Source organism: Ostrea edulis, chromosome 7 (genome assembly GCF_947568905.1).
Source record: "Ostrea edulis chromosome 7, xbOstEdul1.1, whole genome shotgun sequence".
Taxonomy (NCBI): domain Eukaryota; kingdom Metazoa; phylum Mollusca; class Bivalvia; order Ostreida; family Ostreidae; genus Ostrea; species Ostrea edulis.
In genome coordinates, this window is record NC_079170.1 from 70,102,512 (window position 1) to 70,246,690 (window position 144,179).

At 34.9% G+C, this 144,179-nt stretch overlaps 6 protein-coding genes, 3 long non-coding RNA genes and 1 pseudogene across 17 annotated transcripts in view; 3 read left to right on the plus strand and 7 right to left on the minus strand.

Annotated features, from left to right (window-relative positions):
• Positions 1 to 2,878, minus strand: part of LOC125655456 (uncharacterized) — a 9,759-nt gene extending 6,881 nt beyond the window's left edge. For both annotated transcript variants that reach the window (XM_056145233.1, XM_048885762.2), the window contains exons 1-2: positions 2,733 to 2,878; positions 116 to 532 (exon numbers count right to left, since the gene is read on the minus strand). In XM_056145233.1, the coding sequence (XP_056001208.1) occupies positions 116 to 532; positions 2,733 to 2,775 (460 nt within the window). In that variant the 5' untranslated portion in view covers positions 2,776 to 2,878. The remainder of the gene's footprint in view (positions 1 to 115; positions 533 to 2,732) is intronic.
• Positions 2,879 to 15,182: 12,304 nt separating this feature from the next.
• On the minus strand, positions 15,183 to 16,874 carry LOC130048464 (uncharacterized; annotated as a pseudogene).
• Positions 16,875 to 24,495: 7,621 nt separating this feature from the next.
• LOC125655453 (uncharacterized) lies at positions 24,496 to 34,577 on the minus strand. The gene is made up of 6 exons (XM_048885756.2): positions 34,260 to 34,577; positions 33,493 to 33,558; positions 31,407 to 31,823; positions 29,970 to 30,083; positions 26,558 to 26,706; positions 24,496 to 26,256 (listed from the first exon to the last, which is right to left on the minus strand). The coding sequence occupies exons 1-6, from the start codon at positions 34,300 to 34,302 to the stop codon at positions 26,020 to 26,022; spliced, it is 1,026 nt and encodes a 341-aa protein (XP_048741713.2). The 5' UTR covers positions 34,303 to 34,577; the 3' UTR covers positions 24,496 to 26,019.
• A 4,374-nt stretch (positions 34,578 to 38,951) lies between these two features.
• Positions 38,952 to 43,488, plus strand: LOC125655461 (uncharacterized). Its single transcript, XR_007362760.2, has 3 exons — positions 38,952 to 39,292; positions 40,609 to 40,759; positions 42,965 to 43,488. It is a non-coding gene; the product is annotated as an uncharacterized LOC125655461 (long non-coding RNA).
• A 2,258-nt stretch (positions 43,489 to 45,746) lies between these two features.
• On the minus strand, positions 45,747 to 49,923 carry LOC130048466 (uncharacterized). The gene is made up of 3 exons (XR_008797253.1): positions 49,487 to 49,923; positions 48,462 to 48,610; positions 45,747 to 46,270 (listed from the first exon to the last, which is right to left on the minus strand). It is a non-coding gene; the product is annotated as an uncharacterized LOC130048466 (long non-coding RNA).
• Positions 49,924 to 56,588: 6,665 nt separating this feature from the next.
• On the minus strand, positions 56,589 to 67,132 carry LOC125655454 (L-threonine dehydratase catabolic TdcB-like). Of its 4 annotated transcripts, none has more exons than XM_048885757.2 (7): positions 66,995 to 67,132; positions 64,102 to 64,316; positions 62,886 to 63,082; positions 61,845 to 61,975; positions 58,974 to 59,122; positions 57,750 to 57,839; positions 56,589 to 56,882 (listed from the first exon to the last, which is right to left on the minus strand). In XM_048885757.2, exons 2-7 carry the CDS (start codon positions 64,277 to 64,279, stop codon positions 56,644 to 56,646), a joined length of 984 nt encoding a protein of 327 aa, XP_048741714.1. In that variant the 5' UTR covers positions 64,280 to 64,316; positions 66,995 to 67,132; the 3' UTR covers positions 56,589 to 56,643. The 4 variants fall into 4 exon arrangements, with proteins under 4 accessions (XP_048741714.1, XP_048741716.1, XP_048741715.1 ...); XM_048885759.2 differs by lacking the exon at positions 61,845 to 61,975 and adding an exon at positions 60,828 to 60,955 and having other exon boundaries at positions 66,995 to 67,131; XM_048885758.2 differs by having other exon boundaries at positions 64,102 to 64,293; positions 66,995 to 67,124.
• Positions 67,133 to 67,138: 6 nt separating this feature from the next.
• Positions 67,139 to 96,266, plus strand: LOC125655455 (monoglyceride lipase-like). Of its 2 annotated transcripts, none has more exons than XM_056145236.1 (8): positions 67,139 to 67,532; positions 69,108 to 69,214; positions 71,024 to 71,160; positions 71,814 to 71,921; positions 77,645 to 77,734; positions 82,449 to 82,498; positions 85,304 to 85,529; positions 92,382 to 96,266. In XM_056145236.1, exons 1-8 carry the CDS (start codon positions 67,441 to 67,443, stop codon positions 92,478 to 92,480), a joined length of 909 nt encoding a protein of 302 aa, XP_056001211.1. In that variant the 5' UTR covers positions 67,139 to 67,440; the 3' UTR covers positions 92,481 to 96,266. The 2 variants fall into 2 exon arrangements, with proteins under 2 accessions (XP_056001211.1, XP_048741718.2); XM_048885761.2 differs by having other exon boundaries at positions 85,304 to 85,466.
• A 5,710-nt stretch (positions 96,267 to 101,976) lies between these two features.
• Positions 101,977 to 107,851, minus strand: LOC125656837 (monoglyceride lipase-like). The gene is made up of 8 exons (XM_048887423.2): positions 107,286 to 107,851; positions 106,320 to 106,429; positions 104,333 to 104,469; positions 104,019 to 104,129; positions 103,352 to 103,444; positions 103,165 to 103,214; positions 102,838 to 103,000; positions 101,977 to 102,114 (listed from the first exon to the last, which is right to left on the minus strand). The coding sequence occupies exons 1-8, from the start codon at positions 107,423 to 107,425 to the stop codon at positions 102,010 to 102,012; spliced, it is 909 nt and encodes a 302-aa protein (XP_048743380.1). The 5' UTR covers positions 107,426 to 107,851; the 3' UTR covers positions 101,977 to 102,009.
• Positions 102,002 to 111,035, plus strand: LOC130048467 (uncharacterized). The gene is made up of 3 exons (XR_008797254.1): positions 102,002 to 102,121; positions 104,797 to 104,887; positions 110,811 to 111,035. It is a non-coding gene; the product is annotated as an uncharacterized LOC130048467 (long non-coding RNA).
• LOC125656843 (monoglyceride lipase-like) lies at positions 110,397 to 119,307 on the minus strand. 4 transcript variants are annotated; one of them, XM_048887428.2, is made up of 8 exons: positions 119,012 to 119,307; positions 118,451 to 118,557; positions 117,436 to 117,572; positions 116,285 to 116,395; positions 115,445 to 115,537; positions 115,062 to 115,207; positions 110,793 to 110,955; positions 110,397 to 110,612 (listed from the first exon to the last, which is right to left on the minus strand). In XM_048887428.2, exons 1-8 carry the CDS (start codon positions 119,167 to 119,169, stop codon positions 110,496 to 110,498), a joined length of 1,032 nt encoding a protein of 343 aa, XP_048743385.1. In that variant the 5' UTR covers positions 119,170 to 119,307; the 3' UTR covers positions 110,397 to 110,495. The 4 variants fall into 4 exon arrangements, with proteins under 4 accessions (XP_048743385.1, XP_056001212.1, XP_048743386.1 ...); XM_056145237.1 differs by having other exon boundaries at positions 115,062 to 115,111; positions 117,436 to 117,569; positions 119,012 to 119,301; XM_048887429.2 differs by having other exon boundaries at positions 117,436 to 117,569; positions 119,012 to 119,301.
• Positions 119,308 to 144,179: the final 24,872 nt, after the last annotated feature.

The window sequence follows — 144,179 nt, forward strand, 5'->3', positions numbered from 1 at the left end:
GACATGCCATATACTCCCCTACCCCTGAGTGTCTGGTCGTTATTTCTATTGCTCGACAATCAGTGAAAAATGCCACGTTTGAAAATGATTTTGGAACTATTACAAATGTACATACGATTACATGCAGTTGACTCCAGTTCCAATCCAATTCCCGGCAACTCCGATTCCGTTTGGATATTTTTGTAGTGACGGTAACAAGAATCCGTTTCATTTGTGCTCTGTCCAACATTTATGAAAAAGATGTAAGGTTCTTGTGCCGAATCCAAACTATCAAATGTTTTAGACGTGTTTTCCCTGTCTGATAATATCAGCGCCATGCCTGCTTCATCGGTCCCATCAAATTCTGTTTGTAAGTCGTTCATTTTGTTTAAAAGTCTGGTCGTGTTCTTGCCATCATGATTTTCAAGCGTTACATTGGTGCCGTTAAGACGGGAGACGATTATATCGCGGAAACATTCAAAATGGCCCCGTAAGGTCTTGTTGATCGTGTCCAATACTATCAGTAGCTTTCCAGCAATTGTGATGTTACAGCCTGTGTATAAAATAATTATCATTATCATTTTTTATCATTTGATGAATAAATATCCGAGTATTTGTTTTTCCTTTTTCAAAACCGTAACAATACCAGAATCAATATTCATTAATATACATTGACGGTCTTTTATAAGTATGTTGAAACTCGGAACTCCATGACTATAGCATATGACGTGTATGTATGATTCTTCTCTTTTTTTAGGGGCAGGGCCGGATCAGGGATATCGCCAGTGTGGTGGTTTACGTAACGGAATAACAACAAAATCAGTAGTGCGGTATCAAGCAGGCCCGAAACTTAGTATTTCATTATGTTGAGAGGGGCATGGGAAAACCTGAGAATATTTTAATAAGGAAATAATAATGATAATAAGTACAAAAACTGAACATTATCTGATTAGCCAAATACAAAAAAAAAAGTTTTAAAGAAATGGGGTAACTTCCTTCCTTTCATGGACCATTATACTCTCAACTGCCTTACAAAATCTACACCACGGTAAGGAGGGCAGACATCGGGCTCGGCTGATGACATTGTACTAGGAGGGCAGACACTCCTCACTGTCAGTAACAGTCCTCACTGTCAGTAACAGTCCTCGCTGTCATTAACAGCCTCACTGTCAGTAACCGTCCTCACTGTCAGTAACCGTCCTCACTGTCAGTAACAGTCATCACTGTCAGTAACCGTCCTCACTGTCAGTAACACTCCTCACTGTCAGTAACAGTCCTCACTTTCAATAACAATCTTCACTGTCAGTAACAGTCCTCACTGTCAGTAACAGTCCTCGCTGTCAGTAACAGTCCTCACTGTCATTAACCGTCCTCACTGTCAGTAACCGTCCTCACTGTCAGTAACAGTCCTCGCTGTCAGTAACAACCCTCGCTGTCAGTAACAGCCCTCAATGTTAGTAACCGTCCTCGCTGTCAGTAACAGCCCTCACTGTCAGTAACCGTCTCACTGTCAGTAACAGTCCTCACTGTCAGTAACCGTCCTCACTGTCAGTAACAATCCACACAGTCAGTAACAGCCCTCACTGTCAGTAACAGTCCTCACTGTCAGTAACCGTCCTCACTGTCAGTAACAGTCCTCGCTGTCAGTAACAGTCCTCACTGTCAGTAGCAGCCCTCAATGTTAGTAACCGTCCTCACTGTCAGTAACAGTCCTCGTTGTCAGTAACAGTCCTCGCTGTCAGTAACAGCACTCAATGTTAGTAACCGTCCTCACTGTCAGTAACCGTCCTCACTGCCAGTAACCGTCCTCACTGTCAGTAACCGTCCTCACTGTCAGTAACAGTCCTCGATGTCAGTAACAGCCCTCACTGTCAGTAACAGTCCTCACTGTCAGTAACAGTCCTCGCTGTCAGTAACAGCCCTCAATGTTAGTAACCGTCCTCACTATCAGTAACCGTCCTCACTGTCAGTAACAGTCCTCGATGTCAGTAACAGTCCTCGATGTCAGTAACAGTCCTCACTGTCAGTAACAGTCCTCACTGTCAGTAACAGCTCTCAATGTTAGTAACCGTCCTCACTGTCAGTAACAGTCAGTAACAGTCCTCACTGTCAGTAGCCGTCCTCACTCTCAGTAATAGTCAGTAACAGTCGACACTGTCAGTAACAGCCCTCACAGATTTTACACACTAGATATAACTACAGAGGTTAAGTGAAAATAAGATATGTTTGAAATGATTTTCATTAAAATATACAGCATTAGTTTCACCTTTACACTTTGTTCTTCCACAATTACAAACGGTTTTAGCCCATTATAAATTCGCCCGGACGCAGTTGTTTTAAAATATAGAGAACTTAGAAAACGGTTTCTCCCAGTCTTAAATTCGCCCACTGACAACAAGGGAGAGGGAAATTAAACGGGGGCCCAATATTTCCCTTGGATTGACTACCTTGGATGTAATTCCTGCCTGTCAGCACTTTCAAGTATTATTCTCTTTATGTTTATATTCATAAAAAAGACTGAATTATCAATGCAATAGTGAAATTCTCTTGGCTGAGGGAAATCGCACCTTAAAAAGAACACTTTGATTACATTCAAAGGACTCCTAATCCCTCCTAATCATTCCACAATCCCAAACAAACAAAATATTTCCAACGGTGGATTTAATAGTTGTGAATATCCTATAAGTTCGTAAGATTAAATTCAAGTGTTTATTCTGTAAAAACAAATTCGGTTAAAAAAACTGATTCTTTACCTTCATTGTGTGTCCGTTTAGGTTCATCATTCCTTCCACACATCGTGCTACACGTGGCTTTGATTTTGCCTAACTTCCCCGAAATGGTATTCTTAGTGCTATGATTATAGGACGTTTAAAAAACGCATAGCGGAAAAGGAAACGGAAAGGAAAAGAGGAAATATTGTACACAATAATGTTATGAGATTAGCATCTTGTAAAATCAAAAGGTGGATTATGCGAGATTGGTCACTGTTCGTTGTTTTCACCTTTCATGAACAAGGGGACTCGGAATTACAAAGAAGAACACAGAGGCATCCTCAGAATCCACCACTGCATATACATATACTTATACATATACATATACTTATACTTATACATATACATATACTTATACATATACTTATACATATACTTATACATATACTTATACATATACATATACATATACTTATACATATACATATACATATACTTATACATATACATATACTTATACATACACATATACTTATACTTATACATATACTTATACTCATACTTATACATATACTTATATATATACTTTAACATATACATATACATATACTTATCCATATACTTATACATATATTTATACATATACATATACTTATACATATACATATACTTATACATATACTTATACATATACTTATACTTATACATATACTTATACATATACTTATACATATACTTATACTTATACATATACTTATACATATACTTATACATATACATATACATATACTTATACATATACTTATACATATACTTATACATATACATATACATATACATATACTTATACATATACATAAACATATACTTATACATATACTTATACATATACTTATACATATACATATACTTATACATATACATATACATATACATATACTTATACATATACTTATACATATACATATACATATACTTATACATATACTTATACTTATACATATACATATACATATACATATACTTATACATATACATATACATATACTTATACATATACTTATACATATACTTATACATATACATATACTTATACATATACATATACTTATACTTATACATATATTTATACTTATACATATACTTATACATATACTTATACATATACTTATACATATACTTATACATATACTTATACTTATACATATACTTATACATATACATATACATATACATATACTTATACATATACTTATACTTATACATATACATATACATATACTTATACATATACTTATACTTATACATATACTTATACATATACTTATACTTATACATATACTTATACATATACATATACATATACATATACTTATACATATACATATACATATACTTATACATATACATATACTTATACATATACTTATACTTATACATATACATATACATATACTTATACATATACTTATACATATACTTATACATATACATATACATATACTTATACATATACATATACATATACTTATACATATACATATACTTATACATATACATATACTTATACATATACTTATACATATACTTATACATATACATATACTTATACATATACATATACTTATACATATACTTATACATATACTTATACTTATACATATACTTATACATATACTTATTACGTATACTTATACATATACATATACATATACTTATACATATACATATATTTATACTTATACATATACATATACATATACTTATACTTATACATATACTTATACATATACTTATACATATACTTATACATATACTTATACATATACTTATACATATATTTATACTTATACATATACTTATACATATATTTATACTTATACATATACTTATATTTATACATATATTTATACTTATACATATACTTATACATATACATATACTTATACATATACTTATACATATACTTATACTTATACATATATATATACTTATACATATACATATACTTATACATATACTTATACTTATACATATACTTATACATATATTTATACTTATACATATACTTATATTTATACATATATTTATACTTATACATATATTTATACTTATACATATACTTATACATATATTTATACTTATACATATACTTATACATATACTTACACTTATACATATACATATACTTATACATATACATATACATATACTTATACATATACTTATACATATACTTATACATATACTTACACTTATACATATACTTATATTTATACATATACATATACTTATACATATACTTACACTTATACATATACTTATACATATACTTACACTTATACATATACTTATACATATACTTATACATATACTTACACTTATACATATACATATACTTATACATATACTTATACATATACATATACTTATACATATACATATACATATACATATACATATACTTATACATATACATAAACATATACTTATACATATACTTATACATATACTTATACATATACATATACTTATACATATACATATACATATACATATACTTATACATATACTTATACATATACATATACATATACTTATACATATACTTATACTTATACATATACTTATACATATATTTATACTTATACATATACTTATATTTATACATATATTTATACTTATACATATACTTATACTTATACATATAGATATACTTATTACGTATACTTATACATATACATAAACATATACTTATACATATACTTATACATATACTTATACATATACTTATACATATACATATACTTATACATATACATATACATATACATATACTTATACATATACATATACATATACTTATACATATACTTATACTTATACATATACATATACTTATTACGTATACTTATACATATACATAAACATATACTTATACATATACTTATACATATACATATATTTATACTTATACATATACATATACATATACTTATACTTATACATATACTTATACATATACTTATACATATACTTATACATATACTTATACATATATTTATACTTATACATATACTTATACATATATTTATACTTATACATATACTTATATTTATACATATATTTATACTTATACATATACTTATACATATACATATACTTATACATATACTTATACATATACTTATACTTATACATATACATATACTTATACATATATTTATACTTATACATATATTTATACTTATACATATACTTATACATATATTTATACTTATACATATACTTATACTTATACATATACATATACATATACATATACTTATACATATACATATACTTATACATATACTTATACATATACTTATACTTATACATATACATATACTTATACATATACATATACTTATACATATACTTATACATATACTTATACATATACTTATACATATACATATACATTATACATATACTTATACATATACTTACACTTATACATATACATATACTTATACATATACATATACATATACATATACTTATACATATACTTATACATATACTTATACATATACTTACACTTATACATATACTTATACATATACTTACACTTATACATATACTTATACATATACTTATACATATACTTACACTTATACATATACATATACTTATACATATACTTATACATATACATATACATATACATATACATATACTTATACATATACATAAACATATACTTATACATATACTTATACATATACTTATACATATACATATACTTATACATATACATATACATATACATATACTTATACATATACTTATACATATACATATACATATACTTATACATATACTTATACATATACATATACATATACTTATTACGTATACTTATACATATACATATACATATACTTATACATATACATATATTTATACTTATACATATACTTATACATATACTTATACATATACTTATACATATACTTATACATATATTTATACTTATACATATACTTATACATATATTTATACTTATACATATACTTATATTTATACATATATTTATACTTATACATATACTTATACATATACATATACTTACACTTATACATATACTTATACATATACATATACTTATACATATACTTATACATATACTTATACTTATACATATACTTATACATATATTTATACTTATACATATACTTATACTTATACATATACATATACTTATACATATACATATACTTATACATATACTTATACATATACTTATACTTATACATATACATATACTTATTACGTATACTTATACATATACATATACATATACTTATACATATACATATATTTATACTTATACATATACATATACATATACTTATACTTATACATATACTTATACATATACATATACATATACTTATACATATACATATACTTATATATATACTTATACATATATTTATACTTATACATATACTTATACATATATTTATACTTATACATATATTTATACTTATACATATACTTATACTTATACATATACTTATACATATACTTATACTTATACATATACATATACTTATACATATACATATACTTATACATATACTTATACTTATACATATACTTATACATATATTTATACTTATACATATACTTATATTTATACATATATTTATACTTATACATATATTTATACTTATACATATACTTATACATATATTTATACTTATACATATACTTATACTTATACTTATACATATACATATACATATACTTATACATATACATATACTTATACATATACTTATACATATACTTATACTTATACATATACATATACTTATACATATACATATACTTATACATATACTTATACATATACTTATACATATACTTATACATATACATATACATTATACATATACTTATACATATACTTACACTTATACATATACATATACTTATACATATACATATACTTATACATATACTTATACATATACTTACACTTATACATATACTTATATTTATACATATACATATACTTATACATATACTTATACTTATACATATACTTATACATATACATATACATATACTTATACATATACTTATACTTATACATATACATATACTTATTACGTATACTTATACATATACATATATTTATACTTATACATATACATATACTTATACATATACTTATACATATACATATACATATACATATACATATACTTATACATATACATATACTTATACATATACTTATACATATATTTATACTTATACATATACTTATACATATATTTATACTTATACATATATTTATACTTATACATATACTTATACTTATACATATACATATACTTATACATATACATATACTTATACATATACTTATACTTATACATATACTTATACATATATTTATACTTATACATATACTTATATTTATACATATATTTATACTTATACATATATTTATACTTATACATATACTTATACATATATTTATACTTATACATATACTTATACTTATACATATACATATACATATACATATACATATACTTATACATATACATATACTTATACATATACTTATACATATACTTATACTTATACATATACATATACTTATACATATACATATACTTATACATATACTTATACATATACTTATACATATACTTATACATATACATATACATTATACATATACTTATACATATACTTACACTTATACATATACATATACTTATACATATACATATACTTATACATATACTTATACATATACTTACACTTATACATATACTTATATTTATACATATACATATACTTATACATATACTTATACTTATACATATACTTATACATATACATATACATATACTTATACATATACTTATACTTATACATATACATATACTTATTACGTATACTTATACATATACATATATTTATACTTATACATATACATATACTTATACTTATACATATACTTATACATATACATATACATATACATATACTTATACATATACATATACTTATACATATACTTATACATATATTTATACTTATACATATACTTATACATATATTTATACTTATACATATATTTATACTTATACATATACTTATACTTATACATATACTTATACTTATACATATACATATACTTATACATATACATATACTTATACATATACTTATACTTATACATATACTTATACATATATTTATACTTATACATATACTTATATTTATACATATATTTATACTTATACATATATTTATACTTATACATATACTTATACATATATTTATACTTATACATATACTTATACTTATACATATACATATACATATACATATACATATACTTATACATATACATATACTTATACATATACTTATACATATACTTATACTTATACATATACATATACTTATACATATACATATACTTATACATATACTTATACATATACTTATACATATACATATACATTATACATATACTTATACATATACTTACACTTATACATATACATATACTTATACATATACATATACATATACTTATACATATACTTATACATATACTTATACATATACTTACACTTATACATATACTTATATTTATACATATACATATACTTATACATATACTTACACTTATACATATACTTATACATATACTTACACTTATACATATACTTATACATATACTTATACATATACTTACACTTATACATATACATATACTTATACATATACTTATACATATACTTATACATATACTTATACATATACTTATACATATACTTATACTTATACATATATTTATACTTATACATATACTTATACATATACATATACTTATACATATACATATACTTATACATATACTTATACATATACTTATACTTATACTTATACATATACTTATACATATACATATACATATACTTATACATATACTTATACTTATACATATACTTATACATATATTTATACTTATACATATACTTATATTTATACATATATTTATACTTATACATATACTTATACATATACTTATACATATACTTATACATATACATATACATTATACATATACTTATACATATACTTACACTGATACATATACATATACTTATACATATACATATACATATACATATACTTATACATATACTTATACATATACTTATATTTATACATATACATATACATATACTTATACATATACTTATACTTATACATATACATATACATATACATATACTTATACATATACATATACATATACATATACTTATACATATACTTACACTTATACATATACTTATACATATACTTACACTTATACATATACTTATACATATACTTATACATATACTTACACTTATACATATACTTATACATATACTTATACATATACTTATACATATACTTATACATATACTTATACTTATACATATATTTATACTTATACATATACTTATACATATACATATACTTATACATATACATATACTTATACATATACATATACTTATACATATACTTATACATATACTTATACATATACTTATACATATACATATACATTATACATATACTTATACATATACTTACACTTATACATATACATATACTTATACATATACATATACATATACTTATACATATACTTATACATATACTTATACTTATACATATACTTATACATATACATATACTTATATTTATACATATACTTATACATATACTTATACATATACTTATACTTATACATATACATATACTTATACTTATACATATACATTATCATGGCTGTGGGAAAAGCATTTTCATGAGCATATCCAATGAATAAGAGGTAATTGAAAAAGATTTAAAAAATCAATAATTTTCCCCAAAGAAAGTCTTTTTGAATTGAAATTGTTTATGATCAAACTAATTGTTTTTAAGATAATTGAACTTAAATATTGTTAGTTCTACACCCGGTAAAATAAACATTAAACACGTTCTAAACCCGGTAAAATAAACATTAAACACGTTCTACACCTGGTAAAATAAACATTAAACACGTTCTAGACCTGGTAAAATAAACATTAAACACGTTCTAGACCTGGTAAAATAAACATTAAACACGTTCTACACCCGGTAAAATAAACATTAAACACGTTCTAGACCTGGTAAAATAAACATTAAACACGTTCTACACCCGGTAAAATAAACATTAAACACGTTCTAGACCTGGTAAAATAAACATTAAACACGTTCTACACCCGGTAAAATAAACATTAAACACGTTCTACACCCGGTAAAATAAACATTAAACACGTTCTACACTTGGTAAAATAAACATTAAACACGTTCTACACTTGGTAAAATAAACATTAAACACGTTCTACACCTGGTAAAATAAACATTAAACACGTTCTACACCCGGTAAAATAAACATTAAACACGTTCTACACCCGGTAAAATAAACATTAAACACGTTCTACATCTGGTAAAATAAACATTAATTAAACACATCAAATCTTCGAACTCGATGTGCGTAAAGGGATCGTATATATAAAGTGAAAGTTCGTACTTGAAGAGAGAACCAGATATAATGTACCTGGGAAGAGATCACCGACCTTTCGAAAGTAAACTGGGAAACTTTCTCACTTACCGGCGCGAGCGGGATTCGAACCTGCGCCGACAGAGGTGAAAGGCGTGTAATGTTGAGTGCGATGCTCTAACCACTCAGCCACGGAGGCCCTCAGTTTGAAAAGAAAAATAAGGAAAGAGATTCAGTGAATGCAAATATTTCATATTTACATTTGACAATGTTTCCTTATATAAACAATACTAACGAAATTGACGTTCAATGTTTGATGACATGAGGTTGATCACGTGATCAGATTTTCTAGCGTATGAATACAATCACCGCTTCAAAAATATTTGAGTACTAATATCAAGTACTTTCACTTCTTGAAACAAAATAACGGAAACATACATGTATCAGAATTTTTATTGGGTTTATTGTGTAAACAGACAAGAGTTTCATCAGTTCACCTAATAAAATTTCAGAAACATTAATATATAGGGCTCACAGCGGGTGTAGATACTTACTCCTCCTAGGCACCTGATCCCACCTCTGGTAGAACCAGGGGTCCGTATTTGCCCAACTCTGTATTTTGTATTGCTTATATGAGTTATGAGATTGATTACTGTTCGTTATCGTCACCTTTCATTTAACATAACGTTCAGGGCCCGTTTTTTCGAAAGCTGGTTAACTTTAATACAATGGTTAGATTTAACACAGTGTTAACTCCTAACTAACTAACTAACTAACTAACCAAGTGATCAGTTAATGCAATGGTTAAATTCTGTTTTTCAAAAGCAATTTAACACAGTGGTTAGTTAACACTGTGTCAACCAAGTTACAGTAAAACTCTGATATAGCAAATTTCTGCGGACACTCTAAAAATTCGCTATAAGCGTAATTCGCTATACACTTACAGCGAATTCATAATTTAAATATAACGAATTCGTTATTGAACTGATTTGTTCTACATGTATATCATTTGTATAAGAAAGCCAGGGCCGTAACTGCCGATGAGGCAGACGAGGCAACTGCCTCGTCTGATTTTTTGGCAAAAAAGAAAATAAAATTATATAAATGTTATATTATAGGATATATGTTTAAAATGAAGACAAGCACCTTTGTCTTTGACACCATATTACGATTCTTTACATAGTACAAATGAAACACAAACATGATAAATTGGGATTTAAAAAGTGTCATTTTCAGTCGTAAAGTCAATCGGCGGCCCCCAATCCCCTGCCTCCCCTGATTTAGAACCCTACTTACGGCCCTGAAAGCACCAATCGATACAATGGCAAATAAAATTACATATTACTCGCCCTTGATGACAGGTGGCGCAAGCCTCGTTGACGTTCAACGCTCTTCTTTCCCCCTTAGTGAAAGAGCGTCGTTACCGATTATATTACTTTGCCAAGATAGAATTTCACCAGCATAATGACAGATTACTGTTCCTGGAACCTTACCGCCTTGAGAAGCGAACTCAAGAAACGAAATGCGCGAGTATCGGGGCGGAAAAGAGAACTCGTTGAAAGATCTGAACGGTTTTTTATTCTAGTTCGAATTTTCTCATCATAAATATTGAAATCGCGAATCTCGAGAGAATAAAGACTATATTGTAAAACCATTCGATGTATTTCATTAAAAACGTAAGCTTGTTGCATCAGAATGAAATTTCCTAACGTTAATATGGTTTCACCATTTACTTTAGATATTTAAAACATCATCGATGTGATGCAATACTATCAATCAACAATGTCAGTATACACAATCGTTCACGAGTGCCATTTCTGGTACAATGTCCTGGTCTCTTTTTATTAGGATATTATCAACATTTCAAATTACAATATTTTCAATCATATAACATACAATCATCACTATTTTCTGAAGTTCAAGGACTGATAAACGTTTTGTATTTTCTTTTTATGTTGACCTGGCCGGGGGGGGGGCTTTATTTTTTTAAACTATAACGATTTTTTCTGGGTTGATTTTTCTGAAATGCAAAAATATGATTTTGGCTGAATCCTCCTCAGGACTGAAAATGATAGCTCTATGTGCCTGCATGCAGTTACATGTACATTGCCCGCCCTGTCAAATGACAGGTCTAAAACTATTACCTTGTCTGTTAAATAAAATTTGATGATATAGGACTTTTTTGGCCCTGACTGTAATATTAAATACAGACTTTACGACCCCATTTTTAGGCCATTAATGCTACATATATGACATTACGTACAATATGGACCTTGAAATATTATCTTTCAGACTTGATGCATACGACAGAAACTATAACTTTGGTGGTGGTGAAAGAGTTGAAAGGGAGTACTGCATGGAAGTCCCGAGTTATGAGAAATATAAAGACATTAATAAAGATACTGTGATTACAAGAATTAAAGAAGAAGCTGTATGTGCATACTTGGGGAAAATGAACAGAGAAATTGATGCAAATGTTAGATACCTTTATGAAAGCAAATTTTTAAAGTATGCAAGATTGGCATGTGAAGATGGGCTATTCTTTGTGAAAGCTGAATGCAAGGCACAGATGAAGAAAACAATGTCGTATGCTGTCGATGCAAGTTTTGATGTTGATGAATGTGTTGTTGAATGTCAATGTGAGTGTGCAGTAGGAATGGGTCCAGTTGCAGCTTGTAAGCATGTATGTGTTATTTTGTATGCTCTATAGAAATTCTGTGAGAATGGTGACTTGACTACTGAGGAAACTTGCACCCAAAATTTGCAAACATTTCACCAAACAAAACCCTACAAGGGGAGTCCGATTAAAGCTAAAGACCTCCCTCTTGCAAATAATGCTGATGTCATATAATGCTGATGTCATATAATGCTGATGTCAAATAATGCTGACGTCATATAATGCTGACGTCACTTATGACCCACGCTCACTTCAATTTGGGAACATGTCTGGATATCACGACACCTTTAGGAACATTTGGTTGAATCACCCATCAGTAAATACATTACCAATTTCACATTTATTTTCAATCGCAAACACAACTGCAATGGATTCTGACCATGATTATTTTCAGGAGAAACTTTCTGAAATGTGGCTGAAAAATTCCAATATTACAAACATTACTAGTATGGAAATTGAAAAATTTGAAAATCAAACTCGTGGCCAAAGCATCAATCCTCTATGGCAGTCAGAAAGGTGCAAGAGAATTCACTCCTCAAATTTTGGAAAAATCTGCAAATGTACAGAAAAAACTAATATGCATAATCTTGCCAATCGTTTAACTAAATATACCCCACAAATCAATGTTGCACCCATAATCCATGGTAGATGTTACGAGTCAGTAGCCATAAAAAGCTTTGAAGAAAAATGCAAAGTAAAAACTCAAAAATGTGGCACATTTGTATCCAAATCCCACCCATTTCTTGCAGCATCTCCACATGCTGTAATTGATGAAACCTCCATTTTAGAGGTAAAATGCCCATTCACTGCAAAACATGAACATATTTCTAATGAAACTGTTCCCTTTTTGAAGAATGTAAATGCTTCCTTATGACTTGATATGTCACATGATTACTTCTATCAAATACAAGGGCAGTTATTCTGTACAAACAGAACTGAATGCACTTTAGTAGTGTACACATTCAAAGACCTCAAAGTTATACCAGTGCCAAGAGATGAGGAATTTATTGAAAACATGATTCACAAATTAGAATCATTTTTTGAAAAATATTTCAGAAGTGCAGTGTTAAACAAATTTTATCATCACTTCTAAGTGTCATATTTGGACACTGAGTCATGGTATTAATTGTAGCAAGACATTGTTTATAATATATCACCAAACCCATTTAGTGATTGTCAATTTCTTATGTTGTGGTTTCATATATTTCTTTTTATAAAAAAAAATTTCATATCATTTGATGTTTTAATATTTTAGTATTTGTTAGAGACTTGGAATACAAAAAATAAAGTTATTGGAGCCTGGAGAGTACAAATCATGAAAATACATAAGTATGTTTATACTTCACAGACCATAACAATCTTAACTCTTAAGCATGTTTGAGTACAATACATTTTCTGAAGTTGCACATAGTGAAGCATACAAATATAATTTCACTTGCTAACTTTGTCTCAGTGCTGTTCAAGGGGCCCTTCAAAATTTTAAATGTTTTTGCTAATCCAATTATACGTTCAATATGCACCCTTTTACTAGATATTTTGCGATCATGCAACACAGTGTTTCCCGACATACGGTTTTTCTTCTTTAAAAATGTTGGAATATTAATTCTAACATCCCTGCAAGCAAACGTGTCTTGCACGTTAAAGCCCTTGTCAGACATAACTGAATCGCCTGGCTCGCACTGATTCAACAAGGAACTGCGTTCCACAAGTTGATGATCACTTGCAGAACCTCCAAAAGCTGATGAGATGAAAGATACAAGACCACCAGGTGTTGAGCCAACAAGTACCTTCACAGTATTCCGATTCTTGTATGTAGAGAAAGTAGACTGCTGGGCTATTGGTGGTTTTGGTTTCTTGACAGCAATCTCGGTACCATCAATGATTAACCGTGTTGTTGGGAACTTCGAATAAAAATCCCTTGGAGCAAAGAAATTCACCAACTCTCTGTCAGGCCAAAAGTTAACCTCTTGTCACTGCCTGTACATGAAGTTGAACCATGTCAGCCATATATTTTCAACAGTTGTTGTGGACACTGAAAAAAGCCTACTAAGTTCAAAATTAGTTTTATATTGTCTTAGTTTGATCAAGGTAAGAAACAACTGGTTCTCAATTGTCAGATTCTGTACCTGGTTGTATATGTAGTTCAAATGAAATGCAGCCTCACCTAAACTATGCAGCACGTGTAAAAAAAATCGGTGTATGTTGCTAGTCCAGTATAGAACATAAAACCTTCACTATCGTTAATGAAATTTTCCACTGACATTATTGGCAATGACATGGTTTGGCATGAACTTTCTGTATAAACTGGTGCAGCATCAAAGGATTCATAACTACATGAAGGCATTGGTTCATTACTTTCGCAACTACTTATTTCTACAAAATTACCAATGTTGGAAAAAATGGCTACTTGAGACTCGTCATCGGAAATCGGACTAGTACAGGCTTGCTCCACTTTTTTCTTGTGTGCAATGCGTCGTTGGTTTCTGTCATCTTCGCATATCCTTGAGCTGCTCCAAGGGAATATTGAAGGAACGGCATGAGGCTTCCTTTGCCTTCTGAGAGGATCAGCACCTAAACAATATCAATATGACAAATAATGATAATGCACAAACATGCTTAACTTATACATAAACTATAAATATGATTAATGATGTACCATATTCAAACATGCTTGCTATAAATCGCCTAATGAAATCTATTTTTCAAGAAGGTTTTCTAAATATTGATCAAAATAATTCTTGTTAAGAATTTTATAGATACAAATTTAAAACATCTTATCCCGTCATTCCTGTGAGACACGCCATCCTCACACTAGTACAGCCCTCGTGGACAGTCCTTGTATCCACGATATGGTACATGTATGTGTCTTCGGTGTTTTTGTCTGCAGTCTCCTGAGTTTCAGTTGCTGATTATGACATATCAAAATAGACATGACAATGCCAATTTCATTGTGTAAAGAAACAAAAACTGGCAGTTTCATTTCATACTTTGATTGATGTCAAATACACATTCAATATGGGTGGCTTTTTCTGAAGTTGAAAATGCAACAGAATGTAACATAAAATATTTCAAACAACAAAACAAAACAATAAACAATTTGAAACACTGTCATCATTATGACCCATGTACTATACCTTTGTAACATATATGTTTACATGATAGAAAGGTATAATTTGAAGAAAACCCCCCCAAAAAATCCATTATTTCTGGCTCTGACATAGACATCAGATCGTATTTACATAAGTAATATCGGGCTACATGACGACAATATTACCAGACACATATCAACGGTGGGATTTCTTAACAATGTACTAAGGCTGGCTGCCCCCCCCCCTTTTTTTTTAGTGAATAGTAGTGGAAATGTAGACTTGGAACTGATAAAATTGAATCCATGTGCTGAAGGACCAACCCTGTACCTTTCCCTTCACTCTAAAAACAATGTTTAGGTTTGGAACACTTTTTAAACGTGTTTAGGTCTAAACGTGTTTAGGATTGTGCTTATATCCTAAACGCGAAGTGTAATAACATGTTCTACCCTAAACATGTTCAGACTGAGAACATGTTTAGCTATGCAAAAATACAGTATCTAAACACAAAATAACATGCTAAACACTTGCTAAACACATTCCTAAACGTCTAAACACAATCCTAAACGTCTATGCGTTTAGGTTTTGAACATGATAAGTTTAGTAACATTGTTGACATTAGTTTTACAGTCTTCATGTAGAATATTCCTGTCTTCTGTAAATGAAATTCGAATTGCAGAAAAAACTGCATGTCAGAATTGCCATACTTCAAACTGCTATAGTGTACCAGGTCCCGATAGTGACCATAGTGTACATCATACGCCGTATTGCAATTATACACTGTCGAGGTCGATATCCAAAATTGATGGAACCATTAGAAGAGCCGTTTATGGGCTTCAACCCTTTCCTGTTGGAAATGAGCAGAGTTTAGGAGTATCCAGAAAATTTTGATCTGGAATTCCATTTCAACTTGAACAGGTCTGGACACATACATATTGAATTTAAAAAAATAGTGTAATTCATTGTCTCTGGTATTAGACGTGCCTTTAGTGTTAATTTAAACCAATGCATCACTCTTACTTTGCATTGGAACAAAATTCATTTAAATCTTGTGAAAGAGAACATCAGTTGCAATTGATGCCCCCCCCCTTTTTTTTTAATTCAACATGTGACAGTGCCTGTTATGCGAAAACTAGCATATCAAAGACAAAAAAATTGTTGAAGTTGTACTTGCCGGATGATATTTAACCATGTATAGTTTACTTCTTATATGTGCATAAGTGATTTTTAATGGTTTTGTCTTTAACATGTATCGCGGAAATGTCAACTGTGTTGTTTCGGCAATTAGAATATAGAAGTAGAGTAATCGGACTTGCAATGTAATTTGAGAAAAACCGCCCAAACCCGTGTAGTGATTTTGGGGGGTGGATTTTGAGTATTTCTGGTCGGGCTCGGAGTCCTCTGAGCCTGCACGTGATTTTCTCTCTCTCTTACCCGCGAACTCTAGGCAATCGGACGTGTCTTAGAAAGTGCAGCAGTGTAGTTATTGTATTTGTTAACCCCTTGTAAGTTGTTCTGTGTATTTGTGAATATATCTGTTTATAAGTGTTTTCCGGTGTTCTTTGTGTGTAGGAAATCACTTTACCCGCATTGTTCAATTTGAAACATCATGGATCCCATAGACACAGTTTGTAATGCAAGGGATATTCTTGCTAGATTTTGCAATGTTATTCTCCAATAATTGAAGAGAAAGCTACTATTTTAGACTCTTTAATGCTGTGGATTGAGTTTTAAATAGAAGGTTAGCAAATCATTTTGTAATTGAGACAAAGTCAAAACCTAAATACAAGGAGAACTAATTAAAACATGTTCAAAACCTAAACACAAAAGAGGTAGACGTGTTCAAAACCTAAACACAATAAGGGTAAACTTGTTCAAAACCTAAACATAATAAGGGTTAAACATGTTCTACACCTAAACATAAAAAGAATTAAACATGTTCAAAACCTAAACACAATTAGTTAGACATTTTCCAAACCTAAACACAAAGAGATTTAAACATGTTCAAAACCTAAACACATTGGGTTGAACATCTTCAAAACCTAAACAAAAAAAAGTGTTCAACATGTTTAGATTTAGAACGCGTTCAAAACTGTACACAAGAAATGTGTTTAACTTTGTGTTTAGGATCTAAACACCATTTTTAGAGTGTTGATAAGGAAAACCCCTTTTTACTTTTATACTTTTAATATTACACGTAGGAAAAACGATGCTAGTGTCTAAATCTGTAAATCACTCATTAACTGCAAGTATTACAACAAATTATAATACCATCAACTAAAATCAACATTAATTAATTTATGAATCATATCAGATTAAAACCCTGTCAAGTGAATCAACCCACCGTATCTAGTTTCCGTTTCAAAGTCATCATCCTTGAAATGTTGATCACATACTACACTCCGTGGATGTGGTGACCAAAACTTGTACTTATCTGTAGTGCTATTTCGCTTAATAGCGACAATCCACTGTCGTTTGATGGTCTCATCCGTTGGAAATCTGAGGCCCCCGCGATTTGAGCACCCCGGCACGCAGCAACAAGACGGCATTTTGCATCAAAAACTCGATGTGACACTTCGATTACTCGTACACTGCACTGTACACTATTGACACCGGAAGTAAGATTGAACGTTAACGAGTAGTGCGCCACCTGTGTTATATATAGGAGGAATAACCGACAATTATTGACCATTGTGTTTGTATTGTCTCTAAGAGAAATTAAGCCAATGTATTTTCGAAAAGAAATATTTTTATACAACAACTATACACACTGATTTATATATGATAATTTTTCTTGATGAATTATTAAGTCACGCAAGAACATGTCGAAAGAACAATGTCAACAAAATTATGTGCAATACATACAAACAGTCTATCGCAGTTGTCATTTACTTGTTGCTTTACACAAATAAAGGAGTGTACGATAAAATAAATGCAATCTAACTTCAATTTTAATTAACGAGAATGGTTAACAATACCAACAATATATTTGCTAAAAGTATGTGTAACCATTATTTTGCGTTAACAACCTCTTTTGAAAAAATACAAACAAAAATTTCGTAGTAAATGTAGGTCCTTTAAGGCAATGGAAAGCGATTGTTAAAAATCACAACGAGTTTAAAATGAAAACTAAATTCGTTATAAAAGGTGATTTTTACGTTCATTTTTAATTCAAGGGGAAAAGTTTACTTCGTTATGTCCGTAAATTCGCTATGTCCGTGTTCGTTATAGACGCAGATTTTAATATAGAATATATAAAGAATTTGCCGAGGAAATCAACTTTACTTCGCTATAGCCGTAATTTCGCTATAACCGTGTTCGCTATATTCGAGTTTTACTGTAACCACTTGCTAATCATTTGATTACCGATAATGCAAATTTAACTCCTATGTAAACAAAAGCAATTTTGGTGTGAATAAAAGTCTTGTTTGGGGGAGATAGCTGTTGAAATGTTCATGTATTGGTTAATTTCGAAATACATGACAGTGATTGTGGGCCATACATTTATGCTCATATAAATGCATTCATTAGTGCATTTAAAATTTGAATAATCATAGAGGCATTAGAGCATTATAGATATATACTAGATCATAGAGGCATTAGAGCATTATATATATAGATAGATACTAGATCATAGAGGCATTAGAGCATTATATATATAGATAGATACTAGATCATAGAGGCATTAGAGCATTATATATATAGATAGATACTAGATCATAGAGGCATTATATATATAGATATATACTAGATCATAGAGGCATTATATATATAGATATATACTAGATCATAGAGGCATTATATATATAGATATATACTAGATGATAGAGGCATTAGAGCATTATATATATATATATATATATATAGTGGGATAAATCTCCGATATAATCTTCTAGAGTGCTCGACGTGGCCTCACGGAGCTATATATATATATATATATACATATACATATATATATATATATATATATATACATATACATATATATATATATATATATATATATATATATATATACTAGATCAAGGTGGGAGTATATGGGAGTCGGACAACAAGTTCACTTCACAATTGTCTGAAAATACTTGACAAACCAAAGCAAAATAATATATACACACACCCCTAAAAGGAGTTGTTCTGTTCGGACCGAATCTCAATTTTTTTAGTTGTGTGATGGGGTGGGGGTGGGCAAAAGTCCATCCTTCATCAGTATACTTTACGGGTTCAATTCAGTTTACATTTCAACTACCAATCACTAGTGCTATGATATGAAAAAGCGGGGAAGGGGGTGTCCGATTTGTCATTTTGCAAACCCGAATCCCTGGATATCCCAGAGGTGGTATCAGGTGCTTAGGTGGAGTAAGCATCCCCTGTCGACCGATCACACCCAATCGAGCTCTATATTTTGATCAGGTAAACGGAGTAATCTGTAGTCAAAATCAGTGTGCCAAGAACGGTCTAACAATCGGTATTAAATACCAAAGACAACATCTGGTACAATGAAAGGTTGTATTGGCAAACTAGATAACAACCACAGAATTTGTGAAATGCCGATTTTAATGAAGGCTGTTGAATCTCCTGTAACATCAAGTTTTGTGTCAGTAGATTGCTTTGATTAAAAACTTGATCATATGCAGAACAAGCTCTTGCATATCGAATAAGTTGAGAGATATAAACACCATATGCAGGTGATAATGGAATATTGCTAGATAGATATGGGATGTTGATGATGGAGAAGCTGCAATAATCGTGTTTGTCATAATGTTGTTAGTTTGCCGTCGATATTGATTTTCAATTAAATATCTAAGTAAGATGCAATTGTGGAGGACTCTGTGGTGTCTTTTATTTCAAGTTCACAGGGATATACCGAATCGACATGAATGAAAATAATTATTATTAACATATAAAACGTCGTCGATATATCTTTATAAATATATTTTTATTTTTTCTAAAAGCCCTTATTTGTATATTTCAAAAGCATTTTTGAGGCGGTCAGAGTTCTTAAGAATTTTTTGACGTTTTTTAAAACTCTTATGAATATGGGGAAGTCCTTCAAAGCAGTTCACCACAAAAAGAAGGCGTTACTCAGCTTCATCTTTGTTCTGTCGATTTTATCCACTTTCATAAGTTCTTCTACATTATTGTCTAAATAACCGTGCATTCTCTTAAGTCATTATTTAGTTCCGTTGAATTATATATTTTTCTTCTGCACAACATATTCTACGCGCACGGTGCCCAACTCCAACAGGAATCTTATTTTGTGGATTGGGGGTCGTTAAAGGTTTTAAAGGTACATGGGTTTATCGGTGTTTGGCAGTATAAGTCGGTAGAAAGGATTCCGTCTGTTATTGAGATTGTTACATAAGGAAATATGTTGTAGTGTTTGTTAGGCGTAGGTCAAGCTGAGTGTTCAGATGTATTTCATTCGTTTTGTCGTAATTTATTTAGTTCTTCTGTTTTTATCCTGTTGCCAAAAATGGTATCAACACATCGTACATGAAAGGTGAAGATAACGAACAGTGATTAATCTCATAACTCCTATAAGCAATATAAAATAGATAGTTGGGAAAGCACGGATCCCTGGACACACCGTAGGTGGGATCAGGTGCCTAGGAGGAGTGAGCATCCCCTGTCGACCGGTCACACCCGCCGTGAGCCCTATATCCTGATCAGGAAAACCGTAGTCAAAATCAGTGTGCCAAGAACGGCCTAACAATCGGTATGAAACACGTCAGACAACATTTGACTCAATGATAGGTTGTTTTGACGAACTAGATCGTTATAACGTTTGATTGATTCTGTTGATGTTTTCCGCCACACTCAACAATGTTTCAGTTATCTGCTGGACAACTCGCCCCTCTTAGGACAACTCGCCCTCTCTCAGGACAAGTCGCCCCCTTCTCTTGAGACAACTCGCCCCCAATATTATATATAAATATATTATGACATTTTATTTTTAACCCTATAAAGATATGTCTTTTTATTTCATACTTTAACACGAATGGTAAATTCTAATAGAATTATACACAGATTTGATTATTGCATTTCAGAAAAAGTTATATTTTTCATAAATCAATTGGCAAGGAAAATTATTACTGATCTTCAGGTAGTTGATTAAATGTCTCCAATACTGAGAAAATTTTGGGTTTTGGGGGGGGGGGGGAGATGTGAGTGGTTTTTTTTTTTTTTTATCGATACAGTATACATAAGTGTAAAGGTGAAGCATGGATATTCTGAAACATGTATCTTTTAGTGCGTTTCTCAAACTAATTCCCGTTGAAAAATAATAAAATTCCCATTTTAGAAATTTTATAACGGCTTTGCTTTACTGATTCTTTTTACGCGGGGTGATTCTTTTTACGTGGCGATTCCAAAGTGTAAAGAACTCTGATGATGAGTACCTCATAACGTTTGAAGTAAATGTATACAGCTTGGGGGAAATCAAACAATTAGATTTAACAACAGACGCAGATTATTGATAAGTATACTACGTCAGCTGTAGACCAAGCTAATACTCTCCCTATACCAAACGCTAACTTTTTTCCGCTGAAATTATATATTTTACATGTACATAAAAGTGATGATGAATTTACTGAACCCAAACACTGGATTTTCACTATAATATATCGTCTTGCATAAAAAGACACGAAGTTCGGTGTTTATCTGAACACGTCTTATTGTCTGTGATGTATATACTATCTATAAGAAATTCATTTTTTTTTTCTAAAACACCTCTTGGACTTAAACCAAAAATAATAATTGTAAACATGTATGATATGAATGGGGCGAGTTGTCCCGAAGAGGGGGCGAGTTTTCTTGAGGGCGAGTTGTCTTAGGGGCGAGTTGTACTGATACCGTTTTAACGACCTAGTTAAATTTTGCGAAATATTTGTATCTTCAGATTTTTCAAAAAGGATTCGTTCTCATCCCCCAGGTAAATACAAGCGTAATTACGTCCATGTTTTGATCCGTCTGAATGTAGTGTTATTATTATAGTGAAGAACAGCATCCATCATTTCAAATACACTTTCCATTTCTACTTCTTCTTCATAACGTTCTGGTAATGCTAGTTTAATAATGATGTTTTTACGTATACCATTTATTCTAAAAAGGTATATTGACATTATTCATTCTTGATAAGGGCATCCGTAGCCGAATCGTTAGATCATCACGCTCAAAATCACACGGCCGCTCACCTCTGCTCGGCGCAGTTTCGAATCCCACTCGCGCCGGTAAGTGAGAAAGTTTCCCAGTTTACTTTCAGAAGGTCGGTGGTCTCTTCCAAGGTACATTGTATCTGGGTTCTCTCTTCCACCAATAAAAACTGGGCGCCACCAGATGAATGATAAATTGTTGAGTGTGACTGAAAACATCAGCACAATCAATCAATCAATCAATCATTCTTGATACTTCATTAATGTACAACAATAAGAAATGACTGCAGTGCATGTAATCTGGGACACTTAATCAAATGTACAATAATAGAAAAATGGCTGCAACATTTAAACCAACAACAATGGAATAAAAACAAGTTTTTCAGTTAGCTGTAAATTCAAAGATGTTCTAACCTATGACGTCATCATCAGGTCAGACTGATTCTTCAATATGGACTCGAATATCTAGCGCTCCTACATAGACATCGGATGTGATGGCATCCATGAGTGCATTTTATGCATTGTTAGGTATGACGTACGTAACGATGTGCAGTATGCTGTGACGTTAACAGTGCATCAAATTCACTCGTGTATGTCATCGTATTAAATCCGAGATCTATGTCGACTGCGCGAGACATTCGAGGAGTTCCGATTGACTAATTTCTAGTGACAAGGCATACGTATTCCTATGATGTCATAGTACATACGTATGGTCTGTAAACCGCGTGGAAGGGGCACATCAACAATATCAGGATAAAAAGATCAGGAGGCATAATATTGTTGTATCATATATTATTATATACATGTACTTTCAATTTCATCTCTTCTTTTTTCTTTAAAAGTTTGCGGGCATATATCACACGATATATGCCCGGAAACATTCCGGGCCGCAAACATTACGTCACAATCAAATTTCTACGCCGTAAATTTTCCGTGTTTTTCATCTTTTACTCAGTTAAACCGATAAAGTTATTGTTAAAAATAAAATTATTGTTAGTTTCTAAATGAAATTGAAAGTATATAATAAAAAGGTTATAGACTTTGTATGGGAAATATGGCGACCTCGTTTTTTGTCGCGAACGGACCTCGCAATCTCGGTCCGTCTACGCGCCAAAAAACTCGGTCGTCATATTTTCCCATACAAAGTCTATAACCTATAAGTATTGGTTTCAGCCAATAGAATTTCAATATATTTATCAAAGGCAGGATAAACTGCGATAAAGCGCTTTCACGTCCACTCAAAATAAAATAGACGAATCTGGTAATGGTTGATTTACAATTCAAATTTTCTTAATACATGTAGCAGTATCTTTACTATTTATCCATTTATGTGGATCTATTTACACTGTCGAGTTGCGACTCAACGTATTCGGCTATTTTTCCGTTAGATGTTGTCGGCCATTTACTAAGCGGAATGTTGTTTTTGTGTATTTTTGGATCCGTTTGGAGCTTGTCTGATGCCACGTTGGTGGGTAGAAGATGATGTCTTCATTCAGACGAAATGGGAATATTATCTTTTTTATGCGTTTCATTAACTGTCTTTTTTATTCTGGCTGTAGTTTACTTGCTCTTATCGTACTTTATTTCTCCGTACGATGCATTGTTACATGAAAGCATTTCATTTTCTACTTGATTATATATATATATATATATATATATATATATATATATATATAATCCCTTGATTAGATGAAAGAGACTGTATATTTATATATATGTATGTATGTATATATATAATCATCCAATATTCCCCAAAAACGGCTTCAGCTGTTGGATTTACCAAACAGGATATTCCACATATGTTTTAACTTGGAGGTTCAAAAACATCATCTAAGTCATCCCCTCCTTTGACCACGTGATCATACAACGAAGAATTGGTTTCTTGTTTAACAAAATGTCTGTCCAGATGATGATAATTTTCCTGGCTTTCGTCAGTGTTCCCATTTTTTTCCTTTTCCCACAAAGCATTGTATAGGTCGTTCGTTTCCCTGGGGGAGGAGTAATGATTCGATGCATCTGTTGACATGGTCTGTTTTCCAAACTGAAAAAATCAAATGTTCAAGAAAGAGTCCTGCATACCATCTGATGATATTAATTAATTCTTTTATATAATTTAAAAAGCGTGAAAATTGAAATTTGATATATTTAAAGAACATCCCAATCTTAACTCTTGACTATCTGCATGAAAACAATTCATTTCCTGAAATTCAGTGTTCCGATCAAAAAAAAAAAAAAAAAAAAAAAAAAAAAAAAAAAGAATTTTTTTGTTGTCCGCCACAACGTTTTAATCCTTTCATAGCAAATATGGTTTCTCTTGAACCAGAGAGAAACAAAAGACTCACTACGCTGTCAACTGCAGAGAACTCCACAAAAGTATCTCGTTTGGGTTTCCTTTTACGTCTTGGCGAGAAAATTATACATAGCACAAGCACAACAGCCAGAATAAAAGCTCCGATAACGCTTGGTACCACAATGGATAAGTTCACTGTACCTACAACAGAATCTAACGTCATCATTACACAATGTATATCCCACTGTCTACAACAAAATCTAACGTCATCATTACACAATGTATATCCCACTGTCTACAACAAAATATAACGTCAGCATTACACAATGTATATCCCACTGTCTACAGCAGAATAGAGTGTTAGCATTACACAATGTATATCCCACTGTCTACAGCAGAATAGAGTGTTAGCATTACACAATGTATATCCCACTGTCTACAACAGAATAGAGTGTTAGCATTACACAATGTATATCTCACTGTCTACAACAAAATCTAACGTCATCATTACACAATGTATATCCCACTGTCTACAACAAAATCTAACGTCAGCATTACACAATATATATCCCACTGTCTACAACAGAATAGAGTGTTAGCATTACACAATGTATATCCCACTGTCTACAACACAATATAACGTCAGCATTACACAATGTATATCCCACTGTCTACAACAAAATCTAACGTCATCATTACACAATGTATATCCCACTGTCTACAACAAAATCTAACGTCAGCATTACACAATGTATATCCCACTGTCTACAACAAAATCTAACGTCAGCATTACACAATGTATATCCCACTGTCTACAACAGAATCTAACGTCAGCATTACACAATGTATATCCCACTGTCTACAGCAGAATAGAGTGTTAGCATTACACAATGTATATCCCACTGTCTACAACAAAATATAACGTCAGCATTACACAATGGATATCCCACTGTCTACAACAAAATATAACGTCAGCATTACACAATGTATATCCCACTGTCTACAACAAAATCTAACGTCAGCATTACACAATGTATATCCCACTGTCTACAACAGAATCTAACGTCAGCATTACACAATGTATATCCCACTGTCTACAACAGAATAGAGTGTTAGCATTACACAATGTATATCCCACTGTCTACAACAGAATCTAACGTCAGCATTACACAATGTATATCCCACTGTCTACAACAAAATCTAACGTCATCATTACACAATGTATATCCCACTGTCTACAACAGAATCTAACGTCAGCATTACACAATGTATATCCCACTGTCTACAACAAAATCTAACGTCATCATTACACAATGTATATCCCACTGTCTACAACAGAATCTAACGTCAGCATTACACAATGTATATCCCACTGTCTACAACAGAATAGAGTGTTAGCATTACACAATGTATATCCCACTGTCTACAACAAAATCTAACGTCAGCATTACACAATGTATATCCCACTGTCTACAACACAATCTAACGTCAGCATTACACAATGTATATCCCACTGTCTACAACAGAATCTAACGTCAGCATTACACAATGTATATCCCACTGTCTACAACAAAATCTAACGTCAGCATTACACAATGTATATCCCACTGTCTACAACAAAATCTAACGTCATCATTACACAATGTATATCCCACTGTCTACAACAAAATCTAACGTCATCATTACACAATGTATATCCCACTGTCTACAACAGAATAGAGTGTTAGCATTACACAATGTATATCCCACTGTCTACAACAAAATCTAACGTCAGCATTACACAATGTATATCCCACTGTCTACAACAAAATCTAACGTCAGCATTACACAATGTATATCCCACTGTCTACAACAGAATAGAGTGTTAGCATTACACAATGTATATCCCACTGTCTACAACAAAATCTAACGTCAGCATTACACAATGTATATCCCACTGTCTACAACAGAATCTAACATCAGCATTACACAATGTATATCCCACTGTCTACAACAAAATCTAACGTCATCATTACACAATGTATATCCCACTGTCTACAACAGAATAGAGTCTTAGCATTACACAATGTATATCCCACTGTCTACAATAAAATATAACGTCAGCATTACACAATGTATATCCCACTGTCTACAGCAGAATAGAGTGTTAGCATTACACAATGTATATCCCACTGTCTACAGCAGAATAGAGTGTTAGCATTACACAATGTATATCCCACTGTCTACAACAAAATCTAACGTCATCATTACACAATGTATATCCCACTGTCTACAACAAAATCTAACGTCAGCATTACACAATGTATATCCCACTGTCTACAACAGAATCTAACGTCATCATTACACAATGTATATCCCACTGTCTACAACAGAATCTAACGTCAGCATTACACAATGTATATCCCACTGTCTACAACAAAATCTAACGTCATCATTACACAATGTATATCCCACTGTCTACAACAAAATCTAACGTCATCATTACACAATGTATATCCCACTGTCTACAACAAAATCTAACGTCATCATTACACAATGTATATCCCACTGTCTACAGCAGAATAGAGTGTTAGCATTACACAATGTATATCCCACTGTCTACAACAGAATAGAGTGTTAGCATTACACAATGGATCAGTTCTCTGAATAGAACATATCGTTTTCATTACACAATGGATATTTCAACTGGGGCGGTAAAACTTTTACACAATGAATATGGCAGCACGGACTGAAGCAGAGGTAGTACTACTGATTAATGGATTATATGTTTGATCGATTATTTTGTGTACAAAGCAGTTAAGAAGATGTTTACTAATGAATAAAGATCTGAAAACAACTTCGAAGAATATTTGTCGGTATGTTTGACAAATCCACGATATCAGATGCCCAAGGAAACTAAAACTCCAATCTGCGTAGATGGACAGTTGCCTTCTCAGTCTGGTTAACATCAGACCCATATCCAACGATATGATAATGATTATTGGGCCTGACTGTAATCAGACTGGTTGTTAATTTACCAATCAGTGAAAGATTTATTGGATAGATCCAACAAAAGACTCGTTAAAGACAGCACATTCCATAAATTACGCCTGTATCTATACATGTAAGTCGACAGAATACATAACCTAGACATCACGTGACTATATTCTACAAGTAAATTACGCCTGTATCTATACATGTAAGTCGACAGAACACATAACCTAGACATCACGTGACTATATTCTACAAGTAAATTACGCCTGTATCTATACATGTAAGTCGACAGAACACGTAACCTAGACATCACGTGACTATATTCTACAAGATTTAATTTTGTTTTCTATGTAAGTTTACAAAGCAAATTAAAGCGAGACGTTTCATTTTTGAGAGCCTTTGGTGATTAATACATAGCTGATATCAAACCTACCGTAAGCATTAAGTCTAGAAGAAAAAAATATGATATTCATGCACTTGATGTACAATACCTGATGTCGGAGAACCTGGTGAATCTGATGTCGGAGAACCTGGTGAAGAATGGATGTTTGCTGAGGGTGTGGTAAATCTGCCCGGGCATAACGTTCTCATGTGCTCAGCATCGGCTGGAAATATTGATAATATGAAATTAGCTCTCTCTCTCTCTCTCTCTCTCTCTCTCTCTCTCTCTCATAGGGTGTCATCTTTTTTTGATTTTGACGTTGTAAAATGAACACGTATAATCTTTGACCAGGATATTAATGTTCTTCTTCTGATAACCATACTATGGGTAAATTGCAACATTTGAAGCAAGTTATATTGATTCAGTGATTCCTTCAATCCTAGTTTAGTGGTAAATTGAATCAACGTACGACTTATCTTATAACGCTCACGGCGAGTGTGGCCGGTCGACAGGGGATACTTACTCTTCTTGTGCACCCGATCCCACCTCTGGGATATCCAGGGGTTCGTGTTTACCCAACTCTCTATTTTGTGTTGCTTATAGGAGTTATGAAATTGGTCACTGTTCGTTATCTTCAGGTTTCATTTATATAGCGTAAAACTCTAGATATGCGAGGGATTTTGGAGGAAAGCCTTTCATAAAGAGTTGAATTGACTTCAACCACTTTATAGCGTAAGTGTGTGCTTAACTACATTACCACAGTTAAAGTTTTCCCTTTTATCTTATGTATTTAACAACAACTTTTGGATGCTTTAAATAGAACATCTGATGAACAAGAAAGATTTAAAAAAAAAAATGAAATTTGTTCAGACATAGACATGCGCTAAGATATTTTGTCATTTTCTCGTATCTCCTATGGAAGTAAAAAAAAAAAAACCACACCATTTTATCTCATTTATAGTTAAAGGCTGATTGTAAAATCATTTTGCTTTAATTATTATTATTAGTTATCACTATTATACATGTACATGTATATAGCGCTTTATCTAATTCAGACAATTACCCTATCTAGAGCGCTTTACGTGTAAAACAGTAAAACCCTACTAAAACAGAGAACAGTAAATACATAGAAACAGGCATATAACAATACTAAAACTGAGGTTTTGTGTTTTTGTTTTTTATCTTGCGTTTTTTCTCTCTCTTAAAATAACTGTATGCATACATCCCAATCACAGATTAAAAGCAAGTTAAAAAAAAACAAAACAAGGAAGAACATGACATCCGGTGTTTAGTGTTTCCTAGTTATTTAATGTATATGTATTCATATCATATATGATGCATCGTTATCTGTGACCTTTATCACAACAAAACTTCAGACTAAGACAAGTATGAGGAAACTCATATAAAGTTTCTTACTAATGATAACATGCCCCGCCTCCTTCCCTACCCCTGAGTTTACGTGCCTGGTCGTTATTTCTATTGCTCGACAATCAGTGAAAAATGCCACGTTTGAAAATGATTTTGGAACTGTTACAAATGTACATACGATTACATGCAGTTGACTCCAGTTCCAATCCAATTCCCGGCAACTCCGATTCCGTTTGGATATTTTTGTAGTGACGGTAACAAGAATCCGTTTCATTTGTGCTCTGTCCAACATTTATGAAAAAGATGTAAGGTTCTTGTGCCGAATCCAAACTATCAAATGTTTTAGACGTGTTTTCCCTGTCTGATAATATCAGCGCCATGCCTGCTTCATCGGTCCCATCAAATTCTGTTTGTAAGTCGTTCATTTTGTTTAAAAGTCTGGTCGTGTTCTTGTCATCATGATTTTCAAGCGTTACATTGGTGCCGTTAAGACGGGAGACGATTATATCGCGGAAACATTCAAAATGGCCCCGTAAGGTCTTGTTGATCGTGTCCAATACTATCAGTAGCTTTCCAGCAATTGTGATGTTACAGCCTGTGTATAAAATAATCATTCTTAAATGTTCTGATAAATAATTATTTTTTTGTTTTCTTTTTATACACTGTAAACATACCGAAATTAATATACATTGACGTTCTTTTACAAGTATGTCGAAACTCAGAACTCCATGGATATACCATATCGTGTAAAATGCATGAACTTTTTTGTTTTAGGAGGGAGCGGAGGGATACGCCGGATCAGGACTAGTGCCAGTGTGATGGTAGGAGGGAGCGGAGGGATACGCCGGATCAGGACTAGTGCCAGTGTGATGGTAGGAGTGAGCGGAGGGATACGCCGGATCAGGACTAGTGTGATGATTCACGTCACGTCTCGGAATAACAGAAAAAAATCTATAGTGCGGTATCAAGCAGGCCCGAAGCGTAGTACATGTAGTATATCAAGAGGGACAGGGGGCAAACCTGAGAATATTCTGAATAATGATAATGGTGGGAATAATAATAATTAAAAAAAAAACAACCTGAGAATATTCTGAATAATGATAATGGTAATAATAATAATAATAAAAAAAACACCTGAGAGTATTCTGATGAGCCAAATAAAAAAAAAAATGAAAGAAACGGGGTAACGCCCATTTCCTGGATCACTATTTACTTTTTGATACTCTCAGCTGACTTATAAAATGTACAGCATGGCGAGGGAGGCAGTAACACGTCACAACTGATATATCATAAGCATGGCGAGGGAGGCAGTAACATGTCACAACTGATATATCATAAGCATGGCGAGGGAGGCAGTAACACGTCACAACTGATATATCATAAGCATGGCGAGGGAGGCAGTAACATGTCACAACTGATATATCATAAGCATGGCGAGGGAGGCAGTAACACGTCACAACTGATATATCATAAGCATGGCGAGGGAGGCAGTAACATGTCACAACTGATATATCATAAGCATGGCGAGGGAGGCAGTAACATGTCACAACTGATATATCATAAGCATGGCGAGGGAGGCAGTAACACGTCACAACTGATATATCATAAGCATGGCGAGGGAGGCAGTAACACGTCACAACTGATATATCATAAGCATGGCGAGGGAGGCAGTAACATGTCACAACTGATATATCATAAGCATGGCGAGGGAGGCAGTAACACGCTACAACTGATATATCATAAGCATGGCGAGGGAGGCAGTAACATGTCACAACTTATATATCATAAGCATGGCGAGGGAGGCAGTAACACGTCACAACTGATATATTAAATCGGCAGTAAAGAACAAACGTCACAACTTAAGATATCATACCGGCAGTAAGGAACAAACCCCATCTCGCTACTTTATTTTCCATAAAATACTAAATTTAATGTGAAACGATGAAACTTTGAATACTGGTGAGACTGGGGCTTCGTACTTAATTTTTACAGTATGAGTACTGTCGACTACCGTCTCCCTCCCTGGTGTTAATCTTAAAGCGAGATGGATAGATGTGCTTCATTTCAAAGGGCTGTAACAGCATAAAGGTGAAATTCTAAACCACTGGAGATGATAAAACGAACCCCTATTTTGTGTCTTGCGAATATATACACACGATTTCAACGTGTTGGGTAATGAAATAAAATCACTGTGCAATCTACCTTCACGAGGAGCGTGTGTAAACCGATAAAACATACATGGTATCTAGAAAGTTTGGTCTTACCTGTAGTGTTAAATCTGTTCACGTCACAGGGTATTGTTGAGGCTTCTGTAGATGTCGACATGCCACCTTTGTAAATTGTATTGTTTTGTTAGCAATCTATACAACGTACATTGTTGAAATCTTTTAAAGCAATCATATTCTTTATATATGTATCTGGAAAATTTTTAGTTTTATTTTTGGCATGCACTGATCCACACACACAGAGAGAGAGAGAGAGAGAGAGAGAGAGAGAGAGAGAGAGAGAGAGAGAGAGAGAGATGTGACCATACCTATAAGATGTTTGTGGTATTTTGGTGGAGTTTCAATCAGGTGCAATAGGTGCACAAAATACACAAATCTCGCATAGAAACCGTTTTTAAAAATGTCATATCACCGATCATAATCGGTGATATGACATTTTTAAAAACGGTTTCTATGCGAGATTTGTGTATTTCCATTGAAATAGATAAACTCTGAAGTTACATATTTTATCAAAAATACGTCCGAAATACCCAAGGAATTGAACATTTAAAAATAAAAGAAGGGGGGTACCGGAAGTCCTGTCAACAAGCACCTGTGGATCTATTCTAACCCGGATCCCCACGGCATTAAACAGAAGACTTTGATTTGATTCAAAGGACTCCTAATCACTCCATAATCAAATAAAAGCAATATTTCCCACGGTGGAATGGATATGCAGTAGTTGTAAAGATCCTAGAAGTTCGTAAGATTAAATTCGAGTGTTTATTCTGTAAAGATAAATTCAGTTCAAAAAACTAATTCTTTACCTTCATTGTCTGTCTGTTTAGATTCATCATTCCGTCCACACATCGTGCTACACGTGTCTTTGATTTGTTCTAACTTGCCCAAAATGATATTCCTTGTGCTATGGTATACAAACAGTCATATGTACATTATAGCTGGTTGTAAACATCGGGGTTTCCGAAGGGCAACATCCGCGCAGGAATATTATCACATAGAAGGAGAAGCAGGAAGTTTAAATTATCGTGTATTTTTAAGTTAGAAGGAGAGAAAAAACGTTTCAATGGGGCCTCTTAAAACAATGCAGATTTTGTACTTTCTTTCATCGCAAGCCACTGCTGAAAAGTACAATTTACTTCGTGGTTTTCAGAAAGACGAGTTGATGTTTTTTTTTTTTTTTTACACGTGTCAATATTACTGATTGGTTGTTCGTTTGTGTTACATCACGTCGAGCGCGTTTCATTCATATTGAAGCATTACCAGCTGTAGGTGAAGTAGCACAAATTCAGACCTCTGCGTAGCACTCAGGACCTCAGCAGTGAGGGTTCTTTATCATGCCAACACCTGCAGTGACACGGTACCTCCATTTTTAAGGTCATATCCGAAAGACCCGTTATTCTCAATTCTAAATGCCATATTACTGCATATATTACATATTTTGATGTTTTCCTATACACTCGAAACAAAGTATTCGGAGTTTCATTGACGGTGTTTTTTTTTTTTTTTTTTTACTGTTGATGTCAAAACAAGCTGATGTGTTAATGTGGTCGTCTGTTGGAGTCAAAACAATATTAACACATCAGCTTAATTGATAGATATTTATTGTCTTCTACGCCCGTGGGGATCCGCGGTAGAATAGGTTCCATATACCCCTTGCTTAAAAACCGAGGCCCCATGTCACTGCAAGTGTGGCACGATAAAGATCCCTCCTTGCTCAAAGGCCGTAAGCGCCCAGCATAGGCCTAAATTTTACAGCCCTTCAACGGCAGTGGAGACGTCTCCATATAAGCAAAAAAATCTCGAGCAGAATGTTAAACAATTAACCCACCATTATCTTCTCATTAAACAGAAATTGTACAATTATTGATATCATACAAATAGTTTATTACTAATAGATTGAAAATAAATGATGCCCTCTTTGTAATTAAAAGTTTGAAGAAAAAAGTCACAAATAAACAATTTATTTATAAAATTTTATTTATTCATCTATTTATTTACTAGATCCCCTTCCTTGATGTATACTTAGTAAGTGTGCAGCGGACAAATACCAACACTTAGTGTGTGCATACCGGAACAACAAAATCCGTTTCATTTTCAACGATGTTGCATACCTGTGGTTACAGATTCCCCCCCCAGAACCGCCATAATATAGAACTGTGTAGTACACGTCTTCTACATTCATTATTAATTATTTTAATGAGAAGTACTCATATTGAAGCATATCTTGCACGGACATGCGGCAATTTTTTTTACAAGTCAAGACATCTTGACACCCGTTTTCTTCATGAAATTAATTTTACGAACCATAAAGGGCAAATTGTGTTTGCCCATCATTATTCACAACTGTGCTTGTGCGTTCTGCTCAAGTCGCACTTCTTTTACCTCCCTTGGGAAACAACACCGATATTGTCGTATAACACATTAAAATGCATGACCTTGCGTGACCTATCGAGGATCAATGGCAACCGTCGTTAGTATTCTCCAAGCGTCAGCAGTAATGGCGGCGCCTATGAAAATGTCATTCTCTACCCAGAGTTCCGTGCGCTCCTCGCACTGCGTAACGCGCCCTCTGGTGAGAGAATGATGAAAATGTGTGCGTTTTGTTGTGCCACTATCAAAGATCGGGGTTACAGGGTTCTATCGTAAAAATCTTCACTTGAACAGTACAGCTTATATACGTAATGCTCTAGAGTGCCTCAACTTTCACCCAACAGACGCATCATATGCGTGTAGCCTTTGTACGAATAAATTAAATCGGGTATGCAAACTTAACGAGCCAATGGTCACGAAAGTGGACCTGATTAAAGAGGAAGGAGATAAGTTGTTAGGTATGTTTATATTTTGAATAAATATCAATGGATGATGTGAATGATATAATGAAATAAATAAATAAATATATATATATATATATATATATATATATATATATATATATATATATATATATTAGGCTGTGTTTGTTTTGAATATATGTTCAACTTTAAAAAAATCACTAATTTTGTTAAAAATTAAGTTACAAGCTGTGGGCGATCATAACCACAAATTTAGACCTATACTTGGAACAGGTTTTCTTAATAAGTTAACACCCGCCGTGACACGGGACCTCCCGTGATAAAGTCACATCCGAATTAACACCCGCCGTGACACGGGACCTCCTGTGATAAAGTCACATCCGAATTAACACCCGCCGTGACACGGGACCTCCCATGATAAAGTCACATCCGAATTAACACCCGCCGTGACACGGGGCCTCCCGTGATAAAGTCACATCCGAATAAACACCCGCCGTGACACGGGACCTCCCGTGATAAAGTCATATCCGAATTAACATCCGCCGTGACACGGGACCTCCTGTGATAAAGTCACATCCGAATTAACACCCGCCGTGACACGGGACCTCCCGTGATAAAGTCACATCCGAATTAACACCCGCCGTGACACGGGACCTCCCGTGATAAAGTCACATCTGAATTAACACCCGCCGTGACATGGGACCTCCCGTGATAAAGTCATATCCGAATTAACACCCGCCGTGACATGGGACCTCCCGTGATAAAGTCATATCCGAATTAACATCCGCCGCGACACGGGACCTCCCGTGATAAAGTCACATCTGAATTAACACCCGCCGTGACACGGGACCTCCCGTGATAAAGTCACATCCGAATTAACACCCGCCGTGACACGGGGCCTCCCGTGATAAAGTCACATCCGAATTAACACCCGCCGTGACACGGGACTTCCCGCGATAAAGTCATATCAGAAAGACCCGTGATTTTTAATTCTACTCGTAAATGCCTAGCGTTTGACAAATGAACAATTCGCCTGCGGTTTGATGCAGCGATGGAAAGAGCGGGTCTCGAACTCGTGATCTCCCGGTTTCGACGCGACGTCTCTACCACGGGGTCACCATGACCGGTGATTTAGCTGTGATTGCAGACCACTCTCAATATATTACATCAATATTAGGTTTCCAAGAGGTTGACAGTTGTGAATTAAGGTAACTCACCCTCATGTGAATTATCAATATTAATGGGTCAAAGTAGAGAACCTGTAGTAATTTCCACTTGATATATATACAACATATTTTTGATTCAATCAATGAAAAAAGAAAATGTATATATGTATATGTTGTCACATTTTTAAAGATGTCAGGCACAAACAGAGACAGAAGAATATGTTAACATCAACACCATGCTTCAGTTTTAGACACATTTAATAACCCTGTCGATGAGTCGGATGAATATGAATTACCGTACCTATACTGGATCCCTAAAACGATTCAGGTCATTTGATATTCACTACGTACAACACGTTATCTGATTGGTCTAAACAATCACGTGCAAGGGACCTTTCCCTCAAACATCATATTCTACGTTTTATCATATAGGTTCATATCAGGTTTTGTCATAGGTTCATACTGCAATCACTAGATCATGCAATAAATGTTTATGTATATTGTTTTTTTTTTTTAAACATATTACCCATTCTTTGGAACATCAGTGTAATGTTCACGATATGATCACTATAACGAATGGTCTTCTTCTGTAATATTTGGATTTTAACAGAATTTTATCATTGTACAAATTACAATCCACACCATTCTCTATGGTAATTTATTGCAACTTATGTACAATGTACAAAAGAGCGATCTATTAGTGTGCGCACAGCTCTTTTTGTATACTGTATTTAAAATACCACATCAGACACTTTGTTCTTGTGGACATAGATGATGCATTCATGATTTTTGTATTGAACTCATGTGGTTAATCGACGTGATGCACAAAAGTGTATATAAAAACAACAACAAACCAAAAAACAAAAAAAAAAAAAAAAAAAAAAAAAACAAAACAAAAAACCCAACAACAAAAAAACAAAAAAGACAAAACAAAACCACACAACCAATATTCAAACATAAAAAAAAAACCCAATACAATCAAACAAAAAACAAGTTATACAATCTTATCATCAGTTGCTTTACATAAAAGAGTGGCTTTAACAATAACGAACATTAATATTTAATTTCTTTCATGTTTAAAAAGCTGTTTTTGTGAGGTACAAAAATAGCATCCAACAAGAACAAGGGAAATTATCGTATACTAGTACATAGTTACATTGTAACTTTAAACACAAGAGCTGCCAGTATCGATTGTCTAGGTTAAAATAACAACGCTACGTTCTTTGTTTTGAGAATGAAGTTAAGGCTATAGGAATTGTGACTGACCATTTACTAGCACACGTACAATTTCTGCTGGGTTTTCTTTCTCTGTCATTGAACATATCTTCTTTTCCTTTGTTGATTGATAGAGTTTTAATGTCTAGTCGAGATTTGTTTTACTCATATTGAGACGTCACCAGCTGTAGGTGAAGTACCCCAAATTTAGACCTATGCTTAGTGTTCAGGACCCATATTTACTAAAGTTCGTAGACGTAGACGTAAACGTAGGATTTACGTCTGACTTAAGATTAGAGTTACGTACTCGTGAAATGGTATTTACAAAACCGTTCGTAGCCGCAACGTAACTTACGATGTACGATTGCACGTACGCGTGCGCAGTGGCTATTTTCACTTCGAAGCGTAAAAAGTGTGAATTTGCTCATTTACTTTGAATTCCCTGCGCTACCGCCGCATTATGATGAAAAAGAACACAGAACTTTGTGAGAAAGCAACGAATTTCAACGTATTCGTATGCCTGCCAACGGCATGTCGATCAACTGTACCGTTATTCAGTGTTGTTTACAAATCCAAATGGAAGATTCATCAAATTTAACGCATTTGACTTGTGCATGGATCTGCGATGCTGTAGGTGTTCAAAAAGAAGTCGGCATGGACTGACAAGTAAGTTAAGTTGTTTGTGTAGTAATAACCTTAAATGTTTTACCACTGACTACTCGTCACTAGGCCCCTAAATAATGTTAATCAGGTTGGGAACACTTCCCCTATAGCGAGATATTCTCGCTATTTTAAAACGCGATTATCCCTCTCTAGCGAGAGTAAATATATCCTGTACAACAGAGAAAAACACCCGTGGAATACATCTCTTCGTGTTTCACGTGAAAAGAAGAAAAAGTGCTAAAATGTGTGATGCTTCTGCAAATATATTAATCAAAACAAAAACACTCACGATGTGTATTGGATTTCAGACTGCTTCTCTCTTATGCAGCAACTTTGATATGAAATTTCTTGACTATGTTGTCAATTTCATAGAGACAATTCGCTTCATGGTGAGTGTGTGTCGCACTTATTCAGCGTTGCACGGGATTTGCCATTATTTTCAATAAAGACACCAAAACAGTTTATTTCTCGCTAAAGAGGGATAATCGCGTTTTAGCGAGAATGTCTCGCTATAGGGGAAGTGTTCCCAACCTGTCGAATTGACTTCAAGGGGATTCAGTACATGACACACATCGCAAAATCACAGTCCCTTATTCATTTTGTTCTCAACCTATGTAGCTGCTATAATGCCTGGATCTTAATTTCTAAATAGTGAGCACATATACATATGTGTTAGTTATTTACAATTTTATATGTGCCCACTATTAACACATTAAGACACAAGCTCATTTGTGTACATGGTAACTTCAAACTTTTGACAATACCACAATTGAAATTCAAAATTATTTATCCCATTTTTTTAATTTCATGACTGGGACAACATCAAAGCAGTATCATAGCTACCTGTACACATGTACGCACATGCTTTCACATCATTTCGCAAAAAGAAAAACAAGATTATTGTTGGAAAATTAATCAAAAATATACATTATATATACAGGCACTAATTCTAAAATGTGTGATTTGTACGTGACCCTTTATTGCATGGTTATAAAATATGAAAATTATTACTGCTTTATCAATATATACTCTGGGCGAACAGGTAGATAGGGTGAATGGACTCGGTACCAGATGAGAACAGTTACAGTCTCTTTTAGCATCATTTCAATTATTGCTTGTGTACATCCATGTGCAAAACTTTCAGAAAATATTGTGAAACAAAATCGCATTCAAATACAGTTGTACAACTGTGTGAAGTTAGTGTTAATTTTTTAAATGTAGAATAACATTGACTATATATTAATTGGAGATATTAGGTGTGATATACATGTAACATGCACTAGATATCCAATTTAGTTGACCTCTGTTATTTTTCAAAGTGTCATAAAGGTGGTCAAGAAATAAATTGCCAAACAGACAGCAGCATTCCTTGATTTAGATGCATTTCTCTTCATGTCCTCTCCTGAAAGATTTTCCATGATGCTTCAGGGTTAGGATTGGGATGCAAGATGTACAGTACATATATATGATGTAAGTATATCCACTGTTTGTACACATTTAATCATTTCTGTACTTACAAAGTTTTAAAAAATCCAAAACAAATTATGGTACATGGTACATGACGTAATGATTTTTGTAATGTATTGGTGATTAAATCCTTAGGTAAAGATTTAAGAACATAAATTTATGAGTTTTTATGATCAAAGTTTGTCCATTTTGCATGTTTTGTACCTGTCTGTCTAAGCATATCTTCACCTTTTTGGCAAATAGAAATTTAACCAATCTAAGGACATACACTATGTTTCTTTGAAATTATTTTTTATCTCCTCGATATTAAAAGTTCTTGCATGATTTCCAAAATAATAGCTGTAATTTTGTCACCAAAATTTGAAATCAACACTCAATAAAAATTGCTCTATATTATATATTTCTGATCATTAATAACACATGTATTCAGTTATTTGAAACACCTTTTAATCTCAAAGCAAGCAAATGAATATATGTAATTTTGGTGATTAAATAATTATTATCTTGCAAGCCAATAATTCTTCTTTATATATTTCTTTACACTAAAAGCGGTTATCAAATGTACTTTTATTAGGTCACCTGAGTTTACTCAGTAACCTATTGTAATTAGTTTTCATTCGTCGTGCGTTAACAATTGAATATTTTTAACTTCTTAATAACTACAAGTCCAATTCTTTTCAAATTTGGTATGAAGCATCATTGGGACAAGGGGGACCAATTTTCAAAAATCTTCTTATCAAGAAACACACATATATAAGAAAAACTAAATGCATAGTGATGTAGAGCAGGCAGGCCTCTACCAAAATTGTAAATTTCATGATCCCCGGGGTAGGGGTTTTGACCCCAGGGCGGGGCAAATCTTGTTATATAGTGTTTATGTGTATAAAACACTTTTACATCTTCTTTAATGCTATTGATAATAAATTGAAACTAAATGGATAGAGCAGGAAGTCTTTTACCAAAATTGTAAATTTGATTTCCCCCAGAGTAAGAGTTTTGACCCCCAGGGTGGGGCCAAACTTAGTATATAGTATTTATGTGCAAGTTTGCTGATACTGTATAAAATATAAATGCAGAAAAGGATGTACAAAAAATGGTGAATTTCACAACCCAGGGTTATGACTTTAAGATGAGTCCAAATTAGTCATATCTTTTGATGTTTTCATGTGAATACACCTATTTAAAGCCTTTCATCAGTGTATGCACTTTGAGGGATGTGAAGTTTTAAGAACACATCTTGTTTTATATTGTTGCTGAACATTAGAATATAATTAGCTTAGATATTTAGAACAGGAAATTTTTTCTAGATTTCATAGTCCATGGAAGTAATAATAATTTCCCACTAGTATTCAGGTGACCGATAAGGCCTGTGGGCCTCTTGTTAGGTTTCTGTTTTGTTTTTGTTTTTTAATTTTACTAAAGAAATATTTTTATTAGTCAGTAATACATATTCCTTTGCCACTGGGAGATTTTGAGAGATAAAAATGGTAGCCATCACTTTCACAGCAAATATGCCCCATTAAATTTATAATGTTGTACTACCATGTATTATATGTCAGCCTGAGTAGCTCGGTGCAAAGGTACCAGGTTCAATACTCAATTGTGCTAAAGATTTTTCTCACCTTCTTTGCTACAGTAAAATCCCATTCATATACTTTACTGCAGTACATATCAGCTGATTTTACATTTTTACTTGCCACAACCAGGAACTATTAAAATATGTTAACTCTAGACTAATTAAACCTGAGAATTTTGTAGAAAGAAAATAGAATGCAAGTGAATTGTACCTGAATTGTCACAAAAAATTATTTTTTATTTATAAACGTGAATGACCTTAACTGAAACTTACCATTCTTGGTTAAAAAGTATTTTTTTTCTGGTTTGGAAAGAAGCCAATTTCATTACAAGGGGAATGGTTAATGAAAAAATACTAAAGTTGACCTTGGGGTCATTTGAAATCTTTTTCTTAATATGGGCTCTTGGGTTATAAATCATTAAAATTAGAAATTGTAGGTGATACTTAATGATATCTTCCCAGATATGGTGTACGGTAGATAAATATACTGTAAATAAAATCAGTATTATCACAATTTTACAGTTTATTTAACTAACAATTATGTTGCATGTATTTTTCAAGCCTTATGAAATTTGATTGCAGTGTAATGACAGTTGTTTATTTAAATCAATGTAATACTATTATTTTTCTAGGTCTATGGGTACATTGCTGTAATGGCCTGAAAAATCTTTTGCGAAACCGAGAAATGTTCATCTTCCATTGCCATGATTGTGTAAAAGGACGAGTAGAGGAATGATTCAAAAATATATGGCAGGATTGAGAATCTAACCCATGACCCGTAGTCTGGTACTCTACCCACTGATCAATCCATGCTGATGGTCCATCTACTATATTGATGTCATCTTATATATTTATTTATTCATTTATATCATATGGACATTAAAAAATTGACAGTAAAATAAAAAAAAGTTTGATATTCAGCAAAATAGAATTTGTTACAATACATGTTTAAGAAATTAAGTACATGTACATGCATTGTTATGCATACAATTATGTACATGTAATTATATTTGTTAATAGATAAATTTTTAGATAAATTTTCATGTTGTTATTGATATTGACATGTACATGTATTACTTCCATTTCTAGAATGATTTTAACATCTTGATATTAAAAAGATGACATAATAAATAAATCTTAAATATTTGTCAACAAAGTTGTCTGGTGGGTTAAAATTTGTAAAGAGGAGCATTAGTACATATGTCTGTTTAATGTGAGAAGCCTTCAGAGTGAACTTTTATCAGTGAGATTTTTGTAAATTGGGGGGGGGGGATGGGCTTCAACAAAATAATATATATGTTGAAGGCATCATCCTTGGAGTTTGGTAATATACACTGCAAAGACTTTTACCTAGCTGATCACATATAAAGGTCAATTACATACAAATCATGAATGGTAGAAAGATTCATATATATGCATTATCAATGAAGGTTTGACTCCTGTAGGATTATAGTTAAAGGAAATGGCACTCTGAAAGATTGAAAGTCTACACATGACTACACTAGTAGGCATCACAATTGCTCTCTTAAACAAATTACACAAAATTGTATTCTTGGAATGAAATGCATATCTTTTTTTTTTAAAGAAATATTTATTTAGAGGCTCATTTCCCTGTTGTGTAAGTTACAATGTAACAAATAGTTATTTGGACTACCAATATTTGCTTATAACCACAAAGTAAAGATCACATATCTATAAGTAGAAATAGTTTTTCTATAGCTGTCGATCACCATGTATTCTTGTACACACAGTGACTCTCTTCTTTTCAAATCAAAAATATTGCATGTTTGATTGCATATATATATATATATATATATATATATATATATATATATACATTAATTCCACCATGTTTGGAAAATTAAAAAAAAAACGTATTTCCCTGAAAGATGCTAGACCTACCCTATATAATAAGATAAATGGCAAATATTCTTTTTTTTTAAATAACCTGCATGACTAAAATAAAAAGCTTCCCAATTATTTCTAAAGGCAAGGTTAGATCCACCCAGTCTGATTAAAATCAAATTTCGCACTTTGCTCGATATGCGGACAGCGACTGTCCGTATATCGAGCGAAGTGAGAGGTTTGATTTTAAATCACACTGAGATCCGCCACAAGGTAAATTAGATCGGGCTCAAAATTTTGAGAATTGTCACACAATTGCAGATTAATTTAAATCTAGACGTAGCGTACGTTTACGTGTAGGACGGTATTCACTAACAGTCGTAGACGTAGATTTACGTCAGAAATAAGCGTAACTCTACGTGTGCTATACTAGTACACGTAAGCTGATCGTAACTTTAAGAATAAACAAAGCAAATGGCGACTTGTCATTTTTATCGATAATTTCTTGCGTAAAGACCTTACAAACCCTCTAGATGCACACAAGCTGGTTAGTAATACACAAATTAATTGTATTTATTCAGATTATCGTTTTCTTTGAGATCATCTGCAATTGTGCGACAATTCTCTAAATTTTGAGCCCGATCTAATTTACCTTGTTGCGGATCTCAGTCTGATTTAAAATCAAACCTCTCACTTCGCTCGATATACGGACAGTCGCTGTCCGTATATCGAGCAAAGTGCGAAATTTGATTTTAATCAGACTGGGTGGATCTAACCTTGCCTTTAGAAATAATTGGGAAGCTTTTTATTTTAGTCATGCAGGTTATTTAAAAAGAATATTTGCCATTTATCTTATTATATAGGGTAGGTCTAGCATCTTTCAGGGAAATACTTTTTTTTTAATTTTCCAAACATGGTAGAATTAATGTATATATATATGCAATCAAACATGCAATGTTTTAGATTTGAAAAGAAGAGAGTCACTGTGTGTACAAGAATGCATGGTGATTGACAGCTATAGAAAAACTATTTCTACTTATAGATATGTGATCTTTTCTCTGTGGTTATAAGCAAATATTGGTAGTCCAAATAACTATTTGTTACATTGTAACTTACACAACAGGGAAATGAGCCTCTAAATAAATATTTCTTTAAAAAAAAAAGATATGCATTTCATTCCAAGGATACAATTTTGTGTAATTTGTTTCAGAGAACAATTGTGATGCCTACTAGTGTAGTCATGTGTAGACTTTCAATCTTTCAGAGTGCCATTTCCTTTAACTATAATCCTACAGGAGTCAAACCTTCATTGATAATGCATATATATGAATCTTTCTACCATTCATGATTTGTATGTAATTGACCTTTATATGTGATCAGCTAGGTAAAAGTGTATATTACCAAACTCCAAGGATGATGCCTTCAACATACATATTATTTTGTTGAAGCCCATCCCCCCCCTCCAATTTACAAAAATCTCACTGATAAAAGTTCATTCTGAAGGCTTCTCACATTAAACCGACATATGTACTAATGCTCCTCTTTACAAATTTTAACCCACCAGACAACTTTGTTGACAAATATTTAAGATTTATTTATTATGTCATCTTTTTAATATCAAGATGTTAAAATCATTCTAGAAATGGAAGTAATACATGTACATGTCAATATCAATAACAACATGAAAATTCATCTAAAAAGTTATCTATTAACAAATATAGTTACATGTACATAATTGTATGCATAACAATGCATGTACATGTACTTAATTTCTTAAACATGTATTGTAAAAAATTCTATTTTGCTGAATATCAAACTTTTTTTTATTTTACTGTCAATTTTTAAATGTCCATATGATATAAATGAATAAATAAATATATAAGATGACATCAATGTAGCAGATGGACCATCAGCATGGATTGATCAGTGGGTAGAGTACCACACTACGGGTCATGGGTTAGATTCTCAATCCTGCCATATATTTTTGAATCATTCCTCTGCTTGTCCTTTTACACAATCAAGGCAATGGAAGATGAGCATTTCTCGGTTTCACAAAAGATTTTTCAGGCCATTACAGCAATGTACCCATAGACCTAGAAAAATAATAGTATTACATTGATTTAAATAAACAACTGTCATTACACTGCAATCAAATTTCATAAGGCTTGAAAAATACATGCAACATAATTGTTAGTTAAATAAACTGTAAAATTGTGATAATACTGATTTTATTTACATTATATTTATCTACCGTACACCATATCTGGGAAGATATCATTAAGTATCACCTACAATTTCTAATTTTAATGATTTATAACCCAAGAGCCCATATTAAGAAAAAGATTTCAAATGACCCCAAGGTCAACTTAGTATTTTTTCATTAACCATTCCCCTTATAATGAAATTGGCTTCTTTCCAAACCAGAAAAAAAATACTTTTTAACCAAGAATGGTAAGTTTCAGTTAAGGTCATTCACGTTTATAAATAAAAGATAATTTTTTGTGATATTTCAGGTACAATTCACGTGCATTCTATTTTCTTTCTACAAAATTCTCAGGTTTAATTAGTCTAGAGTTAACATATTTTGATAGTTCCTGGTTGTGGCAAGTAAAAATGTAAAATCAGCTGATATGTACTGCAGTAAGGTATATGAATGGGATTTTACTGTAGCAAAGAAGGTGAGAAAAATCTTTAGCAAAATTGAGTATTGAATCTGGTACCTTTGCACTAAGCTACTCAGGCTGACATATAATACATGGTAGTACAACATTATAAATTTAAAGGGGCATATTTGCTGTGAAAGTGATGGCAACCATTTTTATCTCTCAAAATCTCCCATTGGCAAAGGACTGACTAATAAAAATATTTCTTTAGTAAAATAAAAAAAAAAACAACAACAGAAACCTAACAAGAGGCCGACACGCCTTATAGATCACCTGAATACTAGTGGAAAAGTATCATTACTTCCATGGACTATGAAATCTAGAAAAAATTTCCTGTTCTAAATATCTAAGCTAATTATATTCTAATGTTCAGCAACAGTATAAAACAAGATGTGTTCTTAAAATTTCACATCCCTCAAAGTGCATACACTGATGAAAGGCTTTAAATAGGTGTATTCACATGAAAACATCAAAAGATATGACTAATTTGGACTCATCTTAAAGTCATAACCCTGGGTTGTGAAATTCATCATTTTTTGTACATCCTTTTCTGCATTTATATTTTATACAGTATCAGCAAACTTGCACATAAATACTATATACTAAGTTTGGCCCCACCCTGGGGTCAAAACCCTTACTCTGGGGGAAATCAAATTTACAATTTTGGTAAAAAACTACCTGCTCTATCCATTTAGTTTCAATTTAATATCAATAGCATTAAAGAAGATGTAATTTAAGTGTTTTATACACATAAATACTATATAACAAGATTTGCCCCGCCCTGGGGTCAAAACCCCTACCTCGGGGATCATGAAATTTACAATTTTGGTAGAGGTCTGCCTGCTCTACATCACTATGCATTTAGTTTTTCTTATATATGTGTGTTTCTTGATAAGAAGATTTTTGAAAATTGGTCCCCCTTGTCCCAATGATGCTTCATACCAAATTTGAAAAGAATTGGACTGGTAGTTATTAAGAAGTTAAAAATGTTCAATGGTTAACGCACGACGAATGAAAACTAATTGCAATAGGTTACTGAGTAAACTCAGGTGACCTAATAAAAGTACATTTGATAACCGCTTTTAGTGTAAAGAAATATATAAAGAAGAATTATTGGCTTGCAAGATAATAATTATTTAATCACCAAAATTACATATATTCATTTGCTTGCTTTGAGATTAAAAGGTGTTTCAAATAACTGAATACATGTGTTATTACTGATCAGAAATATATGATATAGAGCAATTTTTATTGAGTGTTGATTAAAAATTTTGGTGACAAAATTACAGCTATTATTTTGGAAATCATGCAAGAATTTTTAATATCGAGGAGATAAAAAATAATTTCAAAGAAACATAGTGTATGTCCTTAGATTGGTTAAATTTCTATTTGCCAAAAAGGTGAAGATATGCTTAGACAGACAGGTACGAAACTTGCAAAATGGACAAACTTTGATCATAAAAACTCATAAATGTATGTTCTTAAATCTTTGCCTATAAAGGATTTAATCATCAATGCATTACAAAAATCATTACATCATGTACCATAATTTGTTTTAGATTTTTTAAAACTTTGTAAGTACAGAAATGATTAAATGTGTACAAACAGTGGATATACTTACATCATATATATGTACTGTACATCTTGCATCCCAATCCTAACCCTGAGGCATCATGGAAAATCTTTCAGGAGAGGACATGAAGAGAAATGCATCTAAATCAAGGAATGCTGCTGTCTGTTGGCAATTTATTTCTTGACCACCTTTATGACCTTTTGAAAAATAACAGAGGTCAGCTAACTTGGATATATATCTAGTGCATGTTACATGTATATCACACCTAATATCTCCAATTAATATATAGTCAATGTTATTCTACATTAAATAAATTAACACTGACTTCACAGAGTTGTACAACTGTATTTGAATGCGATTTTGTTTCACAATATTTTCTGAAAGTTTTGCACATGGATGTGCACAAGCAATAATTGAAATGATGCTAAAAGAGACTGTAACTGTTCTCATCTGGTACCGAGTCCATTCACCCTATCTACCTGTTCGCCCAGAGTATATATTGTTAAAGCAATAATAATTTTCATATTTTATAACCATGCATTCATGCAATAGAGGGGCACGTACAAATCACACATTTTAGAATTAGTGCCTGTATATATAATGTATATTTTAGATTCATTTTTCACCAATATTCTTGTTTTTCTTTTTGCGAAATGATGTGAATGCATGTGCGTACTTGTGTACAGGTAGCTATGATACTGCTTTGATGTTGTCCCAGTCATAAAATTAAAAAAAATGGGATAAATAATTTTGAATTTCAATTGTGGTATTGTCAAAAGTTTGAAGTTACCATGTACACAAATGAGCTTGTGTCTTAATGTGTTAATAGTGGGCACATATCAAATTGTAAATAACTAACACATATGTATATGTGCTCACTATTTAGAAATTAAGATCCAGGCATTATAGCAGCTACATAGGTTGAGAACAAAATGAATAAGGGACTGTGATTTTACCATGTGTGTCATGTACTGAATCCCCTTGAAGTCAATTTAACATTATTTAGGGGTCTAGTGACGAGTAGTCAGTGGTAAAACATTTAAGGTTATTACTACACAAACAACTTAACTTACTTGTCAGTCCATGCCGACTTCTTTTTGAACACCTACAGCATCGCAGATCCATGCACAAGTCAAATGCGTTAAATTTGATGAACCTTCCATTTGGATTTGTAAACAACACTGAATAACGGTACAGTTGATCGACATGCCGTTGGCAGGCATACGTATACTTTGAAATTCGTTGCTTTCTCACAAAGTTCTGTGTTCTTTTTCGTTATAATGCGGCGGTAGCGCAGGGAATTCAAAGTAAATGAGCAAATTCACACTTTTTACGCTTCGAAGTGAAAATAGCCACTGCGCACGCGTACGTGCAATCGTACATCGTAAGTTACGTTGCGGCTACGAACGGTTTTGTAAATACCATTTCACGAGTACGTAACTCTAATCTTAAGTCAGACGTAAATCCTACGTTTACGTCTACGTCTACGAACTTTAGTAAATATGGGTCCAGGGCCGTAACAGGGAGGGTACTTTATCGTGCCAACGTCTGCCGCGACACAGGATGTCACATCCGAAAGACCCGTGACTCTCACTTCTAAATGCCGAGCGTTTGGTATACCTATTTTAATGTCTTAGGTTTGACACGGCCATGTCACGAGCGGGGCTCGAACTCATGACGTCCTGGTTACGAAGCGAACGCTCTACCACTAAGCTACCACAACCAGTCTCTTTTCATTTGTATTTTTAACCATATTTACAATGACATTCTGGTTGATTGTATAGTGCTTGGACTACATTTTCCGTGAATCATTGATTGTATACTGTTTAACGATCGATAATTTTTCACTCATATGGAGACATCACCATTGCCGGTTCAGGACCCATATTTACTAAAGTTCGTAGACGTAAACGTAGGATTTACGTCTGACTTAAGATTAGAGTTACGTACTCGTGAATTGGTATTTACAAAACCGTTCGTAGCCGCAAACGTAACTTACGATGTACGATTGCACTTACGCGTGCGCAGTGGCTATTTTCACTTCGAAGCGTAAAAAGTGTGAAATTGCTCATTTACTTTGAATTCCCTGCGCTACCGCCGCATTATGACGAAAAAGAACACAGAATTTTGTGAGAAAGCAACGAATTTCAACGTATACGTATGCCTGCCAACGGCATGTCGATCAACTGTACCGTTATTCAGTGTTGTTTACAAATCCAAATGGAAGGTTCATCAAATTTAACGCATTTGACTTGTGCATGGATCTGCGATGCTGTAGGTGTTCAAAAAGAAGTCGGCATGGAGTCGGACTGACAAGTAAGTTAAGTTGTTTGTGTAGTAATAACCTTAAATGTTTTACCACTGACTACTCGTCACTAGGCCCCTAAATAATGTTAAATTGACTTCAAGGGGATTCAGTACATGACACACATGGTAAAATCACAGTCCCTTATTCATTTTGTTCTCAACCTATGTAGCTGCTATAATGCCTGGATCTTAATTTCTAAATAGTGAGCACATATACATATGTGTTAGTTATTTACAATTTGATATGTGCCCACTATTAACACATTAAGACACAAGCTCATTTGTGTACATGGTAACTTCAAACTTTTGACAATACCACAATTGAAATTCAAAATTATTTATCCCATTTTTTTAATTTCATGACTGGAACAACATCAAAGCAGTATCATAGCTACCTGTACACAAGTACGCACATGCTTTCACGTCATTTCGCAAAAAGAAAAACAAGAATATTGGTGAAAAATGAATCTAAAATATACATTATATATACAGGCACTAATTCTAAAATGTGTGATTTGTACGTGCCCCTCTATTGCATGGTTATAAAATATGAAATTATTATTGTTTTAACAATATATACTCTGGGTGAACAGGTAGATAGGATGAATGGACTTGGTACCAGATGAGAACAGTTACAGTCTCTTTTAGCATCATTTCAATTATATTGCTTGTGCACATCCATGTACAAAACTTTCAGAAAATATTGTGAAACAAAATCGCATTCAAATACAGTTGTACAACTGTGTGAAGTCAGTGTTAATTTATTTAATGTAGAATAACATTGACTATATATTAATTGGAGATATTAGGTGTGCTATACATGTAACATGCACTAGATATCCAAGTTAGCTGACCTCTTTTATTTTTCAAAGGGTCATAAAGGTGGTCAAGAAATAAATTGCCATCAGACAGCAGCATTCCTTGATTTAGATGCATTTCTCTTCATGTCCTCTCCTGAAAGATTTTACATGATGCCTCAGGGTTAGGATTGGGATGCAAGATGTACAGTACATATATATGATGTAAGTATATCCACTGTTTGTACACATTTAATCATTTCTGTACTTACAAAGTTTTAAAAAATCCAAAACAAATTATAGTACATGATGTAATGATTTTTGTAATGCATTGATGATTAAATCCTTAGGCAAAGATTTAAGAACATACATTTATGAGTTTTTATGATCAAAGTTTGTCCATTTTGCAAGTTTTGTACCTGTCTGTCTAAGCATATCTTCACCTTTTTGGCAAATAGAAATTTAACCAATCTAAGGACATACACTATGTTTCTTTGAAATTATTTTTTATCTCCTCGATATTAAAAATTCTTGCATGATTTCCAAAATAATAGCTGTAATTTTGTCACCAAAATTTTAAATCAACACTCAATAAAAATTGCTCTATATCATATATTTCTGATCAGTAATAACACATGTATTCAGTTATTTGAAACACCTTTTAATCTCAAAGCAAGCAAATGAATATATGTAATTTTGGTGATTAAATAATTATTATCTTGCAAGCCAATAATTCTTCTTTATATATTTCTTTACACTAAAAGCGGTTATCAAATGTACTTTTATTAGGTCACCTGAGTTTACTCAGTAACCTATTGCAATTAGTTTTCATTCGTCGTGCGTTAACAATTGAACATTTTTAACTTCTTAATAACCACCAGTCCAATTCTTTTCAAATTTGGTATGAAGCATCATTGGGACAAGGGGGACCAATTTTCAAAAATCTTCTTATCAAGAAACACACATATATAAGAAAAACTAAATGCATAGTGATGTAGAGCAGGCAGGCCTCTACCAAAATTGTAGATTTCATGATCCCCGAGGTAGGGGTTTTGACCCCAGGGCGGGGCAAATCTTGTTATATAGTGTTTATGTGTATAAAACACTTAAATTACATCTTCTTTAATGGTATTAATACTAAATTGAAACTAAATGGATAGAGCAGGTAGTCTTTTACCAAAATTGTAAATTTGATTTCCCCCAGAGTAAGGGTTTTGACCCCAGGGTGGGGCCAAACTTAGTATATAGTATTTATGTGTAAGTTTGCTGATACTGTATAAAATATAAATGCAGAAAAGGATGTACAAAAAATGGTGAATTTCACAACCCAGGGTTATGACTTTAAGATGAGTCCAAATTAGTCATATCTTTTGATGTTTTCATGTGAATACACCTATTTAAAGCCTTTCATCAGTGTATGCACTTTGAGGGATGTGAAGTTTTAAGAACACATCTTGTTTTATACTGTTGCTGAACATTAGAATATAAATAACAGGAAATTTTTTCTAGATTTCATAGTCCATGGAAGTAATGATACTTTTCCACTAGTATTCAGGTGACCGATAAGGCCTGTGGGCCTCTTGTGAGGTTTCTGTTGTTTGTTTTTTTTATTTTACTAAAGAAATATTTTTATTAGTCCAAAATACATATTCCTTTGCCATTGGGAGATTTTGAGAGATAAAAATGGTTGCCATCACTTTCACAACAAATATGCCCCTTTAAATTTATAATGTTGTACTACCATGTATTATATGTCAGCCTGAGTAGCTTAGTGCAAAGGTACCAGATTCAATACTCAATTTTGCTAAAGATTTTTCTCACCTTCTTTGCTACAGTAAAATCATATTCATATACCTTACTGCAGTACATATCAGCTGATTTTACATTTTTACTTGCCACAACCAGGGACTATTAAAATATGTTAACTCTAGACTAATTAAACCTGAGAATTTTGTAGAAAGAAAATAGAATGCAAGTGAATTGTACCTGAAATATCACAAAAAATTTTTTTTTATTTATAAACGTGAATGACCTTAACTGAAACTTACCATTCTTGGTTAAAAAGTATTTTTTTCTGGTTTGGAAAGAAGCCAATTTCATTACAAGGGGAATGGTTAATGAAAAAATACTAAAGTTGACCTTGGGGTCATTTGAAATCTTTTTCTTAATATGGGCTCTTGGGTTATAAATCATTAAAATTAGAAATTGTAGGTGATACTTAATGATATCTTCCCAGATATGGTGTACGGTAGATAAATATAATGTAAATAAAATCAGTATTATCACAATTTTACAGTTTATTTAACTAACAATTATGTTGCATGTATTTTTCAAGCCTTATGAAATTTGATTGCAGTGTAATGACAGTTGTTTATTTAAATCAGTGTAATACTATTATTTTTCTAGGTCTATGGGTACATTGCTGTAATGGCCTGAAAAATCTTTTGCGAAACCGAGAAATGTTCATCTTCCATTGCCTTGATTGTGTAAAAGGACGAGCAGAGGAATGATTCAAAAATATATGGCAGGATTGAGAATCTAACCCATGACCCGTAGTGTGGTACTCTACCCACTGATCAATCCATGCTGATGGTCCATCTGCTACATTGATGTCATCTTATATATTTATTTATTCATTTATATCATATGGACATTTAAAAATTGACAGTAAAATAAAAAAAAGTTTGATATTCAGCAAAATAAAATTTGTTACAATACATGTTTAAGAAATTAAGTACATGTACATGCATTGTTATGCATACAATTATGTACATGTAATTATATTTGTTAATAGATAACTTTTTAGATGAATTTTCATGTTGTTATTAATATTGACATGTACATGTATTACTTCCATTTCTAGAATGATTTTAACATCTTGATATTAAAAAGATGACATAATAAATAAATCTTAAATATTTGTCAACAAAGTTGTCTGGTGGGTTAAAATTTGTAAAGAGGAGCATTAGTACATATGTCGGTTTAATGTGAGAAGCCTTCAGAATGAACTTTTATCAGTGAGATTTTTGTAAATTGGAGGGGGGGGATGGGCTTCAACAAAATAATATGTATGTTGAAGGCATCATCCTTGGAGTTTGGTAATATACACTGCAAAGACTTTTACCTAGCTGATCACATATAAAGGTCAATTACATACAAATCATGAATGGTAGAAAGATTCATATATATGCATTATCAATGAAGGTTTGACTCCTGTAGGATTATAGTTAAAGGAAATGGCACTCTGAAAGATTGAAAGTCTACACATGACTACACTAGTAGGCATCACAATTGCTCTCTGAAACAAATTACACAAAATTGTATTCTTGGAATGAAATGCATATCTTTTTTTTTTTAAAGAAATATTTATTTAGAGGCTCATTTCCCTGTTGTGTAAGTTACAATGTAACAAAGTTATTTGGACTACCAATATTTGCTTATAACCACAAAGAAAAGATCACATATCTATAAGTAGAAATGGTTTTTCTATAGCTGTCAATCACCATGTGTTCTTGTACACACAGTGACTCTCTTCTTTTCAAATCTAAAACATTGCATGTTTGATTGCATATATATACATTAATTCTACCATGTTTGGAAAATTAGAAAAAATGTATTTCCCTGAAAGATGCTAGACCTACCCTGTATAATAAGATAAATGGCAAATATTCTTTTTTTTTTTAAATAACCTGCATGACTAAAATAAAAAGCTTCCCAATTATTTCTAAAGGCAAGGTTAGATCCACCCAGTCTGATTAAAAGTTTGATTTTAAATCAGACTGAGATCCGCCACAAAGTAAATTAAATCGGGCTCAAAATTTAGAGAATTGTCACACAATTGCAGATGATCTCAAAGAAAACGATAATCTGAATAAATACAATTAATTTGTGTATTACTAACCAGTTTATATGCATCTAGAGGGTTTGTAAGGTCTTTACGCAAGAAATTATCGATAAAAATGACAAGTCGCCATTTGCTTTGTTTATTCTTAAAGTTACGATCAGCTTACGTGTACTAGTATAGCACACGTAGAGTTACGCTTATTTCTGACGTAAATCTACGTCTACAACTGTTAGTGAATACCGTCCCACACGTAAACGTACGCTACGTCTAGATTTACGCTACGTTTACGTCTACGAACTTTAGTAAATATGGGCCCAGGGCTGTAAAATTGAGGTCTATGCTCGGCGTGTACGACCTTTGAGCATGGAGGAATCTTTATCGTGCCTCACCAGTGGTGACACGGGGTCTCGGTTTTTGCGGTTTCATCCGAAGAACAGCCCAATTTAGTCGCCTCTTACGACAACCAAGGTGTACCGAGGACCTGTCATAACCCGGATCCACGTGTATACAGTTAAATATTTGTATATCCCAAAGTCCGCGGGTCTTCGACAAAACTTTGAGATATCCAGGGATTAAAAGATGCCACAAAATGTTTACTAATTTTTTTTTATTATCTCCACTTAAAGGGGGGCGTGACTTCAACAATCTTGAATCCTTTTCACCCAAGCACTTTCTCTAGCAAGTTTGTTTGAAATTAGCCCTGTGGTTCTGGAGAAAAAGTCAAAAATGTAAAAAAAATTTACGGACTGACGCCGGACAAAAAGTGACAAGAATAGCTCATTTAAGCTTTAAGCTCACGAGAGCTAAACACTATTAGGTGCACATTAAGTGTCATGTTGCACGGGCAATCAAAGTGCAGCCAAGTAAAGAAATTAAAATATCATCTAATGTTATATAGTACGTGTTGTCTGTTTGTTTTATGCGGCTGCTATTATTCAAATTTCTTTCTGTGCGTCAATACCGTGACACTGGACCTCCGTTTCTAAGGTCATACCGGGAAACCCACACTTCTATTAGTAATGTCGGCTGTAGTGTTCGATACCTAGCCTGTTCAGTAACAATAAATTGCAGATCACTTGAAGTTCATAAAAGAACACGTTAATCCACGTACTTCGTGAATAGCTGTTGCATTCTGGGAAACATCACGCTAGCAGTTGCGTCACCAGGAATAGTTCCAAAAGGATACCTGATTATGGTATGTACACTTGAACATAAGGTGCTTAAATAAACAATTCTCGACTTTTATTAGCGATAAACAAATAACATTATGTTGTGTTGATATCTATTGATATGATGTCATTTCCGATAGTGTCACATTACTTCCGGTGATAACAGCTACCACTTTTTTCCCCGCGACGTTTGGGATTTTATTATTCAATATAGCTGCCATTGCAGCACAGCCGGAGGGTTCCGCCACTAAGCCAACATGAAAGAGTCTTGACATACAATTCAGAATTTCTTCATCGGACACCAGGATCACATCTTCTACGTACTTCCGGCAACATTGATATGTTAACTTTCCTATTGAAAAAAACAAACAAACAAAAAAACACTGCTGTAGTACATTGTAACAAATGTCTCAACAATAAGCTAAGGGACAATCCTTTTACATCTAACCCTCGAAATGAATAACTGAAGTTATACAGATCCTAAAGTGTACTACTATACCACTTGCACAGAACGCTACAAAACGATTTTTGTACGGAAAGTTGAACGGTTTGTGCGGAAAACTAAAAGCTTTACACGAAACGCTGAATTAAGGGTTTGCACAGAACGCTGAACGATTTGCACGGAAAACTGAAAGATTCACACGGGATACTGAACGATTTGCGCGGAACGTTGAGAGGTTTGCACGGAACGCTGAACGGTTTGCACGGAACGCTGAACGGTTTGCACGGAACGCTCAACGGTTTGCACGGAAGGCAGAACGATTTGCACGGAAAACTGAGAGATTCACACGGAATACAGAACGATTTGCACGGAACGTTAAACAGTTTGCACGGAACGTTGAGAGGTTTGCACGGAACGCTGAACGGTTTGTACGGAACGCTCAACGGTTTGCACGGAACGCTCAACAGTTTGCACGGAACGCTCAACGGTTTGCACGGAAAACTGAAAGATTCACACGGAATACTGAACGATTTGCACGGAACGCTCAACGGTTTGCACGGAACGTTGAGGTCTGGATGGAACGTTGAGAGGTTTGCATGGAACGTTGAGAGGTTTGCACGGAACGTTGAACGGCTTGAACGGAACGTTGAGAGGTTTGTAAGGAACGTTGAGGTTTGCATGGAACGCTGAACGGTTTGCACGGAACGCTGAACAGTTTGCACGGAACGCATTGGCTGTGTAGTAGCATGCTTCAGAGTCTGTAACATAAGAACTGACCTGCATATGGAGGAGATAATCCCGCAGCGACAGAACTGACGGCCATCGTGACTGGTTCTCCCTTTCTGAAGCTTTCGTACATGGTTCTCGCTGTGTATATAATCAAATCCACACTTAGTTTGGCTAAATACAGACGTATTGCAATATTTCACACTATTAATGCTATCAGTATCACTTGAAGCGCGATATCTGAGTACACGAGGCCTTGTAGGGACTGGTATATCGTACAAAGTGTATGACGTACCAGAAACTTGTTTTCGTGGCCACCATTCATAAGATAATCATTTAGCCTAATTTACATTTTATAAAATAAGGACAATTCAACTTAAATAGTAGATTATCTTCCGGGGTCACAAAAAAAAAATATGGGGCGGGTGGGAGGATTTTATCTTTTAATTTTCATGGCCCGAGAAAAAGAAAATTAATGACAGAAGGCATCACACAAAGTGTTAATCAAGTTAACATTCAAAGAATCCTTGGTAGCAGATATAAAACCAACATTCTGTGACTTTTTAAAATCATTCACTCATGTTACTGGGTAGTCCGAAATATCTGACGTTTTCCTGGCTTTTTTATGATGTTGATATTTACCGCGCCAGGAAAACGTCAGAACCGGCGCCATTACGTAAATTGGAAATTCGCCGCCTCCACTTGGAGGCGGCATTCTCGGGCCGATTTTAAATACTCGTGAGCCGAATTTAATATTAAACTCATAATTAATCAATAAAATGATGCTTCTTGTACTTAATAATATCGATTAAAAGAAAATATCACTCCAAAATTCGATAACAGAAGCACACAATTGTAGTCAACCGAATTTTAAAATGTTTTCATGAGGCTGTTTATGTGATTAAAGAACCCAAAAAATCGATATTAGTAAGTATAAGAGTCACCGTTTTATTGATTAATTATGATTTTAACATTGGATTCGGCTCGCAAGTATTTAAAATCGACCCGAGAATGCCGCCTCCAACTGGAGGCGGCGAATTCCCAGTTTACGTAATGGCGCCGGTTCTGACGTTTTCCTGGCACGGTAAATATCAAAATCATAAAAAAAGCCAGGAAAACGTCAAATATTTCGGACTAGTTACTGGGAAGCAAGTTTATTTGAAATCGTAATTTTTGCGAAAATAAAAAATCGGGACGGGCCCTTTTTTGAGGGGCGGGCGGGGATGATAATCTACCAATTGATTTTAATTGGCCTAATCAAATGCACTCTCTTACATCCCTCCGGCTCTACCGCGTATATCCTGCAGTCCGTCAGTCCAGACTGTTTTATTCCTGCTGCAATCCCTGACACGAGCCCTCCGCCACCGCAGCAGACGACAACTACGTCAGGTTTGACGTCATCTTCCAAAATTTCTAAAGCTATGCTGAATAAAGAAAGGTAAAAGAAGATATAAAATCTGCTTTACACTTTAACCTATTTCTATTTTTAGGTCAACATCTAGTAATTCACATACATACCACATTTAAATGGACTACTTGATTTTAAATGATTAATTTAATCATCGGAGTAAATTCATTCATTATACTTCCGTGAGGGCTCTATCAAAGGTTAGTCATTATTGAGAAAAATACTTAGCATGAATGAATTCTCCCATCGTGAACTGTGTATAACACACACTGAAAAGAACCTATTCGAACGAAATTGTGTCATTTTCATGAAATAATAAATTACGATACTAGCATTTTTGTTAATGTTATTCAAAACTTCCAAAAAAAAAAAAAAAAAGTAAAAAAATAAACAAAAGCGATAGTCCCGAGATATGAATTTGAAATACAGGGGATAAAGAAAATATTATGAAGTATCAACAATTTTCGTGGCGATAATTGATACAAGTTCTCTAAACTGAAACTACAGGATACTAGATATTGACCTTATCTTGTGAAACTGATGAAATTATTTTAAAAAACAACAACATCGAGCAGCACAGTGTACGATGTACGAAACATTTTGAGTAGGCGGTCATTTGTATGAATATTTCAGCAGGAAAATTATGCTTTCTTATTTTACTAATGCAAAGATAAAATAAAAAACTAAGAAAGTTAGAAAACACATCATACACGGTGAGTAGCTATAGAAACAAAGTATTAATCTACAATCATGTGCAATTTACAGCATTATATATATATCTGTTAAATACATAGAAGATATTCAATGTTTTGTTGTTGAATATAGAATTTATCTCACTTGTGAGACAAGATTTTATTGATATTTTCACGAGTGCGGAGCAGAGTAAAAATACCAAAAAATCCTGTCTTAGGAGTGAAATAAATTCTATATCCAACAACAAAAACATTGAATTTTATGTTTATTACATTTTCTTTGTTTTCTCCGTAAAAACACTTTTAGCTGTTCCTGTATTAATGTTCAAAACAATTATATTGTTCAGAAAATATAGTACCTTACAAGAAATATGCCAAATATATATAAAAATCAAATACATTTGATAAGACAACTTTAATTCAATTTTATTCTGGGTATTCAGATAAAACAAAACGTGAAAAAATAATAATATATAACGTAAATTGGAGTGATCATCTGTATCACGAATGAATAGTGTAGCTGTGAAAATAAAACTTTTGCTATTTTCATTGAAAACTTTTGCTATTTTCATTGGAAAAATATGAACTGTGAAACCACAATTTTTATTCTGTGGATAAATTTCGGTATTTCACTGCTGAAAATGTAATAAAAAGTATTCATACACTCGGATTAAAAATATCATTTGATTTTAAAGGTAAAGTTAAAGACGACATATTGTTTATCAATTACGAACTACAATTAGTACTAAAGATTTTACTATGTGATGTATTAAATGTGTTCAGCTACTTGATATAACCTTTCATACAGTTAAAGATATGACAAAATAGCCCGGTGTTTATTTCTCTTATATAGACTACAATGTAGTATTCTTAAGGGAACGTGAAATAAAACTTAACAATCTCGATCATATATATATATATATATATATATATGTGTGTAAAATTTTGTTCAGACTTTGATTCTAACTACCACATATACATGTATATTCAATACAAGTTTAACCATCTTCCATTCGATATTTAGTTTACCTTCCACAGCCTGCTATAAACGAGTGGTCGTCGAATGGATGAAATACCGAAAAATTCTGTGCCGCGTACTGAGAAAAAGTTGACTGTAACTCACTGCTTGGCAGAACAGCCACCTCGCAACCAAAACTCTATATATTAATAAAAACAGACGCTTGTCACCTTAAGCTTTTGCCTGCCTATGATTGTTACAGACCTTGTTCAGCACTAAATGAACAATTATATGCAGCTACTTCTATTGACCAAAACTGAAATAACTCGCTTTGCAGTCTGTAATAAAATAGCTTTATTCATGGAATAAAGAAAGAAATATTAGTATCTTACGTAGATGAGACGGGCCATGCACCATGCTGTTAACACTAACATCCAACCCAGTGAGTGATTGACAGAAATGTACATGTAGAAATAGACACCAGGGCCCTGCTGCATTACGTGTACATGTAGTTCGTATCAGGAAAAACATCGATGAGTAAGAATTTTAATTTAATGAAAAAGGGAGGATCATTGTCCTTCATAGAAATAGAGCATGCTATCGAACGTCCAGTATCTCGCGACTAGGGTGCCTGCTGCGAATGAGGGTCGCAGTGAACGCGGTTATAATGAAGTCACGCTTACAGCAAAGTAATTCTAAAACATATCATGAACAATTTGGATATGACGAACTGCGTTTATAACGATTTAATTTCGTTCGTTCCCAGCACTTCGCTATAACCGTGTTTTACTGTAGATTGGCTATTACACAAGAGTGTGTTTCACAACTTCATTTGAGTCACGTCCGGCATTCTTAACATTACAGGGATGGCTACCGATCCGGGCTCTCCGTAAAAACTCTGTTTGTTTGATAATTACATCTTGAGAAGTATCATGACATTGTTTTGGAATATCACATCCAAAGGTAGGACTTTCGAAATCTGTGATAACACGCATTGCTTAGAATAGCATTACCGACTGGTGAATATTTCTACAGTTATTCTAAACACACCATGCATGAAAGGATAAAGGTCAAATGTCAGCTGGTACCTTCCGTAACCCGCAATCAACCTCGCATCATCAAATGAGTGGTAATAAATATAATTTTCTTTCTCGACAAATCTGTTAACTTCGCTCGTTAATTCCGAGCTCGGGCACTGTTCCACAGACACCCCGTAACTCTAGTGAAAAAGACAAAAAGAGATCATTATAATACTAATCCAACAGCCTGCTAAACATCACAGCACATGTTGCACTTCCTGGCATGCAGTAAGTATATTCCTTATATAAACAAGTCTGAAATTTCTTTGTGGATCCCTACTCCTTACAAATAATTTGAAAATTCCCAGGATCCGCCCCTACTCTAATCTAATATCCTTACACATACAAGTTATAATCTTGAAATACAGGACTACTGACGATGGTGAAGGAATCTTTTTTTTATATTAATATTGCTAAGATATACAGGTACTGATGCAGTTTCAAGTTTTGAAGTGTTTGAGGAATGCGAACGTATACAAATCCATTGTACGGATGTAGCCAGGCATACGATATGTACGACAGGTCAAACGTTGCAAAATTTCATCTTTTTCATTTGTATTGTATAATTTTTTATATTTGTACTGTAAGAATAATTTGCATTGTATATTTTCCTTATACAGAATAAAACATACAATACAAATGAAAATAACTGTAATACAAATGAAATATACAAAAACAAATGGAAAATATATGCTATAGAATACAAATTATGGAAACGTATACAAGTGCAAACTATAATTATAAATTCAATACAAAATCAAAAATCATACAATATATAAATGTAAATTAAAACGAATACAAAACAAATGGGAAAGATCATATACTGCAACGTTTGCCATGATACGCTCGGACGACCATATCCATATCTACCGACCAGGTGAAAATTATATACTATTCAAATACATTGCTACACAATAAATCTAGGTTTTACTAACGAGTTTTATCTCTAGCATTAATACATTCATAACATGGAGACAAGTCTCCAAAAGTATTAGTAAATCATTCCCATCTCAGGAAAATGTTTTAGAGATGATCATTTATAATATTCACCTTGATAAGTGTTATCCTATTTGACGGCGCGGTCAGTGGCATCAAACATAACCCAGGAAGATTAAGTTTATTCAAAGTATACGCAAATGCCTTCCCATAGTTCCCGGCTGACATCGTGATTAACTTCCTGGTACCGTTCTTCACTTCCGGTGGAAGATTTGCCATTTGATTCGCTACTCCGCGAATTTTGAAAGAACCTACAAACCAATTTAAAAAAAAGAAAGATGAAACGCATTGCCCCCAAGCATGACCACGTTTCCGTATGGCAAATATCGTCTTCGATAAATGACCTTGACCTTTAGTGGTCCCCTTCAGTTGATAAAGCATATTGAAATACAGGCTTTATTTTGTACTAACCGAAATTTAAATGAAGACGGATATAGAGGAGACAGATGAATACCCCCCTCCCCCCGTGTCTCCGATTTCCGGAATAGAATCATCGTCGGAAACCCACGGTTGATTACGATTCGTTCCTCTCTCCATCATCCATGGGTCCATTCATTCCTACTCGCTCGTTCTCATGAATGAAGATTTAAAAACATCGTTCAATCAAAGTAATCATTATAGTAATGGATTTCTTCTGTTTTTAAAGGTAGCATTAACTTAATTTTCTATCACAACAATTTTATACCGAAATTGGGCTGAATGCGTCTTGTTGATTGGACAAATTCGCTTACGGTGTACTGTGAGCACCCATTCAAATTGCCTCCTTATTTATCCATGAGAACGAGCGAGTAGGAAGGAATGGACCCACGGGTGATGCAGAGAGGAACGAAGCGTATTCAACCGTGGGTTTCCGACGATGGAAGAGAATCTGTATTAGTACGTTTGTGAGATAGGAAAATTGTACTAAGGGAACACCATACGCAATCCAGATCGAGGCTTATTGTCATATAAACTATAGTTCTACACTTCTGTTCATAAAGTCAAAATTGTGTGAAGAATACTTAGCGTGACATCCACCTTAAACTGTTCTAGCGAAGATTAAAACCGTGGGTTTTTTTTATCAGTAGAAACTTTTTCATATCGTAGAAAACAAAAACTACACTCGTCTCCTTTGATCTTTAAAAAAATATAATGATATTTTGATAGGTGTCGTAAATAAATTTGAAGCGCATATTTTGATAGGGGTCATAAATACATTTTAGGCGCTTATATCATACATGTGAAGTATCATATTGTATATGTATTTAATGCATGAAATTGACCAATATACCTGTTGTTTGCATGCCTTCTAGTTTCATACACAGGCCCATGCTTTGATCAAGTTCAGGAAAATATGACGTCATATCTTTTAACATGGGCGTCTTACGGACGTTTAGAGGTGACGTCATTATCACATCTCTGGCCTGTTGGATATCATCCAGCGTCACCACATCATCATCAGAAGTCATAGTAACGAATCACACTGAGGAAAGATGAACACCCTGCCTATAATAAGCGTATAATAATTGTTATCAGGTTTCAACATTGTGTATTCGTCTTTTCCTCAAAACTTATGAATCATGTGGGTCATGTGACCTTGCTATTCTTCTTTACTTATGTAACAGAAAAGGAGAAAATGCAACGAACCAGACCAGGATTCGAACCCGGACCCCCTGAATCTCTAGTCAGGTGCTCTATCAAATGAGCTAACTGGCCACCGGCGATCGAACCTGGCTGACCGTTACACTTACAGAACGTTGTACGCTAAACTGAGGTCTGAACACTTGAATTGTATGAGGATTATATTTTCCGTGAATCATTGATTGAATGTACATTGTTTTACGTATATCTCAAGAATTTTTCACCCATATGTAGCTGCAGAACTGTAGGTCTTTGAAAAAAAATACTGGGGCAGATCTAGCTCTCTGCTCTGTCCCAATATTTTTCCAGAGGGATACAGTTCTGCAGCTAACTTATATGGAGACGTCACCATTGCTAGTGAAGGGCTGTAAAAATGAAGCCTATGCTCGGCGCTTATCGCCTTTGAGCAGGGAGAGATATTTATCGTGCTACACCTGCTGTTGACACGGGACCTCGGGTTATGCGGTCTCATCCGAAGGACCGCCTCATTTATCCACCTCTTACGGCAACTATTCTACTTCCGAATCCCCATGGGATGTGAATCATTGAACAGCAGGGTAAAATGTTTTTTTTATTCCTTCATTTGAAAAAAAAAAGAAAGAAATACTTACTTTTGTCTCCAGTAAAATTGATAGTAGGGAGAACTGCGGGAAGAAATGGCAAATGACAAGTGACTGGGTATCTTAAACTTGCTACACCTCTTGGGGCCTTTTAACTTCACTACTCCTAATATATTTCCTTTCATTACCTGTATCTGATACGCATACTTTATTTTATGACAGTATGTACATGAAAGGTGAAGATAACGAGCAGTGATCCATCTCACAACTCCTGTAAGCAATACAAAGTAGATAGTTGGACAAACACGGACCCCTGGACACATCAGAGATGAGATCAGGTGCCTAGGAGGAGTAAGCATCCCCTGTCGACCGGTCACACCCACCGTGAGCCCTATATCCTGATCAGGCAAACATAGTTATCCGTAGTCAAAATTAGTGTGCCAAGAACGGCCTAACAATCGATATGGAACACGTCAGACAGCATATGACCCAATGCGAGGTTGTATTGACGAACTAGATCGTCATAACGTACATAGAACGACCATGTATCTTAATGCACCAGTGTTATCATGTATCTTAATGCACCAGTGTTATCATGTATCTTAATGCACCAGTGTTATCATGTATCTTAATGCACCAGTGTTATCATGTATCTTAATGCACCAGTGTTATCATGTATCTTAATGCACCAGTGTTATCATTTGAAAGAAAGGAACACGTTAAGATAAAGGAACAGTGATCAATCTCATAACTCCTAAAGGATTACTAAATAGAGATAAACGAACAGTGATCAATCTCATAACTCCTAAAGGATTACTAAATAGAGAGTTGGGCAAACACGGACCCATGTATATATCAGAGGTGAGATCAGGTGCCTAAGATGAGTAAGCATCCCCTGTCGACCGGTCACACCCGCCGTGGGCCCTATATCTTGATCAGATAAACGAAGTAATCCGCAGTCTGACAAATTGGCCAAACAATTGGTATGAAGCACGTCAGACAGCATTCGACTCTTTCATAAAATCTAAGTGGTTATGACCAAATAACGATCAATGTAGCCTTTGGGAATTCGGGGATTTGCCGCCCTACCTTTTGTTCACCAGAAGCAGAAATGCTAATTGTTTGATTCTTGTCTTCAGAAAATTTTAATGTCGTTTCCAACGCACTTTACTAGTAATGCAAGGGTACCGGTTAAATTTCTGATTGATCCAATAATTTTGTTGACTTACATTTTTTACTTGCCACGATTAGGGATTATGAATTATGATATATGCGAATTCTATCAAACCTGGTAATGTAACCCAATATGACATATATTTTGTCTTTACAATATATGCTATGCACCTGAAATGTTACATACACAGTTAGTGTGCATTATTGAGAATTTAAATCACATGGGTCCATAAGAGTAGCAAAATGAAATATTTTGAAGAGAAAATTGCTGTATTTCAAGATGAAAATGATATTGTATATTTCAGTCGGCCCCCCTATTCATGGACCCTCATCAAATTACATTGATGAGTGTTTTGTGTGCATGGGTCAAAAATTGGGACTCTGCGTAGAGGCAGGTCAGGTCGGGAATTTGAAGGAGGCGGGAGTTACAATGGTTGCATCATTCTTTGTTTGATTTTGCATCATTTTTTGGGTAGGCAAATCCCCATTTTTGGGGGTAGAAAAACGTTAGGGTCAAACTCCGCTTTTTGAGAAATGTTTGGATCCGCCCCCGTATTAATGTCTAATTCATGTTTACCTGTAAAAAGCAGCAGGGCCTGAAAATCTAAATCGTACTGTCTGATGTTCCACAGTGTGTAACTTGTGCAGCGATAGAATGCAACATAAATATACTAATGATATAAACATCTGGATGAAGTTCAAAAACTATGCCTCAAGTTCAACAAAAAAAAAAAGTAAATTATGTGACAGGCTGTTTACCAACTGGTTATATATATATATATATATATGTGCGAGTTGAATAATATTTACCTGTGCCGGGAATAAATTGACAACTGGACACCAGACCTCTGCAGAATTTTAAAACAGATACAGATCACTTATGTTGACTGCATGTAACGTGACTTGGGCTTAATCTTATCATGTTGTATTTACGTAAAAAGGGAGGCCACTCTAAAATAAAAATAAAAATCCAGCAATAATAACCGTATAAAACAGAATAGAAGCGTATATACACTAATCCATTGATTGATCTGTATTATATGTATGCGTGTATTATGCTTCGGAATTAAACTCATTGATTTGTGCACTTCTAGCGGTGCCTGTAATATGGTTTCCTACGATACCATTTAAAAAAGGGTTCGGCCTTCATAAAATTTTTACTACAACAACGTCAGTGTCAGTGAGACGCTCTATCGGGGTCATTCACCTCAATAATTCAAGTTGATTGGGTACGATTTAGCGCTGCAGCTGTCATCATGCCGACAGTTCAGAGCGAAACAAAATTCATCAAATCAGAGGACGATAAGAAAATATTTTGCAAGCATTGGTTTTCAGAGGAAAAGCCTAGGTAAGAATTCATTAGCACATATAGAAAGTATTTTCTGCATCGCCAACAGCTGTCATCACTTAACCTTACGAGACCCTGAGGGTATATATACGGTATAAGACTCGTGCTTATGACATAAACAAGTTATGCAGATCGTATTGAAATTCGACTATATACACTTACTGTTTTTTTCTGTGTTCTTTTTTGAGTGCTTTACCAGTGTCAGAAAATAATTTAGTAATAAGAAACAATAGCCCGATTCAGAATTGATGTACATTGTAATTATTGTCATTATCTGATTATTATATGTGGCATGAACAAGATTCACAATATTCAATTTCCATGACCCGAGTGCACTCTTGTTGTACGGCCTTCTGAGCCCTTTGAAATGCTTGCATTATTTACGTGTGAAAATCCATACATAATTTTTCATACAATGTTATGTGAAAGTCTAGCTGTACATGTATATATACTTTATACATTGTTATGTGAAAGTCTGTAATGTATATACTTCATACATTGTTATGTGAAAGTCTGTACATATATATACTTCATACAATGAGGATTTTGTTAAGTTGTTTTGTAGTATATTCATATACTAGTTATACATCATGTACATGTATGCATTGCATGACACTCAAATTGTGTTGAAAATATCTATTAGAAAGATCTAAGAAGAAAAACTATACTATGTCCAGTATGTAAAGAATTAAAAATTTTATATATAATGTATACATGCGGCAAACTTAGTCTACTAAGTAATAGGAAAATACTTTATATATATCTATAAAATTGTATATGTATACATGTAGCGAAATTTTATTCTTATGATGAAAATGAAGTACATGTACTGAATGAATTGGACTGTGTAGTGATCCTAATTTATTTTTATGAACAGGGCTCTGATTTTCCTTTGCCATGGCTTGGGTGAACATTGTTTGTGGTATGATGAAAATGAAGTACATGTACTAAATGAATTGGACCGTGTATTGATCGTAATTTATTTTTATGAACATGGCTCTGATTTTCCTTTGCCATGGCTTGGGTGAACATTGTCTGTGGTATGATGAAAATGAAGTACATGTACTGAATGAATTGGACTGTAGTGATCGTAATTTATTTTTATGAACAGGGCTCTGATTTTCCTTTGCCATGGCTTGGGTGAACATTGTCTGTGGTATGATGAAAATGAAGTACATGTACTGAATGAATTGGACTGTAGTGATCGTAATTTATTTTTATGAACAGGGCTCTGATTTTCCTTTGCCATGGCTTGGGTGAACATTGTCTGTGGTATGATGAAAATGAAGTACATGTACTGAATGAATTGGACTGTAGTGATCGTAATTTATTTTTATGAACAGGGCTCTGATTTTCCTTTGCCATGGCTTGGGTGAACATTGTCTGTGGTATGATGAAAATGAAGTACATGTACTGAATGAATTGGACTGTAGTGATCGTAATTTATTTTTATGAACAGGGCTCTGATTTTCCTCTGCCATGGCTTGGGTGAACATTGTCTGTGGTATGATGAAAATGAAGTACATGTACTGAATGAATTGGACTGTAGTGATCGTAATTTATTTTTATGAACAGGGCTCTGATTTTCCTTTGCCATGGCTTGGGTGAACATTGTCTGTGGTATGATGATTTAGCAGAGGCTCTCGTCCATATTGGATTCTACGTGTTTTCTCATGATCACGGTAATTTTATCTTCTTTAATATTTCTATTCCGGTGTTTCTTTAGGTTTATATTTTTTAATTTCTTTGATTGATTGATTATATATTTATGTTTAACATTCCTCTTGATAATTTTCTCCTCATATGGAGACGTTAATTACCATTGCTGGTGAAGGGCTACAAAATTTAGGCTTATGTTCGGCGCTTACTGCCTTTAAGCAGGGAGGGATCTTTATCGTGCCACACCTGCTGTGACACGGGGGTCTCAGGTTTTGCAGTTTTGATCATCCGAAGGATCACCCCATTTAGTCGCCTCCTACGACAAGCAAAGGGGTACTGAGGACCTATTCTAACCCGGATTTCCATGTAACTTCTTTGAATAATATTCCCGTAACCAAGGTTCAGAGCATTGCTAGATAAAGGGAACGAACTTGTGCATGAACCAAGGAGCAGGTGATTGTATATCATTAGACTGAAAACTAAATAAATAATTAGCAAGAACACTGAGAATTTGAATGTTCATACTTTTGATATGAACAATCACAATTAGGATCAATTTCAATAGAATGATAAATTCAATTCACAGTGCTGTAACAAGTGTTGTCGCAAACCACAGGTTCTTTTTTCTGACACCTGTGTTTTTTGTGACGATGCCTGTCACAAGCTTGTCACAAGTAACATCAAAAGTCATAAGATATAAAGGCCAAATCTGTGTAACAAAACATAAAAAGTCATAGAATATAAAGGCCAAATCCCGTAACAAAAATATGTACAAAAAGGAAATTGTTCCCATAATCATGAACATGATTGAAATGTTAAAATGAATATAACATATGATATGTATAGAAAAATACAATAAGACAGCAAAACTTCAGTGATACAGAGAGAGCAGGCCAAAACTTAATCTGCATGGTGTATATATTCAATCTCGCCTGTGGTGAGAAAACATCAGAATTAAATGTATTTTAGTGTTTGCTGTTTGTATTTACAGTATAGTGATGAAAACATCAAAATTAAATGTATATTAGTGTTTGCTGTGTGTATTTATGTACAGTATAGTGATGAAAACATCAAATTTAATGTATATTAGTGTTTGCTGTTTGTATTTACGTACAGTGATGAAAACATCAAAATTAAATGTATATTAGTGTTTGCTGTTTGTATTTACATACAGTATAGTGATGAAAACATCAAATTTAATGTATATTAGTGTTTGCTGTTTGTATTTACGCACAGTGATGATAACATCAAAATTAATGTATATTAGTGTTTGCTGTAAACATCAAATTAAATTGTGCATCATGTGTATATTAAACTTATAATTAGTGTTTGTATATACACATGTACTTGTACGATTACAATATCAAAATAAACAATTTTACCCTTTAAAAGTATACTTTACATCAGTGCTTGGTGGAAGTTTGACACTTCATTAATGATACAGCGAGCTGGGTTAAGATCTAGCCACAAATCTGTAGCTCTCTGGGGAAATATTGGGATAGATTCTATTGTCCCAGTATTTCCCAGAGAACTACAGGTCTCTTAAGTTAATTGAAATAAAGCCTTCACTACTGCTCATTTCAATTTGATAATCTAACATGACATTTCTGCACTTGGTCTATGGCTCCAAAGTCAGCAAATCCCCCCCCCCCCCACCCACACACACACACACACACAAGTATGTTTTGTGAATATGGATTCCTGAGAAATACTTTTTTTTAAGGAGAAACTAATTTTTAAGGAAAGGGAGTATATGTTGGGGAATGTCTATTTCACATGTACATTGTGTTTGTAACTGATGTCTTGGTAGTCATTTTGATGTGGATTTTCAGTTGGCCACGGACAGAGTGATGGGATTCACAATCACGTGGACGATTTCGATGAATACACATCTGTCATATTCCAACACTGTAACGAGGTCAAAAACAAATATCCAGATCTAAGGCTCTTCATATTCGGACATTCTATGGTAACATTCATGTATATTTCAATATCCAGATCTACGGTTCTTCATATTCGAACATTCTATGGTAATATTCATGTATATTTCAATTTTGGCCTCATTCTACATTAAAATTAGCATGCAGTTTTGTGGCATTAAATACAGGGTTCTCACAAATCTTGAAAAGTGATTCAATTCTAAGTACACTTTAGATAGTACTGGATTTTTATGTAAAATTCTTGAATTTTGATTCCTATGGTTGTAATTTTCTTTCAACTGCTCTAAAATAGAAATAGGTAGATGGTTTGATTAAAACTTTAAAAAGTAATTTTGTGGCAGTCTAATTTCATTAAAAAATGTTTCTGTTTATAATCTTGCAGATATAGTAGCATATCATCCTTTCAAGATGATGTCAAACTTAAAGCATCTGAATTTATTATGCTGGAAAAAAGCTTGTGAAGTGCTTTAAAGGTCTTTGAAAATGAGTTAATGAGGTGTTTGAAAAGTGCTTAGAGAACATACCATAAGTCTTAAACAAAATGGCAGACTCAGATATACAAATGTATATATATTACTGTACTTCAATTGAAAACATTTTTGATTGAGTCTTTAAGAAGAGTTATTGAATCAATTAAAGTAAGCAGTATTACTTGTAACATTGATTTCTCTTTATTCTCTAGGGAGGAGCCATCACACTTCTGGCAGCCACCAGCCAACCCGACTTCTTCAAGGGAGTGATCACATCGGGGCCCGCCATTGTAGCTATTTCTAGCATGCTTCCCATCAAAGTATGTCATTAAGGTTGTTCTCTCCATCATAGTATGTCATTAAGGTGGCTCTCTACATCATAGTGTGTCATTAAGGTGGCTCTCTACATCATAGTGTGTCATTAAGGTGGCTCTCTACATCATAGTGTGTCATTAAGGTGGCTCTTTACATCATAGTGTGTCATTAAGGTGGCTCTGTACATCATAGTGTGTCATTAAGGTGGCTCTTTACATCATGGTACATGTATGTCATTAAGGTGGCTCTCTACATCTTAGTGTGTCATTAAGGTGGCTCTCTTCATCATAATATATTATTAAGGAGGCTCTCAACATCATAGTGTCATTAAGGTGGCTCTCTACATCATAGTATATCATTAAGGTGGCTCTCTACATCATAATGTGTCAATAAGGTGGCTCTCTTTACGTCATATTGTGTCATTAAGCTGGTTCTCTCTCCATCATAGTATATCTGTTAAGGTGGCTCTCTTCATCATAGTATGTCATCAAGGTTGCTATCTACATCATAGTGTGTCATTAAGGTGGCTCTCTCTCAATCATAGTATATCATTAAGGTGGCTATCTCTTTCCATCATGGTATATCATTAAAGGAAGTGAACATGAAAATGTGACAAAGGGTTTAAATTTGTCATTTTGATGTATATAATGAATTCTGAAAATCAATAAGATGTAGCTTTCTTTAGTAGGGAGATATTTCATAAAGATTAACGAATCTTTTCAATCCTTGGGAGCTGCCATATTGAAAAAAATATTACCTCCCTACTGGGTTATCTCTTAGCATCCACTAGAGGGCAGCACTGATGCTGATGTCAGTTGGACACATTGTGTATTTTTGGCACATTGTAAGCATCAATGTTAAAATGTCATCAGCAGAAAGTGAATTAAATATGGGATATCAGTTTGAACCTGATGTTACAGAGGAAGAAATGGTTTTTCAGAATAATTCTTCTTTACCAGCAATTTATTTTAATGAGAGAGGAATTATGTACATTCAAGGGGTGTCTTTGTTGTCATGAGTTTGAACATTTTGTGTCAGATTACATGGATATACACATAAAGTGCAGTTCTCTATTATAACCCATATTTTGACATGGTGTGTTTAAGTCCTGTTATAATTGAGACAGCTTACATTTATCCATAGATTTATGTATCCAGAGAGGAAGGGTCTCAGAGGACTTGGATAACAAGTTGTTAATTAAACAAGTAAGAAAAACACGAAAATGAAAAATACCTTCTGTATTCACATGTATTAAAATCTAAACATAACATGGCATTTGTGTGTAAATATTTCCAATTACACACACACATGTGATAGAATACAGTAACAATTCTGTTGCAGGCATGCTATCAAGATTTATGGCCTACAGACAGTTTATCAATTAGGTCAGACGGGGTCAGCCTCTTGGGGGGAAAATCAGAGTAGTTTTACCCTCATTGGTTGTGACATAAATAATGGGAGCATTTCCTAAAAGCACTGCAAATATAAAGGATTTCTTGAAACCTCAGATTTTGATACAGATTCTGAATAAGTAATTTTTATTAGTGTAAATAAATAATATAACTGTAAATTGCATTTCTGAAATTTATCTGTTGTCCATGTACATCAATTATTATAAAATATATAAATTATATGCCTATATTGCAGTACTTTTAAGACACAGTCACCTTAATTATCTCCAAATATTTTAAAATCTAATAAAATTAATTGATTTGGAATCTTGAAATATAACAGTATTATAGTGCTTCTGAGTAAGTTCAGAAGTTGGAGGAACTGGAGTTATTTTGTGGGAGTGTTTTCTTCTTTATCTTAATGCATTGTAATTAGATTTGATTTCAATTCTTTTTGCTCCAAAACCTTATCCATTAATTCTAATATGAATCCAATAAATTTCTTCTGTATAATAGTGACCCAGTCAACAACAGCAATGTGTCTCATCTACATCAGAGCAAGTGATGCATACTGGGAAATAATGGATGACCTCCATAAACCTTCAACTTAGAGTGTTTAATTGATCAAATCTCGTAATAGAAACAAGCAAATTAAATTCAGGCCACACTATTTAGTTTCAGGAGGTCTTTTAAGTTTATTATGCAACAAATATTTTTTTCATGTTCACTTCCTTTAAGGTGGCTCTCTTCATCATAGTGTGTCATCAAGGTTGCTCTTTACATCATAGTATATCATTAAGGTGGCTCTCTTCATCATAGTGTGTCATCAAGGTTGCTCTCTACATTATAGTATATCATTAAGGTGGCTCTCTCTCTCCATCATAGTATATCATTAAGGTGGCTCTCTTCATCATAGTGTGTCATAAAGGTTGCTCTCTACATCATAGTGTGTCATTAAGGTGGCTCTCTCTCTCAATCATAGTATGTAGATAAGGTGGCTCTCTCTCCATCATGGTGTGTCATTAAGGTGGTTCTCTCTCCATCTTAGTCTATCATTAAGGTGGTACTCTCTCCATCATAGTATATCATTAAGGTGGCTCTCTCTACATCATAGTATATCATTAAGGTGGCTCTCTCTACATCTTAAGTCTATCATTAAGGTGACTCTCTCTCCATCATAGTGTGTAATTATGGTGGTTCTCTACATCATAGTATATGTATGTTATTAAGGTGGCTCTTTTTCCATCATAGTGTGTCATTAAAGTGGCTCTCTACAGCTTAGTAGCAGTGTGCGAAATTAACCATGGACCGATAGACAATTGTCTATAGAAAATCGAGTCGGTCTATAACGATCATAATAGCTATAGACCGACTTGTCTATAGATAGGAATTCTGAGTAAAAAAAACTGGTTCCCCGCTGAGAAGCGAGACCAGTTTATATGTAATATGCTGATGTTTCTGTTCACCCCTTAGCTGTAATAAAATGTTCCACAATGTAATTACAAATCATTCGAATAAGATTATTCCATTTTCAACAGGGGTGGTGGGGGGTGTCAATTTGATATTTACAATGTATGCAGTTTTCGTGCAAATTTGGAATGTCCTTTTTTGAACGGTTTTAAAAATATGTGGAAGGTGCACGCCCTGGAATCAAACGGAAAGCGGTCAGTACAACAAGCTCCAGCAAGGCTAAAGTCGCAGAAAATAATGAGAAAACGAAACGTAGTAAAAGTGACTTGGATGAAGAATCAGACACAATCGTAACTACTCGGCTATTTCCGCTACACTAAAAAATAACGAAGGCTGAGTAGTTCCGATTGGAATCAGACAGTGAAACTGAGCGGGAACAAAATGAAAAAGAAAACGAAATTCTAATTGAAAAGCTTGACATGCATGAAATTCAAAAAGAATATGATTAAACTATATGAACAAATTACCAAACAGAATCTGTGTCTATTATTTATTTTTTAATAATAACAATGAATATTGCTTGTTAAATTTCGGTTTATAGGAATTTGTTGTGGTCTATAGGAAATAAAATGACCATGGACCGAAAGTCTATAGGACTTTAAAGTTAGTTTCGCACACTGTAGAAGGTCATTAAGTTGGCTCTGTATGTTGAGGCATTTCTTCACTGTCAATTGGGGAGTACATCATGTACAGAATTCAAAAAGGTGTTGCTTTATAAGTTATGTAATCATTTATTAATAAACAGATCAGAAAGTACATGCGTAGAAAAGGAATTTAAGCAGGATTCAGTGGTGGTGGTGATTTGTAATTTTTGTTTATACACATATCAAGGTTTTGACGTGTAAACCTGCTCTGTATAAAACAGTTTCTGAACCCCTCCAATACCATTTTGACAGCATATTGAGCTTTATGTGGTAAATTTTGATTCTGAATATGAAATGGGAAATAATGTTTTGATGATTACAGAATGTATAGATGTATCTGCCTCACAGTTTCATGTCAGACAGACATCTCTAATGCCTGGATTCCCAGTCCTTTACTGCAGGAATCATAGCAGAAAGACTGTAGCTCAATAGAAAAAGAAATTGTGTCTCAATATTTGTTCCAGAGAGCTACTGGTCTGAAGTTGCTAGGCTTATTGTTTTTGTCATTTTAATGTAAATCAGTTTCAATTTTTATGCCCCCCCCCCTTTAAAATAGAGGGGACATATTGTTTTTGCACTCATTGGTCAGTCAATGTGTCTGTAGACCAAGTCTTTTCCACTCAGATCTTAAGAACCCTTTGCTTGACACAAATTAATCTTGATACTCTGGTACACCCTAAGAAGCAGATGGCCCCTTTTGATTTTGAGGTCACAAGGTCAAAGGTCAATCCTTTCTCAACATAGGGAGATATTGTCTGCTTGATATCTTGAGATCCCTATCCTTGACCCAACATCAAACTTGGTACACTGGTACATCGTAAGGAGAAGATGAACATTATTAATTTTCCTGACATCAGACTTGGTACACTGATATATTTAAGGAGTAGAAACCCTATTGGTTTGGGATTTATATGTGTTCTGGGTCAGAACAAACCCTTAATATAGCGCAGCAGAATTTACGACAAAAGGCAATCTAACAATTGATGATATTTATTTACAATTGATAATTGACAGAAAAATTGTAACAATAGCAAGATACTAACTTACGGTAGGTGAACAATAAATCCAAAAACACAAAAATAATAATCCAAAATCGTAGTTCCCAGTGAAATAAATCCGACTGAATAGAAAGTGTCTAACTACAGCTCTTTATCCAAAGAATTTCAGTGTTTATACATGTGTCACGGTCAGCAGGGTTTGATCGTTGGTGGCCAGATAGCTCAGTTGGTAGAGCACCTGACTAGAGAATTCAGGGGGCCCGGGTTTGAATCCTGGTCTGGTCCATTGCATTTTCTCCCTTCCTGTTACATTTGGTGCCGTAGACCAGCCCCTGGAACTGACAGGGGAAAATGCCTGCCAGGGGATAAAGATCCTGGGTTGATGTCTTCAGGTGTGAAGACATTTAAGGAGGGAGGAATGTAGCAGTCAGCTGGGTTCGATTGCCGTTGGCCAGTTAGCTCAGTTGGTAGAGCACCTGACTAGAGATTCAGGGGGCCCGGGTTCGAATCCTGGTCTGGTCCGTTGCATTTTCTCCCTTCCAGTTACACATGTATAATAGGAATGAATTTTCTAGTACAATCTTGAAAGACCATGATGCAATAATTACATAATCTCTTGACTAAAAATAGCATGTATCTAGAACAATCTCGGTCACAGGTGTCAATGAAATAAGCATCACTCTCTAGAACCATCCTGGTCAATTCAGTGCAAATTGTAATATATGCACAGCATATGGTCAAAGGTCAAACTAGAGATAGACTGTAATATATTGTCTCCTATATTTTGAGAATCGCTTGATTGATAACAAACTCTTTATGCTGGCACATTCGAAGGAGTAGATGGTCCCTATTGATTTTGAGATCACATGGTCATAGGTCAAGGGTCAATCCACTCTGGACATAGAAACAATTTTGTCCACTCTATATCTTGAATTGTTTTGGCATTCCTATCAATTAGCCCCATGGGGATCTGGGTTAGAATAGGTCCTCAGTACCCCTTGTTTGTTGTAAGAGGTGACTACATTGGGCAGTCCTTCGGATGAGATTGCAAAAACCGAGGCCCTGTTTTACATCAGGTGTAGCTCGATAAAGATCCCTCCCTGCTCAAAGGCTGTAAGCACCGAGCATAGGCCTAAATTTTGCAGCCCTTCGCTGGCAATGGTGACATCTCCATATGAATGAAAAGTTCTCGAGTGTTTCTGAAACATTTCTTGTCTATTTTCAGGTGTTTGTGGGAAAAATACTTGCTAGAATAATGCCATTGTACAAAATTGAAAACATACAATCATGTCAGATTTCACATGACCAAGAGCAGGTAAGAATTTTCTTAATAAGCTTTACTTGTGAATTTCAATCATTTGAAACTTTCGGGGTTTTTTGGGTTATTTTTTTGTATGATATGTGTACATTTACATGTAGATGCAAAAATGAAATAAAATTTGTTAATTAATGTGATGGATAATCCATGAATTCATATTTCATACCGTGATTCTATAACACTTAATCGGCATTAATTAAGCCCAAATGATTTCATTGAGTAATCAACTTCAGAAAAGAAAACAGGCCTGATCATTCAACCATTGCTATATACCTATATATATATATTTATATATTGAACCATTCAAAAAGGCATTATTTTCATAAAGACATTACATTTGTTATACATTACCACTCTCCTGTTTAATAGTGGTGCAGGTCCTCCTCCCCTATCTCTGCCCCAGTCTCTCTCTCTCTCTCTCTCTGTCTGTGTCTTTCTCTCTTCTCTCTCTCTCTTTCTTTCTCTCCATCTCTCTGTCTCTCTCCATCTCTCTCTCTCCTTCTCTTTCTTTCTCTGTGTCTCCTTTTCCGTCTCTATCCCTCTTCACCCCCACCCCCACCCCCCTTTTCTCTCCACTCAGGATTTTGATTTTTGGTAAATTTCTCCTATCAGCAACAAGATATCCACTATTTACTTTTGGGAACAATTCATAAGTAGGTACAAGTATACTGATGTTCAAGGTCACATTATGTTAAAGATCAGGGGGTCACTTTGAAAACCTTGTAAAACTGTGATATAGACCGTCAATATTGGCAGCCATATTGTGATTACCTCTCCTGGGCACCTGATCCCACCTCTGGTGTGTCCAGGGGTCTGTGTTTGCCCAACTATCTATTTTGTATTGCTTATGGGAGTTATGAGATTGATCACTGTTCGTTATCTTTGCCTTTCATTGTTTGGGATAAGAAACATATTTTAAGTTGAGTTCAATAAATTACCAAATTATATTTTATTTTCGTGTTAAATTTGATTTAATTTGTGCGTGCAGTAGATTTAAATGTTTATTTTGCTTTAAATTTTGGTGTTGAAATGTCATATCTACAAAAGAAAAAAAAAAGTATCTTAAAAAGCAGTAGTACAGTATATACCTTGTTTAAGAGAGTTCTATACGAACTCTCTTTAAACAAGGTATATATATATATATAAAATTACCTGTAAACACCTAGCACCAAATCAATATTACTTGTGTATGCTTGAGCAACTAGCACTGTGACAGTAATTTAAGAACATGTGGTGCTGTATTTAGTAATTTGAAATTTAATAACTTTAACACCACAAGGAAAGCACCTCATACCCACTTCCAGCACTTGTTTTATCTATCAAGGCTCCACACATACTTATACGCCTATGTGACTCTAATTCACAATGATTTAATTAATTGCCAAATGATATGTAACAGTCATAGGTCAGCAGTCAATCATCATTAAAACTTGATCAACTAAGAGACCATTTTTAAGGACGACTCAGATTGAAAGAAAACCTGATTAGTTTCTCTTTTGACTGTTTGAATCACTTAGTTACATTACTACTGTTTCTGTCTCTCAGTGCATGATCTCCAAACGGCATCCCTGAATCATGTCTCACCCCAAGTAGGCCTCACAGTTCAACATGATTCAATGATAATTTACCACTGAATTGACAAAGTTTTTAAAAGCAAAAGTATCCTACTGTAATTTTACACTTCTCCTGGATTTACTATGTGTATTTTTTGTGGCAGCAGTTTTTTTCCCTGCTGTAATATGCTCTAAAACAGGGGATGTAATTTCCTACTGCAATGTGCTCTAAAACCGTTAATTTGCTTGCTTAGTTTTAACTTGATTTCTCGTTTTACATTTGCTTGTTCTTGAAGTGTGGAACTGATTACTAACAATCTTTTTACAGGTTTCCAATCTGTTGTGATGCTTGTAATCATGACGTTTTTGGGTATTGATATTTCTTTCACTTTTAGAACGTTTCCTTTTCAATCCTTAGCTAACACTGTGTATTTCCTCCTGTTCTTTCCCTCAGACTCACTGACGTAATGTGACTTCCAAATGTTAGCACTGTACATGTCATGTATTTTACTTTTACAGTCGTATCTAAGTTACAAGGAATGTCTTGTCACATACGTGTACATTAATAGCAAAATCCTTTCCATTCACATTCGGGACAATCATGCTCTGAATTGTTATTCATCATACTCTGCATTGTTATTCATCATGCTCTGAATTGTTATTCATCATACTCTGAATTGTTATTCATCATACTCTGAATTGTTATTCATCATACTCTGCATTGTTATTCATCATACTCTGAATTGTTATTCATCATACTCTGAATTGTTATTCATCATACTCTGAATTGTTATTCATCATGCTCTGAATTGTTATTCATCATGCTTTGAATTGTTATTCATCATACAAGTAATGACTTTATAACTGTACGATTAAAAGTACCAATCAAAGTATATTGCCATGAATCAATTTTCTATTTGCTTCACTTTTGTAGTCGAACACCATAAACATGTTAAATAAAAGTCCCTCCCTGCTCAATGGCTGTAAGTGCTGAGCAATTAGGTCTAAAATTTGCAGCCCTTCACTGGCAACGGTGACGTCTCCATATGAGTGAAAAATTCTTGAGAGAGACGTTAAACAATATACAATCAATCAATCCATCATGTTGTAGATGGATTACACTGTCATGTTGTAGATGGACTACACTGTCATGTTGTAGATGGGCCACACTATCATGTTGTAGATGGACTACACTGTCATGTTGTAGATGGACTACACTATCATGTTGTAGATGGACTACACTGTCATGTTGTAGATGGACTACACTATCATGTTGTTGATGGGATTACACTGTCATGTTGTAGATGGACTACACTGTCATGTTGTAGATGGGCCACACTATCATGTTGTAGATGGACTACACTGTCATGTTGTAGATGGACTACACTATCATGTTGTAGATGGACTACACTGTCATGTTGTAGATGGACTACACTATCATGTTGTTGATGGGGTTACACTGTCATGTTGTAGATGGACTACACTGTCATGTTGTAGATGGACTACACTGTCATGTTGTAGATGGACTACACTATCATGTTGTTGATGGGGTTACACTGTCATGTTGTAGATGGACTACACTATCATGTTGTAGATGGGCTACACTGTCATGTTGTAGATGGACTACACTATCATGTTGTAGATGGACTACACTATCATGTTGTTGATGGGGTTACACTGTCATGTTGTAGATGGACTACACTGTCATGTTGTAGATGGGTTACACTGTCATGTTGTAGATGGGGTTACACTGTCATGTTGTAGATGGGCTACACTATCATGTTGTAGATGGACTACACTGTCATGTTGTAGATGGGGTTACACTGTCATGTTGTAGATGGGGTTACACTGTCATGTTGTAGATGGGTTACACTGTCATGTTGTAGATGGACTACACTGTCATGTTGTAGATGGGGCTACACTGTCATGTTGTAGATGGGGCCACGCTATCATGTTTTAGATGGGTTACACTGTCATGTTGTAGATGGGGCTACACTGTCATGTTGTAGATAGGGCCACACTATCATGTTGTAGATGGACTACACTGTCATGTTGTAGATGGACTACACTATCATGTTGTTGATGGGGTTACACTGTCATGTTGTAGATGGGGCTACACTGTCATGTTGTAGATGGGCTACACTGTCATGTTGTAGATGGACTACACTGTCATGTTGTAGATGGACTACACTATCATGTTGTAGATGGGGTTACACTGTCATGTTGTAGATGGGCTACACTGTCATGTTGTAGATGGACTACACTGTCATGTTGTAGATGGGGCTACACTGTCATGTTGTAGATGGGGCCACGCTATCATGTTTTAGATGGGTTACACTGTCATGTTGTAGATGGGGCTACACTGTCATGTTGTAGATGGGGCCACACTATCATGTTGTAGATGGGGCTACACTGTCATGTTGTAGATGGGGCTACACTGTCATGTTGTAGATGGGCATTAATATCTCATTGGTGGGGCTGCATTAAAATGTCATGGATGGGACTACATTTACATCTCATGGATGGGACTACATTAACATCTCATGGATGGGACTATTGTAGTATGAACAGGATCCGGGTCTGGAAAGTAGCATGACCTAATCAATAATAGTTATTAAAGATAATCAAATTATAACTATGTTGCCATTCAATTTGATCCTCGTTAATGTGGCTTTCACAGTTGTGACATTAATAAGTACATCACTCTGCATGCCTTTTGTTTGTCAGTTTGTTTTGTTTTTTTATTTCCTCATCATAATAAAATATTTTAAGTTAAAACTTTGATTAACTAAATGTATATGTACTAATGAACATTAAAACAAATCAACCAGAAATTGTCAGTATTCAGATTTAGAACACTTTTGATAAACTACTCTGACTGATATCATCGATAAGAATTACTGTCATTTGCACCACACCTATTTAATATCTTAAAACTCAGTGTAGTATGAAAAAAATTAGCAAGTCTGAATGGGATAATTGATTTGAGTTATTGATGAAAGAAAACATATTTTTCAATTCTGTAAAGTGAATCCACTTTTGTTGCACAAAATTTTTACATGTACCGCCAGCCTTTGTACAGGAGTGTTTGGAAATTTGTGGGAATTTTCGAGTATCCCAGTTCTCTAATTATCAATGTTTTTGATTTCTGGATACAGGTGAAGCGGTATGAGGAGGACCCCATGGTGCACCCATTCATCAGAGTAAAGTAAGCTTTCTATCGGAATCTTAATTGTATCGTCTCTCAAACACAGTCTGGAGACTTATTGTCGGAATTTTAATTGTATCGTCTCCCAAACACAGTCTGGAGACTTATTGTTTTTGCTCGGTTTTTAGCTCAAGTGAGCTTTTCTGATCACCCGTATTCCGGCGTCCATCCGTCTGTCCGTCCGTCTGTAAACTTTTAACATTTTTGACTTCTTCTCAAAAACCACTGGGCCAATTTCAACCAAAGTTGGCACAAAGCATCCTTAGGTAAAGGGAATTCTAAATTGTTGAAATAAAGGGCCAGGCCACCTTGCAAGGGGAGATAATCAAGAAAAGGTAAAAATAGAGTAGGGTCATTAAAAAATCTTCTTTTCAAGAACCACTAAGCCAGAAAAGATGCAATTTATAGATAAGCTTTATTAGGTATTGCAGATTCTAATTTGTTAAAAAATGGCCCCCGGGGGTTGGATGGGGCCACAATAGGGGATCAAAGTTTTACATACAGATATATAGGAAAAATCTTTAAAAATCTTCTTCTCAAGAACCATTGAGCCAGAAAAGCTGAGATTTATATGAAAACTTTCTGATATAGTGCAGATTCTAAATTGTTAAAATCATGGTCCCCGGGGGTCGGATGGGGCCACAATAGGGCATCAAAGTTTTACATACAGATATATAGGGTCAATCTTTAAAAAGCTTCCTCTCAAGAACCACTGAGCCAGAAAAGCTGAGATTAACATGAAAGCTTCCTGATATAGTGCAGATTCAAATTTGTTAAAATGATGGCCCCCGGGGGTCGGATGGGGCCACAATAGGGAATCAAAGTTTTACATACAAATATATAGGGAAAATCTTTAAAAATCTTCTTCTCAAGAACCACTGAGCCAGAACAGCTGATATTTACATGAAAGCTTTCTGACATAGTGCAGATTCAATTTTGTTCAAATCATGGCCCCTGGGGGTAGGATGAGGCCACAAGGGGGGATCAAAGTTTTGCATACAAATATATAGGAAAAATCTTTAAAAATCTTCTTCTCAAGAACCATTGGGCCAAAGAAGTTCACATTTACATGAAAGCTTTCTGACATAGTGTAGATTCAAGTTTGCAAAAACCATGGCCTCCAGGAGTAGGTTGGGGCCATAATAGGGACTACGGTTTTACATGCAAATATATATGGAAAGTCTTCTGATATGGACCAAGGTGACTCAGGTGAGCGATGTGGCGCATGGGCCTCTTGTTATTATTCTGCTCCTTGGTTGTTTTTTTTCTTTCTCACACCTTAAAATGTCCACAGTCGTTCTCCGTAACCCTTTGATGAAATTATTATATACTAAGGATATAATATGGTTGGCCAATGTATCCAGTTGTGCAGAAATGTTTTGTTTCCAGATATGTTGGGGGATCAGAAGGGATTGGGGGCTAACATTGAACTCTACAAGGAAAATACTTCCAAAATTCAACTTGACAAATATGATAAAAGTCCTGGGGGTTGGAATAAGAGGAGAATGACATGACCTACAAATTAGTATCAAGGTTAAGGGGACTACAGTGACCTTGACCTCTAATCATGAACATAAAAACTGATATGATTTTAAAACCTTAAATTGACTGATAGCAACATGGGATCTACAGAAATGCTAAGAGGATAATAGGGCCTACAGACTAAGTATCAATGTAAAGCGGCTCCAGTGGTCTTGCGCTTTGACGTTGAAAATAAAACTGGTATAAAAAACTAGTATCAAGGTCAACTGACTCCTGTGACCTTGACCTTGATCATCGAAACATGTAGTATTTTAGATCCAGAATCAATAGAGGCATGGATTCTTCAGATATGATAAAAGGATGTTGTGACCTACAAACTAGTATCAAGGTCAAGTGACTCCAGTGTTTTACACTCTATTTTGATATTTCTCGTTGCCATGGATGTTGTGCATGGTAGTTAATAAGGGAAAATGGTAGTACTCAGAAAAAGCCCACATTTATACAGCCGGTACTTCGTTTGGGAGAATTTATAATTATATAGTCGTATCTGGTTAAGATTGGATTATTAATCATCGTTTTAAAACACCCCCTCCCAAAAAAAGTTGGAGGGAGATTACATGTATGTCTGTATGAATTATGTTTGGTCAATAACTAAACTTTGCAACAAAGAGATGATCCAGATGATACATTGATGGCGCTTTACACAAATATTGCTTAGAAACTGAGGGCATGTCAAGATCCTAACTCAAGGTCATTTGCTCAAATGTAAGGTCACTTGGAATTTTTTTTAACTTTCTATTCGCATCATGACTTTGTTATCTATCATGTCTATAGAATCTGTCACCTCAGAGCCATTACAAGCTGCAGTTAAAGTGCCACACATTTAAATCAATCTGTGGTGCTCAGGGCCGTAGTAGTGAGGGTTCACTATCATACCAACACCTGCTGTAACATGGGACATTGGCTAGTTACTGAGCGTTAGGTGAATGTCAACACCTGCCGTAACATGGGACATTGGCTAGTTACTGAGCGTTAGGTGAATGTCAACACCTGCCGTAACATGGGACATTGGCTAGTTACTGAGCGTCAGGTGAAAGAGTGCTGCAGTCACCACCAGTTTTTATGAAATTTTAGTTTGACATGGCCAGGGTATGAGCAGGATTTTGATCCACAATTGTTTGAATACTAGGGTGTGTAATATCTACCAGACAAAAGTATCTATTAGCTAAGAAAATGGGTTCCAGTTAAAATGAGTGGAACTGCTGTAATGCTTGCTGTTTTGTGGTAGAGGGTGTGTAATATCGACCATCTCATGCATTCTAGGTGGGGTGCTGCCTGGTTGGAATGCGTCAAGAAGCTGGAGGAGAGAATGGACTCTATTGAATTTCCACTTTTAGCACTCCATGGTGATGCTGACACATTGTGTGATGTTAAGGGGTCACAGATATTGTATGACAAGGCCAAGAGCGAAGACAAGGAGATCAAGGTTAGTGTTAAGGGGTCACAGATATTGTATGACAAGGCCAAGAGCGAAGACAAGGAGATCAAGGTTGGTGTTAAGGGGTCACAGATATTGTATGACAAGGCCAAGAGTGAAGACAGGGAGATCAGGATTAGATTCATCATTACACGTTGACAAACATCTTCGCTGGTCAAGTGTCCCATTTATTTACTTTCATCTCCCGTGTTGCAGAGTTACTGTACCCTAACTTTTGAATCCTGGTTCATGAATTTTCTGAACAATGTAACATTATGCAATTGTATGTGCTTATTTTAAGTTAGAGTTATCTTTCTTGCATTATCTTGTTATCATAAGTGTGAACCCCACTGCATGTAACTGCACTTCCGGTGGACGGAATACAAAGTGAGAATACACACGTGAAACTACAAACTGTCTTGTTTTATTGTTTTACTGTGACATTCCTTTACATGGTGTCAGAAAATTCAAATCATTATGGATCTTTCTGGAATCCCGCATCCACATATGGACTGGAACTCGACAAATCTGCCCGAAGCGTGGAAAAAATTTAGACAGCACGTGGAACTGATTTTCAATGGACCCCTCAAAGGGAAAGACGAACCAATACTGTGCTCGTACCTCATGTTATGGGTCGGAGATAAAGGCAGAGACATTTTTAACACTTGGAACCTCTCAGCGGACGACAGTAAGAAATTAAATAAATACTATGAACACTTCCAGGCTTATGTACAGCCAAAATTGAATCCGGTGTTTGCTAGATACAAATTTAACAATCAAGTGCAGGGTGACGCGACATTTGATCAGTTCGTAACCCAACTTAAATTACTGGCTATTGATTGTTCATACACAGATCCCAACGAGATGATAAGGGACAGAATTGTTTTCGGAGTGAAATCTGCTAAGATTCGTGAAAAACTTATCAACGAGGGAGAGAACCTAACTCTCGAAAAAGCAGTTCAGATTGGACAAAACATTGAGTATTCATGTGAACAACTGAAAACCATGAATGCAGCAGCATCGGAAGTTCACGCTGTCGCCACAGGATCACGGGGAACTACGCGATATTCCAAGGGCCGTAACTCGCACTCTCAGAGACAAAATCAAGGAAACCGCGCGTCCACAAGAAACCCAAAGAAACCTAGCGAATGTCCAAACTGCGGCCGTAATCACAAGGATGGAACGTGCCCAGCCAAAGGAAAGCGCTGTGATAAATGTGGAAAATGGAACCATTTTGCATCAGTGTGTCGTTCTTCACAATCTAACAATAACTCTAAAAGTGCTAGGGTCAATGAAATATTTGTAAACACACAACCAGGTATGGGTAGTGACCAAGATTCTGATTTCTATGTAGATACTATTCATGTAGACTCAGGTACATCAGGTAAGACCCCTGACCAAGCATTTGTTAATGTGTCCATTGGCCCAAATGAGTCATCTGTTAGATTCAAATTAGATACTGGCTCGCAGGTGAATATTTTGCCCGCCACCGAGTACAACCGCCTAGGCATTCAAAGCGTGCTTACGAAAGCCACTAAGCATTTATCAGCTTACAGCGGGACAGCACTGAAAACGTTAGGTCAGTGTAAGCTTAAATGCGCATATAATGAGCGATCCATTGTTGTTGATTTCTTCATTGTAGAAACTCAGTCAACCCCCATATTAGGTATGCCCTCATGTTTAGCCCTTGAGCTTATTCAGCTTATTTACACCGTCGATACCACTAAGCCGCCCCTCGATAAGAATGCAGTTTTATCCGAGTTTAGTGATGTGTTCAAGGGAGTTGGCAAATTTAAAGGGGATTGCAGTATTCGCATAGACCGAGAAGCCACTCCTGTAGTTAACCCCCCTAGGCGAGTGCCTGTTGCATTACGCGATAAGTTACAAATCGAATTAGAACGCATGGAGAAAGCGGAGGTCATAGTTAAGGTCACTGAACCCACTCAGTGGGTAAACTCACTTGTCATTGCTGAGAAGCCGGGATCAGACAAACTGCGGATTTGTCTAGATCCAAGGGATCTTAACCGCGCAATTCTGCGACCGCATTACCCATCCAGAACACTGGAGGATGTTCTTCCTAAACTAGCCGGAGCTCGCTACTTTTCGAAATTAGATGCTCGATCGGGCTACTGGGCCATAAAACTTGATGAAAGTTCATCATTTCTCACAACATTTAATACCCCATTTGGGCGGTACCGGTTCTTGAGAATGCCTTTCGGAATCAAATGCGCGCAGGACGAATTCCAAAGGAAAATTGACGAGACATTCGAGGACTTACCGGGTGTAACAGCACTAGTCGACGATATTCTAGTATACGGCACCACGCGCGCAGAGCATGACAGAAACTTACAATCGGTACTATTGCGGTCACGCGAAGCTGGCATAAAGCTTAACGCAGACAAGTTGTTCGTTGGCTTGACCGAGGTACCTTACTTTGGCCACTTGTTATCAGTAGAGGGTCTTAAACCCGATCCCAGTAAAATTTCAGCCATTAAAGAAATGGAACCACCCAAGAACAAAGGTGAGCTGGAAACAATACTTGGTATGGTTAATTACCTTGCTAAATTTTCACCAAACCTGTCAGCAATCACTGCCCCTATGCGGCAATTGCTCAGCAAGGAGGTCGAATTCATTTGGGATCAACCCCAAAACGAGGCTTTTGAGGAGGTTAAAAACATTTTGACCTCAAGCCCTGGACCGGTCCTCGCCTATTTTGACACGGCCAAGCACTTAACCTTACAGGTCGATGCGTCAAAATTTGGGCTAGGTGCTTCTCTACTCCAGGAAGGAAGACCTATAGCATATGCCTCTAAATCACTCACACCAACGGAGGTAAACTATGCTCAAATAGAGAAGGAGCTATTTGCCATCCTTTTCGGATGCAAAAGGTTCCACCAGTATGTCTATGGAAGACGTATTATGGTTGAGACCGACCACAAGCCACTTATATTCATTATGAAAAAACCTATGGTCTCTGCACCACCACGTTTGCAACGCATGATGCTTCAGTTGTATCAGTATGATCTAGAGCTAACCCACAAATCTGGTAAGGAAATACCGTTGGCAGACACTTTGTCTCGCAAGTTCTTATCAGACAGCTACCCAGAGTTATCAGAGGGTATGGATGCACGTATACATTCCGTCATATTTAGCATACCCATCAGCGACAAAAAACTCAAACACATTCAGTCTTTATCTGACTCAGATCCTCAATGTGTAGCACTAAGCAAGGTCGTGAGAAATGGTTGGCCTGACCGACGGGCTGACTGCCCCAATGAGTTGCATGAATTTTGGAATTATCGTGATGAACTATCTGTCATTAATGGCATGATCTTTAAGGGTCAAAAGATCTTCATACCCAAAGGCTTTAGAAAGGTCATACTAGGTCACCTACACACTGGTCACATGGGTGTCAATAAATGCCTCAAACGAGCGCGTGACATATTATTCTGGCCCAAGATGTCGGCTGATATTGAGGATATGGTCCTCAAATGTAATACATGTCTAGAAAGGCGTTATGACAACCCTAGGGAACCCCTGAAATCCCATAGTATTCCAGAGCAGCCCTGGCAGGTGCTTGCTTCTGACCTATTTAGCTGGCATGGCCAAGACTTCGTGCTGGTAGTTGACTACTACAGCAGATATTTTGAGGTCAACAGACTCGAGGATACACGCTCAAACACTGTTATTCTTAAACTTAAGAAAACCTTTTCGCATCATGGTATCCCAGAGAAACTAATTACAGACAATGGCCCACAATATTCGAGTGGGGAATTCAGAGAGTTTAGCAAGCAGTATGGATTCGTACATGAGACTTCGAGTCCACATCACCCCCAATCTAATGGGCTTGCCGAGAAAACGGTACAAACCATTAAACATATATTCTCAAAATCTCAGGCGAGTCGTACAGATCCCTATCTGGGCATTCTTGAGTATCTAAATACACCTTTAGAAACCGACTTGTCTCCAGCTCAACTTCTGATGAGCAGGAGATTGCGCTCCATCTTACCGTCGACGCTGGCTCAGTTACAACCAAATGTGGCTAATCATGAGAAATTCCGCAAACAGTTGTCTGAAAACCGTGACAAGCAAGCGAAATACTATTCATCTATCGCAGAGCCGCTCAAACCCTTACAAGCCGGTGAAACAGTGCGTCTTAGGCGTGATGGCATATGGACACCTGCTACCATTACGCAGATACACAATCCTCGCTCATACCAGGTTCAAACACCTGACGGACGTGAATACCGACGTAACCGCCGTCATTTGCTTAAAACGGGGGAGAATTCTGTTGAAAATGTTGATCCATGTCTTGCACTTGCCACACCTAACAACCACCAATTTGTCCATATTAGAGAAAGCGAGATAAAAAACTCACTGCCGCCTACGATTAACTCAGCCACCCCACGTCCAACCCTGACAACTCAAAAAACTCAACCCATATCACAATCGATGCCTGAGTCTGACCACAACTCTCATTTGTACACTACCCGATCTGGACGTGTGATCAAACCACCAAATATCATGAACCTTTGAAAGAAACTGATTGTAAGAAATTCACTAACAATGAGACTTGCTGTTGTTAATAGACTTTATAATTAGAAACTCTGTATTCAAAATATTGTAAATATTTACATTTCAGGGGAGATGTAACATTATGCAATTGTATGTGCTTATTTTAAGTTAGAGTTATCTTTCTTGCATTATCTTGTTATCATAAGTGTGAACCCCACTGCATGTAACTGCACTTCCGGTGGACGGAATACAAAGTGAGAATACACACGTGAAACTACAAACTGTCTTGTTTTATTGTTTTACTGTGACATTCCTTTACAAACAAGTACAGGGAAAGTGCATAATTCATTGAAATTTGAAGTTTTATCGTCTGCTTTGGTGTTTTCACAGAGAGTCACTTTAGTGATTTTTTTTTAATTGCAAAACCCCTAAAAAAGAGCATTTCAGAATGTAATTTTATTTTTATACAATTGAACTTAGTTTATCTTTCAGTGGATTATGATGCAGAGATGCATGAGTAGTGATTATATAAATCACATTCATGAATGTAATCAATGTTTTTAGAAACTTTTTAAGGTAGTTCCACCCTCTTGTGACATATCAATGTTAATGGTTGAAAGTCGAAATAGTGTTAATTAGTAATAAAGATAGATCTATAAAAACTTGTTAACATGACACATTTTTAATGTCAACAGTCTAAAAAAAAACTGCTTATATAGATATGCATATAAATTGATAGTGGATATTTGGATAAACATTGACAGTGTATAATAGACATACAGTAGAGGAAATATTACAAACATGTACCAGCATAGGAGTTATTGCCCTTGACAACATTTTTTATGATAAAGAATTGAGTATCAATGGAAAACATAAACTTTTTTACTATCAAAAATTTATCAGTTTTTTTTTATTTTATCCAGTGAATAAAATTCTTGTGAAAGATATATTTGTATTATGCGCAAAGTTTGATCTAATAAAGATTTTTGCAAAAACTTTGACATCGAATGTGCATCAAAAGCTAAAAAATGGAAGATATCGTACATTTACGATGTCATATTATATAGATAGTATACGTAGTACAGAGTGGTGCATTCTCTCTAAATAGTGTAGGCATTGCTTAGATTCGGTTTGTTTGTTTTTATCTTGTTTCACTTTTTCTTGGAGAATTCTTCACTCTGCACATGTATCACATTCCAACCACAACAGTAATATGTATTGATGACAACCACAACAGTAATATTTATTGATGACAACCACAGCAGTAATATTTATTGATGACAACCACAGCAGTAATATTTATTGATGACAACCACAGCAGTAATATTTATTGATGACAACCACAGCAGTAATATTTATCGATGACAACCACAACAGTAATATTTATTGATGACAACCACAACAGTAATATTTATTCATGACAGCCACAACAGTAATATTTATTGATGACAACCACAACGGTAATATTTATTGATGACAACCACAACAGTAATATTTATTGATGACAGCCACAACAGTAATATTCATTGATGACAGCCACAACAGTAATATTTATTGATGACAACCACAGCAGTAATATTTATTGATGACAACCACAGCAGTAATATTTATTGATGACAACCACAGCAGTAATATTTATCGATGACAACCACAACAGTAATATTTATTGATGACAACCACAACAGTAATATTTATTCATGACAGCCACAACAGTAATATTTATTGATGACAACCACAACGGTAATATTTATTGATGACAACCACAACAGTAATATTTATTGATGACAGCCACAACAGTAATATTCATTGATGACAGCCACAACAGTAATATTTATTGATGACAACCACAGCAGTAATATTTATTGATGACAACCACAGCAGTAATATTTATCGATGACAACCACAACAGTAATATTTATTGATGACAACCACAACAGTAATATTTATTCATGACAGCCACAACAGTAATATTTATTGATGACAACCACAACGGTAATATTTATTGATGACAACCACAACAGTAATATTTATTGATGACAGCCACAACAGTAATATTCATTGATGACAGCCACAATGGTAATATTTATTGATGACAACCACAACAGTAATATTTATTGATGACAACCACAGCAGTAATATTTATTGATGACAGCCACAACAGTAATATTTATTGATGACAACCACAACAGTAATATTCATTGATGACAGCCACAATGGTAATATTTATTGATGACAACCACAACAGTAATATTTATTGATGACAACCACAGCAGTAATATTTATTGATGACAGCCACAACAGTAATATTTATTGATGACAACCACAACAGTAATATTTATTGATGACAGCCACAACAGCAATATTTATTGATGACAACCACAACAGTAATATTTATTGATGACATTCCAGATTTATAAAGGACTTTACCATTCGCTGCTTTTGGAGTTAGAGGAGGATAGGAAAAAAGTTCTGAATGATATTCTAGAATGGCTGAAAAAGAGGATGTAGTGGAACCTTGTAGAGAAGACTGTAGAGAGGGTATAACTAAATGCAAACTTAATTCAATTGAAGGAGAGAGAAATTATGAATGAGAAAAATTATTTTGAAAATATATTTTTAACTTTTGAAGTATAATAATTGTACTGTATTGAATATTGCAACACCGGTATTTGTATTGTATCTTATCTTGATGATAGAAAGTAGTGAAGTTTACAAATGATCTGAAAAAAGATTTTTGACTCAATTGTCACTTTTATTTAGACTTGATATTGTGAATATTGTACAAACACTGAAGAACTTCATGTTTATATGACATGGGCTGCTTTCTCAAAATTACATATACGTGGCGAGTTTATTTCAAATCAATTAGATTTGAAATAATAATGGTTTTGGTTTTTTTTATTTAACTTGAAGTTCATTCTTTGTTGAACAAAACTATGATCATACTATTTCTGACACCTAGATGACAGATATGAAACATTTCATCATTATCTGTTGTACATGGATTAAAGATATCATACTTGATGCCTGAAAAAACATGAAACACATTGAATATATTTTTAACAAGTGATTCAGAATCGTACTAGAATGGACACTTATTTATCATGGGAAAAGTGTACTCCTATGACCTCTCTTACCGGTAGACTCACGTGTGTGTTTTTCTACCAATTTTATATTACAAAGTTGCTCTTATACTCAAATTTAATTTTACTTCAAAAAACTGTTTTTGAGGGCAAAAAAAAAAGAAAAAGAGCTAGCTAGAAGAAAACATTGACCACACACACACACAGACACACACACACACACACAGACACACACACACACACACACACACACACACACAGACACACACACACACACACACACACACACACACACACACACACAGACACACACACACACACACAGACACACACACACACACACACACACACACACACACACACACACACACACACACACACACACACACACACACACACACAGACAGACACACACACACACACACACACACACACACACACACACAGACAGACACATACACACACACACACACACACACACACACACACACACACACACACACACACACACACACACACACAGACAGACACACACATATATATATATTACTTTGATTGCTTGATATTATTATTGCTGTTGTCATAGATAGAAGTAGATTCTATGAATTTGGAAGCTGTCAAATGTTGTATGTTTTTGAAATTTTATTTTTATGTGTTCAAATCCTATATCTTCAAATATTGATATGAGATATGTTTCTAATTATATGCATAGTTTTATTTTTATTTTAGAGATCATTTAAATTTTCTTATTTCTGAAAACCATTGTTTTACTTATTTTATTGTGTTTTATATAAACAGTGTATTTATATATCATCAAAGCATACAATGTACTTAGAAATTGTTACCTATTTACATTAGATATTGTTTCACAAATGGATCATGTGTTTTTACAAAGCTGTGTTAAGGGTTCTGGCAAGTTTTCCAGAAAGTTTTTTGCAGTCAGTTTGTTGCATTTAACTTTTTGACTCTATTTAACACGGAAAAGCAGCTGTAACATTATTCTAGTGATTTATTAACGTAGTTAAGAAAATACTCAAAATGATAAATCCAGCATGTCCTGGGCAGGACACCACAAAACAAGTCAAGCCTAACACACGAGAATGTTCCCAGTGAGAGTGATATACCAATAAACTCAGGATTGATTGATTGTATAGTGCTTAATGTCCCTCTCTCTCAAGAATATTTCACTCATATGGAAAGATCACATTGCTGGTGAAGGGCTGCAAAATTTAGGCCTATGCTCGGCACTTATGGACATCCAGCAGAGAGGGATCTTTATTGTGCTGCACCTGCTGTGATACAGGGCCTCGTTTTTTTTTTGGGGGGGGGGGGGGAGGGTCTCATCTGAAGGACCGCCCCATTTAGTCTCTTCTTACAACAAACAAGGGGTACTGAGGACCTACTCTAACCCGGATCGGGAATCTATATTGCCAATGTTTTCATTAAATGCTCATAAGATACATATGTTGCAACTCCTACAGATGCAACTTTAGATACCGGTATGTACACACATGTATATTTTGAAGGTCAAGTGGTATAATTAATGTCTGATGATCTAGCCGCTGTTTGTTCGAATCTCGTTGGGAACTGACCATTTTTAAGATTTATTAGCATGAGGAAGTATTCTTATTCCTTTACAACAAGATCCTATGCCTAACTTTTATTTTGCTTAACTCTTTTCCACATTGATATGAAGGACCAGTCAGACATAAGATTTATTGCCCCAAAATAGATTTGGTTTGTATGTCGCCCCTTGTTTAGTCAAAACATTGCTATGTAGTATATTTTCAATTTTTTAAAAGTGACTCAAATACCAAATTTATTTTTAAACTAAGGCAAACTTAAAATAACAAAGCACCTGAACATTACCTGTAGAAATAATAAAAGGATCAGAATTATATGAATTCGAAATGTTTTTAACAGTGCTTGTAATTCCCAGCATCTTGTCAAATACCGGATGAAAAACAATATAATTTAGAGGTACTGTCGATCTGTGACGTCATCTTTACAAACACTCTCAAGTGTTGTTTAGAACTCAGAAGCCTTTCATTCTCTTGCAGAATTTTAGTTCTTGGTTTGTTTAGTTTTATTGGATATACATTTTTATTATTTCAATGAATTATTATTTTCAAACACTGAGTGTACATAAGACAGTTGGAAAGATGGTTATTTTTTATTGTGTTTTTGAAAAAAACTCAATTTTTTAAACCCCTTTTTTTAGAGTCTTTTTGTGACTAAGTTGCCGTAATATTTAGTTAATATGGTGATACTTAAGCTGTGTTTATCACTTTCAAATTATGATATCTACAATGCACATGTAAATCTTCAATTGTATACATCCTTTGACTGCTGTGGATATACATGTATCTAGCCGAATTTCACCTACTCATCGATAATTAGACTTTTTTTTGAGTGTATGTTGAATTTCATGTGATACAGTATACTAGATGTTACTTAGTCTGTGATGTGCATGCACACAATTGGACGGAAATGTGCTTGCGTACCGTTATATGCATCAATTAAAAAATAAATTTCATTTTTGGAAATACATGACGGTATGAACTGCGACAATTCACACAGGCAACGCGCTTCATGAAAAGTATTCCGCCGTGAAGCGTCACGACAATTCACACAGGCAACGCGCTTCATGAAAAGTATTCCGCCGTGAAGCGTCACGACAATTCACACAGGCAACGTGCTTCATGAAAAGTATTCCGCCGTGAAGCGTCACAGTTAGTATTTGGGCGTTGTGAATCTGTTTTGGGGCGACCATAAAATACTGTGGGGCGTTAGTGCATGAGGCGAAATGCCGATGGGGCGACATGACTGCAACCCCGGTCGCCGTGAAGCGTCATAGTTAGTAAAAGTACCCCGGCGTGAAGCGTAGCAATTCCCATCATGTATTTTCAAAAAATAAATATTTATGTCTTATACATGTATTTACATAGTTTTATTTCTGTCGGAATTCCCAGTCGTTAAGATAGAGGAGCTATATTTATAAAGATTCATACGCGCTTTGTTAACAACTGCAGTGCATTCATGAGGAAATGACGAACACCAAATTTGTAAAGATATCGAAGGCAATAACATTACAAATGTAAATATGTACTACTGTCCTAACCATTGGCGTTAATCACAACTGTGCTTTGAAAGCCAGACACCAAACATTGCACATGTACAATCTTCATGGTGGAAATAAATGTTATTATTCTATAAGCGTTTGGTCTTTGTTAAGATTTAAATAAGATAGATATAAGCAGAAATGTTCAAATAGTTGTTTGAATACTTATTGGTGAAATTATTAATTTAATTTACTTATTGATGAACTTATTAATTTAACCGCCGCGTTGGTTTAGAGATAGAGCATTCACCCCGCATGCGGAATTCCGGGGTTCGAATCCCGGCCGCGACAGACCTACATGTAAGTCGTTGAAACAGGTAGTGACAGTTCCATCGCCAAACGCTCGACATCAGGTGTGAATGCCACGGGTCCTCGGAGATGACCTTAAAAACGGATGTCCCGTGTCGCAGTTGATGTGGCACGATAAAGAACCTTCACTGCTCAATGGCCGTAAGCGCCGAGCATAGGCCTAAATTTGAAGCCCTTCACCGGTCTTTGTGACGTCTCCACAAGATTGAAGAAATCTCTTGAGGGACGGTAAAGAGGATACCATCAATCAATCATATTAATTTAATTACCGATCGCAACGTTCAAATATATTGTTGAATACTTGTGGAGAGACTTATTAAATAATTTGATTACCGATTGCTTTGTTCAAATAATTGTTTGAATATTTATTGAGAGATATATTGGTTTATGTTCAAATAATTGTTTAAATATTTAATGGGAGACGTGTTTATTTAATATTATCGATCACAATGTTCAAATGCTTGTTTGAATACATATAGATGAACTTAATTAAATTACCGATTGCGAGGTTCAAGTAATTGTTAGAATACTTATTGAGAGGCTTGTTAATTTAATTACCGATCGCGATGACTCGCTGACGGGGGGGGGGGGGGGGGGGTCCTTGGTTCGAGTCTCAGTCTTGCCTTGGTCGCCTCATCCTAGGACGTTTTGCATCGATCGAAAACTTTTGAACAGTGTTTGCTTCTCTTCAATGACTGAACCAATTCTGTTTCGAGTACTCGATTCTCTACCAAAATTATGAAGTTCATGACCCCTGGGTTTAATTTTAATATCAAGCCCCAGGGTGGGATGTGTTGGTTACATATAGAAAATGTATTATATCTGAGGGGGAAAAGACCTTCTTTACTTGCATGTATAATGAGTGCTCGAGCCTCTACCAAGCTAGCAAAACTGATGATCTGGTTTAGGGTTCAGGCTCCAGGATGGGGCTAAGTTGGTCATATACATCTTGCCAAACCAAAAGAATTTACATGTGATGCGTTTTATCCAATGACAGAACATCATTCTAGCCCGAGGCACTACTATAGCACGATATGAAAAACATATACATATGTGTTATATCTGGATATTCCTATTGTGGTTTAAGTGTAAATTAATATTACAAATCGCATTTTCCTCTATGAACCACCAATTTCAGCGCGCGATACAATCCGTTCATATTGACTATGAACGGATTATGAACTTATCAAAGCACGCGACTGAGAGAGCGTAATGATTTGAAAGAATATAACATCTGTTACACAGATCTCGCAAGTCACACCTTTGGATTAAGATTGTAAACTTATGTGGATTATCATCCCAATCTTGCGGTCTCCTACCTCCAAAATACAATGCACCTTGCAATGTTGATAAAAGGCAGGGTGAGACGAAGTTTGACGTCATGTCTATGTGTTGACGTACGTCACAATAACTACTGTGACAGAGGCTAGGAGTTCGTTTTATGCAACAAAATAGAAGCAATGTAAACAAACGGTGTTTTAGTAAATGAATATAAATATAAGAATTGATCAGCACTTTTGAGCTGTTCATGGTCAATATGAACGGATTTGGATTTGAGAACTTGCCTCAAATCCAAATTCGTTCATATTGACCATGAACAGCTCAAAAGTGCTGTTCATTTCTTAAATGAAACAGTCAGTACTGTAGGGCAATATACATGTACGTGTATATATAATATCGTCACAACTAGTTACCATGGGGCAATACATTCATGTATGTATGGTACCATCACCACCATAGGGCAATATATATGATACGTCACTTTCATAGGACATTAAATGAAGGTGTATGTGTGATACGTAACTACCATAGGGCAATATATGATACGTCACTACCATAGATACATGTAGCTGCAGATCTGTAGCGCTCTGAAAAAAATATTGGGACAGATCAGAGCTACAGATCCACCCCTTATAAAAAACAAAAACCCTTCAATTTACGGCGCACAAAAATGCGCACGGTTGGGGCCTTATATCGCTGCATTCTTGCATTGCAGTCTCATAAATTTAATATTAATAGAATCTCAACATATTCTCTTCCTATACTTGTGTCTAAACATGCCTTCAAATATTCATTAAAATCCCATTCGATCCCATAACTCACAGCTTCAAATGATTTCATTTGCTGGGTGGATCTGTAACTCTCTGATCTGTCCCAATATTTATTCAGAGAGCTGCAGCTATACCATAGGGCAATATATATGTGTACACGTATATGATACTTTATGTCACTATCATAGGGCAATATATATGTACGTATATGATACTGCACGTCACTATCATAGGGCAATATTTGTACGTGTATGATACTGCACGTCACTATCATAGGTCAATATTTGTACGTGTGTGATATTGCACGTCACTATCATAGGGTAATATCTACGTGTATGATACTGCACGTCACTATCATAGGGTAATATCTACGTGTATGATACTGCACGTCACTATCATAGGGCAATATTTGTACGTATATGATACTGCACGTCACTATCATAGGGCAATATTTGTACGTGTATGATACTGCACGTCACTATCATAGGGCAATATTTGTACGTGTATGATACTGCACGTCACTATCATAGGGCAATATTTGTACGTGTATGATACGTCAATACCACAGGGCAATCTATGTACGTGTAGATATGATAAATCACTTACATATGGCAATATCACTCGGATCACCTCGGTCCATTCCATCTAACCTCGAATGCATGATGTTGCCCGGGACAGAGCCTACTAATTAGTATCAAGTTCAAGTGACACCAGTGACCTTGACCTCTGACCATGAACATAAAAACTGGTATAATAGCAACATGGAATCTTCAGAAATGGCAAGAAGATGACAGGATCTACAAACTAGTATCAAGGTCAAGTGACTTTGACCTTAGAACATAAAACTGGTATTACTTAAGACCGAGGTCTGATAGAGCCACGGTGTCTTAAAAAATGATGAAAGAATGATGAGATCTACAAATTGGTATGAAGGTCAATTGACCTTGAGCATTCAAATTAGTATAACTTTAAAACTGGGACTAATAACGACATGGAATCTTCAGAAATGAGAAGAGGATGACAGGGCCTACAAATTAGTGTCTAGGTCAAGTGACATTGACCTTAGAACTTTAAACTGACATTTCTTAAGACCCAGGTCTAATATAGACATGGGGTCTTCAGAAATGATAACGAGATCTACAAATTGGTATCAAGGTCAATGGACTCCAGTGACTTTGACCTCTGACCTTGAACATACAAACTCGTATGCTTTTAGAACTGTATTTGATAGAAAAAATGGAACCTTCAGAAATGATAAGAAGATTTTAAGATTTACAAAGTAATATCAAAGTCAAGTGACTCTAGTAACCTTGACCTCTGACCTTAGAACATAAAATTTGTATTAATTAAGGATCAGGTCTGATAGAGATATGGGATCTTCAGAAATAATGAAAGGATGATGAGATCTACAAATCAGTAACAAGGTCAGGTGACTTCAGTGACCTAGACCTCTGACCTTAGATCATGAACTTGGTGTTAAGAACTAGGTATGATAAGGAGATGGAATCTTCAGAAATAATAAAAGAATGATTGAATCTACAAATTTGCTATCAAGGTCAAGTTACTCCAGTGACTGACCTCTAACCTTTAACATAAGTCTGGTATATCTTTAGAACTGGGAATGATAGAGACATAGTATCCTCAGAAATGAAGGGTGTAGTGACCTACAAAGTAGTATCTCCATTGACCTTGACCTTGATTATAAAAACTTGTATAACTTTAGAACCAGGACTGATAGAGACATGGGATCATCAAAAATGATAAGAGGATGTTGGAACCTACAAACTACGATCAAGGTCAAGTGACACCAGTTTTACTAAAAGGAAAAAGCGGGATTTTTTGAAAAAAATTAAAATCAAAGCGTTCGTGATTTAGATCTTTTAAATGAAGTTAAAATTGGCATGAATTTTGTCAAGGGAGGAAAATAGTAGTACTCGGAAAAAGTCACTAAGAACTATACAACCAGTACTTCGTTTGGGAGGCTTTATAATCGGTAGATTATAATCATATCTTGTTTTTTATATGAATTTTGTTTTTGTAACTGTTTCTCTTTGAGATTTATGTTGTTGTTTTTTCCCCTCAAAATAGATGACAGATTTCTAAGGAAAACTCGATAAATTCATTTAGAAAATATATTTTGATCACTATTTTCTGAAAGCAGGTTTTTTTTTCCGGGAGAGTAAATAGACGACCGCATTGCAAACTTAGGCATAGAGCCCGCTCTACCTATCACTTAGCGTCATACATACTAGGCCCGGGCTGCCTATCACTTAACGTCATGCATACGAGGCCCGGGCTGCCTATCACTTAACGTCATACATACGAGGCCCGGGCTGCGTTCACGATCGTAGCGGCTAGCCTTGGGGCTAGGTATGGTGGCTGATTTGTGCCATTTTACAACGTGTTGTCTTTTCGTTATTTTGATGCCACAATATATTGCACTGATTGTCGATACTTCACATACATCACTAACGTGTTGTCTTCAGCTCAACACCGATAAGGAATATCCAGCAGAATTGTAGATGTTTCAGAGAATTGTTTATCTGGTTATCATTATTACCCGTTACTGATCGCTTATAGATACATTGTAAGACAATTTTTATTTGCACACAGGCTTTTATTTTGTCCATATCTACATGTCCATTCATACTACATATACAGATATCATAGAATTTGTCAAGACTTGGTTGTGCACAAACATTTGAAACGCTAACTTTGCATTGTATGAAGGAATTCCTGTTCTAGAATGACTTATATTCTAAAATAACATATATGCTGTAGGTACATCCTGTTGAGAAGTCGACATTCACGAGCCACTACCAATGGTATTAATGAGATGTTATATTTTCTCGAAAAAACAAGCTTCAGAATTCGTTCTTTCAACATGTTCAGGGGTACTGTCTCCATGGTTTACCTTTCGTCCGGTCCCTGCCTCTCCTGTCTGATCTCAGTATATAGGTGTCTATGTAGATCCGGTCCCTGCCTCTTTTGTCTAATCTCATTATATTGTTGTTTATGTACATCCGGTCCCTGTCCCGCGTGTCTGATCTCAGTATATAGGTGTTTTTGTACATCCGGTCCCTGCCTCGCGTGTCTGATCTCAGTATATAGTTGTTTTTGTACATCCGGTCCCTGCCTCGCGTGTCTGATCTCAGTATATAGGTGTTTTTGTACATCCGGTCCCTGTCCCGCCTGTCTGATTTCAGTATATAGGCGTTTATGTACGTACATGTTTCTGGAGAAGTGTCTAATCAATTATCAGTTATTTTACGTCATAGAGAGAACATTAATTTCACTTCTACTAAAGTGTTGTAGAAATCACTATCGGATAATGAATATATCATACGTTGCACGGCCATTTTGTAAGTACGTCCTTTTTTACAGTTACATTAGATAGAATTAACTTTCTGTAAAACATATCAAATATTTTACAGTTGCCTCACAGATAAACGTCTTCACAATCTTTTCTAATTCTACGTGGCTATTCTTTTTTGCAGCCATTGCTTTATATCCTGGAGAACTAGTATTCTGTCCTCTTCCGGTTCATACAGAGGGGCGTGGAGATATCCCGAATAAATCTGGAAGGTATGACGAAGGCTTTGTATTGAAAACGACTTTACTACTAATTTGGTACATGTATAAAATGCACCAACATTTCATTTTTTTTATTCAAAGTACATGTACCATATTAGTAATTGTCCAATCAAAATGATTTTAGTTAATTGTAGTTCCATTTGCTATATAGAATGTTGTTTTTCATTATTATTTTTAACCATGATTAAAAATTTCTGTATGATTTAATGTTTACGAAGGAACCATTTGATGTTGGTAACCGAGACTACTCCCAGAGGTACATTCGGGTTGTTTACAATCATGTGGAAAATACGTGGATTTTAAAGTAGTCTTATTACGGATACAACTAATAAGAATAAAATAAGGGTAAGGTGCCGTTTTTCGGTGTCGGAAACAATCAACATAAGACATTATCGACCGCGTTATTTTTCCTCAGTTTGATAAACTAATATTTACTGATTTATTTTCCTATAGCCAAAATGATTTATCGGTGTGGTGCCTTAATACACTGTACATATCATTTGCATCGAAATTCATAAACATTATTAAACATGCAGTGTATTTTTTTTTTTACCTTAGCGATGTATACGAATGGGAAGAGCGCTGAAATAGGTTATGCCTGCTGCTAAATCCCATTCACTTATCAGTGAATAAGATATTGATTTACTTAAATGTATACGAATGTTAATTATTTATGTTTTTAATTAAAAATAAAACTGTTGATGCACCTTCAACTCTTTATCTCGACTTGTTGCTTTGTCAAACAACTCTCGCGAGAAGTTGACGTCACTGATGGGATCAGCGCTACCATGGAGAGCTAGGAACGGAAAAGAAATTGCTTCTAGACTCTCTTGAATTTTTTCAGAACCGTCGAGCCACGCTACACCCCATCTGAAATAGTCAACATGTGCGTATATATCTTAATATACAGTATAGTATCTCTGAAATAGTCAACATTATGCCAACTAGATACATATGCAGCCATTTCCTCATGGACAATGTTCTTATGAACGATAAAGGTAATTTGTACAGGTATAATTCTTGAACATGCGTACTTCGCCTTTAGAAATGGATGGATCAGGGGGTCCTCTTCAAATCTTCTAATCTTCACCATAAAAGTAAAATGAAATTTTCTAAGAATATGATTATATTTCACGATCTACAATTCCGGATATGAAAATTGTGAAAAATGTTATTTAATATTCAGGGTCAAAGATAACAAAAAGAAATTGTTTTTCTCACCATCCCGGGATCGCGACAGATGTCCTTGGAATCAATGTACCGAAGCTTATGTTGAGGACACACCCGTGATATTATATACTTTATGACAAATTGCTGGAATATAAATATAAATCGATTATCGATATACGAGGCCTACTTGTAAAACTAAGTATTACTATGTACATACATAATTAAAACGGTCGTATTCAACCAAATTCAAATTAGGAGTGTCCCGGGGTGATATTTAAGACACAAAAGACATCACCGTGTACTTCGTGAATACGTCACGTGGATACAAATGTATATGGATCATTCCAAACCAATCAGTAACCAGAATCGCTTTTTGACTTTTATCAAAGCCCAGTTTAATTTTACACAAGGATGACCACAATCATTTACCGTTCGTCGGCGGAAGTAGTACATGTACTTAACAGTGCAATGTTGATGTCAAAAATATATCTTTTGGCATCTCATACATTAAGTTACCGATGGGTGCAGTCAACTGTTGTCGTTCATTATTTTGAGTTTTAAAAGGCACATGCAGATCAACACATAACCTTTTTTCTTTCAAATAGAATTGAAAAATGATTAATTAGGGCATCACTTGTATTTTTGATTAATTAGGGCATCACTTGTATTTTTGATTAATTAGGGCATCACTTGTATTTTTGATTAATTGGGGCATCACTTGTATTTTTGACGGTACGTCTTTGGTTGGGACTACAAAAGGATCTGATGTAATGACGCCATCAAAATAGTCCGGCTGTTCAAGAGCTGCCAGTAGAGCTACGGCTCCTCCCTGCAAGAAAAAAAAAACAAACCCACCCGTAACATGTATTATAGGTGTGTGTAAAGTACTGCTCAAAGAAGACCCGGATGTAAATCAAAAGTTAATCAGCAAAATGTTTGCATATGTCGAGAAAGAGGGATATATATAAAGAAAGAGTAATATGGAGAAAGAGAGGTGCATGTGTATGTAAAAGAAGAAAAGAAATTTCTTACCATGGAGTGTCCAAAGAGGAATAAAGGTAAATCCGGATAGTTTTTCTTGATTTCGTCACAGTGTTCAAAAATAAGAGAGGTGTATTCCTTAAAGCTGTCAACGTGGTTGTGCAGACCAGGACTTTTACCATGGCCCACTGAAATAGACACGTGTACTTCAAAGCTGCTCCTATAACATGTATTATCGTTCCAAGAACAGCGTGTCACTGCTTTATCGAGCCGTACACATTTATTAAGCCAGGCTTCTCACAGGCTTCAATGATAAAGGTTTTACTTTTGTTCTCAGTGACCAATCACATTGAAAGAATGGTATATAGCGTGGTCATCTAAACTCACTTTTATTGAAACCATGCGGCCAATCTGCGAGTGAAATTTGCATGCTCGATCGAGCGAAGTCACACACTGTGAATGGAACGATAGTAGTTCAGACTACACCACTCTCTCCTTTTCTCTTTCATGTTTAGGTTGAGACGGAACAAAAGTGCGATGGTGACGAAGCGAAAGTGAAGATGCGAGGGCAAAGGAGCAAGAACGCGAAGTAAACGAAATTACAATGTAATTTATAGATTTATGTTACATTCACGCCTTTGCAATGAAAAGGTGAAGATAATGACCAATGCTCAATCGCAGAACTCCAATAAGGAATGCAAAGTTAAGAGTAGGCCATACACGAACCCCTGGGTATACCAGACGTGGACCAGGTACCTAGGGGTGTTCTGCATCCCCTAGAGAGCAAATTTGTTCATCCGAAGGCAATGTGCTCATGTGTTATATATTAGTTTAGTATATGGCGATATACACTGGTTCTTTGACAGGCTAATTATGGACAAGTGAATGTAATAGAAAAAGAAAGTAGCGAGCAACTGAGATTTGCAGATTTGTATAAGGATATGCTTAATTATACAATGCACAGTTATAGTATGAAGGTCGTGTAAGAGCTATCCTATTATTTTTTTAACAAAACCTTTGGCATCTTTCTTGCTTTCCACATGCACATCAACATTTTTCGATTACGATGGAGCGAAGTTGCAAAAGGCAAAGCATGATACTACCTTTGCGGTCGTGCTCCCTCTACTTCGCATTGTACTTTGGCTTTATCGCCCACCACATTCCTCCTTCGCCCTTGCTTGTAGTTTCGTTCCTATGCAATTTAGGCCTAAGCGTGTGGCCTGATCAAAATACCGTGTAAATCAATGTTTATAAATACAGTTTGAATTTTTCAATATCGAAGATTGTGTACAAGTCAAAATTGTTTTTCTATCAATTTAAGTACACTTTATCATATACTTAGACCAATTTTGTACAAATTATATTTGTGTTGCGTATACTAGTAACTTGTAATAGTTTAAAAATATACAGGTTGCAAAGTGTACAAAATCGCAACTCGTAGAAGAAATCTACATATAAAATGAACTCGATCCTGCACAAACTTTATGTTCCCTCTAATTTTTGTCCTGCAATTTTTTTCATTCTAGAGTTGTCGATAGTTTTTTTTCACACCATAAAACCTTAAATGCACTTCACCGCTAGAAAATACGAAATTTTTCTCAAAGAAAATTTTATTGCACATGAAATTTTAATATCGCAACAGATAGGCAGTCTCTCTCTCTCTCTCTCTGTTTAATAGTGGTGCAGGTCCTCCTCCCCTATCTCTTCCCCAGTCTCTCTCTCTCTCTCTCTCTCTCTCTCTCTCTCTCTCTCTCTCTCTCTCGTTCAATATCTGGGGGCTAGGGATGGTGGCTGATTTGTGGCATTTTACACTTTGTCGTCGTTTTGTTATTTCGAGGCGAAAAGACAACAAAACTATAATTAGCGACTTTGCATCCTGAAATATCGAAAAGGCAACGGAATGATAATTTTAGCTACTTATCGCCTAAAAATAACGAATAGGCGACAAATTTGTAAAATGGAGAGAGAGAGAGAGAGAGAGAGAGAGAGAGAGAGAGAGAGAGAGAGAGAGAGAGAGGGAGAGAGAGATGTACCTTACCATGATCGTGAGAGAAAACTAGAAATCCGATTTTAGCGAGTTCCTGTCCAAGCTCATCATACCATCCCCCATGCTCTCCTAGACCGTGACTGACGAATATTAGAGCCTTTCTGAAGTATAAAACAACACCACAAACACGATTGTTTTTAAAAATGTCACAATCTTTCATATTGTTCAAGGTCACCTGTAGGTAGCACTGATACGTATATTGTAAAATAAAGGTATACCAGATGGTTTGAAGCTTTGAAAAAAGCTAATTTAACATATCATCTAATTTCCAAATCTATGCACAGGCACGTAGAATCAGAATGAGGGGAGGGGGTCCAACAATTTAAGAAAATGAACTCTAGTAAAAAAGATGTTTTTGAGGCAATCATGGCAGTAAACTCCACCCCACCCCACCTCCTCCGACCCCCAACCTCCACGAATAAAAGACCCCCCATCCCCCACTTTGTTAAAAACGATGATATGTGCTTGATACACACATATATTATATCATTCTGCTTTTGATAATATCAGAGTTATATGTTTTTTTATGTAGGAAGAAGAAATCAAACAATATATATTCATTTGGTTTTAGTTGGTTTCAATTTTAGCAGATAATTTACACACTGTCCATGTTTTATCCATGTGTCATCAACACGTCCGCTGGTGTTAGTGAACATCCGGTTTAATCTGTATATACATGTACAGGTACTACAGCGTAGTGTCGGGGGACGTGAATGAGTGGTGACGATAATACACAAGATTGTGACCAGAATCTGGCATCATCTTTTAATACCCCCTCCCCGGCACCCCCCCCCCCCCCCCCCGCATTTGTGATCACGAAATGAAGAAGACCCTTAATATTTTCATTCACAGCTGAAATATTTCTAAAAACGGTTATTTAATATCACGCTAGATAGTTTATAGTTTTTCTACAAAATTAAAAATAAATGCTTGCTTTACATCTGTACATGTACTTACCTACTTATCTCCTCATCATTACAATCAACCTGCGTCCACTGCCTGACCCAGATCAGAGGCCCATCATCCCGAAATCTGTCGAATTCCCTATAACAATGGTCCAGACCTTTCCGGAATAACAGACACGACCTTGCTGTCATTGTTTCCTGTGGACTAGAATGTTCACTAGACTCGTTAAATTACATGTAATGCGGCCGACCTCAGTATCCACAACAATGGAGAAATGCGTCAGATTCCTAGCAGGATTAGGGCTGGGTTACTGTCAAAATGCACATTCAAATGAAATTGTCGGTCATATCCGACTGGATATTAAACACAAACGTCCTATCCAAAACTTGCTGACCTTTGTTGTTAAAACATCCAAACCAAATATCCATTCACTTCCAAGGACCAACCGGGCATCCGTTATGTGTACTTTAATAGACTGACGCTGTGTGTACTTTAATACACTGACGGTGAATAAAACAATTGCTAGCCTTTCTGCCAATCTTATCTTTCACCAGCTATAAAGATTTGTATGTTAAATTTTACCAATGATTTCACTATTTCAAATATGACCTGACTTCTTTTACATTCCGATGCTTCACTGCGAGCACAAAGCTTCTCTCCGTCCACAAGTGATTAAATGCAATCCTTTGCAGTAATTAGCATACCATGCCTCGTGACAGAAATGACAGACAATGATGTCCTAATCCTAGCCCTGGACCTCAAGATCTTAACACACACGTAGTTTGATATTCCCTAATGATAAAGACTGCAGTAACATTGACCTTTATTTTTCTATTTTTTATCCTCCCAAAATGGTTCTAAACATGCTGAATAAGAAGATTTTCTAAATCCCTACGCACCCTATTTCCATTATTTACCATTTCCTCTTGGAAGGAAAGTTGACGTCTGTCAAACAAGATTTGAATTACTAAGGTTTTGCTTGCATGCTATTATATAGATGTCTCTACTCAATAAAGAATAAAAACATTTTCATAGCAAAGTGATTGCACGCGATGTTCCATAACGAAATATGATTTGATATTATTTAAACAGTAAAATGCTTTTTTGTTGTTTTATCCGGTGATGAAGGTAGCAAGCATATCATAACCCGCATTAGCATTTTATTGATTATATTCACCTGATCAAAATATAGGGTTCACGGTGGGTGTGACCGGTCGACAGGGGATGGTTACTTTTCCTAGGCACATTATCCCACCTCTGGTATATCCAAGGGTCTGTGTTTATCCAACTCTCTATTTTGCATGTGTATTAAAAATATTTTCCTACAAATTTCCGAACTGACACCAAAGAAAGAAAGAAAGGTATTTTATGCTGTGTTCATATGGAATATATTCATTCTAAAGAAGGCTGTTCAGAAATTATCGAAGCACTTAACATAATATTCCTCTATAATATGACGACCACAGACGACAAGTGGAATATTTGTACCTTATTATATACTTTCAATTTCATCTCTTCTTTTTTCTTTAAAAGTTTGCGGAAACATTCCGGCTCGCAAACATTACGTAACATCAATCAATGCACAAGTAAATTACTACGCCGTTAGTTTTCAAAATTTCCGTGTTTTTCATCTTTTATTCAGTTAAACCGATAAAGAAATCGTTAAAAATAAAATTATTGTTAGTTTCTAAATGAAATTGAAAGTATATAATAAAAAGGTTATATACTTCGTATGGGAAAATATGACGACCTCGTTTTTTGTCGCGGACGGACATCGCAAGCTCGGTCCGTCTACGCGCCAAAATAAATCGGTCGTCATATTTTCCCATACAAAGTCTATAACCTATAAGTATCGTATGATTAACACTACATAGAAAGTGGAATACTTGTACCGTATCGTATGATTAACACTACTAAAACATTGTTGTGACGTCAGTTCATTGTCTTGTCAAAGTCTATAATGTTGAGAGATTATCTTTGAAAGATTTAGAATAGTATGTAGACAAAAATTAAGTGGCGACCACCAGTTAAGGTAGCTCACTACATTGAAGCTTATTCTCTTTATGGCACTACGTCACAAGATGGCGATTTAAATGTTTTGTGAAATTATTTGTATCGATCGATTTATTTGTCTAACATCGTAGCTCAGTTGTTAAAGTATTGGGGTGGTGAACCGCAGATATCGAGTTCAAATCCGCCAAAGTCTTTTGTTTGTATGTGTTGAAATATTTTTTTTGTTTTGAAAATCATGTTCTTATCCAAATTTACACATGTTCTGCCTTTTGGGGATAAATACTTATTAAATATCATCATATTAATAAAAGAGAGAGAGAAAAAAAAAACCAACAAAACAATGGGGTGGTGAACCGTAGATATCGAGTTCAAATCTGCCAGAGTCATATGTGTTGAATAATTTTTTTGAAAATCAAATTTGCATATTTTCTGCGTTTTTGGCATATATACTTATTATATATCATCATATCTTTTATGATTAAATCAATTCGTAGTAATTTGAGAAACTATTTCTGGGTGTAGTGAGCCACCTTAATTCTGTACCCTTGCACCTATCGGCTTATTCAGAATATGGATACTGTTCAAGTGAGCAAAGTTTCGTCCGTGGATTTTTATGCCCCCGAAATCGAAGATCGGCGGCATATTGTCTTTGTCCTGTCTGTTATTCTGTCATTCTGTCTGAAACTTTAACCTTGCTAATAACTTTTGAAAAGTTAGTCCTAGAGCTCTGATATTTCACATGAATATTCCTTGTGACAAGATCTTTCCGTGGGTACTAAACCTTTTGACCTTGGCATTTGACCTACTTAGATTTTTTTTGACATTGTTCATAACTTTTAAATGGTAAATTTTAGAGCTTTCGTATTGCACATAAGCATTTCTTGTGACAGGATAGTTCTACTAGTACCATGATAGTTGTCCTTGTGACCTTGGCCATCTTTAGAATTGGCCATTATTGGGGGCATTTGTGTTTCACAAACACATTTCTTCTTCTTTTTTTTCCTTTTTTTTTTTTTTTGATAAAAGGACTCCATCCTATCAATGCTTATTTCGATATCGTGTTGTGTCAAATCGCGGCCATGATGCATCGGAAGACCTTGCTGTGAATACTTTATATATATTTAAAAAAGCAATTCGGCTTACACTATATGCAATTATCAATCAACTGAATTTTTAATATGTTATTTATTACAATATCTCCACGTTTGAAAAACATATAATTACATGTATTTTTACATAAGGTATATTTTAAATGTCAGAATTGTTTTGAATTCTCCTTTTAAGCCAGTCAATGATGTCATCGAACACTTGCTCTCTGTTTTCCTCTTGTTCCAGAAGCAAGAAATGATAAAAACCGGGATATATCTGAAAACAAAATAAATAAACAGATAAATAGATAAAACAATACCAACGAATAGGCTTAGAGATTATCTAAAATACATCTATATATGAAAACCTCAAAATCAATTGAGAATCTTCGTTTAGGATGTAAATTACTAGTTTAAGAAATTTATATAAAATTTATATAAGTGAATTGATATGTACTTTAATCTCTTTGTCTAGACTTTGCACTTCGTCATATATGACATGAGATGATTTGACGTCACTGATGGGATCGGCATCACCATGGAGAATAAACAGAGGACAACCAATCGACTTCATACGATCTTCTAGTCTCATTACAGCATTCATCCAAGCAACACACCATCTGATAGTAAAGTGAACATGTTTTCTGTGAACAAATTGATAGGATTCTATATTTGGAAAATGAAAATAATCTGCTTGGCATGTATTGTCTGTGTCTTGATTTCAAAGCATACGCATTCAAATTGATAAAGCTTCGCACAGAATATACATGTACGTCATGAAACGCAAAGATAACGAACAGTGATCATTCTCGTAACTCTCATTAGGAATACACAATAGATAGTTGGGCAAAAACGGACCCCAGGATATACCAGAGGTTCATGAGAAGGATATATATCATGTTTTAATATAGCACATAACAATCCCCGCCATCATCAGGTAAGAATAACCACATTCCATGAATAGTCCAGACATTGAAGCCGTTACGTTGTTCCCATGATATTTCTGAGCATTTATAAAACTTTTAACTTTATAGTTTATGATATCTATGATTGCCGCTGGGGGGTCATGATTGGAACGAATTCGGTTTCGCACTTCATGCATACTTGCATATTACCCCTTTTTTGAGAAAACGACAAGGAATAATTAAGTGTTGTTGCCAGTGAATCATTTCACTCTGTCGCGTTTGGTTTTAAGAATTTCCAATTTTTGCTGACTTTTTTCCTTTCTACATCTACGCCATTCTTTTAAATGTTAACTTTTTATACGCGTTTGATCCCGTTGTCTAGCTATTGTATATTTAGAACTCTTGCTGTTTTGTCAGTAATCATAAATGAACCTACGTTGTTCAGATTTTGCAATAGAAACCTTTCTAATGATACAAAGGAAAACAAAGCGAAGTTAATTACAAAATTCACATGCTTAGTTTTGTCTTACCGTGTCTTATACATGAAAAACAGCAAAATCCTGAGGTAATTTATTTTAAGAGGATTAAATAAATAATCTCAAATTTTCATTGCTTATACATGTGCATTCCCATAAAACGACCAAGCTTAGATTATATTTTTTCCTGAATTTTTGGCTTGAATCTCTCCCCGACGAAACCTGTTAAAGTGGAAGGCAACCCAAAAGATTTGATAGGATTAATTATATGATAAAGATTTGTCATAGTATTCTGTTGAGATATGACCTAGATAAGCTTCAGTACTAATTTGAAAACGTTAAAAAAAATGGAACTCTTTTGTGTTCAAGACCACAAAAACTAATAATTTTGAAGTCACACCGGATTTCATGAGATTCTAAGATCATCAAAGATGTGCATGTGGTAAATCGTACAAATAAATAGGTTGATGCCTTCCTGTCAAGCAGTTAATTACACTAATGCGAAGGGGACAAGTGAAAAACGTTTTGGTTTTTTGTTTGGAAATTCCTGACCCAACCAAGTTATCTGAAAATAGAAGACTACGTAAACTGTGGATCCATCATTTGCGTAATGACAAGACGAGGTTTGAGACATTTGTATAAAGAAACGTGTACCGTCTGCCTGGTATACGACTCGACTGAACGTCTTCTTTTCTTAATTTCTTCTTGCAAAACAACGGGCTCAAATCTACACGGCTCCAAACTTAACTGTTCGTGACTTGTCATGTTTATAGTGCTGCTGATGAAACAAACCGGAACCGGTGATGTGACATCATGAATTAAACTTCAATGACCGCTCTTTTATTGGCTGGCAATTTAAAATATATGATATATTAATATTGATTTAATCATTAAGCAAGGCTTTTCCTTGTCAAAAACTGTCATTTACGATATCAGTAAGTAATATATTTATAAGAGCAACAATGTTGTAAGAGTTGCCTTTCCTTGTAAGTGAGGGGTCCTCATGACGTCTAAGTGCGTTATTATAAAGGCAAAGATAGTGACACCTATAATTGTTTATTATATCGGCTTAGATACTTCATTTACGTCCGGGCCCAGATTAAAATCTCTCTTGAACTAGCCGTGAAATCTTGACACCTTTCTTTGAGGCAATATCGAACAAGGTACAGTTACCAGCATGATATTCATGCATATCATACAAAGCCAGCTAGAATCAATGTCTGGTAAAAGTTTCCTCTAACTCTCACCATTTCGGCATTCGATAAAAACCGAGTGAAACTGGGGGACAACTCACATTCTATGTTGTCTTGGTATCGAATACATTTATTTTTATTGAGCGAATGCAACTTCAAATGTTTTCAGGATGCCAGAGGGGCGAAATTGCAAAATACCCAATATATATCATGTTTAAAGTATCTTAATATGCCCCCCCCCCCCTCATCTCTAGCTGTAGAATTGTAGCTCTCTGAGGGAATATTAATGGAACAGATCAAAGAGCTACAGAACCACCCCTTATAAAAGCTTTCGATTTACGGTGCGCCAAAAATGCGCACGTTTGAGGCCTTATATCGCTATAGTCTAACATCGCCATCTCATATATCTAATATAAGAAAAGTCAGTTCGAATCCCGATTCATTTCCATCCGTACATAATAACATCAAGATGTGAACCATTTAGTTAAAAATTTCAAATAATAGATCATTCCAGTTCGGTTGAATGATAGTTATCCAAATAAGCAAACTTACGGCTACGCGGCATTCATTTCCCATCCCTGCCACACGAGCGTAGGGGACCAGACTCGGCTTTTGTTGCATTTCCAAATTCAAGAGCTTATTATACCTTTAGATAATTTGCATTTTACAATTTCTATTTATTAAGCATAATTATACTAAATGAAGACCGAATACATAACTTGTAACGAATATTAAGAGTAGATACCAAGAGCAACAGGATTCGAAATGATTGGCTACCTAACATGGCTACGTCAACTGGCGAAATCCTTTGAAGTTGTGAGTTTTCGGGTCGTATGGGGCTTTAATGCAATTTGAATGTATTTTTGGACAAAGTGTAGTAGCAAACTGCAAGGTGAAGATAACGAACAGTGATCAATCTCATAACTCCTATAAGCAATACAAAATAAATAGTTGGGCAAACAAGGACCCCTGGATAAACCAGAGGTGGGATAAGGTGCCTAGGAGGAGTAAGCATCCCCTGTTGACGGGTCACACCCGCCATGAGCCCTATAACTTGATCAGTTTGCAAAGAACGGCTTAACAATCGGTATGAAACACATCAGACTGCATTTGACCCACTGCGAGGTTTTCTTGACGAACTAGATCGTTATAACGACCATAGAATTGGCAAAATGCTGACTTCAATCGAGACTGTTGAAATCCCTGTACCATCAACTTGTTTGTCAGTAGCTTACCTCGATTTGAAAACTGACTATACGCAGAACAAGCTCTTGCATATCGAATCAGTTGAGATATATAAACACCATATGCAAGTGATAATGGAATATTGCTACATAAATATGGGAAGTTGACGATGGAGAAGCTGAAATCATCCCCTTTGTCATACAGCTGAGTTGTCAGTTTGCCGTTAATGTCTACTTTCAATAAAATATCTAAGTATGAAGCAGAAGTGGACGACTCTGTGGTGTCCTTTATTTCGAGCTCACAGGGATATATCAAATCGAGATATGAATGAAACCTATTATTGTTAATAGACAAAACGTCACCGATATATCTAAATGTCGAATTGAAGGCCACAACGAGAGATTTGTTCCTCTCGCGTAGAAGTTTTTGAATAAATTCTGCTTCATATGAATATAGAAACAGGTCAGCTAACAAAGGAGCACAATTCGTGCCCATGGGAATTCCAACAGACTGTTGGAAGACCTGATCATCAAACATCACGAAGATATTGTCAACGAGGAACTCTAGGATATGTTTTGTTTCAACTTCAGAGTACTTGTGCGTGGAATCAGAGTGGTGTTTAACAAAGTAAGTTTTTGAATGACTGATCACTAGATATTAATCTTTCCGTTTTTGTTGAAGAAGTACTGTCTATGATGTCAAAAAGTCTAGTCTTTAATTTATCGTGAGGAATGGTTGTGTATAGTGTTGAAATATGTTAGGAAAGTTTTTATGTTAAATTTATGAAACGGTAACACAAGAATACAACGACACGAGGCCTCAACCGTGCGCATTTTGTCGTTTGCCGTAAATCGAAGGTTTTTATAAGGGGTGGATCTGTAGCTCTCTGATCTGTCCCAATATCTTCTCAGAGAGCTACAGTTCTACAGCTTAACCACGAACACCACCACCACACACATATTCTTACTTTGCTTTCACGTAATGGTGTATCATAGAATCCTCGGCATATTTCCGTATCTGTGAAGAATAATGCAAGTCTGGCTTATGGAAAAGTTGAGCACTTATGTTTTTGAATGCATGTTTAAAATGTATGGTATCTCTCAGAAACATCTTCTATGATAAAAAAGAAATGACGTGCGTACTAAGAAATTACATATGAAATTTCTTTGCAAATATGACTAAAGTTCCGAAGCAATTTCGTATTGGCGTTAGGAGAAGCTTGATTTACACATAACATTTAAAATCATTTACTTATTTCTAAAACATTCATTATAAAGTTTGAATATTTTGACAACACTCTAGAATGTTCATTTATTTAATTAAAAGTTGAATAACTACAACACTACAAACCATATTGCAGTCCCGAGTTATTCTCCAAGGTTCGATGTCAAAAAGTTTTAAGTGCGGGAAAAACGTTCCAAGGAACAATCGTGTCACCACCTCCTAGAATTGCAAAAATTACAAAAAACGGCAAGAATGCAAATACAAATCCCGATACATGCAAACCTACATGTATACTAGACGGTTTTACAGAACTGTCGATGTCTTTAGAGTTGTAGAATAGAAATAACCACCTCCTTATCAAATCAGACTTGTTCAACATTAGTCCCTTCGGTTACGAAATATTGTTTGAAAATAGAGATATAGCCACTCAGACAGCAGCACCATCCTAGATCCCCTTGATCCTGGCGGTTATCATCCTTAGCGAATATTCTCCAATGGGGGTCATCATTTTGTGCAGTGATTATACAGTGGCTATAAATCAAATAAGGTGATTGCTTTTGTGGAAACTTTTTTATGAATTAGTTTGATATGCTACAAACATGTACAGATATTGTATGCTGAGGTCTGTAAAGTCAGATCAATGCGGCAACATGTATTCAGAGACCACATCATTTTCAGCACTTCACTGACACTTCTACACTCTGCAAAATCCTATCTTACAAGCAGACCTATTTTGAGCTCGAATGAGTTCTTCGAATCTTCATTTGAGTTCTTTTTATTGCTTTGCTTATTCTATCATAGTTGCTAGCATAAAATTTAAGAACACAAACATTTCATTATTTCATCTTGATGAATTCCAACCCATTCATTCATTATAATTATCTATATGAACAACTAAGTCTAGCAGTAGATCTGTTTTTGAAACTTCAACCTGAGTATAACGATATGAACAGGTGTCTAACTCACACGAGTGAACGATGGCGGTCCGTCAGCGGGCATAAGAACCGGGGCACAGATGATCAAACCCTGGACAAGACATGGCTTCTGGATAGCGGCAAGTAGAGCAATGGTACCTCCCTGAAAACCCAACAAACTCTCTGTATGTAAAACTTATACGGTACCAGTTTTTGATGCACCAGATGCGCATTTCGACAAATAATGTATCTTCAGTGATGCTCAACCGAAATGTTTGAAATCCAAAATAACAATGAAGTTTTAGAGCTATTATAGGGAAAAAAACCAGTGTGCCAAAAAGTGGAGTCAAATTCGTCTAAGGATACGAGCTATGCGTGAGGGAGATAATCCTTAATTTTGAAATGGATTTCTAAATTTTATACCAAATTTTTGATGCACCAGATGCATCTCCTACTCGTTGACAATCAATAAGATGCACCAAGTGTATCTAATGTCTATGGTAGATATATTTCAAGTGACTATTCGATGTTGTATGTTTTGTTTTTGAAAATAATAGTTCTGTGTATTAGTTTGTTTGCTTTTTGTTATAGTTATGCATATCATGATAATTGTTAGATTTATGGCAAGATATCCCCATTATTTGTGGATTTCTGGCTGATTTTCAATAATTTCAAGTTTCCACTGGTTTAACGGGCACTTAAAAGTGAAGTTTATTTGAGAATATAAGTTGCTTTCTCTTAATATAACAGAGGGCCTCCGTGGCCGAGTGGTTAGAGCATCGCGCTCAAAATCACACGCCCTCTCACCTCTGTCGCGCCGAATCCTGTTCGCGCCGGTAAGTGGGAAAGTTTGCCAGTTTACTTTCGGAAGGCCGGTGGTCTCTTCCCAGGTGCATTGTATCTGGGTTCTCTCTTCCACCAACAAAAACTGGGCGCCACCATATAACTGAAAAATTGGTGAGTGTGGCGGAAAACATAAAAAAAAATCAATCTTAATATAACACATCAAGCTCGAAACTCTGTTGAAAGAAAAACTGAATTTCAAGATAACCTTAACAATTACATGAATTACATGGTTTGTATGAAAATCTAACGACAACGCCGTCAAAAATTTCAAATTAAATACGTTGTAAACAATTATTTTGGAATGCCTACTATGTATGTCTGACCATAGATATATTGTAAGTTCAAATATATTATTACCACAGAATTTCCAAGCATAAAAAAGGGAAGAGCTGGGTATTTCTCCTTCACTTCTGTACAATGCTGGAATATAACTGATGTATATTCATCAAAACTGTCCACGTGATTGTGGGCCCCCTCGCTCCGACCTTGTCCTACTGCGTGAAATATTGAAATAAATTACAAGTAATCAAAATAATAATAAACAATAAAGAGGATCTGAAATACCATCATTCTTCAGATTTACGAAAATATGCTATAGTTAGATTTGAAAGAAATGCGTTATGGATATGCTTTTCAAAGAGACCCATCCTCAACGTGCGCTACAGCATGTTTAAAATCCAATGTACTTTAAAGTAAACTATACCACTTGAAAAATAGAAAATGAACTTGCATCTGTAGTCTCCCACTCGGTGTCAATCAATAAGATAAAATTTGTTTTGAGCTGGAACCTTTGATTGCTGGATGCATATTTTTTTTTCTGTATTTTTCATTTTGAATTCTAACTAACCCTCAATTACAAATTTCCAACGTAACATACGTTTGACAATGTATAACGCACGCATGCACTCTAAACCAGTTGATTCACAGAGTCAAATATTTGAGAGAGTCGTTAAGTACTAATACATACATTGAACATGTGTTTAATGCATACCATGATCATGTGTTAAGTATGTATCATGCAAATGTGTTTAATGCATGGCATGATCATGTGTTAAGTATATATCATGTACATGTGTTTGATGCTTATCATGATCATGTGTTAAGTATATATCATGCACATGTGTTTGATGCAAACCATGATCATGCGCTAAATATCTGGTACATGCGTTTGATGCATACCATGATCATAGGCTAAATATATCATTCACATGTGTTTAATGCATACCATGATCACGTGATAAGTATTTATACGTAATGTGCATGTGTTTAGGGCATACCTTAATATTGTGTAAGTATGTCTCATGCACACGTGTTTAATGCATACTATGATTATGTGTGAAGCATACATCATGTACCTGTGTTTAATGCTTACCATGATCATGTGTGAAGACATAGAATCCAATTTGAACCAGCGCTTCAGCTAGGCCTTCATACCAGAGACAATGATCCCCTATTCCATGGCAGATAAAGATCACGGCCCTGTTGAAATCAGAGAATACAGAGTAATAGTCTTTTTACAGCCGGTATCAACATTTCTCTCCTCAGCTTGGATATTGGGGTGAAGGTTGCCTAATTCATACTTTTCATCAGATCAATTAAACAAATCGTTACTTCCACTTCCAATGTCAACCGCTTAGGAAAACAAACACTGATACTTGGTATACATTTTTTTTTAAAGAAATCGCTGATGTGATCTGAAATATAATCCGAAATACCCCCAAATAGCTGTACCTATTTACACCCCCCCCCTCAACACCCCCGCCCCCAAACGTAAGTCTCTTGCGGATTGGATTCGAACTCATGACCTCCCGGAATTTTGACGACTAAGCTAGCGCGCCATTACAAAACAATTCCAAGAAACTTTTCAAGCTCAATGTTTGACAAATATACGATTTAGTTTGAATCTGTCATGACAATAGTTATCAAAACATACCTGGGACTGGTGTTTGAATACCAGTGCTTGCAGAATATGTTTTTATATCCCTTAAAATGTCGACAGAACGCCTCGGACAGCAGGATTTGTCGACAGGACGCTTGCTCGAGGACTCCGTACGATGGACGAAAAGAAGGTTTCTCTTCGTCGGAATCCATTCAGAAAGCCAGTATGTGATGCAGAATAGAAATATCTACACAAAACTCATGATAGACAGGGGACAGTTTAACACAAAGTGCCGACATGCAAAGGAGAACAGCATCCGTGTACTTTTATCTACACTAAGTATTGCAGTGGATGCTATGGAAAGAAAACATCCGGAGTTTACTAATGCGGAAATGATTATTAGTGACTAGGGAACTTAACTCAAGGAAGACCAGAAGCAGGAAGACGCTTGAACATGTCTATGCCAGGGCTTAAGTAGAACTACCCACTAACTGCGTTCAAAAATGATGTCAGTGACTGTGTTTACACATTTGCAAACTTTATCAATAAATATTTCGATTTTTCATGATCTTTACTCCAAGATTATCAGTTCGAGATTTCTTTAGGATGAAGTTAATTTGATGCAAAATAGCGTTATGCAAAGTTAGCCGTAATCAACCGACTCAAACCCGGCTGTGACATGATTTCCGTCTACAGCACCATGTATTTGCCCAGGGTCTAACCGAATTCTTTTTCATATTAAAAATGAAGACAACTCCATCTAAATCTGAATTCTTTATAGCAAATGTTGCTTTAGAATAAATTTTATAGCATATCCCCCTAATAAAAAGAATAAGCTTTACCCATGTGTAAAACTCGGGGAATGTTTAGAACTTGGAAGGAAATTCTTATATGAAGTTTCGAGTTATGGCGTTCGATCTAAAACCATCAGGTAAATCCGAGTGTTGACGATCTACATTTACCAAACACACCAACTGTTGCTAAATATTATACTTCTGATGGGCCTAATCTCCCTCACCTGACCCTATTCGTGTCCGGGTAGTATATCTCCTTGAGGAGATTCAAGACTATACCGCCATTGTTGGAGTACTGGAATAGAACACTCTCGGACCTTGGCCAATCCGTCACTTTGTTGGTGCATCCGTACTCAAAATAAAACTCCACGCCTGCCAGCATACTGGTGCAAATATCATCGCTGACAACCATGCGAAGGTGATTCTGAAAATGGCCACCCACTTATTATTCATCACAAATACGGTAGCTGCATTAGCTTGATGTGTTTAGAGAACAATGCGGTGACCTGAATAAGAATTTCTACGGAACACCCACAATCACAGTCGTCCAGGAAGTAATACTCCTTTGATTAGTATTTTATTATAGGAGATTTGTCTGTGCAGAATATTCAAACCATACAGAGGTGTACAATTTCTGTTTCATACGTACATGTAGTCTTAATATTTTATTATGGATGTTCCTTGAATGTTAATTGTTTGGTTCAGATTAATGTTCATGTCCTTATTTTACTTTCATATATATTTATATTAGACATAAAAATGTTGTTGTTTATAGTGTATATTATTTCAAATGTTAAGACTTTTTTTAAGCAGCTACTGAATATGGCGTCGTTTAATAGGCCTTATTGACGTTGAACTTGTACTGATTGGTCATTTATTGAATTATTCATGAAACTAGGGTCAATAGCATGACCTCAAATGCTGTCAGATCTTTCTCCAGTGTAATTGTACGGTTAGAAAATGTATGATTTTAATAAAATTGTGAATACAGCTTCATCTAATTGTCCTAATTGTCGCTGAGCTTGATGAGAAGTCGGAACTTCAAAGTGTGATAAAAGCAGTCGAGCTACGACATTAATCCAGAGAGCCTTTCATGATGCCTGATTAGCTTAATATTCATTACGAATGTTTCTGATTAGTCTTACCCTAAGTAATGCTGATCAAAAGTATTACTTAAAATGCGTAAAATTCATCTTGAAGACACATCATCCATAACAAATCGAATAAGAAGGTAGTTGATATTTAATGAGAAATATCATTATTAAAACTGTGATGGGCCAGGATGAGCTTTGAAAACATTTGCATGAGATCTGGCTCTGCGCAGAATTATTTGCATATCATTTTCTGTTTTTCATCACTATCATGAATACTACCACCATAATTAGCTGGAAAATAGCAACAACAGAACTCATTTGCGCTTCCTCGAAACTTGTTTGTTAAGAATCTTTTTTCTGTTTCCCAAAGGTTATAATTGCTTAGTATAAGGAAGAAAACAAATCTAAGTGTAAACATCGATCCCTAAAACACCAGATTCGCCACGTTCAGTTAATTAGACTAATATTTAATAAACATCAGGATGTAGAGAAGAGCATAACCATAGGTATGAACACATCTTATCCAATAGGCACGTTTCGAGTTCATCCGGAACACCCGGGATTTTTCGCATTTAGCCACGTCGATCACGTGACATGAACGAAATGTTCAGTAGGGGTACTTCCGGTTGACATAGTTTATTCTGGTAACAAAACTGTCTTTAACAAAATATGCATTTTGTGGCACGAAAGGTCGCAATTCAGATAATGGAAAAAAGGGGTGTATATCTACTTTGGATGATGTTAAAGTTCACCCTTTCCCAACCCTGGAAAAAATGTCCACGCAGAGGAAACAATGACGTCATTTGTTTAGAAAACCACGAGCAGCAGAACAGTGCAGAAAATTAGAGCGATTACTACATTCCGTAAAAGCTGAACCAACACTGAAGCATCCCTGTTCTAGCCATTTCACCATATGAAAGGCGAATATAACAAACAGTGATCAAGTTTTAAGAAAACCAAGAGGTTTGTACTGCCCTTTACAAATAGATACTGCGCGACATTAAAATAGGCCTACATGTAGTTGATACCCTCATCCACAGAGAACTGAGCAATGTATGCATTTTACAATGGTGATCATGTGGCACTAAATTGATAGTAGATTATCATATATCAGAGAATTTACACTTCGAACTCGTGGTTTAGGCTCATAAACAATTTCGGGGGGCATATAATTGTAATATTGGGGTATCTATTCTTACAGATATAGATTAGGATTTGCAATAATCATTCATCCAAACTCCATACAGATAGTTCATTTACTTCCAAATAAATTCCATTCATATCAAAGAACTCTCATTTATCTTTGCTCCAACTTGACCAAGCAGTGTGCTTTGTATACATCAGAAATTACATGTATGTACACTTCCACTCATATTTATGTGATCTCCCACTTCTTTCATTTACTAAGAAAAATGAGTATGATTTTGTTTCTTCATAATCTATTCAACATATATACACTGGTTGATAACAATGACTGTACTCCTTATGTTGACTGGAATTATTGACTGGTATGCAGTAAAACAGCTGAATGAAAGTTCAACTGTTAATTAATTTCAGCCCGTAAGAATCAATATCCTTTTGTGTATTATACATCTGCAATTCTTTTCCTTTGCTGCTTCAAATCTTGTGTATTTGAAAGTTTAATTCTGATATTTTGGTATTATTATAGGTAGTCTGGCAGTATTATAGGTAATCTGGCAGTAATGGCATGGCATCATGAGAGCTAATCAACATGGTTAATGATGTGTAGAGACACTGAAGACCTCAAGGGAAAGGCAAGGAAAATGGATGGTCACTTCCTAAATCCCTGTAAAAAGAGGAAGGATACCACAATATTGACGATAAATTATTTTCAATTCAAGAAGCAAAGTTGTGAAAATGCAAATATAATAATTAATGCATTTGTTAGAAAAATATCATTAACTGCATATATATTTTTTGAACTTATTCAGGAATACATCAGATGTAGTTATTCATATTAAAACTGAATCTATCAATTTTCATAACTTTTATCAATAAAGTTTACTATATTTATTTTACATGTATCTAATATCCTTAATACATTGTACTCATGGGAGTTTGCTTGCACTCAATGTTCTGACATGAATCCGAAAATGTGCATATTTCATCACAAGAGTTCACCTGGGCACTAAGCATGTGTCATGTATAAAGCAGACTCAAACAAGATATACCAACATAATATGTGAATGAACACAAACGGTATTAGATACTCTCTTTTTTCTCTGCAATATATGGCATTAAACAGCATTAATTCTTTTTTTTCAATTTTGTTAATATATACAAGTCAATTAACTTTTCCCAAACTTTTGATGCATATAATGAATGTTCTCTGTACTGCTACACAGAATGGAAATGGTGTCACTAACAGGAATATACCTTAATCATGAGCAGATATATTTTGTTCAATGATAACAATTTGAGCAATGATCACAAATACTCATGACATTGGAATTATGAAAAGTCATTGAAATGCATGTATCTACTAGAGTCACTTTCATCTAAAAATTCTTCTTATTAAATGAGTCACTTATAAATGAAAGACTTGTGACACAAGTATTAGTTGATAAATAATTATTTTCAAATGTCAATGTTTAAATTAGGGAGGGTATCATTTATAACTTAGTAGATATGATTAAATTATTCTCACCCATATAACTTTTTACTTTTGTTTTAGTCATTTTTGTTTGCATATATTGCATTCTGTTGTGTCTTTGATGAGTATGATGATCATTTATGTAGAAATATTCCATAGCTTTGACATAATCAACATGGTCAGTCATTCACAGATGATACCACTGTCATGTCCATAGTTTAATATCAAACCAATCAGACCAAAGCAGGTCATGTATGTATACCATCACAGCACCTGCAAGATATATATCTGGTTTTACAAGCATGCATGTATCGAACAAAAAAAATTAAGTTCAAAATTGCTTCACTTATTTTGTGAAATCTTTAGGTACATGAACAAGTCCAGTACATTCTTTTTATCAAGGTAAAGAGCTTGATTTAGCTATTTCAAATCTTTTATGAACTTTGAAAAGTGTAACACTCCAATTTCAGTGAATGATAAAATCCTACCCATGTACATGTTGTGCATACAAAAAAAAATTTAAACAAATAATATATTGTAAACCACATTCCTCAGAAATATAATTTTGATTCACAAATGTTACTTTTCAAAAATGCCTCACAACACCTTAGAAAGAGTTTCTCAAATCAGCATGAAATGATTTAGATATGAAAGAGGATCAACAAAATAATAGATATTAGGCAATCTAAGTTTACATAGTGTAATAACTGTGGAAACGAGGGGGTTATTTATATTTGGTTTCTTTGAAATCATATATGAAAACAAATTCTTTTTTATAAAATTGTTACAGAAAATCAAAATCTGTAAAATTCAAAAGGCTTTCCACAAATTATGACATTGTTAAATTTGTTTATAGAAAAAACAAAACAAAAAGCTGTTTAGATCTAGTTTTGCACTCAGAAAAATGCATCGAAATATTTGTGAGACTTTACACCCGCACTAGGAATGAGCGAATACATTGAATAAATAGCCCAACCTCCTCGTTTCCACAGAAGTCAGTATTGGGCACGATGCCGGCTTTATGAATCACTTTAAGACATTGTGTTTTGTTTAATCATATACAACGTTCTACAAAAAAGTAGTAACTACATTGATTTACCTATTTGGTAGGTTTCACCGAGTCTAATACGTTCTTTTCATGTCCCACTATGGCTACTACTGTATTAGATAGGGCCTAGGGTTCCTAGACAGCTAGGCCTCCTGCATAGATCTGCAAGTTACACTGCAACATCGTCGTCTTGTATAAGTCTTCCGTTGAATTTGACCAATGGTTGCTTATCAAACGTTGACAAACAAATACGTACCCTAATACATCCCAAACAAATACATTTAATACACGAAGTGTTGGTAAACAACGAGAAACCTGAAGTAACTCTGCTGAACATTTTTGAAGCGACGTGACTAAACACAGAATAAAATCCGTGTTCCGGAGGAACTCGAAACACGGCTGTTACTTCTGTTTTTCCAAAGGGTTTATGTTTGCCTTGCTCTTACTTTTGTATTCTTTATTGGATTTTTAAGATGGATTAAGTTCACCCTTTTCTAGGTTTGATGTGTTTGTTTAACGTCCCTTTTCTAGGTTTGGTGTGTTTGTTTAACGTCCCTTTTCTAGGTTTGGTGTGTTTGTTTAACGTTCCTTTTCTAGGTTTGGTGTGTTTGTTTAACGTCCCTTTTCTAGGTTTGGTCTGTTTGTTTAATGTTCCTTTTCTAGGTTTGGTGTGTTTGTTTAACGTCCCTTTTCTAGGTTTGGTGTGTTTGTTTGATGTCCCTTTTCTAGGTTTGATGTGTTTATTTAACGTCCCTTTTCTAGGTTTGGTGTGTTTGTTTGATGTCCCTTTTCTAGGTTTGATGTGTTTGTTTGACGTCCCTTTTCTAGGCTTGGTGTGTTTGTTTGACGTCCCTTTTCTAGGTTTAGTGTGTTTGTTTGACGTCCCTTTTCTAGGTTTGGTGTGTCTGTTTAATGTCCCTTTTCTAGGTTTGGTGTGTATTATGTCCCTTTTCTAGGTTTGGTGTGTTTGTTTAACGTCCCTTTTCTAGGTTTGGTGTGTTTGTTTAACGTCCCTTTTCTAGGTTTGGTGTGTTTGTTTGATGTCCCTTTTCTAGGTTTGGTGTGTTTGTTTGATGTCCCTTTTCTACGTTTGGTGTGTTTGTTTGATGTCCCTTTTCTAGGTTTGGTGTGTTTGTTTGATGTCCCTTTTCTAGGTTTGGTATGTTTGACGTCCCTTTCTAGGTTTGGTGTGTTTGACGTCCCTTTTCTAGGTTTGGTGTGTATTATGTCCCTTTTCTAGGTTTGGTGTGTTTGTTTAAAGTCCCTTTTCTAGGTTTGGTGTGTTTGTTTGATGTCCCTTCTCTAAGTTTGGTGTGTTGGTTTGACGTCCCTTTTCTAGGCTTGGTGTGTTTGTTTGACGTCCCTTTTCTAGGTTTGGTGTGTTTGTTTGACGTCCCTTTTCTAGGTTTGGTGTGTTTGTTTAATGTCCCTTTTCTAGGTTTGGTGTGTTTGTTTGACGTCCCTTTTCTACGTTTGGTGTGTTTGTTTGACGTCCCTTTTCTACGTTTGGTGTGTTTGTTTAACGTCCCTTTTCTAGGTTTGTTGTATTTTTTTAATGTCCCTTTCAGAATTTTCAAACTCTCACTGAAACGTCTCCAGCTGTAGGTGAAGTACCACAAATCTAAACGTATGGTTAGAGTTCGTTAACGTGCCAACGCGTGCCGCGACACGGGACCTCCGTTTTTAAGTGCATGTCCGAAAGACCCATGATTCTCACTTCTAAATGCCAAGCGTTTGGCGAAGGAGCAAACACTACCTGTGTTTACATCTCAGATTTGAAGCGGCCATAGTACGAGATCTTTAGAAAGATGATTGTTGGTGTGCTGTAGATGTGCAATGTTTTTGGAATTTCATTTGCATCCTGGGGGCCAAATGGGGGTAAAACGACCCCCTGGTAACCAGAACTCTTCTTACAGTTTGTGCAGGAGCCGAAAATCGTTTTGGAGGTAATTTGTTAGGTCCAATAGATTGATCACTTTCGTTATCTTCACCTTGCATTTACTGATCACGGCGGGTGTTACCGGTCGGCAGGGGATGCTTACTTCTCCTAGGCACCTGATCCCACCTCTGGTAATATGCATGGTTCCATGTTTGCCCAACTATCTATTTTGTATGAGATTGATCACTTTTCGTTATCTTCACCTTTCATGTAATAAAGTTTCAGAGTTTTCAATTGTACCCTGGGGGCAATTGGGGTTACCATTTTTCTATAGAAAAACATGGTTCCCAGAACTTCTCTTACATTTCACGCAGTTGCCAAATCATCTTTTAGGAGATGATTGTTAGTGTCATGTAGATTTACAGGTACAGGGAGTTTTTAGAATTAGTTTTGCACCATGAGGGGCAAATGGGATGGAAAGACTACTAACATCGACCTGGTGTACAGGGCATCGTTTCTTGTGTAAAAAGAATATATTTGCTTTAATGGTTGTAATCTCAGCCATTTTAAAGATATTTGAACAGTAAAAAATGATGAGATGTGGATAACCCCAGGGCACGTGTGCGTCATAATACTCAATGTATCGTGATATTTGCAGCAGTAATATGTATGGCTTAGGAGTCAGGTCCTCAGTTGTTTTAATTATATTTCGACAATTATGAAATACGGTTTGGGAAGACCCCAGGACACTTACCCAACAGAAAACTCAATGCTTCTTGATATGTGCAGAAGGGATATGTATGGTTTAGGGGTCAGTACCTGAGTTACGAAATAGGGTTTGGGATGACCCCACTGCACTTACCCAACAGAATTCTCATAACATCTTAATATATTCAGCAATGATATGTATGATATAGGGTCTGTTATATGGTAACTATTGTGGATTCGTTACTAGTTGTCCAACGGAGAGTATGTTTAAAGGCAAAAACTTGCGTGCGGGTATTACTGCCTTATGACAGCATTTAGTTTATATTTGTATTCTTTGTGGTACTTATGAGGTTGATCATTGATCATTATCTTAGCTTGTTCATTTCTCCACATCCCTACTATATGCAAAATATGGAAATGAAATAAAATATAGCATTACAAACTGTCTTTTAATTTCTATTTTGTTTGTAATTTCTTTTGATCACTCTTGTTTTCATTGAAGAATTGTGGATTAGAGGTAATTCGATATCAGCAGAACTTACTGAGATGAAAGAATTTAATTTGCAAATAAAATCCTTTAAATCACCAAAGAAGTTCTCCCAAGATTTGTCATTATCAACATATGTCATGAATTGACATAAGGGAAACATGCCTGCAAATAGCAGTGTGCCGGACCAGGGATCAGCGATCCGTACTCTAGCATGGGATCTGACCCTGCACAGAGCATTATCTCTATCCATCGCTGTATCGGGAACAATCACCAACCTCGTAGCTATTATTGTGATAATCAGTCGAAAACTTTATCAACAAAAATCTTTTACATTTGTGTTGAACTTCTTCGTTGGAAATCTCCTGATGAGTTCTATAGCTCTACCTCTACATTTCTCGCTTTCGTTTTCATCGCTGCAGAACATGAATGCCAGATGCCCCATTTCTGGATATGCCTATTTTAGTTTAACTGCGAATTCATTGATGGATATTTTCTTGGTTTCCTTAAACCGTTATATACAAATAGTGCGATTCAATCACTACGACAAGATCTTCAGTACCCGGAATACATGGCTAATGTTGATGTTTGCTTGGCTATTTTTTCCAATAGTTTTAATGTTTCCAATAACAGGTACGTGGGGGAACTTTCGATTTGATCCGTTGCGACATATTTGTAATCCTCTAATCGCTAATAAGGAATTGCGAAAGTTGTTGCTCAGTTTAATAATTTCTGTTACTGCTCCTATTTCATTTTGCTATATTGGTATCATATGGAAAGCAAGATCCAGTGGCAAGCGGGTAAATACCACGCTTAGTGGGGACGCAGAAAGAATGAAAAACGAAAGGCAATTGATTCGATCAGTTTTAGTTTTGATAACACTCTCCTCCACCATGCATGTTCCGTTTATTGTATCCATCGAAGTAGATCCAAACATGAACATGATTAGCCCTTGGTTCCACTGCTTCTCGTTTTATCTAGGATCGTCATATTGTTTGGTTAATGGACTTAGTGAGTCTCTACTAAACCAGCAGATAAACAAATCTTTCCTGAGTATTTCGAAACGGATTTTGAAAAGGAACAGACGTAAGACCTCCGAAATCCCAGATACTGCAGTGGCTGCAATATCCTAATCACACAGGACATAGTGGATGTGTGAGATATTGCTCATGTGTTTCTCATCTTAATCCTTGAATAAAAATTCAGATGTATAGTGATGGAAAACTTGATTAACAAAAAGTTGATACGTCAAGAAAATATGTCATTTGACGTGTCTCATTGACAGATATTCGTCCTGTATTTATCGTGAAGCAATTGGGCAAATGGTCTTTTTGTGTTGAGATCTTAAAGCTTATTTTATATTTAATAGCTCAGGGGGACACCATGCCTTGGAAAAGCAGTATCTATATCATATCATGCTTTGGGCACGATCTATGAGATCGCCGTAATTTTTGTAAGAGGGAAAGACTTCAACAATAGTCATAAACAATTTTTCTGAATATCTTAAAGCTATTTGATCCGATGTTCATCCATTATTTTTGTACAAAATTACTTTAAAGCAGCTTATGCAGATTTGAAAGTTATCAACCTTTCCTTAACGGCATGCTCGAAAGCATTTACATGTAAACAAAATAGTTTGAAGACTATTTAAAGGTAAATATAGCAGGCATGCATAAATAGATTTGCCGCTCGTTAAGTCTGTTAGGCGTCTAAAATGGCTCCACGCGCATTATGGCAATTCCAGCATGATGTATATAACTTAGATGCAGCTGTCTAAATTTAGGTCTGAAAGAGCGCAAAACAACGACTGACGAAGAGGTATTGGATATTTTTCTTAAAGTTATGGCACAGTACTAAAGTGTCAACATATACAAGTTATGCAGATAAGATCACCGATAAACTTATCTCAAAAAGTCCTAGCTGGACAAGTGATTGTGACTTGATTCGTGCATTAGAAATAACCAATTGACAGAGCCAGCTGATGCGTATCGAATCAGTTGAGAGATATAAACACCATATGCAGGTGATAATGGAATATTACTACAGGGAAGTTCCAAACCGAAATGTCATGTAATTGCATCTAAAACATAATTGAAAAAGTACTACGCAATACTTCTCACGAGAATATTAAGATAATCTAATAGATAGTTTCCCATTATTGATATCAATCCTAGAACATTGCATTGTTAAGGTTGTATTGTAAAACTTATACGGTACCAATTTTGATGCACCAGATGCGCATTTCGACAAATAATGTCTCTTCAGTGATGCTCAACCAAAATGTTTGAAATCTGAAATAACAATGAAGTTTAAGAGCTATTATAGGGAAAAACAGTGTGCCAAAAAAGTGGAGTCAAATTCGTCTAAGGATAAGAGCTATGCGTGAGGGAGATAATCCTAAATTTTGAAATGAATTTCTAAATTTTATAACAGCAATTAAATATACATCCGTATTTTCAAGTGTATATATTGTATATCATTTCAAAAGTTGATTTTCTTTCCTTGCATCAAGATACCGTGATTCCTAATTGTCCTTATGAAAGGTGAAGATAACGAAGAGTTATCAATCTTAGAATTATAAATGGTGCTAAAAAGTAGCAAAAGCATTTTAACATGAATAAAATATACGCTTTACAAACCTTAAAGTCAAACTTCAAAGTATCATGAAACCAGGGAAACCGCAGTCTTTAATCCAAAAGATCTTTCATGAGAATTGATTAGCTAAAACTTCGTTATGAACGTTTCTGATTAGTCCCTTTTATCTCCGTTTGTTGGAAGCTGATTAGAAGCACAATCAATGTACATCTAAATTCGACCGAGGTGAAGATATATCCTCCATGAAAATAGAAGGAAAGCATGGGTACTGTCTAAAATCAATAGAAAAATGTACCACTAGTTCTGATTTATTTGTTGGAATCTATTGATGTGTTTCACAGCTCTTTCTCTCTGTATCTCATTGTCGTTTTCCTCATTATTGCAAAACTTCCCCTGTAGGGTATGACTGAATTATCGCTCATTACTGTATCATGAATCTCATAAAATTGTTATATACAGATATTGAAATTAAATTATTACGAAAAAAACCTGCAGCACTAGAAATACACAGGTAATATTGGTGTTCTCCTTGACTTTTTCTCGAATAGTTGTTTTATCTTTCCATTGACTAGAGTATGTGATAACTTCTTCTATCCACTGCATCATATCACTGATCACTCAGGACGCTTTCCGGAAGTTTCCCAGTGGGATAGCAGCTAACCACATTATCTATACTCCATTCTGCTGCATCGAAATCATAAGGTAAATGAGATCCAGCAACAAGCGGGTAAAAACATCTATAGTGGGAATGTGCACCGACTGAACAACGAAAGGCAAAACGGCTCTAGTAATGGTTTCCGACACTTTCAGTCTGTTTATTTCACATCAAAAGGTGAAGATAACGAACAGTGATCAATCTCAAAACCATATTAAGAACCGAGGCACCTGATCCCACCTCTGGTGTGTCCAGGGGTCCGTGTTTGCCCAGCTATCTATTTTGTATTGCTTATAGGAGTTATGAGATTGATCACTGTTCGTTATCGTCAACTTGCATATTACAAATTAAAAAAAAGGAATATAAAAGAGTTGCTGTACTATATCAGATTTGTAAAAAAAAAAAAAAAAGTGTTTGTCCTTCCTAATGAATAAATATGCATGTGTGGTTAAACAGCATTTTTACTTCATTTAAAAAATATCTGGAGTTCTTCGCAATTATCACTTAAGATTTGTTTATTCTTTATTTTCTTCTCTTCTGTAATATCAACACAAGTGGCATATGCATCAATCTTCAAGTTACAGAAAAAAAATATGTGAGAGAGAGAGAGAAAGAGAGAGAGAGAGAGAGAGAGAGAGAGAGAGAGAGAGAGAGAGAGAGAGAGAAGAAAGAGAGAGAATAGATATATCAAGAGGCTGTTTCAATTGAATAAAAGGTTCCATCCATTCTAGGTTGTGTCAAATTTTGTTTTTTCACCATTTTTATAGAAGATGTATTTCAAGGTTTCATAGTTCTTTTTCAAATGAGATATCGCTACTACTATACTTAATGTATTTTTTGTACACCTCATGGTATATATGTAGTACTTTAACCACAGAAAAAGTGTGTTTTGAATATATTTGTTTGAATCAAGAAAACCCAGCAAAAAGTTTCTTTTGTAATAGATAACTGTAGATTTGTATTTTCTTCAACATATGTTTCCAAAGTATCTAAAAAAGATTGAACATTTACACATTCCCAGAAGAGGTGTTCCAATGTTTCTTCTTCCAGTTTACAAAATGTACAGCATTGTGTATCCTTCCTCTTAATTTTATGCAGGAAAGTGTTTGTAGCCAAAATTCTATTAATAAGTCTATATTGGAACCATTGACATTTTGAATTTTTTGTTATCTCAAATGGTAACTTATAAATTGTTCTCCATTCACTTTCTTCAAGTCCAAATAGAGTGTTCCATTTTGTTTTACAGATTGGTTCAGTATCGTTATAGTTCAATATATCATAAATATGTTTTGATTTCTTACAACGTGACAATTTATAGATATTGGGTAAAATCAAGGGATTTTGTACCTTAAATATAGCCCCTTCATTATCTTTTGTTTTCATCCATGCTTTTACTGCTTGTACTATACCCATAAATTCTAAAAAAAAAAAAAAAAAAAAAAAAAAAAAAAAAAAAAAAAAAATATATACACAAGGATAAATGGATGAAAATTTGTCATATGTATAAAAAGTACCATCTTCATGTATGATATCGTTTACATATTGTATGTTATACTCAAACAGATTTTTATTGAAATATGTTTTTTTACCTATCATAATGTTTGGATTAAAAAAAAGTGGTACATCACCTTTTGCCTTTTCTATAAGAAGGCTGTCTTTCTGAACTAAGTCAATCCAAGCATTAAAGATATCTATCCAAAAGACATTTTTGAGAGTTTTTTTAATCTCATGTATATAATCTATTACTTCCGGTAATGGCATTGAGCTGGATGGACGCTTAGATTAAGGCTCCGTAATATTGACAAAACGTTTTATGATGTTCAGATTTTGGAGTGGACAACGACCGCCATTAGATAAAAGGACTTTTTGGCAGTAACTTGCCACACTTATTTTCTTATTATTTAGTATCTGAACAATTTTGTATTCCATTTCAATGTGTGAGCGTTTGTGCCGTGGTGAGCAGTATTCATAAAGACAGTGCGTGCACGTCGAAAATTTTAAATCACTTACAACTTAAGTGGTATTAGACTATCTGCTGTCTGCTAGAAAAATTGTTTTGTAACCTCAAAAAATAAGAAAGAAGTTCTTGAAAACATGTCGCAGAAAACTAGACAAATCAGTAAATATAGGAACTCTGCTGAAAACATAAGCGAGAATGGTACAAATGACGAGAAACTTCACAGCCGTGACGAAAACCTAAAACATATTCTATCCGAACTCAAATCTCTCAAGACGAGTGTAAGCAAAACGGTGAAAAACGAAGACCTGAAAAGTATTATAAGCTCCATCGTAAAATCTGTGTTTGAAGAACATAAGCAAGAAATGGAGAAAATGCTTGATGAAAAAAATGAAGAACTTATAGAAATTATTGAATCACAGAAAACAGAAATTAACAATCTAAAAATTGAAATACAATGTATTTCCAAAGAAAATGAGCAGTGTAAAATCCTGGCTAAATCAGCCCTCGCTAAAGCAAACTGGAATGAACAGTACTCGAGAAAAAACAATGTAAAAATCCATGGTGTGAAGGAAATGCCGGGAGAAGATGTGAAAACTCTTGCACAGTCTTTGATAGAGAAAAACACAGGAGTGGACATACCAAACGAAGATATACTCGCTATTCATAGAATCCCAACTAGGAAGGACTACCAACGTCCTATTCTAATGAAAATGAAAAACAATACAATAAAAGCAAAAATAATGAAACATCGATCGGATATGAAAAGGAAGTCAAATGGCACTACACGCCTGAGTGACGACGTTACTCAACACAACAGTGAGCTGATCAACACCCTTCTGAAAAACCCTAAAATTAAATCAGCATGGTATTTTAATGGCCATGTGCATGGGCTTGTTTTAGACAGAAAAGTAAAGTTTGACATATTTGATGAGATTAGTGAAAAAATTGACAATCTCTAATACGACAATATTCCGGGAAAAAATACTTCAACGTGAAGGTTTGGTGACTATAACTGTAGTCAGAATATCCGGTTATGACGCTTGCTAACGGGAAAAGAGTACCAATTCATTTCCCATAGACCTCAATGTTAACCTTTGGCCCTCTCACTAATTAACTATATCGATTTTAAACAAATGACCGCAAACATTTCAAAGTTCATTCCAAGTGTTGATAAAAAATGACAAAAAATATATAGGGTCCCGTGCCTTTTATAGGCCATATTTGTACTTTTTTACAACACATAGCAATCTGCGGTAAATTACACACTTCATTTTAAGCACACCCCTACCATGGTAATTTCCTCAGTCATTTCTCGATTTTGTGCGATAATTTTTCATCCTGACAATTAATTTGAACCTCTATAATATTTCTTTCAATTCCAAATAATTTCACTCTTGATATTAGCCAATCACGCAACACCTAGACATTTATACCTCCGCTCAATCTTGGGTAAACTCCGTCCGGGTTACGCATACGGGGGTTTGGTACTCTCATTCCTTACATGTGAAAAGTTCATTTTTGTTGTTTTGTCAATATAGAAATCTCATGCCGCTACTAGGATATATGATATGTATTTTACGTTTCTTCTTGTGTTCTTCTTCTCTCTCTATGACCTTTATTCCTTTCTTTTCTTTCTGTCTATATATTGACTACATTGAGTTGGCATGTTTACAAAAAGTTTCAACTAGTTTAAATACATGTAGGATCATCCGTTCCAGATCGTGTCGTTATACTATCATTTCATCATATTCTAATGGCTATAAACATTTTATCAGTTAATTGTCAAGGTTTGGGAGATATCGCTAAACGCAGAGATGCCTTAAATTATCTTAAAAATTTGAATTATAATATTCATTGTCTACAGGATACTCATTTCTCAATAGATTCAGAAAAAGAGGTAAAAAACCAATGGGGATTCCAATGTTATTTCAGCTCCTTCACAACAAATTCAAGAGGGATTGCTATCCTGATAAATAATAATTTTGATTTTAAGGTCATCAAGGAAAAGGAGGACAGTACTGGGAATGTTCATATTCTTAAAGCACTTATAGAAAATCATGAGGTTATATTCTGTGATATATACGGTCCAAATTCAGACACACCTGATTTCTTTGAAAATATTCAAGCTTGCATTGAAGAGCTGAATTGTTATAATATTATATGGTGTGGTGATTTCAACATTGTCTTAAACACTGAACTTGACTGTTACAATTACAACACAATAAATAATCCTAAAGCTAGGAGCAAAGTTTTAGAACTAATGGAATGTTGTTACATATCATGTTGTTACATATCGTGGCACTGTTACATACAGTATCATTGTTACATACCGTGTCATTGTTACATACCGTGTCATTGTTACATACCGTGTCATTGTTACATACCGTGTCATTGTTACATACCGTGTCATTGTTACATACCGTGTCATTGTTACATACCGTGTCATTGTTACATACCGTGTCATTGTTACATACCGTGTCGTTGTTACATACATGAACCATGTCATTGTTACACACCGTCTCGTTGTTACATATCGTGTCCTTGTTATATATTGTGTCGCTGTTACATACCGTCTCATTGTTACATATCATCTCGTTGTTACATACCGTGTCGTTGTTACATTGATTGATTGTATCTTGCTTAATGTCTCGCTCGATAATTTTTCACTCATAGAGAGACTTCACCAAGACCGGTGAAGGACTTCAAATTTAGGCCTTTGCTCGGCACTTACGTCCAATGAGCAGTGAGGGTTCTTTAGCGTGCCACACCTACTGTGACACGGGACATCCGTTTTTAAGGTCATCTCCGAGGACCCGTGACATTCACACCTGATGCCGAGCGTTTGACTATGAAACTATCACTACCCATTTTAACGACTTGGGTCTGTCGCGGCCGGGATTCGAAGTCCGGCCTACCGCATGCGGAGCGAACGCTCTAACCTCTCGGCCACCGCGGCGGTGTGTCGTTGTTACACACCGTGTCATTGATACAAACCGTGTCGTTGTTACTTACCGTGTCATTGTTACATACCGTGTCATTGTTACATACGGTGTCGTTGTTACATACCGTGTCATTGTTACGTGCCGTCTCGTTGTTACATACCGTTCATTGTTACATACCCTATTGTATCAGAACGGATCTGCCTAAGAGCAGGCATGTAGAATCAGGGGATGAGGGTATCCCCTACATTTCGACAACGATTATTTCCCGATATTCTAATGTGCCTATAATTAAGGAATTTTGCTGCACCAGAGAAATTTGATGTGGGTGAAAAGTGGAGGATATGTACAATATTTTGAAATTAAAATCTTTGAAATCTACTTTATTTAGTCAAACAATGCAGTTTTAGTTGATACCAAACTGAGAAAAATTTATGAACCCTGCGGGACTCGAACCCGCAATCTACAGTTCAGCAGTCGACGTGCAAATCTACTGAGCTATGCAATGATTCTTTTAATGAATAGGCAAATATTGCTGATATTTATATTTTAAAATGGAATGTAATGGCTATATTGATCCATTTAGACAATTACATGAAACAACAAGACGTTATTCTTGGCGTAAGAAAAGACCCTTTAAGCAAAGTAGATTAGATTTTTTTCCTTTTCTTAGCTTAGGAAAATAAACTTTTATCTATTACACAAAGACATATATCATAACTTTGCTTCCAAAAGGTGAAAAACCAAGACAGTACCTTAAAAACTGGCCCCCAATAACAGTGTTAAACACAGTATATAAAATAGCTTCAGGTTATATTGCCAATAGATTAAAAACACATATTAGTAAACTTATAAATACAGACCAAACTGGTTTCATTAACAATAGATATATTGGTGAAAATAGACGTTTGATATATGACATTATGCAGTTTACTGAAGAAGAAGAAAATCCTGGGTTTTTATTACTTCTAGATTTTGAGAAAGCTTTTGACACGATATCATGGGATTTTATTCAAAGTACTTTACACTATTTTAATTTTGGGCCTTCCACTAAAGACTGGATTAGAATATTTTATCACAATATTACATCCGCAGTTATACAAGGTCATGTCTCTGAATCTTTCAATATACAACGTGGCTGTAGACAAAGCGATTCTTTGTCACCATATATGTTTCTATTTTGTGCTGAAATTTTAGCAATTATGATAAGAAAAAAACCCAGTAATAATAAAGGAATCACTGTTAGAAAATACTGTAAAAAAAATCTCAGTTTGCAGATGATACATCAATTATACTTGACGGTAGTAGAGAATCTCCCCTAGAAACTGTAAGGACACTGAACAAGTTTTCTGAACAATCAGGTGTATGTATTAACTGCTCCAAAACTCATGCAGTCTGGATAGGTACTAAGAGATTTAGTCAAGAAATAATATATTCAACTATAAATTTTTCTTGGGGTAATAGTATATTTACTTTTCTCGGTATTCACTTTGATGTAGACTTGCAAAATATTCCAAAAATGAATTATGAACCAAAGCTGATACAGATGAAGGCAATTATCAGCCAGTGGAGCAAAAGATATCTAACACCAATAGGAAGGATAACTGTACTTAAAACTTTGGTGCTACCTCTTTTAAATCATATTCTGATGTTTATTCCTAATCCGGCTGATGCTTTTTGTAAAGAATTAGAAAAACTCTTTTACTCCTTTGTATGGAATGGTCCTAGCCACCGCATTAAGAAAGATATCATTACAAAAACATATGAAAATGGTGGTTTACGAATGATTAATATAAAAGCCTTTATTGCATCTTTAAATTTTTTTTCGATGAGACAATTAATCTTTACAGATAAAGGCTTTGAGCTCTTCATTCCCAAGCTTGATTTGACAAAATTAACAACATGAGGATTCATGTTCCTGAAAAAAATTGTTTACTTTGTCATGTTTGTTCGGTAATTTGTTTAGTCAAGTTACAAATCTCATTATTTTCATCTTATCTTTTTCTCTTTGTTGAATTGTTGTTGAAAGTGCTACATTTTGCAATTCTTTAAAATTACTGTTTCACTATTTCTCATGTACTTGGAAGTATTTTTCACATCTCAATATATGAAAGGTTAAGATAATGAACAGTGATCAATCTCATAACCCCCATAAGCAATACAAAATAGAGAGTTTGGCACACACGGACCCCTGTATACACCAGAGGTGGAATCATGTGCCGAAGAGGAGGAAGCATCCCCTGTCGACCGGTCATATCCGCCGTGACCCTTGTATCTTGATTACGTAAACGGAATTATTTATAGTCAAAATCAAACAGCAAAGAATGGCCTAACAATAGGTATGTAACAAATCAGACAGCATTTGACTCATTGATATAGGTTGTATTGGCAACGTATCCACATATTAAAGATGTGTTTAGACTTTGGTTAAATTCTGGTCTGTATCCTTCAAGTTATGACAACAAGATTCACCATTTTTTCTTTTCTATGATTGAAATCCATACTCCATGCAAAACTTACATGTAATATTTTGCAATTTTATTCACAGCTGAATATTTCGTTTGTGGTTTGTTTATTACAAGTTTTATTATTTAAAAAATCCAGTATTTTATAGCAAATTGTGTCTAGTATATTCAACTTGGACATGAAATAAAGCATGCATACAATTCAGTATTATTCCTTGTAAGATAGTTGAATTAAAAGTTTGAAATACTTTATAATATCCTTTGTTCACTGATACCTTTGCAAAAAATATAGCTGTCCTATCAGTGTTGAAAATAAAAAAAAGTTGGAGTCCTATCAGTATGTAAGTCAACATAAATGTGTGTCCTATTGCATTTTGCACCGGTCCTAACTCCCCAATACATGACCGGTTCCTAAGGGTTTTAATGAAGTTTAGGAATCCAGTATAGGTGCGGCAATTCATAGTCATCCGACCCATTGATTGGGATATTAAATGTGTCTAAAATTGGAGCATGATTTTGAAGAATTTTATCCTTTCAAAGGGTAGCTGGAGTAGAGGTACGATTCTCAAAAGCGGATTTAATGCCAAGTTCGTTTAAAACACAGTTGTAACAATGAGCTTTACAAACAAAGACACTGTTATTACTAGCTTTCTCAGCTGGAACCAAAGCATATTCCTCATGTAACCTATCTGATTCTTTTAAAGAAAGACTTGGGAGATTTTACATATTAACTAAATTTACTAGCGAGTATTATCACGAGTAAAATGATCTGCATCCCAACCCCCATTCCGACCGCTGTTCCGAGATAATGCTAAAAATAACTTATATACATCTGAATACATAAATACCGGATATGACGTCATAAGTGTGAGACGTAGACGCATCTGTCGACATAACTTCGAGTATGTTGAAGAGAAGAACTGGGGAATTCAGTGTTGCAGCAAGGTGTACATCCACACACAAAGATAATGCGTCGCCACACGAGTTTACCAAGGAGGATAGAGACGACATTCGTCGACAATGGATTAATTTTGTTAAAACAAAGCGGAACGATTTTGTCATCCCCATCCCTCATCCCGTGCTGTGAGAAAAACATTTCACACACGACTGCTATCCAGTAGAATATAGGATAAAGAAGTCCATCGAAATCGAGATTAAAAAGAAATCACCCTTGCGACACACGATGCCCACTATTCATTTCGCTGGAACGTCGCATTCTTTTCTAGGAAAAAGATCTTCCTCAGGCCTCACACGATGCCGATGATGAGCACATGACGTCCCTCGCAACCGAAGAAAATGCTGTCTGCATTTGTTAAAAGGAATGTATTAGGGTAAGACTGAATGTTAAAGTTAATTACTTTATTATTTAATTCAGTTGGATACCATGAGATGCAATCGGTGGCAGATTTTATTTAGAACGAGTCTCCGAAATTCACGGAATCACAATAAATGTGTGTCATTTAAGAATAATCCAATCAACAGATTTTTAATTCATATTTATTCACATTTAGTTCCAAAGTTTTATTCATAGTGATACACGATTGAATCTAATTTATGTATCGGGGATGGAGGGTTATTGATCAAGCGAAACGCCGTTTTATGTGGATACACTCCCCTAGGTGCACTCCTTATATGTACAGTCGTCCTAAAGACTTTTAAAAATATATTGTTGTGAATTTATATAAAACTCTAAACACTTTCTTGAAATATTGCAGCCGTGCTACTGGTCTTCTTCAGCCCTGTTAACTACTGATAGCAGCGTAACCCAAGACTACATCAAGGTAGGGCCAATGTATATAGTATGTGCGTAAAAACCAGTAACACTGTTACAATGTTTCAAAAAAGCGTTTAGGGAAGAGACTGTGTAAAATATGATTAATAATCTGCAGGTTACGTGGACCAGTTAATGGAGGTAGTCTTTTACTTCAACAGAGGATCAGACTATGGTCTCTAGTGGGATCATGCCGAATACTGTTGTTCCTCCTCCACTATGCAGCGCCTATGAACGACCTGATAAGGAGACAGCTATCAGAGAAATTGTTTCGAGATTTGCAACAGACAATGCTTTAATACTAGATACTGAGAGGAATCAAGATTATTTCTATTAACAGCAGAAGTTTCATGTTTTATAAGCATACATGATACATGTATATGTATATGTAATACATTTACAATGGAGACTCATCTGGACACAAATCTACACTTCCTGGACACAAATTATTGGGAACAGAAACACCCCACCACCACACACACACAGATATATATATATATATATATATATATATATATAGGGAATATAAAGCGTTGAGTGGATTAACGAGGCTTGACTGTAGTGCAAGTTGGCATAAATATAACTGTGGTTTAAAGCCTGTGTAATTCCCTGAATTATCTGGAACACTGTTCCGGATACACTTCACAGCACATGCTGGTAAAACAACTGGAATCTTTTTTCCAATATACCCCCATGCCCACCTTACTAACTGTCTATATGTTGTGTATCTGTACTTTCTGAAAACGTAAAAATAAACTAAGTTACCTTATGCATGTATAACAATTTCAGATAAGCTATAGATATATCAAATAATGATATATATGGTAATGAGGTTTCAAAGAAGCCTCGTACAGATGTACGTATACTCGGATGAATCTTCAATGTCTTCCCCGTACTGTTGCTTGTATTGATAGTAAGCTATTTGAAGAAGGTATATGTTTAAACAGGCTGGCGAGAATCCAGGGTGGTCAGTTATGCAGGTAATCCCCTCATCATCCTCAAAAATAGAAGTTATGTTTTCCACTTCATGGCAGCACACACGTTCACGGGCGGTAGCCATAATAGAACAGTTTCCACATCTTCACCTGCAAGATGTAAATTGTCCACAGTACTTGCATACACAAGAAACATTGATGCAAGTACCAAATTTATGGGTCAGGTAGATCTTGGAAAGTGTAAAAACTATTTTTTTTAAAGAAAAGGTGTTCCAAAGAATTCCTTTGTTTAGAAGCGCGCAAAATTACTCGAAGGCTGATAAAAATTACAGAAAATCCGGAGATGAATGAAATAAATGAAAATAACAGTTTTAAGATTATAAACAGTAACTATTTATTTCTAGCTCAATAATGCAGTTTAATTCGTAGTACCAAAGTCAACAGCAGGCTAAACACAGTCCACGATTGTCCGATTGATCGATACAAAAATACGTTTGTCCGATCAATCGGTATACTTATCAGTATCAAAATACATGCATCTTCAGTGTATAATCGATTCTTCGTTATTGATAATCAATAACGATATTGATAATCAATATTTTGGACATGTGCAAACCAATACATGTACATTACATTAGTGGATCTAGAGGAGATAAACCCCCCTCCTTGATTCTGTTTATATTGTAAGAGGAAGAGATATATCAGAGGTTGGTATTTATATTCTTCCGGGAAGGGAATATCATTACTGCATTGATAGGTAACATTCTAAATTCAAATAGTGCGGAAGAGGAGGGGGGGGGTCTCCTGTAAGTTTATGCCATCCGACATCGATTTTCATACACTGATTATTATTTTCAACATTCATCACATGTATTTTTAAGGGGGAGGGGGTTGTGATTAAACACTATGTGAATTAATTTATTTGTTTTTGATTAATTTCAGTTTTATTTTATTTGTTTATTTATCTATTTTGTTTTATTTTCAGTTTTAAATATGTAAATATCATACATGTATGTATACAACATGCTTTCATATACTATTTTATATTGTATCTGTATAATACTGCTGTCTGTATATATGTTTTCAGGACCACACTGTAAACTAGTTCTAAACTAATTGTGCTATCCTTTTTAAATAAAGGACATTATTATTATTAGTAGTAGTATTATAATGAGGGTGATTTAACCTCCGTTTTCATGGTCATATCAGAAAAACATGTGATTCTTACTTCTAAATGCCCAGCGTTTGGTGAAATCGCAATCACTGCCTATGTTAACGTCTAATGTTTGACGCGGTAATGACACGAGCGGGGCTCGAACTCACGACCTCCCGGTTATGAAGCGAACGTTATATCACGAAGCTGCTGCGACTGGTGATGTTGTACAAAATACGTTATAGCAACAATTTTTGACTGCGCTAGAGTTAGAACATGTCTTCCACTTTACAGCTTAATTTTGTTGTTGTTAGAAATGCAAATAACTGAGTATTGTATATATTTTTATGATTAGATAAATCTACGAATAATTATCATTTCCTTCAACATTTCTTGACAAGTACACATAGGCTAACCACTTAAGTCTAAAATGTCTTTCATGAGAATCAATAGATCAAAAATATACCTGAACGTATCCAGATTTCTTTTTATCCCCTTCATATTCAGTGATCGATTGTTCATTAGAATTATTGCTTGATATGAGCAAAATTCATTGAGGTGAAACTATTTCTTTTACATCAAAAGAATGTCTGTCAATAGTTTCATTTTCAACCAGTATTGTCATTGTATTGTTCTCACTTTGGAGGGTAAAATGGCTTCGAATAGTAGTGCTACCGAAAGGACCTCAGAATCACAAAGGTTAGCTTGGGATCTGACCCTGCACAGAGTATTGTCTGTATCCATTGCTGCACTGGGCACAGTCATTAATCTCACAACTATTGTTGTGATAATCTGTCGAAGACTTTATCAAAAAAATAATTTCTTATTCGTGCTGAATTTCTTCGTTGGGAATCTATTGATGAGTTCACTGGCTTTACCTCTACTTTTTGTGCTCTCGTTTTCATCACCTCAGAAACTTCATGTTATATGTGTCATTTCTGGATATGCCTATTTTAGTTTAAGTGCAACTCTGTTGATTGATATGTCATTGATTTCTTTAAATCGATATATTCAAATAGTGCAATTCAATTACTACGACAAGATGTTCAGCACCCGGAATACATGGATAATGGTAGCGTTCGCTTGGTTGTTTTATCCAACAGTTTTATTATTTCCGCTGACTGGCATATGGGGAAAATTCACTTTAGATCCGCAACGACTAATCTGTAGTCCTATGATCAGTAATGAGGAATTCAGGCTTTTTTCCCTCATTTTAGTAATCGCTATCACTGCCCCTATTCCATTTTGCTACACTGGAATCATAAGGAAAGCAATATCTAGTGGCAAGCGGGTTAATACCACGCAAAGTGGAAACAGTGAAAGGAGAAAGAACGAAAAGAAATTGATTCGATCAATTTTAGTATTGATAACACTGTCCTCAGTCATACAAATGCCGATTGTTGTGTCAACCAAAGTAGATCCCAAAATTGAATTAATTAGCCCGTTGTTCCATTGTTTGTTTTTCTATCTAGGAGCATCAATGTCTTTAGTTAATGGACTGACAGAATCTATACTAAACCATCAGATAAAAAGATGCTTCTTGAGTATCTTTAAACAGATTTTGAAAAGAAACAAAAGTAATACCTCCGAACTAGCAGATACTGCAATGGACACATTTTAATCACTGGAATGCTATGGTGAATTTACATCGTCAACAATACGAAAAGGTAGAAGTGTGTCGCGTTTGATCCCGTCACCTGACAATTTTGTTGTTGATGACGTCCAGTATCCATGCCCAGGATATGAATTTCACGACTTGTGAAAATTCATCAGCCCACACTCTACGAGCAGATGAGAACTTTACTATATAGACTCCTCCTCGGTACTCGTGCTTCAATACTTGTGTTGAGATAGAACGCTTAAAGACTTAATTAGTTTAATTTATTTTTGTATATCTTTTAGATATCTACAAACAATCGAAGTTGTGTCATAAAGATAAGGGAATACTTCAATGGTAATCATTTGTTCTGATTTTAAATATTCCTTACTATGTCTAGCGTGTTCTATGTCAATTGTTCAGTGGGTCAGGTGTGAACATGTCAACGGTCCTCGGAAATGACCTTAAAATGGATGTCCCGTGTCACAGTAGGTGTGACGTGATAGAACGCTCACTGCTCAATGGATG

Excerpts from the sequence above, each read along its gene's own strand:
- LOC125655454 (XM_048885757.2), bottom strand. The coding sequence starts at position 64,279 with ATGACTTCTGATGATGATGTGGTGACGCTGGATGATATCCAACAGGCC. Across the intron at positions 57,840-58,973 it reads CGCGGTAGAGCCGGAGGGAT|CGAGAACCATGTACGAAAGC; the intron begins GTAAGAGAGTGC and ends TTATATACACAG. Across the intron at positions 56,883-57,749 it reads ATTATCTCCTCCATATGCAG|GAAAGTTAACATATCAATGT; the intron begins GTCAGTTCTTAT and ends TTTTTTCAATAG.
- LOC125655455 (XM_056145236.1), top strand. The coding sequence starts at position 67,441 with ATGCCGACAGTTCAGAGCGAAACAAAATTCATCAAATCAGAGGACGAT. Across the intron at positions 67,533-69,107 it reads TTTTCAGAGGAAAAGCCTAG|GGCTCTGATTTTCCTTTGCC; the intron begins GTAAGAATTCAT and ends TTTTATGAACAG. Across the intron at positions 85,530-92,381 it reads GCGAAGACAAGGAGATCAAG|ATTTATAAAGGACTTTACCA; the intron begins GTTGGTGTTAAG and ends ATGACATTCCAG.
- LOC125655453 (XM_048885756.2), bottom strand. The coding sequence starts at position 34,302 with ATGTGTGGACGGAATGATGAATCTAAACAGACAGACAATGAAG. Across the intron at positions 33,559-34,259 it reads TAAACAGACAGACAATGAAG|GTGGCATGTCGACATCTACA; the intron begins GTAAAGAATTAG and ends CAATTTACAAAG. Across the intron at positions 26,707-29,969 it reads ACCAGGTTCTCCGACATCAG|GTACAGTGAACTTATCCATT; the intron begins GTATTGTACATC and ends ATTCTGTTGTAG.
- LOC125656837 (XM_048887423.2), bottom strand. The coding sequence starts at position 107,425 with ATGACAGCAAGGTCGTGTCTGTTATTCCGGAAAGGTCTGGACCATTGT. Across the intron at positions 106,430-107,285 it reads AATGATGAGGAGATAAGTAG|AAAGGCTCTAATATTCGTCA; the intron begins GTAAGTACATGT and ends TTTATACTTCAG. Across the intron at positions 103,215-103,351 it reads TCTGTCGCGATCCCGGGATG|ATTAGAAGATTTGAAGAGGA; the intron begins GTGAGAAAAACA and ends TTTATGGTGAAG.
- LOC125656843 (XM_048887428.2), bottom strand. The coding sequence starts at position 119,169 with ATGGATTCCGACGAAGAGAAACCTTCTTTTCGTCCATCGTACGGAGTC. Across the intron at positions 110,956-115,061 it reads CACCATTACGTGAAAGCAAA|ATGGTGTGTTGCTTGGATGA; the intron begins GTAAGAATATGT and ends CTTTACTATCAG. Across the intron at positions 110,613-110,792 it reads GTCTAGACAAAGAGATTAAA|ATATATCCCGGTTTTTATCA; the intron begins GTACATATCAAT and ends TTTTGTTTTCAG.